This window comes from Orcinus orca, chromosome 19 (assembly GCF_937001465.1).
Source record: "Orcinus orca chromosome 19, mOrcOrc1.1, whole genome shotgun sequence".
Lineage (NCBI taxonomy): Eukaryota > Metazoa > Chordata > Mammalia > Artiodactyla > Delphinidae > Orcinus > Orcinus orca.
Window position 1 is genome coordinate 52,890,811 of NC_064577.1, and position 139,102 is coordinate 53,029,912.

A 139,102-nucleotide genomic window follows, 5' to 3' on the forward strand; every position below is an offset into this window, starting at 1 on the left:
GAGAGAATACAATGTAGCAGGAACAGGGGCCTTAGGCAAGTCTGGGAATTTGCTATAGGATCTTAGGGCAAGAGACTAACCTCCTCAGACAGGGATGGAAGGGCTGCTCCCAATGGCAAAAAAGCTTTGAGGTCCCAGGTTCACTGGAATCTGCCCATATGACATACCCTAATGTTCAAACTTTCACTCCTTCCCCCCAAATACCCTAACCTCTAACAAAAAGACTCTGTGAGGATGGGAATTCAACTTATGTTGTAATTCAACGCCCAAAGGACTCATAAGACCCAGTAACTAGTTATACTCACAGTTCAATTTTTTTCCAGCAAATGATACCCGGCAGAAGCAGCAGAACGATACGCATTGGTGGAGTCCAGAGGGGCCCAGCACAAGTCTCTGCATTCTTCCCCATCCACACAGGAGTACAGGAGCCCTCTCTTCCCAACAGCAAACCGAATTGTGGGGAAAGCGTGGAGCACCACCCAAGGAAGCCTGTTTTAGTCTCAGGTCAGAAGGGGCTCGTCACGTAGGCGTAACCTGTTAGTAACTCTTTCCTCACATACTGCAGGACGAGACTTTGGGTTTGGTTTTCAAAATCTCAGCCCCACAACTACAGGAAGTGGTATTCTTTCAGGGCTACCATAGAAGCTATCAGGTCCCTTTGCAGATCTTGAGCCATGAATTAAAACTCTAAAGTCCCAAACTCATCATTTTAATTTTAAAGAAATGTTACAATTTTTTAACTGAACAAGTATGCTTTCAGGAAATTATTCTAAGAAAATGATAAGGATGTGTGTAAAAATGTAACTAACAGGATAAACCACCAGAGCACCGTTTATAAAAGCGACAAACTAGACACTGCTCATGGGCAACACTGGGCATTTGGTAGGTAAATTATGGTACATCCATAAAATGGAATGCTCAGCAGACATCATACTGATGTGTGAACAAAGCAGACTATGAAATAACATAGCAATGATTGCGTTTTTGTGTAAAATATATATGTATACATAGCAAAAAAAGATGTGCAAGAATAAACACTTAAGTGGTAACAGTGCTTATCCGTGGGAAGGGAGCGTGAGTGTTCATTTTGTTCTTTGTTTGCCTGTATTTCCTGATTTTTCTATAAATCGCATAATTTGCTTTTGTAATAAGAAAATGTTAATCTACTTCAACCCTTTATTTTGATGAAAACAAATCCAGTTTTTAATTTTAATTAATTAATTAATTTATTTATTTGCGGTATGCGGGCCTCTCACTGTTGTGGCCTCTCCCGTTGCGGAGCACAGGCTCCGGACGCGCAGGCTCAGCGGCCATGGCTCACGGGCCCAGCCGCTCCGCGGCATGTGGGATCTTCCCGGACCGGGGCATGAACCCGTGTCCCCTGCATCGGCAGGCGGACTCTCAGCCACTGCGCCACCAGGGAAGCCCCCAATCCAGTTTTTTAAAACTTAGTTTTCAGAAGCAGAAATGATTTCCAAGTTGTCACAGAGGCAATGATTTTGTTCTCTGTCGAAGCTGATGGGACCCTTCACAATCACAGCCCAAGTGAGGTTCTCCCCCCGAGTCAGATTCAAAGGGAGAAGAGTGGTTCCTACACCTTCAGGGCGCTTGCTTCGGCTTCCGTGCCCCAAGGCCAAGCAGCTCACCTCCAGCCCAGGCCATCCTATTCTTGCTGAGTCACCAGCCTCATCATCTGCAGAGCCATGTCCCCTTGGTCGGAAGGAACCTGGAAGCAAGCAGTATCTGCGTTAGCACTCCTGGTTCTATGCCTGGAGCTGGGGTCAGGGCCGGCATCCCGAGACCCTGCTCCCAGGAAGGGGGCCAGCTCTGTGACAGCAACCTGGGAGGACAGCTGCACATAGGTGCCATTCCTTAAAAGAGCGTCCCTTCTAGGGCTTCCCTGGTGGCGCAGTGGTTGACAATCTGCCTGCCAATGCAGGGGACACGGGTTCGAGCCCTGGTCTGGGAAGTTGCTCCCACATGCTGTGGAGCAACTGGGCCCGTGAGCCACAATTACTGAGCCTGCGCGTCTGGAGCCTGTGCTCCGCAACAAGAGAGGCCGCGATAGTGAGAGGCCTGCGCACCGCGATGAAGAGTGGTCCCCGCTTGCCACAACTAGAGAAAGCCCTTGCACTGAAACGAAGACCCAACACAGTCATAAATAAAAATAAATAAATAAATCTAAATCATATGGGCTTCTAAGAAGGCCTCTGCTTAAAAAAAAAAAAAAAAGAGCGTCCCTTCTGTGAAATGACCCTACGTCTGGGCCCCCACCTGCTGGGCTGCAGGGGTCTAGAGAAGCCAGCATTTAGGAAGGAATCTCCTATTCCATTGGGGCTGATCTGCTGATTTCTTTCTTTCTTTTTTTTTTTTTGGCCACACTTCATGCAGGATCTTAGTTCCCCAACCAGGGATGGAACCCTCACCCCCTGCAGTGGAAGCGTGGAGTCTTAACCCCTGGACCACCAGGGAAGTCCCTGTTGATTTCTTTATAAGGGCTGTGCTTATGTTACTAGGATCCAGCCTGTTCAAGGAAGAGGGAATATTGTAAACACTTTAAAGGATTCTATGTGTAGGAAGGGTCCCAGAGTGGAAGGGGAACTAACAGCAAATCTGTAAACCAACAAGACCCTTTGTTTGGGGCACCCCTGCTTTTACAGTTATTCAACTTTCTGTTTTCCTGTAAGATTTTTCAAATAATCCTTGTAAAAAATCTGCTTCCCACACACCATCAAGAGGGGGAGGGGCAGAGGCCTCAGTTTGTCCTTCACAAGGATGGCGGTAGAGTAGATGACTCCAAGTTCTGAAATTCTGCGGCTCCACGATTCTCACACTCCTGCTGACTCTCCTGCCAAGCTTGGCCCCCAGGAGGCACAGGCACGGTGGGGTATGCCAAAATGACACTTAATCAGCTAAAGAGGAAGTGGTTGGGGGATGATTTAATAACAGTCTCCAACAGCTATTTTAAGGCTGCCCCAACTGATGCCCTGTTCTATGGGTGACAAACCAAGAGGAAACGGGCCTGAACTCCTCACACCAGTGACAGCCCACAGCTGGTTCCTCCTGCCTCCCCCTCCTCTCTGACTCCGCAGAGACCCTTTCTTGGAATAGTGTTCTGCTCTAAGACCTCCCACTGCCTTTTCCCAGTCAACACCGAAGGTACTCAGAGCCATGACAAAATGCCTTCTTAACCCTGTGTCTTGCTGCCTTGTCCACTGTCTCTTCGGATCAAGTTTATTAAAAGGGTGGGCTACTACTTCCTTCGGGTTTCTTAAAGGAAGTTGTCTTCCGTCTTCACTGCTCATTCATTCCCTCTGTCCTTTCCGTGCTGGCTTCTGAGCCTGCCGATTCACTAAACATGCTTTTGCCACAATTACCACCAACATCGGTGCACCCAAATCACTGCTTACGCTTCAGTCCTTTATCTGAGCTCTTGGCAGCATTCGACACCACTGGCCCCTCTCTGCTTTGGGGATGCCCCTGGTCTCCCTCCTACTTTTCTAGCTGTTCTTTACTCAAGTCTCATTTGTGGGTCCTTCTTTTTCCTCCTGCCTCTTAAATACTGGTGTATCCAGGGCCCTGACCCTGGCCTTTTCCATATTTCACTGCCGAATCTCTATCTCTAAGGACAAACATTTAACTCCAGACCCACAAATACACAGTTTATATAGTCAACTGCCTATGGATAGCCCTCTCGGCTGGTCTATCGAAAAACAGTTACCAAGTCCTGCTTATTCTCCCTTCCTACATCAAATTCCTCTACATGTCACTCCCGCCTGGATTATTATAAAAGCATCTTAGATCAGCTCTCTGCTCCAGTCTTGTCCCATGCCCTCTATTGCTAGAATGTTATTTCTTAGACAAACCTGGTAATTTTACTCCTTTGCTTAAAACCCCCCAGTGGCACATCATTGCTTTCAGGGTAGGTCTAAGCTCCTTACCAAGGCATGCAAAGTCTCCCTCTCCAGCCTCATGTCTCCTCAGTGATGCGGAGACAACCCTCCGAGGCCGCAGTTGCCTGAAGGCGCCTCTGGACTTGTATGCACTGCTCTCTTTGACCCCACACCTTCTCCTCTTTACCCAGCTAACTCCTGCCCATCCTTAGGGCCTCGTATTTGACCCCCAAGCCTGGGCTGGGCCCTCTTCCCAGGGCCAAGCCCCATCGTGGGATTTCTCACCCCATGTTACTAGAGTCTCCTTGCCTGTCTGCCGTTCTGGTCCATGAGCTCCCAGAGGACAGAGATGGTGTATCATCCATCTGTGTACTCCCAGTACCTGGCACAGAGATGACTAGTTATGAGACACTAAAATGTTTGCTCAGTGAATAAAGGAACCAAAGAGTAAAATACCTGCTAGACAGCCACTTGCCATTAGAGAAAAGGTCATTAGTTTGGGGTACCTGTTCTTTTTTTAAAGAATAACAGGCAGCTTTGCTTCAAGTTTTGCACTCGTTTTAAGTACTCACTGTGACAATAATCAGAGAGACTCTGAGCTACATGAGATGTTATGGTCACTTCCCTTCCTGTTTCAAGCATCCTAATGACTGACTGTATTTTTCTTTTTAACATCTTTATTGGAGTATAATTGCTTTACAATGGTGTGTTAGTTTCTGCTTTATAACAAAGTGAATCAGGTATACATATACATATGTTCCCATCTCTTCGCTCTTGCGTCTCCCTCCCTTGCACCTTCCATATCCCACCCCTCTAGGTGGTCACTAACCACCTAGCTGATCTCCCCGTGCTATGTGGCTACTTCCCACTAGCTATCTATTTTACGTTTGGTAGTGTATATATGTCCATGCCACTCTCTCACTTTGTCACAGCTTACCCCTCCTCCTCCCCATATCCTCAAGTCCATGCTCTAGTAGGTCTGTGTCTTTATTCCCATCTTACCCCTAGGTTCTTCATGACCTTTTTTTTTCCTTTTTCTTAGATTCCATATATATGTGTTAGCATACGGTATTTTTCTCTTTCTGACTTACTTCACTCTGTATGACAGACTCTAGGTCCATCCACCTCACTACAAATAACTCAATTTCATTTCTTTTTATGGCTGAGTAATATTCCATTGTAAATATGTGCCACATCTTCTTTATCTGTTCATCCGATGATGGACACTTAGGTTGTTTCCATCTCCGGGCTATTGTAAATAGAGCTGCAATGAACATTTTGGTACATGACTCTTTTTGAATTATGGTTCTCTCAGGGTATATGCCCAGTAGTGGGATTGCTGGGTCTTACAGTAGTTCTATTTGTAGTTTTTAAGGAACCTCCATACTGTTCTCCATAGTGGCTGTATCAATTTACATTTCCACCAACAGTGCAAGAGGGTTCCCTTTTCTCCACACCCTCTCCAGCATTTATTGTTTCTAGATTTTTTGATGATGGCCATTCTGACCAGTGTGAGATGATATCTCATTGTAGTTTTGATTTGCATTTCTCTAATGATTAATGATGTTGAGCATTCTTTCATGTGTTTGTTGGCAACCTGTATATCTTCTTTGGAGAAATGTCTATTTAGGTCTTCTGCCCATTTTTGGATTGGGTTGTTTGTTTTTTGGTTGAGCTGTGTGAGCTACTTGTAAATTTTGGAGATTAATCCTTTGTCAGTTGCTTCATTTGCAAATATTTTTTCCCATTCTGAGGGTTGTCTTTTGGTCTTGTTTATGGTTTCCTTTGCTGTGCAAAAGCTTTGAATTTTCATTAGGTCCCATTTGTTTATTTTTGTTTTTACTTGCATTTCTCTAGGAGGTGGGTCAAAAAGGATCTTGCTGTGATTTATGTCATGTAGTGTTCTGCCTATGTTTTCCTCTAAGAGTTTGATAGTGTCTGGCCTTACATTTAGGTCTTTAATCCATTTTGAGCTTTTTTTTGTGTATGGTGTTAGGGAGTGTTCTAATCTCATACATTTACATGTAGCTGTCCAGTTTTCCCAGCACCACTTATTGAAGAGGCTCTTTCCTCCACTGTATATGCTTGCCTCCTTTATCAAAGATAAGGTGACCATATGTGCATGGGTTTATCTCTGGGCTTTCTGTCCTGTTCCATTGATGTATATTTCTGTTTTTGTGCCAGTACCATACTGTCTTGATTACTGTAGCTTTGTAGTATAGCCTGAAGTCTGGAAGCCTGATTCCTCCGGCTCTGTTTTTTGTTCTCAAGATTGCTCTGGCTATTCGGGGTCTTTTGTGTTTCCATACAACTTGTGAAATTTTTTGTTCTAGTTCTGTGAAAAATACTTGTGGTAGTTTGATAGGGATTGCATTGAACCTGTAGATTGCTTTGGGTAATAGAGTCATTTTCACAATGTTGATTCTTCCAATCCAAGAACATGGTATATCTCTCCATCTATTTGTATCATCCTTAATTTCTTTCATCAGTGTCTTATAATTTTCTGCATACAGGTCTTTTGTCTCCTTAGGTAGGTTTTTTCCTAGATATTTTATTCTTTTTGTTGCAATGGTAAATGGGAGTGTCTTCTTAATTTCACTTTCAGATTTTTCATCACTAGTGTACAAGAATGCCAGAGATTTCTGTGCATTAATTTTGTATCCTGCTACTTTACCAGATTCAATGATTACCTCTAGTAGTATTCTGGTAGCATCTTTAGGATTCTCTATACTATGTATAGTATCATGTCATCTGCAAATAGTAACAGTTTTACTTCTTTTCCGATTTGGATTCCTTTTATTTTTCTTCTCTGATTGCTGTGGCTAAAACTTCCAAAACTATGTTGAATAAGAGTGGCGAGAGTGGGCAACCTTGTCTTGTTCCTGATCTTAGTGGGAATGGTTTCAGTTTTTCACCATTGAAGACGATGTTGGCTGTGGGCTTGTCATATATGGCCTTTATTATGTTGAGGAAAGTTCCCTCTATGCCTACTTTCTGCAGGGTTTTTATCATAAATGGGTGTTGAATTTTGTCGAAAGCTTTCTCTGCAGCTATTGAGAGGATCATATGGTTTTTCTCCTTCAGTTTGTTAATATGGTGTATCACGTTGATTGATTTCCGTATATTGAAGAATCCTTGCATTCCTGAGATAAACCCCACTTGATCATGGTGTATGATCCTTTTAATGTGCTGTTGGATTCTGTTTGCTAGCATTTTGTTGAGGAGTTTTGCATCTATGTTCATCAGTGATAGTAGCCTGTAGTTTTCTTTCTTTGTGACATCTTTGCCTGGTTTTGGTATCAGGGTGATGGTGGCCCCGTAGAATGAGTTTGGGAGTGTTCCTCCCTCTACTATATTTTGAAAGAGTTTGAGAAGGATAGGTGTTAGCTCTTCTCTAAGTGTTTGACAGAATTCGCAAGTGAAGCCATCTGGTCCTGGGCTTTTGTTTGTTGGAAGATTTTTAATCACAGTTTCAATTTCAGTGCTTGTGACTGGTCTGTTCATATTTTCTATTTCTTCCTGGTTCAGTATCGGCAGGTTGTGCATTTCTAAGAATTTGTCCATTTCTTCCAGGTTGTCCATTTTATTGCTATAGCGTTGCTTGTAGTAATCGCTCATGATATTTTGTATTTCTGCAGTGTCAGTTGTTACTTCTCCTTTTTCATTTAATTCTATTGATTTGAGTCTTCTCCCTTTTTTTCTCGATGAGTCTGGCTAATGGTTTATCAATTTTGTTTATCTTCTCAAAGAACCAGCTTTTAGTTTTATTGATCTTTGCTATCGTTTCCTTCATTTCTTTTTCATTTATTCCTGATCTGATCTTCATGATTTCTTTCCTTCTGCTAAATTTGGGGTTTTTTTGTTCTTCTTTCTCTAATTGCTTTAGGTGCAAGGCTAGGTTGTCTATTTGAGATGTTTCCTGTTTCTTTCTTTTTTTTTTTTTTTGTGGTATGCGGGCCTCTCACTGTTGTGTCCTCTCCCGTTGCGGAGCACAGGCTCTGGACGCACAGGCTCATGGGCCTAGCCGCTCCGTGGCATGTGGGACCTTCCCAGACGGGGGCATGAACCCGTGTCTCCTGCATCAGCAGGCGGACTCTCAACCACTGCGCCACCAAGGAAGCCCTTTCCTGTTTCTTAAGGTAGGACTGTATTGCTATAAACTTCCCTCTTAGAACTGCTTTTGTTGCATCCCATAGGTTTTGGGTTGTCATGTATCCATTGTCATTTGTTTCTAGGTATTTTTTGATTTCCTTTGATTTATTCAGTGATCACTTCGTTATTAAGTAGTGTATTGTTTAGCCTTCATGTGTTTGTATTTCTTACAGATCTTTTCCTGTAATTGATATCTAGCCTCATATCATTGTGGTCGGAAAGATACTTGATATGATTTCAATTTTCTTAAATTTACCAAGGCTAGATTTGTGACCGAAGATATGGTCTATCCTGCAGAATATTCCATGAGCACTTGAGAAAAATGTGTATTCTGTTGTTTTTGGATGGAATGTCCTATAAATATCAATTAAGTCCATCTTGTTTAATGTATCATTTAAGGCTTGTGTTTCCTAATTTATTTTCATTTTGGATGATCTCTCTATTGGTGAAAGTGGGGTGTTAAAAGTCCCCTACTCGACTGTGGAGTCGGGGCTTTGCTTTGGGGGCACGAGCCAGGGGACTAAAAAAAACGTCCCCTACTATGATTGTGTTACTGTCGATTTCCCCTTTTATGGCTATTAGTATTTGCCTTATATATTGAGGTGATCCTATGTTGGGTACATAAATATTTACAATTGTTATATCTTCTCTTCTTCTTGGATTGATCCCTTGATCATTATGTAGTGTCCTTCTTTGTCTCTTGTAATAGTCTTTATTTTAAAGTCTATTTTGTCTGATATGAGAATTGCTACTCCAGCTTTCTTCTGATTTCCATTTGCATGGAATATCTTTTTCCATCCCCTCACTTTCAGTCTGTATGTGTCCCTAGGTCTGAAGTGGGTCTCTTGTAGACAGCATATACACGGGTCTTGTTTTTGTATCCATTCAGCCAGTCTGTGTCTTTTGCTGGGAGCATTTAATCCATTTACATTTAAGGTAATTATCGATATGTATTTTCCTATTCCCATTTTCTTAATTGTTTTGGGTATTTTATTGTAGATCTTTTCCTTCTCTTGTGTGTCTTGCCTAGAGAAGTTCCTTTAGCGTTTTTTGTAAAGCTGGTTTGGTGGTGCTGAGCTCTCTCAGCTTTTGCTTGTCTGTAAAGGTTTTAATTTCTCCATCAAATCTGAATGAGATCCTTGCTGGGTAGAGTAATCTTGCTTGTAGGTTTTTCTCCTTCTTCACTTTAAATATGTCCTGCCAGTCCCTTCTGGCTTGCAGAGTTTCTACTGAAAGATCAGCTGTTAACCTTATGGGGATTCCCTTGTGTGTTATTTTTCCCTTGCTGCTTTTAATATGTTTTCTTTGTATTTAATTTTTGATAGTTTGATTAATATGTGTCTTGGCGTGTTTCTCCTTGGATTTATCCTGTATGGGACTCTGTGCTTCCTGGACTTGATTAACTATTTCCTTTCCCATATTAGGGAAGTTTTCAACTATAATCTCTTCAAATATTTTCTCAATCCCTTTCTTTTTCTGTTCTTCTTCTGGGACCCCTATAGTTCGAATGTTGGTGCGTTTAATGTTGTCCCAGAGGTCTCTGAGACTGTCCTCAGTTCTTCTCATTCTTTTCTCTTTATTCTGCTCTGCAGTAGTTATTTCCACTATTTTATCTTCCAGGTCACTTATCCGTTCTTCTGCCTCAGTTATTTTGCTATTGATCCCTTCTAGAGTATGTTTAATTTCATTTATTGTGTTGTTCATCATTGTTTGTTTCCTCTTTAGTTCTTCTAGGTCCTTGGTAAATGTTTCTTGCATTTTCTCTATTCTATGTCCAAGATTTTGGATCATCTTTACTATCATTATTCTGAATTTTTTTCAGGTAGACTGCCTATTTCCTCTTCATTTGTTAGGTCTCGTGGGTTTTTACCTTGCTCCTTCATCTGCTGTGTGTTTTTCTGTCTTCTCATTTTGCTTATCTTACTGTGTTTGGGGTCTCCTTTTCGCAGGCTGCAGGTTCGTAGTTCCCGTTGTTTTTGGTGTCTGTCCCCAGTGGCTAACGTTGGTTAGTGGGTTGTGTAGGCTTCCTGGTGGAAGGGACTAGTGCCTGTGTTCTGGTGGATGAGGCTGGATCTTGTCTTTCTGGTGAGCAGGTCCACGTCTGGTGTTGTGTTTTGTGGTGTCTGTGGCCTTATTATGATTTTAGGCAGCCTCTCTGCTAATGGGTGGGGTTGTGTTCCTGTCTTGCTAGTTGTTTGGCATATGGTGTCCAGCACTGTAGCTTGCTGGTCGTTGAGTGGAGCTGGGTCTTGGCGTTGAGATGGAGATCTCTGGGAGATTTTCACTGTTTGATATTATGTGGAGCTGGGAGGTCTATTGTGGGCCAGTGTCCTGAACTTGGCTCTCTCACCTCAGTGGCACAGCCCTGACACCTGGCTGGAGCACCAAGAGACTGTCCTCCACGCGCCTCAGAATAAAAGGTAGAAAAAACAGAAAGATGAAAGAAAGAAAGAAAGAAAGAAAGGAAAGAAAGAAAGAAAGAAAGAAAGAAAGAAAGAAAGAAAGAAAGAAAGAAAAGAAAGAAAGAAAGAAAGAAAGAAAGACGATAAAATAAAGTAACGGTAAAATAAAAGAATTATTAAGAAAAAAATTTTGAAAAGTAAAACAAAACAAAACAAAAAAGGGACGGACAGAACCCTAGGACAAATGGTGAAAGCAAAGGTATACAGACAAAATGTCACACAGAAGCATACACATACACACTTACAAAAAGAGGAAAAGGAGAAAAAATAATCTATCTTGCTCCCAAAGTCCACCTTCTCAATTTGGGATGATTCGTTGTCTATTCAGGTATTCCACAGATGCAGGGTACATCAAGTTGATTGTGGAGCTTTAATCCGCTGCTTCTGAGGCTGCTGGGAGAGATTTCCCTTTCTCTTCTCTGTTCACACAGCTCCCGGGGTTCAGGTTTGGATTTGGCCCTGCCTGTGCATGTAGGTCGCCTGAGGGCGTCTGTTCTTCGCTCAGACAGGATAGGGTTAAAGGAGCAGCTGATTCGCGGGCTCTGGCTCACTCAGGCTGGGGGGAGGGAGGGGTACGGATGCAGGGTGAGCCCACGGCGGCAGAGGCCAGCGTGATGTTGCACCAGCCCAAGGCGCGCCGTGTGTTCTCCTGGGTAAGTTGTCCCTGGATCCTGGGACGCTGGCAGTGGCGGGCTGCACAGGCTCCTGGGAGGGGAGGTGTGGATAGTGACCTGTGCTTGCACACAGGCTTCTTGGTCGCTGCAGCAGCAGCCTTAGCGTCTCATGCCCGTGTCTGGGGTCCTTGCTGTTAGCCGCAGCTTGCGCCCGTCTCTGTAGCTCCTTTAAGCAGCGTTCTTAATCCCTTCTCCCACGCACCAGGAAACAAAGAGGCAAGAAAAAGTCTCTTGTCTCTTCGGCAGCTCCAGACTTTTCCCAGACTCCCTCCCAGCTAGTCATGGTGCACTAACCCCTTCAGGCTGTGTTCACGCCGCCAACTCCAGTCCTCTCCCTGGGATCCGACCTCCGAAGCCCGAGCCTCAGCTACCAGCCCCCGCCCGCCCCAGCGGGTGAGCAGACAAGTCTCTCAGGCTGGTGAGTGCTGGTCGGCACTGATCCTCTGTGCGGGAATCTCTCCGCTTTGCCCTCCACACCCCTGTTGCTGCGTTCTCCTCCGTGGCTCTGAAGCTTCTTTCCCCCTCCGCCACCTGCAGTCTTTGCCTGCGAAGGGGCTTCTAGTGTCTGGAAACCTTTCCTCCTTCACAGCTCCCTCCCACTGGTGCAGGTCCCGTCCCTATTCTTTTGTCTGTTTTTTCTTTTTTCTTTTGCCCTACCCAGGTACGTGGGGAGTTTCTTGCCTTTTGGGAGGTCTGAGGTCTTCTGCCAGCCTTCAGTAGGTGTTCTGTAGGAGTTGTTCCACGTGTACATGTATTTCTGATGTATCTGTGGGGAGGAAGGTGATCTCCACGTCCTACTCTTCTGCTATCTTCCCGTCTCTCTCTGGGAGGTTCTTAAGAGAAGACTAAGGGAAGGGTTTTCCTGGTGGCGCAGTGGTTGAGAGTCTGCCTGCCCATGCAAAGGACATGGGTTCGATCTCTGGTTTGGGAAGATCCCACATGCCACGGAGCAACTAAGCCCATGCGCCACAACTACTGAGCCTGCGCTCTAGATCCCACGAGTCACAACTACTCAGCGCACGTGCCACAACTACTGAAGCCCAAGCGCCTAGAGCCTGTGCTCCACAAGAGAAGCCACTGCAGTGAGAAGCCTGCACACAGCAACAAAGAGTAGCCCCCCTCACCACAACCAGAGAAAGCCTGCGCTCAGCAGCAAAGACCCAACACAGCCAAAAATAAATAAAATAAATAAATTTATATATATAAAAAAATAGAAGACTAAGGGTCAGAGAGGTTGAGGATAAGTTATTCATGGCCAAGATACCTAATAAATATTGTGAGAACAAGTATACCATATACCCAAGCTCCCATTTTCCTCTAGGTCAGGGTTTCTCAACCTTGACACGACTAACGTTTCGTGCAGCACAATTCTCTGTGGCGGGGGGCTGGCCTGTGTGCAGCAGGATGTTTACCAGGATCCATGGCCTCTGCCCACCACATACCAGTAGCAACCTTCCCCAAGCTGTGACAACCCCAAATGTCTCCAGACATCCCTGAAGTCCCCTTGGGGCAAAACTGACCCCAGTTGAGAACCACTGTTGGTAACCCCCAAGTCCCTCAGCATTTCCTTGGCGGTCCAAGTGAATGCTCTATGATGTGCTCACTGTGCACATGAAGCTTTAAGGCCAGTTCCTTAGGCCCTCCTTGCTAGCCAGACAGCTGTCCCTCAGCCCCGTCTCTGTGGAGATTCTGTCTTAGCGCTATGGCGCCAAGCCTTCCCATCTCCTCCACAGGTCTCCTCCAGGAAACTGCCCTCTGGGACGAAAGGAGAGCCTGCATTTAAACGGCTGGACTGAAGCATAACCGTGAGGGAGACACCTGGGCCCCTCGAAAGGAGAGCCTGCATTTAAACGGCTGGACCGAAGCATAACCATGAGGGAGACACCTGGGCCCCTCTGCTTCCTGGGCATTCCCGTCTTTGGCTCCTTTGCAGGTCGTCTGTGTGTGTATGCGTGTGCATGAGCGTGCATGTGCTTGCATAGTGGATCCATCCCTCCATCATCTCCCTCAGCCCAGGGAAAGCTACTCAGTCCACCTACAGCCTAAGGGAAAACACCGTGTTTGCTAGGCAAGTGCAAGAGTGCTGCAGCCTCAGTGCCCATCTTTGCAGGTGAAGCCTCTTCTGAACTGAAGTTCCAGAGCCACTGCTCCTCACAAACACTTGTACTCTGCACTGTGCTCAGCCTTACAGACCACCGAGCTCTGATTTCACTCCCTGAAAATGTCAGGGAAAGACAATTTCTCCCTCCTCCCTCCCTCCCTCGGGACAAGTTGTTCCTTCAGGACAAACTGTCCAGAGGAAAGTAACATTCAACTCATTTAACCTAAAGAGCAGAGGATAGAGAACCCAGCGTACGTCTCTCAGGAGGATTTACTTTTTCAATGAAGCACAAATAGAGTTTCATTAGCGACCCCAAAACCCCCCCAAACCCAATGCACTTATGAGACCAGTGCGTGTGGCTCCTCCACCCCCAACTCGAGTGGCAAATCTGGAACAAACGCTGACCCTCTCTCACCATGTGTCCAGCTCTGAGAATCCAGTAGAAAGCCAGGTTCTTGTGGGACTTGACAAAGGCAGACGTTTCTGAAGTCTCAGGGTCACTGTGCAGGGGCTTCCACTTCAGCTGACTGAATTTGGGCAGTTCTGCCCACTTCAGTTTTCGCACCCAGGCCTCCTGACCTGGCGAGGGGGATAAAGAAGGCCCCAGCATTAAGAGCTGAGTGGAGGAGAACCCAAAATCTGGGTCCCATGATTCGGCATAGAATCTGCAAGCTGGGATGTACATAAAACTCACTTTGGGATCTTGTTAAAATGCACATTCCAATGCAGTAGGTCTGGGCATGGCCTGGGACTCTGCATTTGTAGCACTGGTTGTCCCAGCCACAGCCAGGCTGCCCAGGAGAAATCTAACAGCTGTGACTACGTTTTGCCCCTGACCCTCCCACTGCCCTACGCTCTGTAGGAAGGAAATCGGGGACCTCTGGAGGTGGACAGCACTGTCAGGAGGACGGAGAAGCCTCAGGGTAAGGAGATGCTGGATCACATCGGGCAGGTCGTGGAAGAAACACAGAACCTTTTCAAATCGTCCTCAGTACCCTTGGCTCCCAAGTCGCAAAAATATTCAATCCTGCTGACTGAGGAATGCTCATACCCTCCAGACCGTGTGCCTCGATTTATCTGCCAGTTCTGAGAAGCTGCCTGAGCTTCTCCCTGGCCCTCCCTGAAACCAGAGGTGGGCACAGGTGGCAGCCAACGCGGGAGGGACCCCACCAAGACCATTTCCCCTGGGTCCTCATCTCTACAGGGTCGGCAGGGCTGTCTTGATTCACGCTGCAGTGCTTTCCCATCCCCTGTGACGCTGCACAAAAATGAGGTTTTCCCTCAGTTAAATGGTGCCTCTGTCCAGTGGCTAGGGAAATGTCTTCTTTTTAAATTTCGAGGTGGGCGTGGGTATTATCCTTTTCTGTAATCATACCTAAGGCCTCAAAAGCTGGACAGGCCAGGCTTCTCTGAGGGGTCACAACCTCGGGCAGCCCTACCCTCTTCAAAGAGTCAAGGTCAGGGGTGGATGCATGTAACAGGAAATGGCCTTCCTCCTGCCATTTCAATGTCAACAGTCCCCCAAGAGGCCAGTTCCCTTCCAGCTCAACCTACGACACTGCCTCCATGGGCCCCGAGTGGTTCCTACCCATGGTGTCCACGATGAGGTCAAGCTGTCCATTATACACGGTCACGTTGACCCCGGCTTCCAGCAGCTCGTCCACAATGCTGATGACGGGTTTCATGAAGTCCCCCTTCATGTTCAGGAAGACGCTGGCAGCCTGGCCTGTACAAGGGGAAGGAGAAAGAGGTAGCAGCTTGGAACCTGCCAGAACAAGAGGCACCTTTCAGCCCAGAGCGCCCAGCACCCAAAAGTGACCACCGTGCAGCACCTAACAAAGACCGAATACACAGCTGCTTCACCAACAGGGACCAGCTGGCCCAGAAATCTGTGCCCTGAGCTGGCCGTGTAGAAGGGGAGCCCAAACAGCACACGTGTCTGTTTATCCAGGTGCTTGTGATGACAGCAGATACCATCTGTCATGAGGGATGGAAACCCAGAGAAAGCTAACACCCAAGGAAACAGGGAGGTTTAGAAAATACCCTTTGAGGGACTTCCCTGGTGGCGCAGTGGTTAAGAATCCACCTGCCAACACAGGGGACACAGGTTCGATCCCTGGTTCGGGAAGATCACACACGCCGCGGATCAACTAAGCCCGTGCGCCACAATTACTGAGCCCACATGCCGCAACGACTGAAGCCCGCGTGCCTAGAGCCCGTGCTCCACAACAAGAGAAGTCACCACAATGAGAAGCCCACGCACCGCAACAAAGATTAGCCTCCACTCTCCACAACTAGAGAAAGCCTGCGCGCAGCAACGAAGACCCAATGCAGCCAAAAAAATAAATAAAATTTTTTAAAAAAAGAAAATACCCATTGCGCTGGTCCTCTCAGGGGACAAACTGATTTGGGGCCAGCATTAGTTTTCCTCCTTTGCTGAGTCACCCCAGAGACAAGGTTTTTTTGTTTTGCTTTGTTTTTGCTTTTTCAGGGCCAAGTTTTAAGCTCTGAACCAGTAGGGCTACCTTAGTAATCAACAAATCAGTCCTAAACCAATTCAGAGCTGGCCCTTGGTAAAGTCACGTGGATGACTAGCCCCAGGCAAGAGAGGAGGCGGTCCGCACAGCCTTCTTGCTGGGTCCCTGACCATCACTGTCATCGTATGTACTGAACGACGGCAGCAGCTATCATTGACTTTTAGTTGCCAGTCACTGTGCTGAGTAAGCACTCTGCAAGCAACAACCCATTGCCTCCTTCCTTCACCAACCCTGCGAGGTTAGGTTCTTTAGCCTGTGCAATGGCTAGAGAACATAAGGCTCAGAGAGGCTGAGCAACACGCCCCGGGCGAAACAGCCAGTGGCAAGCTGGGACCGGAACGCAGGCCTGGCTGACTCCGAAGTATGTAGGCCTTAACTGCAAACTGGACTTGGGACACTGAGGGTACCCGGAAAGGACAGTCCGTCCTTTCCAGACCCATACACAGGCACACCCGAGCCAGGGAGAGTTTGCTCTTATCAGTTTTCATCTGCAAAAGTGTAGTTGGCTTGCCCGTCTAGCCACACTGGGCAGCGAGGGAGCGTCCCTATAACGAGAGTAGCTGGGGCTGGACAACACTGTCATGAAGGTAAGATGAGGGGGTTGAGCTGAAAAGATGTGCTCTTGTGAGCTTGACCTTCACCTGGCCTCCTGGGGGTGCTCACATCTCCTCCTTCTCAGCATCCAACCTCCCATGGGTGTCTGTACCCCTTTAAGCTCTGACACCGCATTCTTTTGTTTGAGCTAACTTTTCCCTCATTACTAGAAAACTCTAAGGGAGGAGGGGGAAATGAAGACACTAGGTCTAGGACAAGTCCTCTGTTGACTACGTGTTGGGAGGATGGCCGTGTCCCCTGAAGAAGCCAGGGCCAGAGCCAAGTCCCAGCCTCTCCGCCGCTGTCAACGTTCTGCCCTAACAGAGGCATAGCTTTGGGGTCTCTTAGACATGAACAAAACCCTCCTCAGCTTGAGTGTTTCCCCTCCAGGAGTCTGGGGGTCCCACTTACTCACAGCTTCCCTGTAAGACTGAGCAGGAACTTACTGGGGTCCCTGAGGACCCCTGTATTTCCCCACTATGACCTTCAGACGAGAAGGCAATAGATGGCAGACCACACCCACATCAGGACGCCTGCAGAGGCCAGCCCGAGAGCTTCTTAAACCCTGTCCGAAAGGACCTTTGTCTGGAAGTTTCACCCACAACCAACTGTGGCCTTGGGCATGGCTTTCTTTTTTTTTTTTTTTTTTTGCAGTACGCGGGCCTCTCCCTGTTGTGGCCTCTCCCGTTGCGGAGCACAGCCTCCAGACGCGCAGGCTCAGCGGCCATGGCTCATGGGCCCAGCCGCTCCGCAGCATGTGGGATCTTCCCGGACCGGGGCACAAACCCGCGTCCCCCGCATCGGCAGGCGGACTCTCAACCACTGCGCCACCAGGGAAGCCCTGGGCATGGCTTTTTTAATCTCAATTTTTTATTATGGAAAACCTCACACTAATACAAAAGTAAAGAGGGTGTGATGATTCCCATGTACTCACTCCTGGCTTCCACTTATAAAAAGTCGCTTCATGTCTCTCCCCAGCCACTTCCCTTACCAACCCCCCATTTTGAACCAATTCTGGCATGTTATTTACTGTCTTTCTATGTTTGCTCATCTATCAATGTCAATACTATTCTACCTGCAACACACTATCGCCACCACCAAAGCCCATTCAACAGATTAAGGCCTTTGAATTTCCACCTTTTTCACCCCCCCAGCTCTACAAAAGACGTTTTAATTAGATCACACAAGTTACCTCCCCAGGAGCAATCTTCAGGAATAATTTTGAGTTTCTTTCTGATGGGACCATTCATGAGCTGACTTAAGGCATCCTGCTGTAAGTGTCTCACGTGGCGCTGGAAAAGGTGAACTAAAACAAACTGGTACACGGTGAGTCAAAGGACTGGAAATAAGACCAAGAGAACCTCTTTTCTAAGCGGCCGGGGATGCTGTGTGTAAGAGGGAGACCTGCACCTGGAAGAAGAAAAGTGTCCCCCTGATTCCCCCGAGAGGGCGGGGGGTGGGGGGAGTCAGGAACATGTTCAAAGTGGAGATGCTTCATTGGTTTTGATTACTGCATTTTATGTACTCTGAGGCCACTGAGATTACCCAGCACGGCCAAAGGCAATCAGCTGAGTGGAATCTAGGGGCCTCCTGCAGCTTCTACACGGCGGGAGGATACCAGGCATTCAGCACCCGCAGGGAAGACAACTCGATCCAGCCTTTAGGAGAACCGACATCGTCATTCAATGTGCAGAAGCTGGTTTCCAAACTTCAAAACACTGTCTAAGTGCAAGAAGCCGGATGCAAAAGACTACCTAGCGCATGACTCCATCTATGTGAGATGTCCTGCAATGGCAAATGTAGAGCCACTGAAAGCAGATTGGTGGTTGCCTGGGGCTGGGAGTGGGAACGGAAATTGATGGCAGACAGACACGTGGGCTCTTTCTGGGGTGATGGAAATGTGCTAAAACTCGACTGTGGAGATGAGTGCACAACTCTGTAAATAAACTAAAAACCACGGAATTACACACTTAAAATGGGTGAATTTTATGGTACGGAAATTATATGTCAATAAAGCTTTTTAAAAAATTGGTTTCCTCTCACACGGAGGCTTAGACAGGGTCTAGCAACGTCAAGGTCCACTCACCTATGTGGCTCTGGGTGAATTCTAGACTCGATTTCATGGTAGACGTGGGAGACGTCTTAGTTAAGATGTTATAGAAGTTCACCCCGTCTGTGTTCTGAGATACAGAAGAAATATATTTGGCTGTTTGTTTTATTTATTCATTATCAAAGTTGCAAAACAGAACGGCACCTGGCTCTCCACCTTATCCGAGGACAGCTTTAACTCTGTACATTTGCTCGGACCAGAAAGAAACGTAGCCCTTAAGGCTCAGAGACCAGCAGTGTCAGCCCAGTCTCCTGGCAAAGTGAGCAGCTCATTCCAGTGGAGCTCCGATGCCGCAGGAGGAAACCAAGGTCCTGTGTGTTAATTACCAGGGAAAACCGAGCTACAGAGTGTCCTACATACTCAAGTCCTCAGCCTATGCATTCTTCCCTCCTGGCTCACTGGGGCCAAAGCACTGCTCGGCAAGGATCCAAACACTTGCCTCTGTGGGACATATTCCTTTTTATAGAAGCCATACCTTCAGTCAAGAGGCAGGCAAGTCTTGCAGGCTGGGTGGCTTTCTGACCCTGTCTTTGCTCAGACTCGCCAGATTTATCGTTTAGTTTGACATCATTTCTCGACTTGTGGGCAGTCTCAGGATAGATCCCAATCCTAACAACACCAACCAAGGTCCCTTCACCCAAGGGGAAAAGCCAAGCAGGCTGGCCCCGAGCGCGTCCCCTCTTACCTGTTCAATGACCATTTCTGCTTTCCCCCACAGCTCGGTGGCCTCTTTGTAGAGTCTCTTATTTATGGCATCCAGGACTTGTTCTGCAACCCGAGACACCTCTGCCAGACCTTGGTCGTCGAGAAGAGACTGGAACGCAAAGCAAGAACCAAAAGGCCCACTTTGTGAGAGACACAAATCTGGCATGGCTCCAGTTAGGGACGGGTAACAGAAAGAGCGGCAGGAAGGAGAAAGGGGACCGTCCATATTGATGACGGAAATATAGGAAAACGGTAACTGAGTCTAAGTGATGGGTATATGGGTGTTCCCCATGATCTTTCAACTTTTCTGCGTATTTGAAAATGTCTGTAATAAAAAGCTGGGGGGGGGATTTTAAAATGTGCATTTCTTATAGCTGGAGAAATGGGATAACTGTGCTGCTATTTCTTTAAATTTGTCCCCAAGGCCAGCTGTTGCTTAGGGTCTTTGATTTGATACAGATTATTTGATAAGTCCCTAAGGGGCAATGTCAACCACACAGGCAAACCCAGCTAGCTTTGTCCTTCCTTCGGACAGAGCCAGAAGAGGTCAGCTGGGCTGTTAACCACAGAAGGTGCAGACTTGGGGACTCATCTACTTACCATGCTGTACAAGTAAGGTCCCCAGGAGAGCACTGAATCTAAAGGAAACCACATAAGAAAATAAGTTTGTTGTGGCTCTGTCCTCCCCACAAAATACCTAACTAGTTTTCCTTCCAAAGCAGAAAGAGACAGAAGAAATGCAGTGGCTTTGGGTCTGAAGGCTCCTTAACTCACCAGGGCCCATGCAGGCCTGATGTCTCAGTGGCTGGGAGGTGGGGCGAGGCTGTGGGGGTCTTTCTGGTGACTGGACTAAATGCTACACTAATTTGGCCTGATACTGGCACAGCCAGTGAGTCGCCAGGGATGGTACCACAGCCAAGCAGTGCGTGTGCAGTGGAGGCCCTCATTTGCAGACTTCTAGACTTCGTGACAGCCTAAAATATTTCCCCACCTTCAGAGTTCTGCTCTGCATCCTGCCTGCTCCTCCAATCTGGGGACGCCAGCTTCCGTCAAGGAGCTAATTAAGGAAGAAGACTAATGACCTCACAAGTGTCTGTGCTGTAACTGCCAATCAATTCATTTCAATCCCGAAAATGTATTGAGAGTTTACTATAGGCCTAAAGCCAGTAAGGAGCTTTATAAGATATAAACACGAGTAAGACAATACCTGACTTCAAAGAGAATAGTTGGGCTTGGTTTGGACAAGTTCACAACTACCATAACACTAAGTACGGCTAGTGCCATTGAGAGATGTGCCAAAAAAGTAGCAAGGCCCACAACTTTTTTTTTTGGCTTATGTGATTTTCTTCTTCTGTAATTAAAAAAAAAACTGAAGTATAGTTGATTTGCATCAACGACCACAACTTACAGAGCACATTTGAACACGTCACTCCTTTGCTTAAAAGCCTTCAATGGTTCCCCCTAAGCCCAAGTATCTCAAAGTCTGTTTCAAATAACCCCAGTTCTACAGAATGTTAACCAAAGTATTGGAAGGAAAAATGACTTGGTGATGAAATACCTTTGGGGTTATGCAAAAGACAACATATTTTTATTTTTTACTGCAGGACTTCTCAGAGCCTTTAATGTACCTGTGAACCGTGAGGAAGTGGGACCAGTATTTGGCACTTCTGAAACTTATTTGGCCATGGAGCCCTTTGCATAGCACTTCATTGGACTGGTATTCTTCAGAGCACACCCTGAGAAATGCAGGCACACCAGGTCCTACAGGACCCAGTTGTCATTCACCTCTCCAGCTAAACCATCAAACCTGTGCCTCAGTTTCTGTTTCTGTTGCTTTTTATTTATTTTTTTTTGCGGTACGCGGGCCTCTCACTGTTGTGGCCTCTCCCATTGCGGAGCACAGGCTCCGGACGCGCAGGCTCAGCAGCCATGGCTCACGGGCCCAGCCGCTCCGCAGCATGTGGGATCTTCCCGGACCGGGGCACGAACCCATGTCCCCTGCATCGGCAGGCGGACTCTCAACCACTGCGCCACCAGGGAAGCCCCTCAGTTTCTTTTTCTTTTCTTTTTTTTTTTTGTGGTACGCAGGCCTCTCCCGTTGCGGAGCACAGGCTCCGGACGTGCAGGCTCAGTGGCCATGGCTCACGGGCCCAGCCGCTCCGCAGCATGTGGGATCTTCCCGGACCGGGGCACGAACCCGTGTCCCCTGCATCGGCTGGCGGACTCAACCACTGCGCCACCAGGGAAGCCCCCCTCAGTTTCTTATAAAGAATCATCTGCAGTTCTCCAATGCACCCCATTCCCTGCTTGATCTAGACCAGGGACTGACAAACTTTTTCTGAAAGAAAGACATAAATAATAAATATTTCTGGCTTTGCAGGCCAGCTGATCTCTGTTACAACTACTCAACTCTGTTTCGGCAGCCTCCAAACAGTCAGAGGATATGTAAATAAATAGGTGTGACTGTGTCCCAGTAAAAACTTTATTTACTAAAGCAGAGTGGCAGGACAGAATTGACTTGGAGGCCGTAGTTGCTGAACTCTGATGAGGACCTCTGATGTCCAGTAGAACTTTCTGCAATGATGGAAATGTTCTATATCTTTTTCTTTTTCTTCCACACCGCAAGGCTTGTGGGATCGTAGTTCCACGACCAGGGACTGAACCCGTGCCCCCTGCAGTGGAAGCACAGAGTCCTAACCCACTGGACCGCCAGGGAACTCTCAAAATGTTCTGTATCTGTGTGGTCCAAAACAATAGTCAACAGCCACACGTGGCTATTGGGCACTTTGAAATTGTGGGTAGTACAAATGAAAGGTGGAAAATTTTATGTATTTTAATTAATGTAAATAGTCACATGTGGCTACAGCTACCATACTGAACTGTGCAGATCTTCTTGAAGAAATGAAGCATGTCTGCATCTTTCCTAGCACCCAACAAAACAACTACTCCCTAGCAAGCAATTAATAATTGCTTGTGAAAATTAATAGTACTTCTTCAAAAAAGAGAGTACTTCTGGGGTGGAAGAGTGATATGTAAGGTGGATCTGGAAGAAGGGATCAAGGTGGACCTGGAAGGAGGGATTAAGAGCTGGGCAGGAAGATTCAAAAGGGGAGGTGGGTCACAACAATGTGAATTCGTAATGGTTAAGTGCATGGATTCCACTGCCTGCTTCCTTCATGTGCATCCTGGCTTTAGCTGTGTGACTTTAGGAAGATTGCTTAACCTCTCTGAGTCTCCATTTCATCACCTCCAAAACTAGGATAATAATACCATCCATCCCATGGAGCTGTTGCAAGCATTAAGTGAAGTTAACACATTAAAAGTGTTTAGTGTTATTAACACAGCTGTGATGAGACCCTTGAAGGAAGTGTGAGGCCAGGACCGTCAATCTGAGTGAGACACCTGTCAGGAAACCTGCTGACTCCCTCACGCCTCAGGTCAAGGCTTCTGCAACATCTTGGCATCCTAGGAAGTACATCCAGGAAGGAAACACAAAGAGCAGCCCTTTTCACAATGCGGACTGAGCTTTCAGTTCTGTCCTTTAACCCCTGCCCTGGAGATGCCAAGAACGAGGGCAAGAAATAACCATTCCAAGCAGCTTCAGAATGTCTTGAATCCATCAGGGACATGGCTCTGTAAGAAGCCAAATCTCTATCTTTTAAGGGAAAAATATTACCTTTTTTTTTTTTTTTTTTTTTTTTTTGCGGTACGCGGGCCCCTCACTGCCGCGGCCTCCCCCATCGCGGAGCACAGGCTCCGGACGCGCAGGCCCAGTGGCCATGGCCCACGGGCCCAGCCGCTCCGCGGCATGCGGGATCCTCCCGGACCGGGGCACGAACCCGCGTCCCCTGCATCGGCAGGCGGACCCCCAACCACTGCGCCACCAGGGAAGCCCCTACCTTTTATAAATTATTATTTTTAAAAACCTGAGGCATCATCACAAACCATAGACATACATTTAGAAGAGTTCTGATTAACACATCCACTCATGTAACAACCACCCAACGAGAGCCTAAAAAGTTCCTTCGTGTCCCTTTCCAGCTTATTCCCCTCCCTATTTCAGAGGCAACTTCTCTTCTGAAATCTAACTCTACCGTTTGGTTTTGCCTGTGAAAAGTCACCTTTTGTTAGGTTAGGGCAGTAGTCCCTAACTGGGGTGATTTTGTCCCCTGGGGACATTTGGCAATATGTCTGGAGATATTGTTGGTTGCCAAGCTGGGGTGGAAATACTGGCATCTAACGGGTAGAGATGCTGCTAACATCCTTCACGGCACAGGACACGTCCCCCACAACAAAGAATCACATGACACTCAAAACATCAACATTGCTGAGATTTAGAAATCCTCACTAGAGTTAACCCTACCACAGTGACTATTTCAGATGCCTGAAGCCACACCCTGGGTGTATACATTCCAAACAACTTTTATCTATACTCCCAACAAGGATGCTCAGGTTATGAAACTTCGAACCTCTGAGTTACAGGACCAGATGGTAGCCCTGCCTCACCATCAAAATGAGCAACATGTGGGAATTTCACCCCAAATGCTCATGTTAGCATAAGGATGGAGGACAGGACGAGACGACAAACAGACTTGGGTTTGTATCCTGCCCAGGCAACTCATTCTGTGTGTCAGAGGGCAAATTCCATCATCTTTCTACGTCTCTAGAATGTCTTCAACTGTAAAATTTGATTCTTTTGTTGTGAAAATCAAATAAGAGACCTCGCTTCAGCCTGTAGCAGTCCATGGTAGGTGCACTGTCAGTTGAGTTCTCACTCCTGAATTTCTTGGAATACTCCTGGAGCAAACATTTTCTTTGTTGACTTTTTCAAGGACCCAGAGAATTCCATTGCCTTGTTCTTTGATCTAGATACCACAGCCCAAAGTCCCGAAGGGTAGGGAAAGGGACTTTTAAAATGTCTGAAAATTCCCTACTTACCGATGGGGGAGATCCAGGAATCGCCCAAAGCAACCCCGGCAAAGTTGCACTGGATGGTCCCTTGCTGAGTGGCCTGAAAGAGAAGCCAAGAAATGTCCTTGTCAAGAAGACCCAGGGGCCTCCATCCCTTCCTCAACATGAGGGAGCCAGGCCTTTAGACACTGCCTTTCCTGAGCAGAGACAGCTCCTGCCCACCCAGGATACCCTGGCTATCCAAAGACAACAGATGCCCACTAGAGGGCAAGGGTAACTCTTTCCTGCTGCCATTTGCAAAACGAGTAGGAACTGTTTGAGTTTTCCCAAGGGTGTTGGCAGGATGTGCGGGGGACCTGGTGTAGCTCCTATCTCTTCCTTAGAAGGGATGCTGGCACTCTTTCCTCTGGAGGTCTCTGATTTCTCACAAGGTGCTCTGGGGGCTCTCTGGGTACAATCGCCACTGTCTCCAGTGGTCACTGGAGAGCTGGGAGGCCTCCTCAGAAGGTCCTTGAGGGTGGGATGGATGCCTTAGGACTGGGAACTCATGCCCCCTGCTGCTTTTATCCATTTAAAAGGAATTCATCTGCCCAGTAGCAGAACATTGGAAACAACTGAAATATTTATCAATACGGTGGGCTAAATTAATTATGGTTATTTCCATGCTGCATGATGCAGCTTACAAAAAGGAATGAGGGGCTTCCCTGGTGGCGCAGTGGTTGAGAGTCTGCCTGCCGATGCAGGGGACATGGGTTTGTGCCCCGGTCCGGGAAGATCCCACATGCCACGGAGCGGCTGGGCCGCAAAAAACAAACGAACAAACAAAAGGAATGAGAAGGCTTTTTATGGTCGAATATAAAAAGATCTCCAGGGTATATTGTTAAAGTAAAAAAGAGACATGTAGAAGAGTGTACAGTATATACAATCATTTGTATAAAAATGGGGGAAAAGAATATACATGAACTAGCTTATATAGGCATGAAATACTCTGAAAAGGTACAGAAAAAACTAATAGAGGTTGCCTTGGGCAGGGGACAGAGGCAAGATGGACATTTTTTTTTTTTTTTGCGGTACGCGGGCCTCTCACTGTTGTGGCCTCTCCCGTTGCGGAGCACAGGCTCCGCGGCCATGGCTCACGGGCCCAGCCACTCCACGGCATGTGGGATCCTCCCGGACCGGGGCACGAACCCGTGTCCCCTGCATCGGCAGGCGGACTCTCAACCACTGCGCCACCAGGGAAGCCCGAGACGGAGAATTTTTATATCACACCTTTTACATATTTTGAATTTTGAAATATGTGAATGCACAAGCTATTCAGAGATCTAAAATAAGAAAACAATGAATAGCCTGACTTTGAACACTGGTAATAAAAGAGAAAAAATTATGCCATTATTTGGCTTTTCCAAAAGGAACTTATTTCAAGTTACTTAAATAGTACCAGCTGATGAGGAAAAGTTCCACTTTATAGGAGAATACCAGCTAACAAATGTGAACAAAATGAAGGGAGGAGAAAACCATCATTTGGAAACTCCTAATGAAATAACTGACTTGCCTAAGAATTAAAAATTGATGTTAAAACCGTTATTCAGCGAAAGATGGATGAAGAACTGGACATCCATGTCAGGTGAAAATAACACCACTCAGATCACTTTCTGTCCAGGCAGAGGGTGTAGGAGTTCACTGGAGGGATCAGACTATATCTGGTTATTATGTGCCCTCTGATTCAAAGCAAAATGAAGTGAACAGCATTCCCTACGTCAGAGGCTGGCAATTTTTTCTATAAGGGGCAGATATTAAATATTCTAGGCTTTGTAGAACAAAAGTCTACTACGTTGCAGTTACTCAACTCTGCCACTGTACTGCGAAAGCAGCCACAAGCAATATGTAAACAAGTGAGAGTTCTAATAAAACTTTATTTGTGGAGGAGCTTCAAGATGGCCTAAGAGTAAGACGTGGAGATCACCTTCCTCCCCACAAATACATCAGAAATACATCTACATGTGGAACAACTCCTACAGAACACCTACTGAATGCTGGCAGAAGACCTCAGACCTCCCAAAAGGCAAGAAACTCCCCACGTACCTGGGTAGGGCAAAAGAAAAAAGAGACAAAACAACAAGGACGTGACCTGCACCAGTGGGAGGGAGCTGTGAAGGAGGAAAGGTTTCCAGACACTAGAAGCCCCTTCGCAGGCGGAGACTGCGGGTGGCGGAGGGGGAAAGCTTCGGAGCCACGGATGAGAGCGCAGCAACAGGGGTGCGGAGGGCAAAGCGGAGAGATTCCCGCACAGAGGATCAGTGCCGACCAGCACTCACCAGCCCGAGAGGCTTGTCTGCTCACCCGCCAGGGCGGGCGGGGGCTGGAAGCTGAGGCTCGGGCTTCGGAGGTCAGATCCCAGGGAGAGGACTAGGGTTGGCGGTGTGAACACAGCCTGAAGGGGGCTAGTGCACCACGGCTAGCCGGGAAGGAGTCCAGGAAAAGTCTGCAGCTGCCGAAGAGACAGGAGACTTTTTCTTGCCTCCGTTTCCTGGTGCGCGAGGAGAGGGGATTAAGAGCGCTGCTTAAAGGAGCTCCAGAGACGGGCGTGAGCCGCGGCTAAAAGCGTGGACCCCAGAGACGAGCATGAGATGCTAAGGCTGCTGCTGCCGCCACCAAGAAGCCTGTGTGCGAGCACAGGTCACTCTCCACACCTCCCCTCCTGGGAGCCTGTGCAGCCCGCTACTGCCAAGGTCCCGTGATCCAGGGACAACTTCCCCGGGAGAACGCACGGCGCGCCTCAGGCTGGTGCAACGTCATGCTGGCCTCTGCCGCTGCAGGCTTGCCCCACATCCGTACCCCTCCCTCCTCCCGGCCTGAGTGAGCCAGAGCCCCCCCACCGAATCACCTGCTCCTTTAACCTCATCATGTCTGAGTGGGAACAGATGCCCTCAGGCGACCTACACAAAGAGGCGGGGCCAAATCCAAAGCTGAGCCCCAGGAACTGTACAAACAGAGAAGGGAAAGGGAAATCTCTCCCAGCAGACTCAGGAGCAGCGGATTAAAGCTCCACAATCAACTTGATGTACCCTGCATCTGTGGAATACATGAATAGACAACGAATCATCCCAAATTGAGGAGGTAGGCTTTGGGAACAACGATATATATATATATTTTTTTTTTCCCCTTTTTCTCTTTTTGTGAGTACGTGTATGCTTCTGTGTGTGATTTTGTCTGTATAGCTTGGCTCTTACAATTTGTCCTAGGGTTCTGTCTGTCCATTTTTTTTCATAGTATAGTTTTTAGCACTTGTTATCATTGTTGGATTTGGTTTTTGGTTTGGTTGCTCTCTTATTTCTTTCTCTCTTTTTAATTAATTTAAAAAATTTTTAATAATTATTTTTAATTTTAAAGACTTTATTTTATTTTACTTTATTTTATTTTATCTTCTTCTTTCTTTCTTTCTTTTCTCCCTTTTATTCTGAGCCGTGTGGATGACAGGATCTTTGTGCTCCAGCCAGGCGTCAGGACTGTGCCTCTCAGGTGGGAGAGCCAAGTTCAGAACACTGAATCACAAGAGACCTCCCAGCACCACGTAATATCAAATGGCGAAAATCTCCCAGAGATCTCCATCTCAACACCAAGACCCAACTCCACTCAACAACCACCAAACTACAGTGCTGGACACCCTATGCCAAACAACTAGCAAGACAGGAACACAACCCCATACATTATCAGAGAGGCTGCCTAAAATCATAATAAGGCCACAGACACCACAAAACACAACACCAGACGTGGACCTGCCCAACAGAAAAACAAGATCCAGCCTCATCCACCAGAACACAGGCACTAGGTTCCCTCCACCAGGAAGCCTACACAACCCACTGAACCAACCTTAACCACTGGGGACAGACACCAAAAACAACGGGAACTACGAACCTGCAGCCTGCGAAAAGGAGACCCCAAACACAATAAGATAAGCAAAATGAGAAGACAGAAAAACACACAGCAGATGAAGGAGCAAGGTAAAAACCCACCAGACCTAACAAATGAAGAGGAAATAGGCAGTCTACCTGAAAAAGAATTCAGAATAATGATAGTAAAGATGATCCAAAATCTTGAAATAGAATAGAGAAAATGCAAGAAACAATTATCAAGGACCTAGAAGAACTAAAGACGAAACAAACAATGATGAACAACACAATAAGTGAAATTAAAAATTCTCTAGAAGGGGTCAGTAGCAAAATAACTGAGGCAGAAGAACGGATAAGTGACCTGGAAGATAAAATAATGGAAATAACTACCGCAGAGCAGAAAAAAGAATGAAAGAACTGAGGACAGTCTCAGAGACCTCTGGGACAACATTAAACGCACCAACATTCGAATTATAGGGGTCCCAGAAGAAGAAGAGAAATAGAAAGGGACTGAGAAAATATATAAAGAGATTACAGTTGAAAACTTCCCTAATTTGGGAAAGGAAATAGTTAATCAAGTCCAGGAAGCAGAGAGAGTCCCATACAGGATAAATACAAGGAGGAACATGCCAAGACACATACTAATTAAACTATCAAAAATTAAATACAGGGTTTCCCTGGTGGTGCAGTGGTTGGGAGTCCGCCTGCCAATGCAGGGGACACGGATTTGTGCCCCAGTCTGGGAAGATCCCACATGCCGCGGAGCAGCTGGGTCCGTGAGCCATGGCCGCTGAGCCTGCGCGTCCGGAGCCTGTGCTCCGCAACGGGAGAGGCCACAACAGTGAGAGGCCACAGCAGTGAGAGGCCCGCGTACCGCAAAAAGAAAAGAAAAGAAAAAAAAATTAAATACAAAGAAAAAATATTAAAAGCAGCAAGGGAAAAACAACAAATAACACACAAGGGAATCCCCATAAAGTTAACAGCTGATCTTTCACCAGAAACTCTACAAGCCAGAAGTGGGTGGCAGGACATATTAAACTGATGAAGGAGAAAAATCTACAACCAAGATTACTCGAACCAGCAAAGATCACATTCAGATTTGACAGAGAAATTAAAAACTTTACAGATAAGCAAAAGCTAAGAGAATTCAGCACCACCAAACCAACTTTACAACAAATGCTAAAGGAACTTCTCTAGGCAGGAAACACAAGAGAAGGAAAAGACCTACAATAACAAACCCAAAACAATTAGGAAAATGCTCATAGGAACATACATATAGATAATTACCTTAAATGTAAATGGATTAAATGCTCCAACCAAAAGACATAGACTGGCTGAATGGATACAAAACAAGACCCGTATATATGCTGTCTACAAGAGACCCACTTCAGACCTAGGGACACATACAGACTGAAAGTGAGGGGATGGAAAAAGATATTCCATGCAAATGGAAATCAAAAGAAAGCTGGAGTAGCAATTCTCTTATCAGACAAAATAGACTTTAAAAAAAGACTATTACAAGAGAAAAAGAAGGACATTACATAATGATCAAGGGATCAATCCAAGAAGAAGATATAACAATTGTAAATATTTATGCACCCAACATAGGAGCACCTCAATACGTAAGGCAAATACTAACAGCCATAAAAGGGGAAATCGACAGTAACACAATCATAGTAGGGGACTTCAACACCCCATTTTCACCAATGGACAGATCATCCAAAATGAAAATAAATAAGGAAACACACGCTTTAAATGATACGTTAAACAAGATGGACTTAATTGATATTTATAGGACATTCCATCATAAACAACAGAATACACATTTTTCTCAAGTGCTCATGAAACATTCTCCAGGATAGATCATATCTTGGGTCACAAATCAAGCCTTGGTATTTAAGAAAACTGAAATCGTATTATGTATCTTTCTGACCACAACACTATGAGACTAGATATCAATTACAGGAAAAAATCTGTAAAAAATACAAACACATGGAAGCTAAACGTGATACAAACTTAATAAACTTAATACAAAACTTAATAAACTTAATACAAACTTAATAAACTTAATACAAAAATACAAACACATGGAAGCTATACTTAATAACCAAAAGATCACTGAAGAAATGAAAGAGCAAATCAAAAAATACCTAGAAACAAATGACAATGAAAACATGATGACCCAAAACCTATGGGATGCAGCAAAAGCAGTTCTAAGAGGGAAGTTTATAGAAATACAATCCTACCTTAAGAAACAAGAAACATCTCAAATAAACAACCTAAACTTACACCGAAAGCAATTAGAGAAAGAAGAACAAAAGAACCCCAAAGTTAGCAGAAGGCAAGAAATCATAAAGATCAGATCAGGAATAAATGAAAAAGAAATGAAGGAAACGATAGCAAAGACCAATAAAACTAAAAGCTGGTTCTTTGAGAAGATAAACAAAATTGATAAACCATTAGCCAGACTCATCAAGAAAAAAAGGGAGAAGACTCAAATCAATAGAATTAGAAATGAAAAAGGAGAAGTAAAAACTGACACTGCAGAAATACAAAGGATCATGAGAGATTACTACAAGCAACTCTGTGCCAATAAAATGGACAACCTGGAGAAATGGACAAATTCTCAGAAATGCACAACCTTCCGAGACTGAACCAGGAAGAAACAGAAAATATGAACAGACCAACCACAAGCACTGAAATTGAAACTGTGATTAAAAATCTTCGAACAAACAAAAGCCCAGGACCAGATGGCTTCACAGGCAAATTCTATCAAACACTTAGAGAAGAGCTAACACCTATCCTTCTCAAACTCTTCCAAAATATAGCAGAGGGAGGAACACTCCCAAACTCATTCTACAAGGCCACCATCACCCTGATACCAAAGCCAGACAAAGATGTCACAAAGACAGAAAACTACAGGCCAATATCACCAATGAACATAGATGCAAACATCCTCAACAAAATACTAGCAAACAGAGTCCAACAGCACATTAAAAGGATCATGCACCATGATCAAATGGGGTTTATTCCAGGAATGCAAAGATTTTTCAATATATGCAAATCAATCAATGTGATACACCAAATTAACAAACTGAAGGAGAAAAACCATATGATCCTCTCAATAGATGCAGAGAAAGCTTTTGACAAAATTCAACACCCATTTATCATAAAAACCCTCCAGAAAGTAGGCATAGAGTGAAATTTCCTCAACATAATAAAGGCCATCTATGACAAATCCACAGCCAACATCGTCCTCAATGGTAATAAACTGAAACCATTCCCACTAAGATCAGGAACAAGACAAGGTTGCCCACTCTCACCACTCTTATTCAACATAGTTTTGGAAGTTTTAGCCACAGCAATCAGAGAAGAAAAAGAAATAAAAGGTATCCAAATCAGAAAAGAAGTAAAGCTGTCACTGTTTGCAGATGACGTGATACATAGAGACGTGTACACAGAGAATCCTAAAGATGCTACCAGAAAACTACTAGAGGTAATCAATGAATCTGGTAAAGTAGCAGGATACAAAATTAATGCACAGAAATCTCTTGCATTCTTGTACACTAGTGATGAAAAATCTGAAAGTGAAATTAAGAAAAGACTCCCATTTACCATTGCAACAAAAAGAATAAAATATCTAGGAGTAAACCTACCTAAGAAGACAAAAGACCTGTATGCAGAAAATTATAAGACACTGATGAAAGAAATTAAAGATGATACAAATAGATGGAGAGATATACCATGTTCTTGGATTGGAAGCATCAACATTGTGAAAATGACTCTACTACCCAAAGCAATCTACAGATTCATTGCAATCCTTATCAAACTAACAATGGCATTTTTCACAGAACTAGATCCAAAAATTTCACAATTTGTATGGAAACACAAAAGACTCCGAATAGCCAAAGCAATCTTGAGAAAGAAAAACGGAGCTGGAGGAATCAGGCTCCCGGACTTCAGGCTATACTACAAAGCTACAGTAATCAAGACAGTATGGTACTGGCATAAAAACAGAAATATAGATCAATGGAACAGGACAGAAAGCCCAGAGATAAACCCACGCACATATGGTCACCTTATCTTTGATAAAGGAGGCAAGAATATACAGTGGAGAAAAGACAGCCTCTTCAATAAGTGGTGCTGGGAAAACTAGACAGCTACATGTAAACGAATGAAATTAGAACACTCCCTAACAACATACACAAAAATAAACTCAAAATGGATTAAAGACCTAAATGTAAGGCCAGACACTATCAAACTCTTAGAGGAAAACATAGGCAGAACACTGCATGACAGAAATCACAGCAAGATCCTTTTTGACCCACCTCCTAGAGAAATGGAATTATAACCAAAAATAAACAAAGGGGACCTAATGAAACTTAAAAGCTTTTGCACAGCAAAGGAAACCATAAACAAGACCAAAAGACAACCCTCAGAATGGGAGAAGATATTTGCAAATGAAGCAACTGACAAAGGATTAATCTCCAAAATTTACAAGAGGGTCATTCAGCTCAATATCAGAAAAACTAACAACCCAATCCAAAAATGGGTAGAAGACCTAAACAGACATTTTTCCAAAGAAGATATACAGATTGCCAAGAAACACATGAAAGAATGCTCAACATCATTAATCATTAGAGAAATGCAAATCAAAACTACAATGAGATATCATCTCAGACCGGTCAGAATGGCCATCATAAAAAAATGTACAAACAATAAATACTGGAGAGGGTGTGGAGAAAAGGGAACCCTCTTGCACTGTTGGTGGGAATTTAATTTGATACAGCCACTATGGAGAACAGTATGGAGGTTCCTTAAAAAACTAAAAATAGAACTACCATACGACCCAGCAATCCCACTGCTGGGCATATACCCTGAGAAAACCATAATTCAAAAAGAGTCATGTACCAAAATGTTCATTGCAGCTCTATTTACAATAGCCAGGACATGGAAGCAACCTAAGTGTCCATCAACAGATGAATGGATAAAGAAGTTGTGACACATATATACAATGGAATATTACTAAGCCATAAAAAGAAACAAAATTGAGTTATTTGTAGTGAGGTGGATGGACCTAGAGTCTGTCATACAGATTGAAGTAAGTCAGAAAGAGAAAAACAAATACCATATTCTAACACACATATATGGAACATTAAAAAAAAAAAGCTCTGAAGAACCTACGGGCAAGACGGGAATAAAGACACAGACCTAGTAGAGCATGGACTTGACGATATGGTGATGGAGAAGGGTAAGCTGGGACAAAGTGAGAGAGTGGCATGGACATATATACACTACCAAACGTAAAACAGACAGCTAGTGGGAAGCAGCCACAAAGCACAGGGAGATCAACTTGGTGCTTTGTGACCACCTAGAGGGGTGGGATAGGGAGGGTGGGAGGGAGGGAGATGCAAGAGGGAAGAGATATGGGGACATATGTATATGAATAACTGATTCACTTTGTTATAAAGCAGAAACTAACACACCATTGTAAAGCAGTTATACTCCACTAAAGATGTTAAAAAAAATAAAATAAAATATCATTACAAAAAAACCCAGCTTTATTTTTGGACCTTGAAATTTGATTTTCACACACTTTTCATGTGTCATGAAATATTATTCTTCTTTTAATCCACCCCACCCCACCACTGTCACTCGATAATGTAAAAACCATTCTTAGCTCATGAGTCGTATAAAAGCAGGTGGTGGACTGAATTTGACCTATAGGCCATCGTTTCCTGAAATCTGACCTATTATAATATATTCTCTTCAAAACTTTTACCTTGAATGCATCAGGCCTTTAACTATGACCTCCAGTTTTGTAGGAAACACCATGAAGAGAGGAATAAACTAAATTACACCATGAAGATGCTACCACACAATTCCAGAAAATGGGATATTCTGTTAGTCTGGTTTCTTTATCAAATGGGGGTCATAAAAAAGGAACTGTGTTAGTTGAAAACGGACTTTAGGGACATCCCAGCCACATGTAATTCACGGATCTGGACTGAGTCCTGGCTTAAACAAACTGACCACAAAGGACGTGTTGGGATTATTAAAGCCTGAATATTTGAGATGAAAGTTTACTGAAGTAGGAAAGGGAGGACTAGTGACGGAAGGAAGCAGGCTACAGACATTATGTATACTACTATCTCCTATTGGTTAAAAAATTTACTTATTTCTAAAAGCGCAGAAAAAGATTTAAAGGCTATACACTGAAGTGTTAACAATGGTGATCTCTTTTTAATTTTTTTAATTTGTGCTTGCTGTATTTTCTAATTTTATGTTATGTACCTATACTGCTTCTTATAAAAGGTTCATTTTTAAAGAGAATTAATAAATCTTAAAAAAAAAAGCTCATACTGTATAACACGAGGAATATAGCCAATATTTTACTATAGAGTATAATCTTTATAAATTGTGAATCACTATATTGTATATGTGTAACTTATATAATACTGTACATCAACTATACTTCAATTAAAAAAAGCTCATACTAGCTCACTGTAAAAAGTTTAATCACAGAAGGAGACAGGAGAAAATGTGAAAAAACTCCTACCTCTGCCCCACCTGCACCCTCACGCTCACTAACCAGTTAACATGGTATATATCCTTCTAACTCCTTTCTTTGTTTTCACAAGCATATATATATACATACATGTATACATATGCACAGATCTACCCATTCTTTCTGATGGCTTCAAAGTGTCCATCACGGAAGGATCCACGTATTTCATTTAAGTAATCCTCTACACACAGCCACTGATCTTGTTTTCCGTTTATGGACATTATAAGCAACGATGAACTTAACATCCTCTGACACACACACATGTATAAGTATTCCCACAGGACAGATTCCTGGAAGTGAAATTATTGGGTCAAAGGGCACATACATTTTAAAAGTTTATAGATACTGCCAAAGTGCCCTTTTACAATGATTTACCAGTTCTCATTCCCATCAAACGTGCACAAGAGCACTTATTTCCCTGACTGCTTACCAAAACTGGGGGTTACCAAATTTTTACTTTATTTTATTTATTTATTTTTTTGGCCATGCCATGTGGCATGCGGGATCTTAGTTCCCCGACCAGGAATCGAACCCGTGCCCCCTGCAGTGGAAGCGTGGAGTGCTAATCACTGGACCCCCAGAGACCTCCCACCAATTTTTAAAAATATTTGCAAATCTCACAGATTTGACTTACTACTAAAAGTTGAACATTGTTCACATGTCCATAGGCAGTTTGCATTTCTTCTATAAATTGTTTGCCCGTATTTTCTGGCCAATATCCTATTAGAATATTATCTTTTTTTTTTTTTTTTTGTGGTACGCGGGCCTCTCACTGTTGTGGCCTCTCCCGTTGCGGAGCACAGGCTCCGGACGCGCAGGCTCAGCGGCCATGGCTCACGGGCCTAGCCGCTCCGCGGCATGTGGGATCCTCCCGGACCGGGGCACGAACCCGCGTCCCCTGCATCGGCAGGCGGACTCTCAACCACGGCGCCACCAGGGAAGCCCCCTAGAATATTATCTTCTTTAATGAACTTACTGATGTGAATACTACTTCTACTATATATTTATTTGTGTGTATATATCTTTTAAAATTGTTTATGAAACTCTAATTAGTTTTAAATTTCTATGTGGTCTAAATACGTCAAACTTATTCTTTTTGCTTTTGGGTGTTTCATCTTATGAAGGAAAAGCAAGTTTTTTGTACCCAAGATTATAAAACTTTTCTCCTATATTTTCAGGTTCTCTTACAGTATTGATTTTTATGTTTAGATTTTTAATCTATCAAGAACTGATGTTTCGGGGCTTCCCTGTTGGCGCAGTGGTTAAGAATCTGCCTGCCAATGCAGGGGACACGGGTTCAAGCCCTGGTCTGGGAAGATCCCACATGCCGCGGAGCAACTAAGCCTGTGCACCACAACTACTGAGCCTGTGCTCTAGAGCCCGTGAGCCACAACTACTGAAGCCCTCACACCTAGAGCCTGTGCTCTGCAACAAGAGAAGCCACCGCAATGAGAAGCCCGCGCAATGCAACAAAGAGTAGCCCCCGCTCGCCACAACTAGAGAAAGCCCGTGGACAGCAACAAAGACCCAACGCAGCCAAAAATAAAATAAATAAAATAAATAATTAAAAAAGTAAAAAGAACTGATGTTTCATGTAAGGCAAGAATCTAACTTTACTATTTTCCAAAGTGATAGCCACTTGTCTCCATATCATTTATTGAACATTCTGTTTTCCTCAATGATTTGAAATACCACCTTATCATTTATATGTTCATATGTAAGTATGATACATATGTATGTGTTATAAACATACACAGATACATATACATAAGTATATATAAAATATGTTTCTAGATTCTTTAGCCTGATGCATGTATCTGCATTTCTCTGTTGCTATGCCAGCCGCAAATTGCTTTACTCGCTTAGCTGTATAGCCTGTTCGATATCTGGTGGGGCAGACTTCATTGTTCTTTTTGAAACTTTTCATGGTTATTATTACAGACTTACTCTGTATGTACAAGGTCCTATTCAAAGGATATTCAATTATCAGGTGACTATCACAAGTAAGATAATGAGTTTCTGTCCAACATCAAAACAAAGTCATCTTCCTTGTTACCTTATAAAGTTCTAGAGCAATGCCAGCAGCCATTTTTCCTCCATAGGACTCTGAGAAAATGTAGAATGGAATCGTCTAGGAAGAAAAGGAATTTACAAAGAATTAAATATCCTGAATGTCTTTTAATTCACACGAATCAATTTCAAATTTCTATTGCATGTAATGGCCAGACAAAACAAATCTGCTTTTGCTGATCTTTCCTCCCATATCTGATTATTATGTTTAATTAGAATACTGGCTGCAGGGTCATTTTTTTCAAGCTAAAACCACCTTTAGTGATGACTGAAACAGAAGCCCACAATCTGATCCTGGGTGCAAAAAGGTTTTCTCTGGAATCAGCTAGGCATGTAACTCTTGGGGAAGTTTGCATCTGATGGATGCAGTGCTGCAACTGCTAGCCCCCTCTGAGCTTGCTTACCTGGAATTCTTTGTGGCATTCAAAGAAAGTCTTCAGGAGAACCATCATGTCTGATGCCACCATGGCCAGGTCTTTGGTGTATGCGTCACTCTTGTTCACATAACTGAACCCAGTGCCCACTGGGTTATCCACAAACAGGAGACTGGCCGACTGGAGCTACAAGCCACAGAGGAAAGTCAAATGTTGCAATCAGGGGCTTCCCTGGTGGCGCAGTGGTTGAGAGTCCGCCTGCCAATGCACGGGACACGGGTTCGTGTCCCGGTCCGGGAAGATCCCACATGCCGCGGAGCTGCTGGGCCCGTGAGCCATGGCCGCTGAGCCTGCGCGTCCAGAGCCTGTGCTCTGCAACGGGAGAGGCCACAACGGTGAGAGGCCCGCGTACCGCAAAAAAAAAAAAAAAAAAAATGTTGCAATCAGCCAGCCAGTCACCAACTATCTTCTGATCACCTTATATGAGCTCAAAAAAAAGCACACATGTGAGGATATCAGTGTGGTTATGATCTGTTACTAAAATGTATTAAAAAAAAAAATGGGGGGGCTTCCCTGGTGGCGTAGTGGTTGAGAGTCTGCCTGCCGACGCAGGGGACACGGGTTCGTGCCCCGGTCCGGAAAGATCCCACATGCCGTGGAGCAGCTGGGCCCGTGAGCCATGGCCGCTGAGCCTGCGCGTCTGGAGCCTGTGCTCCGCAATGGGAGAGGCCACAACAGTGAGAGGCCCGCGTACCACAAAAAAAAAAAAAAATTGGAACAGGAACACGGACTAGTATAGCAAAGAAAGGCAAAGAAAAGGAGAGGCAAGAAGGAAAAATTAACATATACACAGGGATCGAAGCATCTAGGCTGTTACTTTCAGACACTACAAATGTCCTGAATGTAATTCATTCGTGCAGGTAGAACCATGCAGTGTCAGTCTGAGCAACAGCTCGAAGCAGTGAGAGGTCGGAATACCACACGTCTGTTTTCTTCAAGATGAATCCAGTTTCCACATTGGCCTGGCTTTGCTGAACACTACAAGAACAGAATTTATTCTAACACCTTTCCCAAAGAGGTTTAGAGTTATAGAATTTTACATCCTGAAGGATCCCTAGTGATGACACACTACAGCCATGTCCTTTACTGATCAGGACATTAAAGCCCAGAAAGGCCCAGGACTTGTCCAAGGTCACAAAGTTGGATAGGTAATGGCAGTGTCAGGACCAAGGCCAGCATCTCCTCACTTCTTGTTCAGGCTCTCTGCCCCAGTCACATTACCCTATTAGTCGTGGGAGGCTTGGGGACAAGCCAGTGGGGTACTCTGCTACTGGAAGTGAGTATGTGAATGTTCTAGGCTGAGGGAACAGCATGTGCAAAGACCCTGAGGCAAGAGTAAGTAAAATGTGCTTAAAGAAGACCAGTATGGAGACAGACAAGAAAATCAAAGGGCTCAGAGGGGATCTTCAGGTGGAGGTGCTCCTGCAGAGTCTTAGAGGTGAGTCTGGTGAGCTAGGTGTGACCGGGTGACCAAAGGAATGAAGTGCAAGCCCAGGAATGGCCCGCGCAGAGGCCTCAAGGAGAGTGCGCACACAGAGAAGCTGGGAGGTATGGCTAGCAGAAGCCAGTTTACGCCCAGGAATCTGGATCCGATCTTTGCAGAACTGAAAGACAGTAAACTAAGGAGTGACTGGCATTGGAGGGTTTCACCCAAGCACCATGTGGGAAGTGGATTGGGGGTGGGGGGGGCATTTTGAAAGCACCCACGAGAGGCAATGGAAAAGGGGTGGATGAAGAATATTAGCAACACTTGGGTATTAAACACAGAGCTACCATAGGACCCAGCAATTCCCCACCCCACCCCGCCAAATTGAAAATAGGGGCCCAAACAAATATTTGTACGCTAATGTTCCCTGCATTATTCACAACAGCCAAAAGGTGAAAACAACCTAAGTGTCCATCAACAGATGGGAGAGGAGCAGAGGAGAAGCACAGAGCAGAGGGTGGCCACCAGCTGGGAGCAACAGCCCCACCCTGCCCACTGGTGTGGTTTTATCCACCAGTGTTTGGCAGCCTGGCGGAAGGGGCTGAGCAGGTGGACAGGGGGACTGACCCCAGGCTGGGCGTGGCAAGGATGCAGAGGGAGAAGAATGAGGGAACCAGGGGTGAGGGTTAGGTAAGGAAGTGAAGCGAAGAATGAGGGGGCGGGGTGAGACAGAGAACTAGAGAGACATCAAAAGGGCAGAGGACAAGGGGTTTGAAGTCCTGAGGAAGACAAGAATGGAAGTAGGAGAGTAGGAGGGGAAAGGATTGCAGGTTGTGGCCAGAAGGTGGGACCCTGGCGTCTCAGATTGCAGGGATGGCCAATATGTGGGTAATGACAAGGTCCAGGGGGTCTGCTAGAGTAGACAGAGGTTTCTGCAGGCAAGTGGAGAGAAAGGTCACCGAGTTGGGAAGGTGACCAGTGTGGGATAAGCTGCCCCAAGAAATGGAAGAGGCTGGCCAGAGAGGAAGCCTGTGGACAAGTACGCAAGGTCCCCCTGGACACAGAGGAAGAGGGAGGGGGGTGGAGTGGGATCGCTCAACTTGTGACGCCACCCAGAATGGGGTAGGGCTGGGTGGGACTCAGCCTGGGGGAGGCCACACGGCAGTTTGAGTTCGAGGCCTTCCTCACTGTACCCAAGTAGTTCTTCGTGGTTTGAGATCTCTGTCAAGGGGCCCGATTTCCTCAAAGTTCCCAAATCCAGTGCTGGAACCACCTGGACCACCCTGTGAAAGCAAAAAAAAAAAAACAAACAAAAATAAAGTCAGAGAAAATGTTAGTCAAACCTTCGTCACTACAACAATGACCCCATTCACTATAAACAATTTATGAGTCAGTGATGGCTGGGTCAACCTTACACACAGGACACAACTGATCCAGTGTCTGCACTAACTGAGCCCCTGGTAACTGCTCAAGTCTTTCTAAGAAAAGGAAGCAACCGGGCTAAGAGCCCCCAGAGGGAACGTTCCTACCTCTGATTCTCTGAGCTCGAGCCTTGGCCTCACGTGGGGTTTGCTGACCTCAAAACATCTCGTCCAAACCTCTCCCTTCAAAGATGAGCAGTATGGCCCAGAGAGGGAACGTGGCAATTAGGGGTCCACCAGGACTGGACCCGGGGCCTTGTGACTCTCCACCACCCTCTCCTCAGTGTCCCTGAGGATTTACAAGGGACCCAGACTGAGGGGCAGTTTGATCAAGATGATCCCCAGGATATAACATAGTAAATGCGGAAGTCCCTGGGCAGGAAGCACTCAACACTGTGGGCATCCAAGGCCAGGGGCGAGGCAGGATTCTGAACAGAAGCTCAGTGCTGGGGGCCCAGACAATGGGAGGCAGAGGTTCTATGGCTTCTAAGGGCTAAGAGAGGGGAGGAGGTCCTTCAGGAGATGGTCAGGGGTAAGGATGGTCAGTGCTTTTCTGGACAAAACCTCAGGGGTCAGCTGAGCCAACAGGATAGGCTGAGGGCCTTGAATAAAAGGATGCTGTGTCCCTGTGCAAGATGGTTAGGAAAGGGAGATACACAATGATGGAAGGAAACAGCTCAGGCAAAACAGAAACCAGGGCAATCTGTACAGGGAAATCTAAAGGAAAAGAGAGACAACATAGAGTCAGGGCTCAGGGGTAACTAAAGGACCCCAACAGAGAGTTTATGAAACTACTGAATGTTTTGAACCGACACCAAGCTAAGTATCATAAAACTGGGAGGCTATAAATCCCTCTAAGCAATGTCCTCACCATCGACAGAATGAAAAGACCTATGGAACGGGAGAAAATAGTTGCAAATGATACGACCAATAAGGGGTTAATATCCAACATATATGAACAGCTCATATAACTCAACATCAAAAAAACAAACAACCTGATTAAAAAATGGGCAGAAGAACTCAATAGACATTTTTCCAAAGAGGAAATGCAGGTGGCCAGCATGAACATGAAAAGATGCTCAACACTGCTGATCATCAGGGAAATGCAAATCAAAACCATAATGATGTACCACCTCCCACCTGTCAGAATGGCTATCATCAAAAAGACCACAAACAAGTGTTGGCGAAGATGTGGAGAAAAGGGAATCCTTGTAACACTGTCGGTGGGAATGTAAATTGGTGCAGCCACTGTGGAAAACAGTATGGAGGTTTCTCAAAAAACTAAAAATAGAACTACCACATGATCCAGTGATTCCACTCCTGAGTATATATTTGAAAAAAACAAAAACACTAATTTGAAAAAATACATGCACCCTAATGTTCATAGAAGCCTTATTTATAATAGCCAAGATATGGAAGCAACCTAAGCGCCCATCAACAGATGAATGGATAAAGAAGATGCGGTGTATATATATACAATGGAATACTACTCAGCCATAAAAAAGAATGAAATTTTGCCAACTGCAGCAACATGATTGGACTTTGAGGGCATTATGCTTAGTGAAATAAGTCAGACAGAGAAAGACAAGTACTGTCTGATGTCACTTATATGGAAAATCTAAAAAATACAACAAACTAGTGGCTGTAACAGAAAAGAAGCAGACTCACAGATATAGAGAACAAGCTAGTGGCTACCAGGGGGGAGAGGGAAGGGAGGGGGGAATGTAAAGGAAGGGGATTAAGAGATACAAACCACTATGTACAAAATAAACTACAAGGATATATTGTACAACACGGGGAATAGAGCCCATATTTATAGAACTATAAATGGAGTAGAACCTTTAAAAATTGTGAAGCACTATACTGTATACCTGTAACATATAATACTGTACACCAACTATTATTCAATTTAAAAAAAAGCAAAGCAAAAAACAAAATAAAATAAAAGCAAGGGTCCTTGAGTGAAAGCTGGGCCCCTTTTTCCTAGTGGACTTACTGGGCTGGGATAGGACCAAAGTGAAAGGAGAGAAGCTGGAATCCTAGAGGTATGGTCTTTGGGGGAGAAATCCCATTCTCCTGTCCTGTTCTACTTGATAACATACCACTGCAAAAGCTCTTTGTCTAGAACTTTGGGATGGGGGTACTGTCACGGCCCGGGACTATGCAGTGACTCTGAAATATGGCAAGTGTGTCCAAGGACAAACTAAAACGCTTAGATGACTTGAAAGTGTGCCTAACGTAGCACACTGCATCACTCAGAGCTACTCCACTCAGATGACGTGACCTTGATTCCCAAAGACCTGTCCAGAGAAGTCAGTGCATGGATTCTCAGTAGGCTGCTAAGAGACATCTCCTTTTAACCTGAATTAATTATTTCTTCCTTAATCATACTCTTTTCCCCTTCCCTTGGGCCTCTGAGGAGATGAAGAGCAGGACAGTGAGCCCGTTGATAACCATCAAATAGCATCTCAGCTCACAGAAACCAAAGGTCACAAACTGCACGGTCTTGAGGGGCCAGAAGTACACCACACGCAGCACAGAGGGCAGGTGGGTCCCCAGAAGCTCCTGCCTGTGTGCAAGAGGGGCCCCACCACTTCGCTCCGGGACAGCAAGTTCAGGCCCCAAGTAATCGCATCTCCTGGTTTTGGGAAAAAGGAAGGAAATGTCTTGATTTGTAAATGTTGGCAACTCATTCAAATAAAACAACTGCCCTACTCTGCAGTCAACCAGAAGGAAGGTTTGCAGTTTCAGAAATTCAGTGGTTTTCAAATTGTGTTCCTGGAAGCCCAGAAGGTACCTGAGGGGCAGCACGTGACAAAGGGGAGGCTGAATGGGTGGGACTTGGCACTCCGCCCCAGCCTCAGCCCCAGCACTTCCTTCTTCTGCTTTGGCTGGTCTGCAAGCTTTCACTTGGGAGCGGAAGAAGTTCTGCTGATTAATACAAAGTTTGAAAACCGCTGAAATCCCGCAGACCAAAGCCCAGAGAAGGGAAGTGTTTTGCCACGGCTCTAAGTGGCAGGAAGGCAGAACTGGGCTTGTCCACTGCACGGCTCTCCCTGACAGCCCTGCCACAGCTTCATCTCCAGCTGCCCGGGATGCACAAAAGCTCCCTGGGACACACAGACGGGTTCTTCTTCTGAGCACTCTCGGGCTGAGCCTCACCCCAGCCTTCAAAGAAAATACTTGCGATAATCCCAAGAGAAAAAGGCCCCTCCGTGCAAACTGCTCTTCTTATCTCATCAGAAAGCCTGTATCCACTGGTCTGGAAGGCAAAGCTGGGGGCACTGGGAGGCTGCTTACGAATAATGACATTTTTGGAGGAAGTGACATTTACATCCCATGGGGGTGAGTATCAGGGCGCCCTATTTTTTTTTTTTTTTCGGTACGCGGGCCTCTCACTGTTGTGGTCTCTCCCGCTGCGGAGCACAGGCTCCAGACGCGCAGGCTCAGCGGCCATGGCTCATGGGCCCAGCCGCTCCGCGGCATGTGGGATCTTCCCGGACCGGGGCACGAACACGTGTCCCCTGCATGGGCAGGCGGACTCTCAACCACTGCGCCACCAGGGAAGCCCTAGGGCGCCCTATTTACTGGTGAGCAACCTGGTGCCCCAGCTGGGCCATGCCTACAGTTTCCAGAAGGTGAAGCAAGACCGCATTCCTCAACCCCTCCCTAGATCTTGGTCTTCCAGGTGGGTGTGGGCCACCTTTGTACAGACATTTTAGGAATGAAAGGAAGGAAGGATCCTCTGCCTGCCCTCAAATAATTTCCAACCAGTTTCCTGTCTTCAATCCTACCACTAGAGCTCAAGATTAAAAATGCAAACACTCTTTAGGGAGAAGGATAGGGCCCGACACTTAATGCTAAGATACAAAAGGCTGAGTTCTTTCAAAATACCAGTTTTTCTAGGGACAAGGAATTCAGATCTAGGAAAGGACTGGGAGGGGAGAGGAAGGGCTGGTCAGGGTACCTCAGTCTTTGCTTTGGAACCTTCCAGAAACACTTTCTGTCAGCATATTGTCAAATGTGTCTTCAGGAGCTTCCAGTAAGGGTTCCTACTGCTGCCTGTGCTGGGCTCTATAGAAAAAGACCCCCGTAAAAGACTAGAACCTCTCACTCTCTGATTTGGCTTCCTTGACTGTACCATCGCCTTTGCCTGCCTCAGAAGGACGCTGAATTCCCAAGCCTAGGAGAGCCCCAGCTGGCTGCTGGACCACATCAGTTCTTCACTGCTGAGCTGTGAGCCTTTAAGGGCAAGCAAGGTGGTAAGTGGGGGAAACCTGGCCTCAACCTCAGGCCAGGCAGTGAAACCAATTTTACCTGAAGCCACATGACCAGGGGCAGTTCTGAGAAGTTCTTGCTGGGGCTGGTGGCATAATAGAGCCACCAGAACATGTGGGCATCCTTCCGGACAGTCACATAATCCCATACTTCCTTGCCCTCTTCTGTGGGCCAGCTGATGACAGCTCCTGAAACAGAAGCACAATTCGATTTTCCAGAAGAATGTCTATGTCCAGTTAAATTCCCAGCCCAGGAGACACGGCTGGGTTAGGCTAGTGATGATTTGGTTTATACTTCAGACAATTTATTTACTCCAATATATTGTGGAGATAAGGAAAAAAAAACTCAAAAAACTCAGCTATGAAAAAACATATCAAACTTAATAGTGGCACAGGGGGCTGGAGGCTTTCACATTTTCACCTACACCCTCTGTAATGTTTGGATTTTTAACAGGAAGCATAAAACGTGTTTATAATTCTGTTTAAAAGAGAGAGATTTACACTTTGGGGGAAAAAAATCTCAAAATGCAGCACGTTGATTTTTGTTCCTCATTTAATATACAATTAAAGAAGCATCACGGGCTTCCCTGGTGGCGCAGTGGTTGAGAGTCCGCCTGCCGATGCAGGGGACACGGGTTCATGCCCCGGTCCGGGAAAATCCCACATGCCGCGGAGCGGCTGGGCCCGTGAGCCATGGCCGCTGAGCCTGCGCGTCCGGAGCCTGTGCTCCGCAACGGGTGAGGCCACAACAGTGAGAGCCCCACATAACGCAAAAAAAAAAAAAAAAAAGAAGCAGCATCACAAGTTAGTGGGGCAAGATTACTCACTATATTACTCTGGAGTAACAGATTTTTGAAGAAAAAAAATAGAGATGTAGGTTCTTTCTTAACACTCTAAACCGAAATAAATTCCAAGTGGATCAGATATTTCAATTTTAAAATTTAGATGTGAAAAATAATATGAAAATAGAGTTGAAAGTCTCTTTGACCTCTGGATGGGGAAACGATTAAAGCATACCCTAGAGACTATAAAACAAAATATCAAGAGTTGAGGACAGAAACTTGTTACATTTCTGTACAACAAAAATAAAAGGCAAAACAACAAAGAAAGGTCGGCAACAAATATGAAAAAGGGTATTTCCTTAATCGTTAGACCAACTAAAAAATGCAAGATCCTTGAAACAATCAAGATAGTTGTACAATACCTAGCACTTACCAGGCATTCAATAAATGCCCCCGCTCGCCGCAACTAGAGAAAGCCCGCGCGCAGCAACAAAGACCCAACGCAGCCAAAAATAAATAATAATAAAATAAATTTATATAAAAAAAATCGGGGGGCAACCTATTCGACAACATTTCCCAGACACAAGTCGAAGGGTCATATGATCCCCATTTTACAAAAGGGAAAACAAGTAAAGCAACTTGCCTAAGATCACAAGGCAAGTTTGTGGTTAGTTCGAATTCTCAGTTCTTGATTCACACCAGGGCTCATTTTGCTTAAAGAAAAGACTGAAAATCAATTTGCAAGTCATCCCATTAAACACGAATTTGTTTTTGCCAAAAAGGACTGCGGTGAGGGGACATATTATCCTGCCTGTTCTGATCAGGTAGAGGGAGAAAGGCTTACTCGCAATTAAACGTCCCATTCGTGGTAGGATTTTTCAGTCTTGGTACCGTGTGTTTCAGCTCAAAATAAAAAGACCTTATAATCTCATTTAGCAGCCAATCGCGGCAGGAAAAGGGAGGTGGCCTTAAGATTGCGGAACCCTCATTGATCAGGAGCTTCTCCAAATCTTACATTTTGCAAAACTGCTTCTACCTACACGCAGGGAAGAAACAAGGCAGCAGACCACCCAGAGCCAGAAAAAAGTAGAAAAAGAACTTTGAATCCGGAAAAAAAAAATAGAGTGAGACTCAAAAGCAAAAATAATTACGCAAGGTAGAAACAGGGGAAAAGGAATATGCTTTAAAAAGCACAAACCCACTAACAGATTCTTATCCCTAAAGAAGAGAAGGAGGCACCGGCCGCTGAAGCACTTTTGCCCGAACCTACCCGTGCTCAGGCCCAGGAGCAGCAGCAGCACCGGCATAAGACAACTCCGCGGCGCCAGCTCCATGACGAATACCGCGCGGCAGCATCAGCTACGGGCCGGACGCCGCGCCTCAGCACGTGACGGTTGCGGGCTGGGCGAGGCCGAGCCGGAACGGGGGCGGAGCCTGGGCGTCAGGGGCGGGGGCTGGGGCGGGGCGGGGGCGGGGGCTGGGGCGGGGCGGGGGCGGGGGCGGGGGCGGGGCGGGGGCGGGGGCTGGGGCGGGGCGGGGCTTGGGCGGGTGGAGAGGCTAGCGACGTCTCGCGCGCCCTATGCCCAATTGGCCCACTAGGATCCCTGCAACGGCGCTCGGGGTGTTCTTTTTGCCCCACTACGTCGTTCTTTGCCGTTTTGGGGACAAGCAGAAAGGAAGAGGCGTTTAATGCATTGATTTGACTTGGGTTGTGCGACAGAACTGAGACGCTACAGAGAAATAACCACGAGGACCGTCCTTCCTGCCCCGCCCATCTCTTCCATCCCCAACAAAAGACCTGGCATTTCAAACTGCTGCATCTGCCCCAATCAGATTAAACCTGGCCAGCTTAATCTGGAAACTGTGGGATTCCGTTTTCATAGATTTGTTCTTAAAATTATTTTTCTTATAAAATTACGAATATAATGGACATTTTGGAAATTTGGGGGGAAAATTAGATACTACATAAACATTGTTGGCATTTGGGATTTTTTTTCCTCTAGTCTTTTACGTCATCTTTTTAAATAGGATAATAAAATTTTTTATTCTGTTTTCTTTCTCGATACTTTGTCATTGGCATAATTCTGTGTTGTTAATGATAGGGATTGAGTAGGATAATCAAATAGCTTAGAAACCCCATTAGGGGGATTGTTGATAGGGAACCTTAGGGAGCTTTGGGAGACCACAGTAAGATTAATGATCACTCAAGAAAGTAATGGGAAAATCCTGAAAAAATGAGGGCTTGCTTGAGTCAAAGCAGAACAAGTGGCTTAGCATCAAAGCCAGATTGGCTTGCTTAACAACAAAATAAAGCTAGCTTGATTAGCAACAAAATAATGCAACAGAAGCCTGAGACATGCCCCGGAACAATACAATACAACAATGGTGGCATGCTCTGTGCACACAAAAAACAATCATTTATGGAAAGGTGACATATCAAAGTGAAAGGTCCTCATTGTACTGAGACCTGAAATAAGTTTTCCAAAGTGCCATGACAGTCCTGGCCTGACTATGTAGGGACAAAAAACCCAATCTGGAGGAGGAACTGATGAGGAAAGCATGACATCTACTCAAGAAAGACAAAGAAGGTCTTCTCCCCGTCCTCTCTCTTCCTCTGATTATAAAAATGTAACCCACTAAGTACTCGGGGCATCGCAATGCTTGCCTGACTGCTTGTTAAGCCTCGCAAGTGTCCTATTCTAATAAATCACTTCTTACCTATCAGTTTGTCTCTCGCTGAATTCTTTCTACGCTGAGACAAAAAGGACCGAGCCACCTAAGTAACACCTAACCGTTTTGTTAACATGACAACAATCATTTTAAAGAGGCAATTAGAGGTTTGGGAAGGGGAAGGGAGGAAAAAGGATGGGAGAGGTGTTTTCTTGTGTGTGTGTGTGTGTGTGTGTGTGTGTCTAAATGTCACTTTTATTTTAGGGTGTACAGAATAACTCACCTCAGAGCTAGGAAACAAGATTGTGCAGGGACGTATGAGGGTCAGGTTACTTCTAAATATTCTGCTTCAAAGGTGCACATGGCAAAACAGAAAAACGAAGTACATGTGACAACTCTCTCTTTCCTGTTCCCTTTTCTAACCCTCTGCCCCTGCAGGTAATTAACAGACAGATGTTTTCATCTGCAGCCTTGTGGAATGGCAGAGTGCTGCAGATGAAGGGGGAGGGTGCTGAGATTTGGGCCAGAGAAGAGAAATATGCAACCAGGTTCTCTTAAACTTTAGCATGGGATGCTCCAGAATGAGTAAAATCCCATAATGCTGGTATTGGGGATGAGCCTCTGGAGAAACATTTGAAAGATATTATTTATGTAAAAGTTACACTGTTAGTCAAACAGAAGTAATGATGTAACAAAGATTGTCCTAAACTTTTCCTAGCTAAACATTCAAAGTTGTTCTGTGTCGCCAGAGCTTCAAATACACTTAAACCCTTCCATAATTAGACTCTAGGGCTTCACTTTGTCACAGAAAAATAGCACTATGATAAGTATCTATATTTTGCCTATGGTATTTTCCATATTTGGGGTTATTTCTCTAAGATAAAATAGAAGTGGTACTATTGCATTAAAGGCTGCAACCGTTATTCTGCAAGTCAGCCCTCCCTCACTATTGGCTGGTTCCATATCTGTGGATTCCACATCCGTGGATTCAACCAACAGGAGATCAAAAATATTTGGAAAAAATTCTAGAAAGTTCCTAAAAGCAAAACTTGAATTTACTGCATGCAAGCAACTATTTACATAGCATTAACATTGTACAGGCATACCTTGGAGATATTGCCGGTTTGATTCCAGACCACCACAATAGAGTCACACAGATGTTTTTGTTTCCCAGTGCATGTAAAAGTTATGTCTACAGTATACTGTAGTCTATTAAGTGTGCAATAGCGTTATGTCTTAAAAAATGTACATGCCTTAATTTAAAAAAAATTTATTGCTAAAAAAAATACTGACCATCATCTGAGCCTTCAGCAAGTCATAATCTTTTTGTAATAGTAACACCAAAGATCACAGATCACAAATCACCGTAACAAATATAATAATAATGAAAGTTTGAAATATTGGCAAATTGTGAAAATTACCAAAATGTTACACAAGATGCAAAGTGAGCAAATGTTATTGGAAAAATGGCACCAATAGACTTCCTTGAAACAGGGTTGCCACAAACCTTCAATTTGTGAAAAATGCAATACCTGTGAAGTACAATAAAATGAGTCACGCCTGCATCTACAACTATTTACATAGCATGTATTAGGTATTATAAGTAATCTAGAGATGATTTAAAGTGTATGGGAGATTATATGCAAATACTACACTATTTTATATGAGGGACTTGAGCATCTGTGAATTTTGGTATCTGTGGGGTGATTTGGAACCAATCCCCTATAGATACTGAGGGGCGACTGAATATAACATTAAAAGTGTTATTTTTAAATCATGGGATGGGCTTATTCAGTAGAAGTAATGGAGGGGAGGGAACTCCCTGATAAAATGACAGAGTAAAAATCAACTAGAAACTGTGGTTGATAAAAGGCAGGTATCAAAGGGATAAAAGGCAGGCATTGACAGGGAAGGGATATGAAATTTCCTGGGGGTAGTGGTAATATGGCACATTTTGATAGGTGTGTTAACGAAGAAAATTCAACTGAGTAAAAATTTTTTTTTTTTTTTGGCCACGTCTTGCAGCATGCGGGATCTTAGTTCCCTGACTAGGGAATCAAACCTGTGCCCGCTGCATTGGGAGGGTGGAGTCTTAACCATTGGGCCGCCAGGGAAGTCCCCTCAACTGAGTAAATTTTAAAGATCTTATTGGCTTTATTCAGTGATTCATGAATCAGGCATCATTCAACCTAGCAGATAGAAAGGAGCTCCAATGTACACAATGAAAGACTTTTATAGGTAGAAAGGAGCAGAATGAGGAAGTTATACAGACAAAAATATGGGTTGGTTATTGCAAGTTTACTTGCCTTTACGGGATGGCAGGGGTCTATCAGGCAGATTAACTAGCGCTGAATAGGCAAATCCTGATGGATTGGTTTAAGATTCCATTTCTGGGACAGCCAAAACTGTAATTAAGTCTCGATTTGGTGATGTGGGGCTGAGCATAAGTGACATCATTTGGGGCCTGTTGTCTTGTTTGTAACAGGTGTTTGGATTACAAAGATGTATATATTTGTCGAAACTCAGCAAACATACACTTGATTTGCTCGTTTCATAAGAGACAAATTTTGCTTGAAAAGGAAAAAATTGTAAACAAAACTTCACCTTTAGTTAATCATATGGGTTTGAAGGGTTTAGGAGGAAGTGTATGCAATCTTTAAAATGTATCCAAAATATACGATGGAATGATGGGTGGAAAGAGCAATGAATAGATGGATAAATATGTGATAAAGCAAGTATTATAGTAAGATGTTAATGGTAGAATATGGGTGGCAGGTATATGGGTGTTCACTATATATTTTTTTCAAACTTTATATGTGTCAGGAAATTTTTATAATAAAAAATAAGGAAAAAGCTAGGAAAAAGTAGGACTAGACCTCTGATGGATTGTAGAAGTCCATTCTGAAAATGCCTTAGGACTTGAAATGCATACTATTTCATCCGTTTAAGTTTTTGACGATATAAGCAAAGGCTAACCAAACAAGGGAACCCCCAAAATGCTCTTATGACACAAGAATCACCAAACAATGAGTCACTTACAGTGGCTGTGTAGATAAATGTGGTGTTAAGTATAGCACACTGTGAGTAGGTGCACTATAATCTCCATTTTAATCTGGCCTTCAACACTGGGTGGTCTTTTATGAGGGCAAACACTAACATATCCCCTTTTCTTTACAGTTTATAATCACTAGAATCAAAGCAACAAAACACGCCTGGGAACCAAGTGAAAGATTATTATTCTAAGAGCCAGCAGTAAAGTTCCTCCCAACAACTGGAATGGTCTTTGTTTAAGAAAAATATCTTTTTGAATGAAATAATGCCATTTGCAGCAACATGGATGGACCTAGAAACCACTGTACTCAGCAAGGAAAGACTCAGCAAGGAAATATAAAGTCTCAGCAAAGGAATAGAAGATGTAAAGGAGAACCAGAAGGAAATTTTAGAACTGAAAAATACAATTACCAAAGTAAGAAGCTCAGAGATGGACTCTACAACAAAATGGAGGGGAGAGAGGAAATAATCAGTGATCTGAAAGAGAACAATAGAAAATTCACAATCTGAACAATTGAAAGAAAATAAAGTTAAAAAAAAAAAGAGCCTCAAGGATCTGTGGGACTATAATAAGAGACCTAACGTTTAAGCGATTGGAATCCTAGGAAGAGAGGCTGAAAAAGTACCCAAAGAAATAATGGCTGAAAATGCCCCAAATTTGGCATGAGATGTAAACCTACAGATTCTCAAAGCTGAGTGAAACTCCAGCAGGATAAACCTTAAAAAATCCATGCCAAGACACAGCATAATTAAAATTTTGAAACCCAAAGACAAAAAAAAAATCTTGAAAGCAGAGAAAAATGACACCTTACCTATAAAGTAAAGACAATTCCAAGGATAGCAGATTTCTCACCAGAAACCACAGAGGACACACTCGAGGTCCTGATAATAGGGGGAATGGTGGTGTTTTGCGCATCTCCAGAAAGGAAACAAGACTAGCCAGGTAAACACAGCTTAGCTAACTTTCCATGTTTTGGAGTAGCCGTCTTCAAACTGGGCGTAAATGTGTCCTGAGGAGTCGCACGTACTTTCTAAGGAGAGGTAGGCCTGCGTGGTTTTAAGAGAATTCAGTTCATCTCCTTCTTTCACTGGGACTCCTTCCTACAGCTGATTGCCTGAGAATGCACCTGTGCACTGTTTCTGTTCTCCTCAAAGTGTCTTTCTCCCTCCTGACCCCATCCACATAGCCTTACAGCACCTACTGTACTTGTTTGTTTCCTCCAGCTATTATTAAATTTAGATTAACTTTAGGGAAACATGTAGTGGATTCTGCTGTAAATCATGTCCATAACAGCAATCATTCATACAAAAAATGTAACAATGCCCTGAACTTGAGAACCCAGCTTCATTTTATTGGGATTAACTCTTCTTTCTTAGATGTTGATATGCTCTTCCAATTCTATCAAATGAATATTTATAAACATAATTGATTTCAACTATCAGATTAAATTGCTAATAAATCTATATGTAAGAGTTTTATATGGATGATTTATATAGATGATTTATATATAATCATCCATCTCTCTATCCATCTGTCATCAATATACAGGTCTTTGATCATAATCCCCATTTTTATGAATTGTCATTTTTACCCCCGTTTCATCTAAGTTTAGCGCCATAGACAAGGCACCTCTAATTGTAAAAGTAAGTGGTATAATAATCACTTAAATCTTAGTAGAGCCTTCCCAGATATTGAGAAAGTGAACAACTCTAGCGACTGGGTAAACACTTTCTTTGAAAGTCAGGTGATTCCCAATTCTTTGTTTTTAACATTATTGAACCTAACTGAATTGTTGACTGAAGGAGTACTGAAAATAATTTTTAACGAACGATCTCTAGGTGATTTTAGCATGTAAGTTGGAAAGAGTTTTAAGGAGTTGACTGATATAGCCAATAACATAAGTCCTTCCATTCTTGTCTACTTACACAAATGAACATGTTTTCTCAGGGCGTCACATCTATAAAAACGAAAAATAGGTCCAGGTTTGATGGGGAGCCCTGTCTCATTTAGCAATATCCATTCACAGAGACTTGGACTAATTAAAAAAACCCACACAGACCTCCATTTATTTTATTAATAGATATGGTCCATGTCCATTTTATTTTCTCCGTTTAATAATTATGTAACAAAATGTGTGGCGTTTTATGCTATTTTGATCAATTGTGTACCTCTAATAATAGTAATAACTCAATCCAAAAGACCTAGAGCATTAGGGTCACAGGAAAATAAAACTTAAAAAAAACTTTTTTAAACGTATCTACTGACTGCAAGGTATTAGCCACGTACTTAGTCCAGTGACCCTGGGGAAGTTACTTAGCCTCTCTGAACTTTTTGGTTTTTTTTAATCTTCAAAATGGGAATAATAATAGCTTATAATTCATACCTTTGTGATGAAAACTAAAGGAGTTAATATACTATGTGGAAGAAATGGAATGGAAATTCAAGTGATGTAAAACTTCTGATTCACTTACCTAAGAGTTAATAAGAGGACTATTTTTTATATTTTAAAATTTGCATGGTGGTAGGTATTAAACTGCTAAGGTATTTAAATTCCACTGAATACTTTTAAAAGAGTGATTAATGGTTTTATTTTAAAATGTCAATATTTACAATACATTAGGAATTACATCTTTTGCAACTCTGTATGATGAAACATTTTGTAAACTAGATGCATTGGGAGTTACGTTTTTGAAATTATTTTATGTATATGAGCAAATATCTTAGAAGAAGACCACAGCTGAGCAGTGCTTGTTTATCTAGAGAGTTGCCTAAATTCGGACCCTACGTAGGGCTCAGCAGGAAAGGAATAAAGGCATTTCGCTTATTCTCTTCCCTAGCCCTGTCTTGAGCGGACCTGAATCAATCCCGCTCCGCGTTCTCGTCATTCACAAAGCCTGGAGCAGCCGTTTGCCACCAACAGGTGGCACCCGTTAACAGGCTCCAGGGGGCGGGCCCCGAGCACGCCTCTCGGCGGCCCCGTGGAGTCTCTCGGCTTCCGTTGCGCATCGAGCAAGATGGCAGTCTCCGAGACGGTTAGGCTACGCCTTCAATTTGATTACCCGCCGCCAGCCACCCCGCACTGCACGTCCTTCTGGCTTCTCATCGACTTGAACAGATGCCGAGTAGTCACGGATCTCATCAGTCTCATCCGCCAGCGCTTCGGCTTCAGTTCTGGGGCCCTCCTGGGCCTCTACTTGGAGGGGGGGCTCTTGCCCCCCGCCGAGAGTGCGCGCCTGGTACGAGACAACGACTGCCTCAGGTGCGCGGGCGGGATGGGGGCACGGCGGTGGGGCGCCGGGGACGAGCCTGCGCACGTCCGGGGGCGCCTCCGGCGTCTGGAGACCGCGTGTGGGTGTGGGTCCGGGTGAGGGTCGGGGTGAGCCGGGGGGGGGGCTGTCAAACTGCACTTCCGTGAACCCCGGAGATTCTGATTGGTCCAGTCAGGTTTGGGGCTCAGGAGTCTGCATTGTAACTAGCATCCTTCCCCGGGAAGCTTCTAATGCAGAAGGTTGGTGGACCACACTTGGAAAAACCCTGATCTTGGGTGTGGGCAGGGCCCGCGTTTCTTCCAGCCTTGACTTAGCAAGCGCTCACTTAGCCGGGCACAGTGTTAGGTGCGCGGGGTGCCGGGCGTGCCTGAGACCCGGCCTTCCCCTGGCAGTTCGCAGGGTCAGGTGCCGGAGACCCAAGCAAACGGACCCGCAGTCATGTTTTCTTCACCGCTTGCAGCGTGTCCAATCTCAGAGCTCCTGCAATACCCGCTGGGACTGGTGGGCGTCATTCAGTGTCTCACCTGGGTTCTCTTAAATAGGTGTTTGGAACCTTTTGGGTTGTGAATTGGGAAACAAAATAGTTTTAAATATGCTTTTGGAAGTTTTAAAAGATGATACTGAGATGAGTATCAAGGAGCGGTTGTGGTGTAAATTGCTCACGTGTGGCTGATTTATCTCAATAAAATGGTAAGACACGATTTCAGTTCGGATTCATATCTTGGACTGATTTATTCAGGGCTTCTTTTTAAAAGCTTCATCTACAGTGAAAAAAATTCTAGAGTTGTGAACCAGGCTTCTTACTTCTGCTTGCCATTTGTGGCATGTTGAATATTCCTTTCCCCAGAGTATGTCAGATTCATAAGATTTTTTCAGAGCATCAGGGAATTTAACTTGGAACAACTGCTACATCTTTGAGCATATGTGTGTCGTTCTCTCTTTTAAAAGCAGGAACACTGATTTACTAATAACGTTTAGCTGTTTCCAGTGACAATTTGAAATAATCCAAGTTTCAAAAAGAGGTCTTTTTCCTTTTTATTCACTGTGAAATAGATCTCCATTCTCTCTGCAATTCAGGGACTATTTAAATATTGCAGTTGTAAGGACTGCATCCTCTCCTGTTAAGTTTACTTTCTGATCTATCTCCTGTCTAATGAATTAATAACTTGCTGATGGCTAACTGCAGTTATACTTCATTTAATGAATCATCTGGAAATTAGACTGTTTATAATGAAGTCAACAGTGTCAAAAGCAAACCATGAAAGCTGTTATGGGAAATAAATACAGCACAATGGCAGGCAGAATTCCTCCTAAACACCAGAATGCACAATTGCATATGGCAAGAAATACCTCTGCAGCTAGCTTCAGTGGTAAATGGGGCAGACCTTAGGAAAAAGTTGAATTTGGAAAAGTTTTGTATGTTTTCGTGGTTTCATGTCCATAGTCATTCTCTGTCTTCCCCTGACAGACTCACTTTTCTTCAGAGCTACAGAAGAAAACAGTTTCTTTTCTCAAAGATACCCAATATTGTTGGAGTAGACCAAAATAACTAGTTTTGTGTTTCTGTATATTATGTTCTTGTGTCATGTGGAGTGGATAATTATCTGACTGGATAATCATACCAGGTTTTGCTGCTAAGTGCAGAAGATGGTTGAAAAGAAGAGATCATCGTGGAACACAAATGGTCAGGGAATTTCACAGTGCCTTGAAGGTTGGATAGCCTCGTACAGTTGTGGAGGCAAAAGCTACCCTGACTTGGTGAAGGGATGAGTTTGACCAGCAGAAGAATTCTGTTGGGATTGCCAGGAGTGCTGAGAGAGCTCCCATGAGGAGAAGCGGAGCCTGGTTGTGGGAATCCTGAGAACTAGCCCTGGAGGCGCGAGCATCTCCACACTTGTGTGCCATGGCTACTTCCTCACAGCCCCTTCTTTTGAGCCCCCAGAATCTGACTTCCTCTGCCCCCAGGCTGCTAACGTGGAGCTCCTCAAGGCGGTCTCCATCTCCCCTGGGAGGAGGAAGTGCTCCCATTTGCCTGGAGCCCCATCCATCTGCTAGGGCTGCTCTAACAGAACACCACAGGCTTAAGCAACCGAAATTTCCCTCTCACAGTTCTGGAGGCTGGAAGTCCAAGGTTAAGTGTTGGCAAGTTTTGTTTCTTTTTGAGGCCTCTCTGCTTGGCTAGTAGGTGTCGCTCTTCTTACTGTGTCCTCACATGACCTTTTTTCTGTCCTCAGAAAAAGGCACGTGACCTGGTGTCTCTTTGTGTGTCCAGATTTTCTCTCTCATAAGGACACCAGTCAGATTGGATTAGGACCCCGCTCTTAACGGCCTCATCTTAACTTGATTACCTCTTTAAAGGCCCTGTCTCTAAATACAGTCACATTTAGAGGTACTATTGGTTAGGGCTTCAGCATAAGAATTTTGAGGGGACACAGTACATCCCATAACACCCCCTGAAGAGAGCTTCACAGAGGCCTGGCTGCAGCACCTGGAGAGTGACCAGCAGGAGTGAGATCTCCCTGTTGAAGAGCCATTCTGTGAGGAAACAGAATGCCTTCTCTCCTCTGTCACTCTTTTGACTCTGCGGCATTTAATACTGATTATTAAATGCTGAACATTAGAGATGAGCTCTCATTTCATGTTGCTGTGATCAGTGGCTCCTTGGATAGCCAGCCAAGCCCCTCTTGACATGTCTGTGAGGCTGGCAGTGGGAGTGAAGAAGACAGAGCGTCTGAGCCAGGCTGAGGGCAGTTTGGTTTCCTGAAACCTCGGGAGCCAAAGAAGATACTTGCCGTTAAGGCTGCCGCTCCTTGTGCAGCTCTGGGTCTCTTGACGCTCAGTCTCGTTTTGTAACGCGCTGATGGTTTTGGGGATATAGAATACTGAGAGCTCTTCTCTCACGTTCAGGAGTGTGTTTGTCCAATGCCCGTGGGTGAGCAGAGACCAGTGGAAGTTAGGCCTGGGCTGCTTTCATTGTGGAACATTGATAGTCCCTTCCTATTCTTTTATTAAAACAAAGCAAACAAAAAGGCTTATTGTTAAAAAAAAATTATACTTCAAAATAGTTCAGGGTACAAAATCCCTTATTTCTTTTCTCATGTACTCTTCCTACACCCCACTCTCCAGAAGTATCCTCAGTTAAATTTGGAGTGTCTTTTCCATACATATGCAAACATATATACTTACACTCTTTAAATACACATGTCATTATAATATACATTTTTTCCTGCACCTCACTTTTTTTTACCTAACGTATCTTGGGTATCTTTCATTTTAGTATATACGATATGTGATGCAATTGCTACGTCATTCTTTTTAAATGCTATATTATTCCTTTGCATGGCCATGTTAATTTATTTAACCAGCCCCTTATTAATGGACATTTTAGGTGGTAATCTTAGTTTGACTGGGCTTCTATAATAAAAATACCATAAACTGGGTAGCTTATAAATAACAGAAGTTTAATTCTCACAGTTTAGAGGCCAAGGAGCCCAAGGTCAAGGTGCTGGCAGACTTATGGTCTGGTGAGGGCTTGCTTTCTGGTTCACAGATGGTACCTTCTTCCTGTGTCCTTACATGGTAGAAGGGGACTAGGGAGCCCTGGGGGTCTCTTTCATAAGGGCGCTAATCCCATTCATGAGGGCTTTACCCTTATGATGTAATCACTTCCCAAAGGCCCCATCTCCTAACACCATAACATTGGAGGGTTAGGATTTCAACATATGAATTTGGGGGGGACACCAAAACATTCAGCCCTTGGCAGTTGTCATCTGGTTTTCACTGTTACATAATGCTGTGGTGAGTATTCTTCTATATCTTTGTGTACTTGGGCAATGATTCAGTAAGATACATTCCCAGAAGGGGTACTTCTTGGTCAAATTTTAAAATTTGATAAATACTGTCAAGTTGGCCTCCAGAAGAGTTGTACAGGTCTGTATTTATGCCAGAAATATATGAGTTACTTTTGTTCAATATTGTGCGAAAGGTAAGAGAGCAGAGTGATTAAGAGCTCAGGGTCTGGAATCAGAACCCTGGATTCAAATCTTGGCTCTATGACTCATTAGCTCTGTGCCCTTGGTCAGGTAACTTACTTCTCTGAAGGTGGTAATGCAGGGCACTGCAAGCAGCAGCTAGACAGGAGGGAGGCTGCAGGGAACAGGTGGGACCCAAAGAGATTGCAGGTCCCTGCTTTCACCCTCTTTGTTGAATTTCACCTCCATTTGATGGGACAAGTTCATTAAAAACCCATCAACTCCTGCCCTCAGAGGACTAACAACATTCACTGTATTAATAAAAATTAGAGCTAACATTTAGATAGCACTTGCTCTGAGCCCAGCACGGCTCTAAATATATATGATAGCTCATCTGAGTACTATAATTATTACTGTTACCCCCATTTGTACAGATGGGAAAAGTTGAGGTAATGATATTTTAAATTTTTAACTAAAGGCAGAAGAAGGATTTGAATCCAGTCACTTTGGCCTTGGCAGGCAATGGCTAGTGGGAGTGGGGAGGTGTCAGGCAGTGCAGATGGGCATGTCTGTATTTATGTATGATAGAATCCTAGAGGTGAACTTGCAAATTGAAAGGGAATACCTTGCATTTTGATACTAGTGCCCAGTTTGCCCTGCAAAGAGTTTGAATGAACAGTGGAGAGTCTGTTTTAAACATTTCTTGGGATCAAACTCTTTCATTGCTAATTATACAGGTAATTCACTTTTCTTTGTAAAAGGACAGCTACATTCACTTCCGTTTGTAAAAGGACAGTTACATTTGTTGTCTGTGATCCAAGTGGGGAAATGAAGAACATTGCCAGGGAAAGTGTCCACCCTGAAAAGAATGGTAACTGAGCAGACCCAGGTGAAACGTTTCTTGTTCTCTGGATGGTGTTTTGTTTCTCAGTCTTAATGTGCTCCAAACTGAAATTACTCTCTTCAGGAGTAGCAGGTAGCGAGGCTGCAGCAATCACAGGTCAAGTGTCCACAGATCCATGATCTTCAGGATGGGTGAGGTGATGACAGGAGCTGCTCTTGAAAGCATGATGCTGTTGTAGGCTCCTTTGAAAGCCAGGGGTCCTGCCTACACGGGATGCAGCACGTGCAGTGTTCCAGTGAATTAATGAACCACAGTGACTGAACAGAAGGTCTTGCATCCATTTTCAAAGTGTGATGGAAAGTTTGGTACTAATTGTCATCTCAGAATTGAAACTTGAATCATAGCATTGCTACAGGTGAAAACAAATTAATCAAGAATGTTATGGAAAGTTCCATATCCTGGAAGTTCCTAAGTAGTTCTTAGATTCACAGGATGCCAAACTAGCTTTTGCCTGTTTAAGAATTACTTTCTTGCTGCTGGGTGCCAAGGTCCACAGCTGAGAACAGGGGGTAGTGAGTTTTATTTAAGTCCCTGCTCTTTCAGAGTTTTATTTCTCTCTTCATCCTACTCCTGGTATCAGTAGCTTTTATTTTATCTTCACTTGCATGTGTCTGTGTATTTGTGTATTCTGAAGAATAATTGAGGATTTTTTTCAACTACCACATTGAGATAAATCCACAGGATTACTATACCTTAAAAAAAATTAAAGAATGCCTATAATCTATCTTATTACTCACCAATTATACTTTATTTTCTATTTTTTAAAAATAAATTTATTTATTTTTGGCTGCATTGGGTCTTCGTTGCTGCATGCGGGCTTTCTCTAGTTGTGGCGAGCGGGGGCTACTCTTCGTTGAGGTGCGCAGGCTTCTCATTGCGGTGGCTTCTCTTGTTGCGGAGCACGGGCTCTAGGCCCGTGGGCTCAGTACTTGTGGCTCCCGGGCTCTAGAGCGCAGGCTCAGTAGTTGTGGCGCATGGGCTTAGTTGCTCCGCGGCATGTGGGATCTTCCCGGACCAGGGCTCGAACCCATGTCCCCTGCATTGGCAGGCAGATTCTTAACCACTGTGCCACCAGGGAAGCCCTGTACTTTATTTTCAAATATGATTGTCCACATCTTTCCCTGGTCACTAAAAGTACTTGATGAAAGATACAGCTGGATGTAAATGTATTGAAAGAATAATGTATGTTTTTAGGAGACATTTTTTTAAAATAAATTTATTTATTTTTGGCTGCATTGGGTCTTCGTTGCTGTGCATGGGCTTTCTCTAGCTGCGGTGAGCGGGGTCTACTCTTTGTTGCAGTGAGTGGGCTTCTCATTGCAGTGACTTCTCGTTGCAGAGCACGGGCTCTAGGCATGTGGGCGTCAGTAGTTGTGGCATGTGGGCTCAGTAGTTTTGGCTCACGGGCTCTAGAGTGCAGGCTCAGTAGTTGTGGCTTACGGGCCTAGTTGCTCCATGGCATGTGGGATCTTCCTGGACCAGGGCTTGAACCCATGTCCCCTGCATTGGCAGGCGGATTCTTAACCATTGCGCCACCAGGGAAGCCCCAGCAGGCATTTTTAAACACCCATTTATGTGCTTGACATTGACGACACTCACTTAGCTCTCTGTCACTGGGATGTGCCTATTAGATTAGCTGTTGCCGGTTCATGGAGGAACAGAATTCCTTTACTATAGTGAAATGACTTTGGATGAACTGTATATTAGTCAGAGTTCTCCAGAGAAACAGAAACAATAGGAGATGATATAGATATAGACATAGACATAGCTCTAGGTACAGAAATGAGATTTATTATAAGGACCTGACTCATGAGATTATGGAGACAGAGAAGTCCCAAGATCTGCAGTCGGCAAGCTGGAGACCTGGGAAAGCTGATGATAAAGTTCCGGCCCAAGTGCAAAGGCCAGGAAAGCAGATGGTGTGTTTCAGTCTGATTCCTAGTCTGAGGCAGAAGTTCTTCTGACGTCCCAGCTCAAAGACAGGCAGGCAGGGAAAGCAGATTCCCTCTTGCTCAGCCTTTTATTCCGTTCAGGCCTTCAGGGGATTGGGTGAGGGCCATTCACACTGGGACCATCTGCTCACAAAGGCAGTCTATTTAGTGTACAAATTCAAATGTTAATCTGATCCTGAAACACCCTGACAGACATGCCCAGAACAATGTTTAACCAAATATCTGGTCACCCCAGGGCCTAGTCAAGTTGGCACATAAAATCAATAATCACCAAATGCTTTGGAATTTTACGATGGCTGTCAGTACCCCAGAGAACATAAGTTATAAATGGTCGGTGTTTTCCTAAATTTAAACAAAATAAAAATGAAATCTGATTTTTAAAATAGTAGCTTACAGTTAAAACCCAAAACGGATAGGTAGCATCATCACCATTTAGCGCAGGCGTATAACGTAGTGGAAAGGTTGTGGACGTTGACGTTACACAAACAGGTTTGAATCCTATTTCTGTGGCTTATTAGCTGTGGATCCTGGGCAGTTACTTGTCTGAACCATAATTTTGTGATCTGTTTTAAAATGAAAGATACTTACTTCATGGTCGTGTTTAGATTAGAGAAAATCTATAGGAAATGTTTAGGATGCAGTAGTTGATCAATCAATAAAATTAGTCATTTGAAAGTTGACCGTAAGTGATGCCATATAGGCCATTTTGTTAAAAAGAGTCTTTTGTCCTTAAGCGATTTGACATTTTTTCATTGCCTGATGACAGTGACAGTCTGCAATCCTCTTAGTATATAACTACATCCTGGAGACATGCTTATGAATTACTTACTAAAGCTTTCTCTCTTGTTCTTTTGATAGAGTTAAATTAGAAGAGAGAGGAGTTGCTGAGAGTCCTGTAACAGTTAACAATGGTGATAGTACTCGTTTATTACCTAGAAAAGCAAAGAAGCGGGCGTTTAAGTTGGAGGAAGATGAAGAAACCGAACTAGATTACAAAAATTCAAAGAAGCGTTGGAAGAGGCATGAGAACAATAACAGTGAGAAGACCTTGGATCTAGAACCAAAAGCTGTCACAGATCAGAGTGTGAGTAAAAAAAACAAGAGGAAAAAGAAAGCCACATGTGGTGTAGTGGATGCTGATGGTGGAGAGACCGAAAGAAAATCACCAAAGAAAACGGAGAAATGTGAATATAAAAAGCAGGCAAAGACTCCCAAGTCTTCTAAAGCACAGTCAGTGAAAGAGTGGACCATCCTGAAGTACAGTCCTCCAAAAGGTCCTCCTGCTAGAAACAGCCTTGTGAAAGCCAAAAGAAAAGGTGGCCCAGGCATTCCTACAAAAGAGAGTCCCGACGACTCCTCAGAGTCTGAGTCTTATCATGAATCAACCAGTGATGGTCTCAGCAATGTCATCTTGGAGGTCACACATTCCCCAGAGAAAATCTCGACTGAAGTATCAAAGGAAGGATCCTCTATGAAAACCACAACTGCAAACAAAGGGGCTGCAAATACTGGTTTTACCTCTACCCCCATCAAGGGCAAGACCTCCAGGACATCATCTTCTAGTTCAGACTCTAGTTCAGAGTCAGATAACCAATGTGTGATGTCAAAGAGTACCCCGGTGTGTACTGCAGATTTCTTAAAGACTGTAGGTCTCTTTGCAGGAAAACATTGTCCAGGGCCATCCTCACAGGTTCCAAATGCTGCTGGATGGAAGCAATCGGACTCAAATGGTGGCAGACAGGCCCTTGGTCCTCCTCCCAATGTGACTCTCCCCATCACTTTGGGAAGAGGTTGGAGTAGGGGAGAGGACCTTCTTTCTTGGAAGGGAGCGAGGGGTCGGGGTATGCGGGGCAGAGGTCGAGGACGAGGGCATGCTGTTCCCTGTGTTTTAAATAGAAATGCTGATTATCAGAAGCAACAGCAGTTGAATGAAATGGTGACAAACTCATCTACTGTTATCCAGGTAAGTATTATTTATTGTGAGTTTACCTCTTCCCCTTTCCTCATGTAGTGTTTCTGGAATTGATGTCATGGGTTCACAGTTTCTCACTAGTAACAAAATCACATGACTAATACTGTTTTTCAGAATCCCATAGAGACACACAAGAAGGACTACAGTCTCTTACCGCTTTTAGCAGCTGCCCCTCAAGTTGGAGAAAAGATTGCATTTAAGGTATATTTTTAAAAAACAACAATAGTTACAACAAAAAAGATTATTCGCCCCTAAATAAACTTACTCATTAACATGTCAGGTTACATTTATATTTATAATTTAATATATATTAATAAAATTTAATAAATTTATTAAACTAGTTTATATTAAATCATATTTATAATAACTCTTCCTGGATCATATCTTTTGTGTTCTCTTGCCTAGCATGTAGTAGGTGCCTAGTAATTGTTTTCTGAATGAGTAGAAATGGCTCAGCCTGGTGTCTGGAACATAGCAAGTGCTCAATAAAAAAAGCCTCTACATATCACCCCAAAAGCCTCCGAAACCCCAAAAAAAAGCTTTCCTACTGGAACCCCTGTTTTGCCACAGGCTCATGGTAGGGCTCCCAGAGAGGTGGAGTGGGCACCCCAATACTGTGTGTTTTGTTTTCTCAGGAGTAGGGGAAAGGAGCCACAGGGCATGTGTATTTTTGAGTTTTTTTCTTCTTTTTTAGCTTTTGGAACTAACATCCGATTATTCTCCTGATGTTTCTGACTACAAGGTAAGGTTCTTTATTTTAAAATAATCAAATGTCAGTATATTAAAGAAGCTAAAGTCATGTTTAATGCTGCTAATATGGATAATACGGATTTTTATGGAGTAAATAATGTCATAAAGTAGAAAAAATATTTTCAAAATGTAAACTTTTTGATAGTATCACTTTGAAGTCTCCCAATGTTATTTTTCTTAATACTTGGGAAGAATATAGAATAAGAATGACGAATTTAATTTTTTTTAATTACTCATTTATTTCTAATCAGCTTAGATACACAAAGTTATTTGAGAACCGCTCTCCCATGATCCTAAACTTTGAAAGAGAAAAATAGATAGCTCTCAGCCAGAAAATTTGATTATTTTCAGCATAGGAATCTACTTCATATATTTGTGAATTACTACTGGTTATTATCATCTAATATGTTTTGTTTTGCTTTACCAGTTAACCACTGGTAGTTCACAAATACTGTCCTTGGAATTTACTCACTTAATATTTGTATGGGACTTCATGTTGGCATATGAACTTTATCACAGTTCAGTAAAAGTTTGACTCAATCAGTAATTACATGTTTCCTTCCCTTTCTCACCCATTCAAAATTTTGCTGAAAATCTTGTTAAAATGCATACTTTCTTATTTTAATGTGAGATTCAGAATGTAAGTCCATTTTTTAAGGGAATAATTGATAACGTTAATATATAACGTATAATATTATAACGTATAATATAGTGATACAGATAAGGTATAAGAAGATTTGATTCAATCTGAGTTGATCCCTAGGTAGCCTTTTAAAATCTTGGTAAGAATCTTTCTTCAAAAGCAGGCTAGGGGCTTCCCTGGTGGCGCAGTGGTTGGGAGTCCGCCTGCCGATGCAGGGGACGCGGGTTCGTGCCCCGGTCTGGGAAGATCCCACGTGCCGCGGAGCGGCTGGGCCCGTGAGCCATGGCCGCTGAGCCTGCGCGTCCGGAGCCTGTGCTCCGCAACGGGAGAGGCCACAACAGTGAGAGGCCCGCGTACTGCAAAAATAAATAAATAAATAAATAAAAATTAAAAAAAAAAAAAAAAAAAGCAGGCTAGAAGAAGAATCAGTTCATGAAGGGATTTGGTTGGTTAGTTCTGGGTAACTGGTGTTTTATCATCTTTTTCATCTTAGCCCCTTAATATAGGTGACCACATAACTTATATAAATCAGAACACTTGTGAGTGAAAAGGATGAATATTGTATTAATAATTATACTGAAAGGAAATGTAAATGGACCTGTCTTGGGCAAACCAGGATGTTTTTTCACCCTACCATAGATGACTAATTCAATTCTGTGGTACATGAGGAAATGGAGATAAACATGAATTGGTATGTCCCACAGCCTCTACCGATTGTTGATTCTAGATGATATTGATTTTTTTAAACTCATATTAAATGGATGTTGGTCATTATAGTTATCATCTTGGTAAGCTATTTGCTTACTTTATTTCCCAGTGTTTTTAGAACTTTTTTGAAGTTGCTTTCAAAACCGTTTCAAGGGTGAAAATCAGTATCACTTTTTTGCTTTGATGTCAAGTACTTTTATCCAGCTAGATCATTGGCTTTATTCATTAAGCTTGTCTTTAAAAGTCAAATCTACCTTCAAAGAATGTAGTCTCCTCAGCCTCTAACCTGTCTCATTTGTATCCGTGGAATTTTAATTTATGGAGGTGACTGAGTGATGACACAGAGAAGTCAGTGCTACTGAGAAAGGAATTTATTACTTACATTTCCCGAGAGAAGAGGGGGATGCCACACCAGGCAGGACCACAGGGGACAGCACCTGGTTGTGGCTGGGAGGCAGAAGCAGGAGGGAGGAGCTTTTATTGGGGTTTCCTTGGTGTAGGCAAGGCAGGGTGAGGGAGAGAGCTTAGGATCAGCTAGTCTGAATAAGTAGCAGGCTGTTGGCTATAGGGGCTGTCCCTGTTTGGTACCTGCTCCTGGGATGATTGAGACCAGGGGAAATGCTGGCTTGGTATGTGGGAGTTTTATTTCAAATGCATGTTGATTTATTTAAAAACTTTTTTTGTTGCGATAAAACCCACATAACAAAACTCACTATTTAACTGTTTTAAAGTGTGCAATTCAGTGGCTTTAGTATATTCATAATAGTTGACATGTTGATTTTTGACTTGAACTTTTGTTTTTGAAAGGAAGGAAAAATATTAAGCCATAATCCGGAGACCCAGCAAGTAGATATAGAAATTCTTTCATCTTTACCTGGTGAGTGTTCTAGAAAAGAATTTGGCAATGTAGGCTCTTCACATCTACACTGGTTTCTAAACAGCTTTCACACACAGGCGCTGCTGTCTTCCTTGGCCCCCATGGCTGCCTGGTGCTCTGCATACCTCTGTCAGCACAGAGTGGCCGGGAGGGTGGGTGCTGCACTCCCACAAGTGGAGGTGTGTGTCTACTAAGAGTTGTTGGGTTTGTTCCCAGAGCTGTTAGGCGAGTTGTTCTTGTTACTGTAGTTATGTAATTTCGTGAAATTACATAAATTGATGAAAATTGATGGCAAAAAAAATCATGTCTGTGAAACCTAAGTTGAATGCTGACTCAGGATTGTTACTGAAAAATTTGCTTTTGAATTATATGTGGTGGGTCAGCTATAAGAGATTGGGAGGTATTTGGTAAAAATCTGTGACGATTCTACACTTACATTGTGTTGCTAGCTTTTGTGTTCTTTTTTTTATTATTATTCATTCTTGCATCACTTTAAAAAAACCCTCAAAACTCAAAAATTGTGGAAATTACATATATACATTAAGGATATGATTTATAAAAGAAAGACAGCTCTAGTTGGTGGACTCATAAGACCTGCTAGCTCTGCTTCAAAAGATTGGCAAATGAACATACTTCTGTGTGTTAAGTCAAAATAAAATGTCTAAAGTATAAGTGTGTCCACACGCTCACACATTATTTTAAATGGTTCCCTGCTTTATCCCTGATTCACCCCACCCATTATTGGTTCTGAAATCCTGGAATAAGAGGGCTTTTACTGTATATGGCTTAACTGGGGTTGTGTTTGCAGGGGTCCCTGGCCAGGGAGTAGAGGAGATCTCTTTTTCTTTAGCAGACTCTAAGGAATTGATTATTTTCTGTTCGTGTTTAAATAAGGTAGTGAGTAAAAGATTCAAAACTCCAGTACATAGAAATCATTCAAAAAGATTTTTCAGAGAAACCCCTGGTCGGGGAACAAAGATCACACAAGCCGTGCAGTGCAGCCAGAAAACACACACACAGACACACACAGACACACAGACACACGCACACAGACACACACACACACACACACACACACACACACACACACACACACACACCTTCCACTGGTTTTCCAGCTTTCTTCTGATTAGGTTTCATTTGAAGAAATCCCCCTTCTTTGGAATGGTGGACAGAGGTTTGTCCGTGATCAAATTTTGTGGACACAACCTGATCACTTCTTGTCAGATGATTGACAGTGATGACATCCAATTAGAACTTTTCTTTTTGGGAGCATCAAGAAACACTTTATCTGTTTTCTAGCAAAAGTACAGGTAGTCCTCACTTTGCATGTTTTAATATACATGAATTTCAGTTACCATGATTTAGTTAAGTAAAACCAGCTCCCCGGTGACATTGGTATGTAACTCTTAACTGTAAGTAACTGTATAGAGTACCGCTAGCTCTCCCGTCCACAAATCACTGCATAAATAACACATGGCCATATGATTAGTGACAAGTCACATCACTTCTTTCAAAGTCTGTTGGTGGTTGGTCACTGTGCATCTGTTACTCAATTCCCATAACACAGCAAAGTGTGTAGTTGTGCTGCTTCCTTGTCTCTCAGTGATAAATCCACGTAACACCTTACAGAAATGGATAATTGAAATAGGGAATTGGCCAACAAAGATGAAAGCACCACAAAGAAACAAAAAGTGATAATGCTAAAAGTGACCTCCAAATCGAGTTTAAGTGAAATCGTAGAAGAAGTAGCTCACTGTGGGAATGTTGACATTGAGCTTCATGTGAGCTTCTTGACGTCAACGAGGAGAGTGGTTGTGATGAAAGGGATGAGTATGTCCTAGAAGTGACATCAGCAAAAACTTCGCAAAACTGTGAAAAAGAAACTCTCAGAGCTATTTCATGACGTTAAAAGCTCAAAGAATAACAAACTGAGAGGAGTATGACAGTTATGTAAGGCGTAGAAAAGATTCTCACTCTGTACTGTGGTTACATGACAAGGAGGTGAGCACTGCTTAAACTACCCTTGATAAGTTTCTTACAAAGACATAGAACACTTTAATTCTCAGTATTTCTGTTTTAAATTAGATCCGTGTACTACATAAATAGCAGTTGTAGTATTTTTTTCATTTCCCTATACAGTAAAGGTTTTAAAGTTTTGACAAAAAATTTTAAAGATCATGAGACAATCATAAGTTTTCCCATTGATTAAGATTGTTTTGCATGATTTCAGCCTGCATGGTCACTTTAACGGCCCCACCCTACCATGTAAAGTGAGGACTGCTGTATTACCAAGTAGTAAGCCTGTGTGATTTCTGAGGATACAGCAAGATATAAAAACTTGGCAGAATTCACATTACCTTCCCTTGTTGAAACATACCAGCTATTTTGGGGATTATCTTGTGGTTACACGTTCTTTTCCGGGATTACTAGTGGTAGCGGATCGAGCTCATTTCTTTTTGATGAAGGAAAGATTGTCACTGATCAGTAGCCGAGAAGCTCCTGTCTTTTGATGCAGGGTTTCCGAAGGCTCTCCCGTCACTGAGCACTCCATACTTTCATGTGTGTCGCCAGCCTCCACATCAATGGACAGTGTGTTTGTGGTTGTTTTTCTAATGATATGAATTCCCTGTAGAGGAACATTTCGCTACTGGGAAATGACTTATTGTCTCTCCTTCCTACCGTCTGCTTTCAGCCGTGAAAGAACCTGGGAAGTTTGATCTGGTTTATCACAACGAAAATGGAGCCGAGGTAGTGGAGTACGCGGTGACGCAGGAGAAGAGGGTAGGCGCGCTTCTCTTCTTGGGGTTTGCTTGGTCGTCCACTCTCTTGACTGGCTACTGGTGGCCTGGAAGGGGACACTGCAGCTTCCTGAACTGCCTGTGTTAAAATCATAAAGGATCTCAGCCTTGGGGACCTCTGTCGTGCCTGCAGGGTGGCTGTGACAGCGCCAAGTGCCAAGTTAGGGTGCATCTTGAACGTCAGAGAGCCTATAAGACAAGATGCACAAATAAGTCTTATTTAAGAGTGTACAGTTGCATAAAATCAGTTTGGGGAGTTCCCTGGTGGCCTAGTGGTTAAGATTCTGGGCTTTCACTGCCATGGCCCTGGTTTAGTCCTTGGTCAGGGAACTGAGATCCCACAAGCCATGTGGCATGGCCAAAAATCAAAATCAAATCAGATCAAATCACAGTTTTATAAGGGTGTCAGTAGAAAAGAGTAGCATTTTTAAAAAAAAGTACACATAAATGTACAGCTGGGCGATTTTCACCAATGAACATACCCCATGTAGTAACCAGCACCCAGATCAAGAAATAGCACATGAGCAGCCCTTCCAGAAATCTCCATCACGCCTCCTTGCACTTACTGCTGCCTCTCAAACGTTAACCATGATTCTGACTTACAACAGCACAGGTCGTTTTGAAGAATGACGTGAAATGATGAATCTGTCTTTTGATTTTGTTTCAGACCTTAAATTTCCATTTTAGGAAGTATATGGTTTAGAGCTTTGTAGGCAGCAGACTTGCAGAGTTGTTGGAATGGCTGCCTCATTAGAGTATGGTAGCATTGAAGTGAGTAGAATTTATAGTTAAGAAACCACTTCTTAAGGTGTTTATACTTGAAATGTTATGATAGTATTCTGAGTTTTAGTACTGCAGAGTCACGTTTTATCTGAAATGTGAATTGTGGAAACCTAAGCTGACTGTATGTTTTGCTTTGTCTTTGGGGTAGATGCCACTCAGGGATTTACTCCAAAAGCACATTTTTAGGGTCTGTGGTAGGCTCAGCAGATATTGCCCAGTCTCCTGTACTTCTTCATTTGCAATATATGCAGCCCCACTTTTTTGTAGAAATGTATTCTTGGAAACTACATTGGAAAATTAAATGTTGCAGGCTTTCCTCTTGGAGGCCTTACTAAACAGCAGCCTGAAATAGGGCCTGTAATTACCTTTTTTGACACTAGATGGCTCTCATTATTCATATGGCCAATGTTAGCTTTGCTTTCTCTTGATAAAATGTGAAATACCTCCTATTTTTAGGCAGCACAGGAAAAGAACTACAGAGCTGCACAAAAGGGCATCAACAGTATAGTGATAACCTTCCTGGGCCACATCTGCCTCCCGGGAGGTCTGTGGGCTGCCCTTCCACAGAGGCTTGCTGGGCAAATCCTCCTGACCGCTTTGTAACCAGCTGCCCTCCGCATACAGCCCCTGCTCTAAATCAAAGAAAGATGAAGTATGTTTACTGTAAAATTTAGCTGCATTCTAGGTAAACAAGACCTTCCACCCTAAATGAACTGAGTTTACTGGGACTCAAATTACTCCAGGTCTTCAAGCATTCTGCATAAATGGAAATTGACTTTTTAAATGACTAAAATTCATACGACCTCAAAATGAAGTCTCTAAACTGAATATTTTCTGTTTTTCCTCAGATCACCATTTTCTGGAGAGAATTAATTGATCCAAGACTGATTATCGAACCTCCAAGTAACACAAAGTGCGGAGCTTCCCTGAGTATGATCTCTCCACCTCATGGTTTATAAATGTCTTATTTGTGAAAGTGACTATAACTTGAACTTCTTTTTTTTCTTTTAAAGAAAATTTGAGAGTTGTATGCATTTTTGGTTATCTTTACTGCATAGGAAAAAATCTACCTCATCATTTAAAATAACATGGGTGTTGCTTTTTTAGACCTCTTTTTTTTCCGCAGGCTTAATTTTAGTAACAAAATTCAGAACATGACATTCTTCAGGCTTTGTGTATAAAGCAGTATGTATGGTTTCTTCTCGTTTTTATTTTGTTTGACCATCAAGTAGCCATTGTCAGTAGGAGTTTATAATACCAAGTACAAAAAAGTGCTGCATTTCTTGTCTCAGTAAGTTTTATTAAGTAATATTTTAAAACGTGAAAGCATGTTACTTGACTTAATTTTTTAACATTTAAGATGTTCCATTCAATATGGAACGTCTTATACATTTCAAGTATTTTATACTTGTAATTGTCAAGCGTTAACCAGTAGTTGGGTTTATTGCAGGCAGTGAGTTAAGGAATCCTTTCATACTCTTTTCAACTTTCTTTAAAATGAAGGATTCTTAGGGCCTGTGGAGAGCAGTGGAAATAAGTATGTGTGCCTGGGGAAGAACTGGGGCTCCACTCGGGGGAGAGGATTTACTGTGGGCTCAGACCAGGGTTATCTTGCTCCAAGATCCCGAGCGCCTGGCTGAGTGTGCTGGAGTTGGGATCGTGAACAGAAACTTCCTCTTCTGTTATTATTCAGCACAGAACTAAAAAGGCTAAAATACATAGTGTGAAAATTGTTTTCTTTTCACAAAACATCAGATCCCTCCTTCAGCTTTGCAGATTTTAAATAAAATCATATTGAACTAAACTTCCGTGCTGAGTCATCTTGTTCAGTTGAGTTTTGCAAATTGCTGTCTTGTTTTATAGTAATGCAAAAGATTAAAAATTTCTGGAACAAGGTTTGCCTTGACTAAAGACTCTGGTGTTGCAAGGTTTAGTCCAATGGAGTTTGTTAGATTTGGGAGCTATTGGACCAAAGGAGATGCTGTCCAGTTTTAATTTGCATGACATTGATGTGTATCAAAGTGTGTATTTATTGATTTGAGAGGTATGACTCCAGAAAGAGTGAGATTAACACGAATGATGGAATCTTGGCACTGGGTTTCTTGTGTAAGCATGCTTTCTTTCCAGGGTTTGGAAAACAAGACAAATAGTAAAGGCCAACAGGTGCATGAAAAAAAAAACGCTCAACATCACTAATCTGGGAAATGCAAATCAAAACCACAGTGAGATATCACCTCACACCTGTTAGGATGGCTTTTATCAAAAAGACAAGAAATAACAATTGTTGGAAAGCGTGTGCAGAAAAGGGAACCCCTGTGCACTATGGGTGTAAATTGATACATCCACTATGGAAAACAGTATGGAGATTCCTCAAAAAATTAAAAGTAGAAGAACTACCATATGATCCAGCAATTTCACTTGTGGGTGTTTATCCGAAGAAAACAAAAACACTGACTCGAAGTCAGAAAGAGAAAAACAAGTACCGTATGCTAACACATATATATGGAATTTTGAAAAGCGGTACTGATGAACCTAGTGGTAGGGCAGGAATAAAGACACAGACGTAAAGAACAGACTTGAGGGCAAGGGGGCGGGGGAGGGGAAGCTGGGATGAAGTGAGAGAGTAGCATTGATGTATATATACTACCGAATGTAAAATGGATGGCTAGTGGGAAGCTGCTGCATAGCACAGGGAGATCAGCTCAGTGCTTGTGACCACCTAGAGGGGTGGGATAGGGAGGGTGGGAGGGAGACGCAAGAGGGAGGGGATATGGGGATATATGTATACGTATAGCTGATTCACTTTGTTGTACAGCAGAAACTAACACAACATTGTAAAGCATTTATACTCCAATAAAGATGTGAAAAAAAGCGAAACACTAACTCGAAAAGATATGTGCACCCCCATGTTCATTGCAGCATTGTTTACAATAGCCAAGATACGGAAACACTGATGTCCATCGATGGATGAATGGATGAAGAAAATGTGGTGTGTGTGTGTGTATGTATATATATATATATATATATGTATATATATATATATACACATATATATATTCAGCCAGAAAAAAGAATGAAATCTTGTCATTTGTGATAACATGGATGGATCTTGAGGGCATTATGCTAAATGAATTAAGTCAGACAGAGAAAGACAAATAGTGTATGATCTCACTTATCTGTGGAATTTCAAAAAAAACCCAAACTTACAAAGAACAGATTGGTGGTTGGCAGAGGCAGGGGCTGGGTGGTGGGCAAAATGGGTGAAGGAGGTCAAAAGGTATAAACTTCTAGTTATAAAATAAATAAGTCCTGGGGATGTAAGATACAGCATGGTGACTGTAGTTAATACTGTATTGCATACTGTATTTGAAAGTTGTTAAGAGAGTAGATCTTAGAGATTCTCATCACAAGAAAAAAAATTGTTACTACGTCTGGTAACTAGACTTGTGGTGATCATTTTGCTACGTCTACAAATACTGAATATATTGTACTCCTGAGACTTACGTTATATGTCAGTTATACCTCATTTTAAAAAAAAAGATAGCTACTAAACATTGACTAGACCACAGGAGAGTGTTGACCTCAGGGTGTCTTTTCTTCAGATTATAATCAGTTTATTAGTCACCTTTTTCCTCTATGGTGGTGGTTTTCAAACTATGAATAGCAGTCTACTAGAAGAGTCATGGTATTGATTTAGGGGGTCATGACCTGCATTTTGAAAAATGAAATAGAATAGAAAAATAGTGCACCACATTTAGTAAATTTCAGTTTGCTTTATGAAAGATGTAATTTACATATAGCCATATGCCATATCCAGGTGTCCTGGATCACCATGTAAAATGTAAATGTATTTCTTACTGCTCGAAATCAGACATAATTTTCAGTTGTGGAAACTCTAAACAATACGGTTTATTCTAGGAGTGACAGAGAAGAGGAGAGGTGAAAACATAGGTGCTAGGCAAAAAGCCCATGCCAGGGACTGAGTGTGCCTCGCTGCTCCTGGACTGGTGGTCCAGAAGCACAGTTCCTGATGCCAGCCTGTATTATTCTAGGATTATTCTCTGGGCTCACAGCAGTGACTCATCTAACTCCTCTCAACTCAAAATTGAATAACTTGCCAAAGACCACCCAACCAGAAGAGGGAGAGTCTAGTGTCATTTCAGAGCAGGATGGTGGCTGTCCCTAAAGAGGCTGTGTCTTGGCCTGAGTGTCAGCAGCATCAGGGTGCCTGCCTCACATTTCCCCTTGCTGCCTTTATCCTTGGGAGCTCATGTGAACCTTCTGGCTAATTACCTTTCTGGCCCCATGGCCCAGTTTTGTCCATCTTCAGGTTGTCTCCTCACCATTAAGTTCTTTTTTCTTTTTTTCTTTAATCAAGTGTTTATTGTTTTGGTTTGGATTAAAAATTTTAAAAAAACAGCTTTATTGAGTTATAACTGATATACCAAAAACTGCACATATTTATTCAATTTGATAAATGCACACAGTTGTGAAACCATCACCACAATCAAGGTAATAAATATCTGTCACCTCCGAAAGTTTCCATACACTTTTTTTTGTTTTTGTTTTGTTTTTGTTTTGTTTTGTTTGTTTTTGTTTTGTACCCTCTTAACAAAAATTTTAAGTGCGCGATACAGTATTGTTAACTATATTGTACAGCAGATCTCTAGAATGCATTCATCTCGCATAACAAACTTTATACCCCTTGAACAAGAGCTCCCCGTTTCCGCTGGCTCCAGTCTCTGGAAACCACCATTCCCTGCTTCTGTGGGTTTGATTTTTCTAGATACCTTATGTAAGTGCAGTCATGCAGTATTTGTCCCTCTGTGACTGGTTTATTTCACTTAGCATAATGCCCTTTGGTTCATCTATGTTGTCACATAGGCAGGATTTCCTTTTTTAAGGCTGAATAATACTCCATGGTATGTATTACCACATGATACATACCATGGATGGACACTTAGGTTGTTTCCACATCTTGGCTATTGTAAATAATGCTGCAGTGACCGTGGTCACTGTTAAGTTCTAAACTGTTTTAGCTCTCAGCTGTTCAACTCTATATAGAAAGACTCTGACCCTGACTTGGTCCAATTTCACACTGGGTCTTTTTCCTCTTCTTGTGAAACCTTCAAGCTCTCCAGTTCAACTCACATCACTGATATGATTGGTCTCCTCTTTGCTGTCCTCATCTTGGACACTGTGATGGTAACTTCATCACCTGTTAACTATTTTTTAAGCTTCCAAACCTGAACCGGTTGGGTCATTCACTCCCTAGTCCTTTAACTGTTCTGAAGGGATGACGTCACGAAAACTCTTTGCACTGGTGAAAGAACTAGCCTGCTGGAGATGTAGGTACTATTTGAGTCCAATTTTCTTTCGTTTTTTAAAAATCTTTTTAAAAAATTATTTTATTTTACTTTTTTTAAAAAAATATTTATTTATTTATTTTTGGCTGTGTTGGGTCTTCGTTTCTGTGCGAGGGCTTTCTCTAGTTGCAGCAAGTGGGGGCCACTCTTCATCGCGGTGCGCGGGCCTCTCACTGTCGCGGCCTCTCTTGTTGCGGAGCACAGGCTGCAGACGCGCAGGCTCAGTAGTTGTGGCTCACGGGCCTAGTTGCTCCGCGGCATGTGGGATCTTCCCAGACCAGAGCTCGAACCCGTGTCCCTTGCATTGGCAGGCAGACTCTCAACCACTGCGCCATCAGGGAAGCCCTTGAGTCTAATTTTCAATTCTTTATTTATATCTAAAAGCAGCTGTTCCAAACTTTCTCCTTCAAACCGCATCCCCGCCCTCCTCCGTGTCAAATAGACAGCTGTTGCTGTTGACAAAGATGAGGAGGGTGGTTGGTCGTGCCCCTCTCCTTGATCTCTTCCCTTCACAGCAGTGACTGTTGGGTTTGGTTTTCTTCCCTGGTGACTGATCTCAGCGCTTGCCTGCAAGGCCAGCTGTATCAGCCTCGATCCAATCAGGAGAGAGAGAGACCACACGGTAATTCAACCAGAGAACTACTAACTATAGCAGGGGCTGGAGTCATATATGAGGGGCAGCCACAATCCCTAGGGCTGAGATAGAGCCCCCAAGGAAGAGTCTGCAATACCCTCACCCCCTGGGTTGTGATCATACCTTGTTGGGAGAGTTGCTGGATATCTGCCATCTTTCAAATCCTGACACATTTAATTATGCAGTATTTTTAAATTACACTTATTAATACTGCCAAGCACCTCATCTCATCAGAAAAGTCTTTAAGTAGTGGGAAGCTATCAGCTCACTATAGCAGATAGGAGTTTTCCAAAATTCTAATTTTTGCTTGAAAGCTCAAATTTTTTCATTGGCAGCTAACACTGTCAGTTGTTCTTGAAGTGAGAGGCTCACTTCATTCATTGTCAAGACAATGTCTGCCAATACCCATGTCAGAATGACCACTGATTTTCTGTCTGTACTTATTTCAAGTAACACTGGTGTTCCCTGAAAAATGGGGCAGTCCAGCTCACAATGGGACCAGTTGCACGAGTGGTTTTTCTTAAGACAACTGCTGTACTGCGGTATGCTGTGGAAACTGTGCCTTTAAGGGTCACGACTTAATAACAATCGTCTCTGCTCCATCAGGGACATTCTTAAGTGCAACTGGCTTTTTTTTTTTCTTTCCTACTGTGAGTGAGGCCAAGGACACCACTGACTAGATTGGTGCTCAAGTGCAGCAGTTTGTTGCTTTTGCACCATCATTGCAAACATCAAGATGTGAAAAGACAAATGATGTCTTAGGAGTTTTGACCTCACAGACCGCCCCCCCAAAAGCATCTAGAGGACCTGCAGGAGTCCACAGACTACATCTGGAGAACTGCTGTCATAGTGGAAAGAAAACGGGTTTTGAAATCCGAGTTGCGTCCTCATCTGAGCTGGGTGACAAAGGGTGAGTGTCTTCATTTGTAGAATGAGACTAACCCACCCTTAGATTTATAATGAAATGTTAAAGTAATGCTTGAAAATGTTACGTTCAGAAAGTATTGGTCTACTCTTAAGACTTCAGTAAGACTCAAAAGAAGCTAATTAATCAACTCTGGCGAATTCCCTGGCGGTCCAGAGGTTAGAGCTCCTTGCTCTTACTGCCAAGGGCCTGGGTTCGATCCCTGGTCAGGGAACTTAAATCCCACAAGCCGTGTGGAGTGGCCAAATAATAATAATAATAATAATAAACTCCAACTCTGGGACTTCCTTGGCGGTCCAGTGGTTAAGACTCTGTGCTTCTACTGCAGGGGGAACGGGTTCTATCCCTGGTCAGGGAACCAAGTTCCTCCGTGCCACGCAGAGGGGCCCCATTAAATAAAAAAATAAAAATGAAGTAAACTCCAACTTAAACTTCAGAAAGAAAAGTCACTACTGAGTATTAGCATAGGATATTCTTTATGGTGGATTCATTTCACTTTCAAGTTATACTTAGGTATCCTGTTTTAAGATGTTCATTCTAAAGATTCACTGCCTAAATGAGAGTGGGGTTACAGTGAGCAGCTCTTTAAACAGTCCAGGCACCCCCATGGGAATGCGTCAGCCAGGAGAATATCATCTCTTCCGTGTCCCAGTGGACTCAAGGGAGAAATAAAGCTCCGGTCTGAACTGTGAGTCTTTTTTTTTTTTTTTTTTGCGGTACGCGGGCCTCTCACTGCTGTGGTCTCTCCCGTTGCGGAGTACAGGCTCCGGACGCGCAGGCTCAGCGGCCATGGCTCACGGGCCCAGCCGCTCCGCGGCATGTGGGATCTTCCCGGACCAGGGCACGAACCCGTGTCCCCTGCATCAGCAGGGGGACTCTCAACCACTGCGCCACCAGCGAAGCCCTGAACTGTGAGTCTTTACTGGAATCTAAGCATACAATCTTCGGTCATTGTAGGGTCACAAAATGTTAAAGCCAGAAGCCACCTTTGGAATAATGAAGCCCAACCTCCATTTTACCCTGAAACGGCAGACTCAGCATAGGTGAAATAACAGAGATGCTTGTGGTTAGAACATGGGTGCTGGCGTCTGATGAACCAGGTACAGTTCTGCCTTATACTCTTCTTAGTAGTTTTTTCATAAGACAAGTTATCTAACCTCTCCGAGCCTCGATTTTCCTCATCACAATATCCGCCAATAGGAGTGTGGTGAGGACTGAGTGAGATACTAATGTAGCACAGGCCCTGGCACATGGTAAGCGCTTGATGAGACATTAGTTATCATTTATGTTTCCATTATGTGACTTGCTCCAAATTTTTGGTAGCACTTGAACCCCCTTATTTTTAATTTATTTTCACCTGTTAGAAATAACTTGTGTCATATTTCATATCATATTTGTCATGTTTAGATTTTCTCTAATTTCCTCTTGCAGGTAGGAGGAAGTCAGTCATCTAATTCTCATCAGTGATGCTTTTTAGAATAGGAGGCTTGGAGATTTCTGCGCATCCACCCATTATCTCCAAACTGTTGTGTCTTATTCTAACGTTTGAGTGGTACAGCTTTTCTTCCAGGGTTCTAGCCACTTAGAACACATGATCTCCACTTTCAAAGTGGTTATATTAAGAAAACAACTCAGGTGGTTTTTTGTTTTGTTTTGTTTTGTTCCAGTTAACAGAAAAGTCATTCGGAGATGAACCAGTGAGAGATTATGGGAACATAAGTATAATGAAATCGCAGAAAAAATGCATTTGGGATATAAGGGGATTGGCAGTTTGCTCTGCAGGACACACAGGCTGGTAAATTTGTTAACCTTGCAGTAATGCTACCCCACGTGTTAAGTGACTGGATTGGGGCAGCGTTTGGGGAGGGTTTTACTATATGAAATGTGGCTATAAGGTAATGTCTGAATTTTTTTCTTTTAAAAAACAAACCCATCATAACAGAGTCCAAAGGCATTGGTTGTGTTGGTTACACATCTCAGCCAGCAAGTTTCCACTGAACCAGGTCGGTTTCGCTGAGATACAGCCTCAGGGTCAATGGCACAGACCACTCTCTTGGCTCCTGGGTTTCAAACACTGAGGGAAAGGGTTCAGCAGGCTAAGGCAAGACCTTGCTGCTCCGTGGGTCCGCACATCAGCAGCGGCCCCTTCCTGGGAGCTGATTAGGAATGCAGGGTCTCCGCCCACCCCAGACCTGCTGTGTCAGGAGTTGCATTAACCAAACCCCAACCAAACAGGGGACGCGTGCACAGGAAGATCTGCCAAGTACTGAGGCAGAGGAGGACACAGGCGGAACGCTGGCACTGCCCTGCCCATCAGACTACTCAAAGGGACTTCTGCTTGACTACACTTGCTCTCTGCTGTGAAGCGTTCTCTTGGGGGCTTTCATTGCAGAGGAAAAAGGGAGTGACACAGCTACTACAACTGGGGGCTGGCTTAGGGCTTTCAGAGGCCGAATGTTTTATTTGGGCCAGGACTGATACATTCAGTGAGTGCTGTGAGCAGTGCTTTGTGACCTTTCCTACACAGGGGCTCACATAGAGAATTATATTGGTAGAGCATACTGGGAGAAGAAAATGACGCTGTTAGGGGCCAGAGGTGACCACCCATGGGTTCTGGCTGGCCCAAAGCTGTGGGGATCCAAGTCTTGGCACACAGGATGCCATGAGCCCTTTGGGTACCTCACACATTTGGACACTGTTTCATGACACAGCAGTTCATTCAGGAGCAGGAAATGGACCCAGCATGGCCTGAGCGGCTCTGAGCAGCCCTACCACCATGCTGGCCCGGTCATCCTCATAGCCTAGGAGGGGCCCCAGACTGAGACCCACGGCTGGAGATGAGAAGATCGTGACAGGGAAGTTTGGAGAATAGAGGTGATGACGACAGCTCTGGGCCCGATGTTTTTCTAAGCACTTTACATGTGTTAATTCATTTACATGGGATAGGAACTGTTAGTATTTCCTTTCTACAGAAGAGCAAACTGAGGCACAGAGGTTAAGTCCCTTGCCTGTGATCACACAGCTAGCAGATGAAGGAGCCGGGGTCCAGATCTAGGTTGTCCGCTTCGGGGTCTGTCCTCTTAACCACTGAGCTCTACCACCTCCCCGGCAGTAGAAGATTCCAGGGAAGACATAGATGTAGTATTAAGTGAAAATGCAAATTGTAACACATAATATATTTATAGAGTATATTTCCCATTTGCATTAGAAAAGAGGTTCCTGATACAGGATATAGATAAAAATATTCTGGAAGGACTTCTGTGAAACTTAATAGTGGTCACCTCTGCACAGAGGGACTGATGGACGGGGGCTTTTCACTGTTCTAATCCTTCCTCTCTGTAAATGTATTGCCACAAGCATGCCATACCTGTATAATTTTGTAGTAGGTTTTAAAGGGATATGGTATCAGTAGGAATGTTACTTAGGAAAACATCAGAAAGCAGAACTACTGGGCAACAGGAAGGACAGAAGTTGTAGGGTTGGGGTGGGCGCGGGGAGAGAAGATGCAGAAGCAGCTTAGTGATACAGGCCCTGACGGATTTCCAACGTGGAGTAAGAAACGTACAGCAAACCTTGACCGTCATAGATGTTTCTGTCTTCCTGAGGCTCCACAGTTACCCCAGGCGACGGGGGAAAGAATAAGGGATCTGCAATTGTCCAAAAGCATAACCCTCTGTGGGGGCGGAGAGCCTGGGGGACACCAAGGAAATGTGACCCAGGGCCTCAATCACGGTGCCTCCGCAGACATCCAGACCTGGCAGTGGCCAGTTGCCAGCAGCTGATGGGGTGTGGCCAAACGTGCAGGGTCCCACCTCCCCATCACGTGGTTAGTAGCTGAGCAAGAAGAAACAAACAAACAACATTCCACTGTTAGGAGCTGAGCAAAAGGTTTGGAGCTAAATCTCTTAAGAATGAGCTCTTGCAAAATCATTAGGTAAGAAAAGCCAAGCACAATTGAGTTCCAGAATGTATTTTTGGCCTCTTAATAAATAATTAGAATGAGCTGCTCTGTGTGCAACATAAGGGTCTTGCTGCTTTTTTTTTTTTAAATTTCTTTATGATAATAACCAGTGAAATATTTTTAGTTTTTTTTTTCCCTTCCATATAAATCCAAATGTATGATGTGTCATGCATGGTCATATTGAGATTTTTCACAACAATATAGAAATAGGAGAAATATAGGTAACATGCTCCCCCTTCCCATTTTTTAAAACAAGTGCTGTCTTATAAGACCCTTGGATTTCCAAACACTTATTGCATTAAAACTGCCAGTCTGCCAGCCCTCTTTGGATCTCCTTTTGGGTAACAATCTAGAGAAAGCTAGTCAAGTAATCACAGTAATGACAGTGATAGAAATATGGCTAATCTTCTACTTTGAATTCCAGATTTAATTTCTGGAAACAGCCAAGTTTGGTGGACAAAGTGGAGATACCATCTTTGTTTCCAAATGAGGTACAACTATAATATAATGTCCCTGATTTTACTGTGTGGGTTTGAAGGACAGCCACAAACGCAGTTTTAAATACCTTGGTAACACTGGAGATCCAAGGACCTCAGATGAAAAACTCCAACTTTAGAGCATTTCTTTTGGCTCATCTAACTGAAGGAGTATACTAACGCTCTGATCATACCCTCAAGGTGGCTTTTTGCAGGTCGCACACCCTCAGAGGCCATGGCGATTTAAACTACTGAGGGCTCCCTGGCAGACAGGAGCTAAGAACAATAGATCAGCAGAGTTGGAGCCCTGCTTTCCAGTCACAATGCTGCATCTGAGCAACGATCTGGCTCGTAGGATGGAAGAGAATGGATGTGACATTGCGCTCCAGCTGACCCTTATCAGTTATTGAGTTCTTACTATTTTAAGTGCTTTACATACCTTCACTCATTTGATCCTCACAGAAACCCTAAGTCAAGTTGCCTCCCTTTTATGGCTAACACACGGAGGCACCAAGAAGCCAAGTAATTTGTCCAGAAGACACACAGAATAAACGGCAGACTTGGGATTTGAAACCAGCTATTCTGAGCTCCAGAGCTGGTGTCGGTGTCTTTGACCACTGTGCTATACCAACAAGAATCTTAAGCCGCTTAAGTGTGTATTTCGGAATCTTATAATGTAGGTTGTTGGGGGTTTTTTGTTTGTTTGTTTTTGTTTGTTTTTAACAGATGTCTCATATAAAAGTCATAGGAACTTGGACAAGTCACTTAACAGCTCCGAAGAAACAGGGAGCTGAAGGAGAATGCAAACTCAGAGTTGTGAAGGTTCCTAAAAAATTGATACAAAGCTCCTGGTATATAAGAGGCATACCCGGCCATTTCCTATAGAAGAAGGGTAAACTCTAGAAAATACTGTTCACTTACTACTTTCTTTTTTTGGGCGGGGGGGGGCACATTATGAGAAGATTAGTATGATTCTAATTTAATGTAATAACATTTTGCTTAATGTCATGAACCATCATGCTTCTGTGGAAATAAAGTTGATAAAAATCAACCATCTTCCCTATTTCTAACATTAACTCCTTTTTGTTCATATCATTCAATTCATTTTAAAAATTATATATTTTTCTTCTTAAAAACAATATATACATTGTAAAAATTTAGAAAATGCATAAATGATAAAGAAGAAAAATGCCCATAATACATTTACCCACAAATAACTAAACATTTTGATGTATAACCTCTTTCTACACACAAATAAATTTAAATGAAACAGGATCAAATTGTATATACTCTTCTGCAAGTTGCTTTGTTCACTTAAAAATGTTATCACGGGGCTTCCCTGGTGGCGCAGTGGTTGAGAGTCCGCCTTCTGATGCAGGGGACACGGGTTCGTGCCCCGGTCCGGGAAGATCCCACATGCCGTGGAGCGACTGGGCCCGTGAGCCATGGCCGCTGAGCCTGCGCGTCCGGAGCCTGTGCTCCGCAACGGGAGAGGCCACAACAGTGAGAGGCCTGCGTACCGCAAAAAATAAAAAAAAAATTAAAAAATGTTATCATGATGTAAGCTATTATATATACAATGGATAAACAACAGGGTCCTACTATATAGCACAGGGAACTAATATTCAATAACCTGTGATAAACCATAATGGAAAAGAATATAAAAAAGGAATATATATATATATATGTATAACTGAATCACTTTGCTGTATAGCAGAAATTACACAACAGTAATCAACTATACTTCAAGAAAACCAAAAAAGAAAAAAGAAAAACATTAGTATCTAGAAATATAAAATCAATACATGCAAATGGCTATTTAACCTACTCCCAAATGATGTTGCTATATAGTGGTTAAAAACTTCACCTAGAATATCACATCATGGCTAGAACAATAGCAACAAAAAAGAATATAAGTAAATATAACAGATGCAAAATGATGGTGTGTCTTTGGTCTTTCTCAAAAGAAAAAAAAATGAGAGATAGGGAAACAAAGTAAAAATATGTTTTCCCCAAATGTTTCATAATTTTTAATAAAACATTTTAGCAAACTGTTTTTCTTAAAATGGAATTAAAGCTAGAATAAAAATACAATCACCTCAAAAACTAAACAAAAAAAAAAGTTATCATGAAAGTATTCCCCCATGTCCTTAAATATTCGCCTGTAGCATCTTTGTGAAGGTTCGTATACTGTCACATCACATGGATGTATCAATTTACTTAAGCAGTCCTTTATTACTAAATGTTTAGATAGTTTCCGGGTTGCTGTTATTATGAAAAAAAGCCACAATGAATATCATTGGGGATAAAATGCATAGAAATACAACTCTTTTTTTTTTTTTTTGTGGTACGCAGGTCTCTCACTGCTGTGGCCTCTCCCGTTGCGGAGCACAGGCTCCGGACGCGCAGGCTCAGCAGCCATGGCTCACGGGCCCAGCCGCTCTGCGGCATGCGGGAATCTTCCCGGACCGGGGCACGAACCCGTGTCCTCTGCATCGGCAGGCAGACTCCCAACCACTGCGCCACCAGGGAGGCCCCACAACTCATTTTTAAAATTAGTCTAAAGCATACTACTCAGGATGATAAACTCCTGGGCTCTAAAATGCCCATCGTGTTTGTTGTTAAGCAATTATTTGATGTTTTGAATTCGTAGAACTATTGCTTCCTCTGTGAGTCCAGTTAAAAGAATGGGCTAATGTTCTAAGTATAAATGAACTCTGTCTAGCTTTAGATGGCTTCATAACCCATGTAAACAACACATTCTCCTGGAAATTCCCTAAGTGTGTTACATTTCCTTTAGCTGGAGTTCCCTCTAGCATTTGTTTAATCCAGCATCATTTTGACTCCTAATCCATTTTTCAAAATAGACTTTCTTTCTAGAGCAGTTTTAGGGTCACAGCAAAAAACTGTACTGTGGGAGAGTTCCCATCTACCCCTGACCCCACACATGCAACATCAGAGACCACAGTGGTACATTTGTTACAATTGATGAACCTACATAGATACATCATTATCACTCAAAGTCCATAGTTTATGCTAAGGTTCACTTTGGTGTTGTACCGTCTATGGGTTTTACTAAATGCATTTACTAAATGTATTACTAAATGACATGTACCCCCCATTATGGTATCACACGGAATAGTTTCATAACCTTAAAAATCCTCCGGAAACCACTAATCCTTTGTAGAGTCTCCCTATATTTTGCCTTATCCAAGAAGCCATATAACTGGAATCATACAGTATGTAGCCTTGGCTTCTTTCACTTAGTAATACACGTTAACTTTCCTCCATGTCGTAACTTGATGGCTTATTTCTTTTTAGCTGAATAACATTCCATAGTCTGGATGTACCAAAGTTTATTTACCCATTCACCTACTGAAGGACATCTTGACTGCTTCCAAGTTGTGGCAATTATGCATAAAGCTGAAATAAATATCTGTGTGTAGGCTTTTGTGTGGATATAAATTTTCAACTCCTTTGGGTAAATGTCAATGAGCATGATTGCTGAATCGAATGGTAAGACTATGTTTAGCTCTGTAAGAAACTGCTAAACTGTTCCAAAGTAGCTGTACCATTTTTGTATTCCCAGCAACAATGAAGGAGAGTTCCTGTTGGGTGTTGTCAGGCTTCTAGATTTGGGCCATTCTAATCAATGTAGACTGGTATTTCTTTGCTTTAATTTGCATTTCCCTGGTGACATATCACGTGGAGCACCTTTTCATATGCTTATTTAACATTTGTATATCTTCTTTGGTAAAATGCTTGTTCAGGTCTTTTCCCATATTTTATTTGGGTTGTTTGTTTTCTTATTATTGAGTTTTAAGAGTTCTTTGTATACTTTGAGTAACAGTCTTTTGCCAGCTGTGTGTTTTGCCAATATTTTCTCCCATTCTGTGGCTTGTCTCCTTATTCTCTTGATCTTAATCCATTTTTAGGATTAGAAGATAGAGTGGGAAAAAATTGGAATAGGAGACAGGGTGGTGCTGGATTATCCAAATGGTGGGCTAGGCCTAAGCTTAGGGCCCCAGTAGAAAGGAGCATCAAAAACATGAGAAACAGGGACTTCCCTGGTGGTCCAGTGGGTAAGACTCCATGCTCCCAACCCAGGGGACACGTCATTGGTTGGGGAACTAGATCCCACATGCATGCCACAACTAAGAGTTCACATGCCACAACTAAGAGTCCACGTGCCACAACTAAGAAGCCCACATGCCACAACTAAAAGATCCTGCATGCCGCAACGAAGATCCAATGTGCTGCAACTAAGACCCGGCGCAGCCAAAATAAATAAATATTAAAAAAACAAAAACAAAAACCATGAGAAACAAAAAGTTCTGAAAGAATCTGATGTCAAAAAAGACAGAATAGGGGACTTCCCTGGTGGTCCAGTGGTAAAGAATCCATCTTCCAATGCAGGAGACGTGGGTTCGATCCCTGGTCGGGGAACTAAGATCCCACATGCCGCAGGGCAACTAAGCCAGTGCGCCACAACTACTGAGCTCACACTTTTCAATGAGAGTACCTGTGTGTTGCAGTTACAGAGCTCACGTGCCCTGGAGCCCGAGCACCGCAACTAGAGAGAGAAAACCCGCATGCCACAACTAGAGAGAAGCCTGTGGCCACAAGAAGAGCCTGTGCCACAAGAAAGATTCCCACATGCCTCAACAAAGATCCTGCATGCTGCAACTAAGACCCTACGCAGCCAAAACAAATAAATAAAGAGAAATTAGAAATGAGAAGATAAATTTTTTTAAAAAAGTAAAAAAAGACATAATAATGTCCACCTCTGGCTATAACAGAGTAATTGGCACAAGATTCCCTCTCATTGAACAACTATAGAACTGAACGAGATATGTGATGCACCTTTTTTCAAGCAAAAGTGTAGGTGTAGGGGTATGATACTGGAGAGATGAGAAGCATGTGAAGTAAGCCTCACAATCATCGCAGATTTCTTCTGTGGTGCATGGAGGGGAATCCTAAGTGGAAGGATGGCGTGCTGAGCTGAGGGGGCAGGGAGTGGGTTACTGGGCTACTAAAGCAGCTGAAAATTGGGGGCAGGTTATTAAAGAAGAGGAAGTTGCACAGGAATTCACCATGGTCCCTGGGTAAGAGCCAGGCTGCACAGGCACAGGGTGAGGTTCTGTGAGGCCTAGCAAAGATGATCTGTTGTGGGCTGAGAGCTGAATGGTGATACTAGAGGTTGTGCTGTTCTGAGCTGTTTTGAGAGGTATTAGTGTCTGGCCAAGCCAGAGTGCAGAGACTTCTATGAGCACTTTGGACTTTCAGGTGAGACTCCAGAAAAGACATAATTTAGGAGTCAGGAATATGTCTTAGTTTAAGGGCTGAGCTCTAAGATTAAAGTCCAAACTGAGGGACTTCCCTGGTGGTGCAGTGGTTAAGAATCCACCTGCCAATGCAGAGGACAGAGGTTCGAGCCCTGGTCAGGGAAGATCCCACATGCCGTGGAGCAACTAAGCCCGTGTGCCACAACTAGTGAGCCCACAAGCCACAACTACTGAGCCCACGTGACACAACTACTGAAGCCCGCGCACGACAACAAAGAGTAGCCCTCACTCTACCCAACTGGAGAAAGCCTGCGTGCAGCAACGAAGACCCAATGCAGCCAAAAATAAATAAATAAATAAATAATAAAAATAAATAAATAAACTTATTAAAAAAAAAAAAGGTCCAAACTGAAATACACCCACTCTAATAAAGAATAAAACCAAGGCTAAAATGGCCAAAAGGATATACCTGTAATTTAACTACCTACCAGAACAAAAATCAATACCCTTTAAAGGAAGACAATGTAATCCAGACTTCTTAAAATATATCACCCACAATGGGGACTTCCCTGGTGGCGCAGTGGTTAAGAATCCGCCTGCCAATGCAAGGGACACGGGTTCGAGCCCTGGTCCGGGAAGACCCCACATGTCGGGGAGCAACTAAGCCTGTGCATCACATCTACTGAGCCTGTGTGCCACAACTAGTGAAGCCCATGCTCCACAACAAGAGAAGCCACCGCAATGAGAAGGCCGCACACTGCAACGAAGAGTAGTCCCAGCTCGCCACAACTAGAGAAAGCCCGCGCACAGCAACAAAGACCCAACACAGCCAAAAATAAATAAATAAATTTATTAAAAAATAAAGTAAATGTAATAATATAATACTGTTAAAAGATAAACTGAGGCACATTAAACTTTTGAAGAGTTCATTGGAGCAAACATTGATTTGAATCAGGCAGTGCCAAACTGAAACTGGTTAGAGGGCACGCTACTGTCAGGAGCCAAGGGAAGAGGCTTTTACAGAGCAGTCGCAGGAGCAAAGCAAGGACATTATTTAACTGGCTCTAGCTTGAGCAGTTGCATTATCTGGGAAAGTCTAGTCGGCTGTTTGTCATTGGCTGTTCTCAAGTGTTGATTTTTTACCCTTGAGGCATTTATAGAAATTGACTGGCTTAGGTTTTGGCTTGCTTACTTTGGGGGCCAAAGCGTTAGAGCCACCCTAGTCTAATGACTTCCTTGTTAATGACTTTCACGATAGTGTGGGGTTTATTATGTATGTCTATGTAAAATACATGACAATAGCAAAAGAGGTGGTAAATAAAATTTTAATGTAATAAGATTCTCATATTTTACATATTCATTCATTTAATATATTCATTCTAAATAGACTGTGATGAGTTAAGGATGCAAATTATAATCCCTAGAACCACCACCAGAAATGTAACTGAAAGACGGGATAGTTAGGGAGTTTGGGATTGACATGTACACAATGTTATATTTAAAATGGATAACCAACAAGAACCTACTGTATAGCACAGGGAACTCTGCTCAATATTATGTAACAACCTAAATGGGAAAATAATTTGGAAAAGAATAGATACATGCATATGTATAACTGAATCACTTTGCCGTACACCTGAAACTAACACAACATTGTTAATCAACTATATTCCAGCCCCTTTTGCTCTCGCGGGTCCCGGGTGTTGGTTTGCTAAGTGCACTGGGGACCGGCAGGTGCTGAAAGGTTGGGGTCGTGGATCCTCGCCAGGTCTCAGCAGCACGGAGGTGCAGGCTGTCGCCGAGGGCGCGGGGCCGGCGCCGCTAGCGGGGCGCTCCGCCCCGGGGCCCCCGCCCCTGCCCCCGGCCAGGACCTGGCTCCAGCCCCCGTCCCGGCTGCGGCCTCACAGTTTACCCTGCTGGTGATGCGCCCCTGTGGAGAGCAGGACGAGGCTGCGGCCGAAATGTGTCCTGCGGCAGGCTCCGGCCCTGGGCGGGGCAGCGCCAGAGCTGGCAAGCCCGTTCGGTACCTGTGCGAAGTGGCGGGGGATGGCGAGGAGGAGGCGAGGGAAGATGAGACAGACCTGCTGGACACTTCGGACCCAGGGGGGAGGCGAGAGCACGGCTAGTTTGGAGGATCTGGAGGACGAGGAGACCCACTCTGGGGGAGAGGGCGGCAGTGCGGGAACCCGGGGCCGGGGCAGAGGCAGGGGCAGCGGCGGGGGCCTCATGAGCAAGACCTGCACCTACGAGGGCTGCAGCGAGACCACGAGCCAGGTGGCCAAACAACGCAAGCCGTGTATGTGCAAGAAACATCGCAACAAGATGTACAAGGATAAGCACAAGAAGAAGAAAAGTGACCAAGCCCTGAACTGCAGTGCGGCCGCCCAGGCTGGCAGCGCGGGAAACGTCAAACTTGAGGAAAGTGCAGATAATATACTCTGTACTGTTAAACAGAGAACAGGATCTTTTGGGGATCAACCTGCAAGACCTACTCTTTCAGAACAAGTGTTAAATCAAAAAAGACTTCTTACTAAGAAGTCCAGAAGTGGTGCAGTTTTTACAGAAACAGCAACAACTATTATATTAGCAAGTTTTGGAGCAAAGACAACAGCAGTTTCCAGGAACATCAGTGTGAGGGAATTTATCAAGAAGATCTATACGTTTTTTTATCTTATTGTAGTGGGTGGACATATTTTTATACTAAAGATAAATGGGGTAAGATTTGCCAGTAGAAGGTAAACAGTCATTTTCCTGTGACTGTATGTGTCCAATTGGGGACAATAAGTTTTGCACGTTGTGCATCTAATCCTTTCAGATCACTGTGGAGGTGAAGAAATCAGCTTATCTTTCCAAAGTAATATTTAATTACAATGTTTTTTTAAACAACGTGTTCCTCTTCAGTCATTGTTACTGAAGGTAATGAAGCAGTTGCTTTCTGTGGGAGTCACGAAGTTAATAGATTTTAATCTTGGATCTCAGTGATTCTCATTAAGGGGCAGTTGGAAACATATGGGTATGTTTTTGCTTGTCACAGCGACCTTGAAAACTGCTGGTTTTTAGTGAATAGGACAGGAATGCTAAGTGTCTGGAATGGTCCCCCACAACTAAAAATTATGTTACACGCAATGCCAATAATCCTCCTGTTTAGAAACACTGAGAGCTATTTGTGATGATAAAATGTAGTTGGGCACCTAGAATTGGGTTCTTGTAATAACCTTTTCTTTGCAGTCAAGACTGGAGCTGTCAAAGAGGTAAGCATATTTTCTGTGTATAAGGAAAGTGATCACTGTTAAATAGCTGTGAGATTAGGATGTGCGTCTCCTTTCAGAGATACGCTGGTAAAACCCGAGAGGCATTAACCAAGTACCCTGGAATGAATGCATCTCCTAAAGTTGGCTTCTCTACTTCTTGTTCCCTATTTGTGTTGATCTTATTTAAAACAGGCAGTCCTGTGTGTAGAATTTGTGAACAGTACAAATGTATCTCATCCCACCAATGTCAGGACAAAATTACTTTTTTATACTCATTTCTTTTTCAAAAAGAGATCCTGAGTGTAAGAGTAACACTCCAGCATTTTCTCAGTGTTTTTCAAAATTGAGCTATTTTAAGATTGTGTTATTCCTAAGTAATGTTCAAAGAGTGATGGGTAATCTGGATAGATACCTTTTTCTTGTATTTTCTCCCAGGAAAACTTTTAAAAGGCAAAGCTTACTAATAAGAGTATCAAATCAAATGTCAAGAAAGTATTTCCAGTGTTAGGACAATAAATGCATATGCCTCAAGTTAAACTTGTGCAAAAATTTGTTAGTTTCTTGGGTTTTAAACTCTGAAACATATATCAAGTTAAACTTAGTCATGGCTGTTCTAAGATGTACTTAAGGAGAGAAGGAATCTTTTTGTTCATTTTATTTATTTATTTATTTTTGATTGCGTTGGGTCTTCGTTGCTGCGCGCAGGCTTTCTTTATTTGTGGCGAGCAGGGGCTACTCTTTGTTGCGGCGCGTGGTCTTCTCATTGCGGTGGCTTCTCTTGTCGCAGAGCATGGGCTCTAGGTGCACGGGCTTCAGTAGTTGTGACTCACGGGCTCTAGAGTGCAGGCTCAGTAGCTGTGGCACACGGGCTTAGTTGCTCCATGGCATGTGGGATCTTCCCAGACCAGGGCTCGAACCTGTGTCCCTTGCATTGGCAGGTGGATTCTTAACCACTGTGCCACCAGGGAAGCCCTCTTTTTGTTCTTTTTTGATATATGTTTTATACCTGCATATCTGTGCACAAACGCTTTTACCAGAATTATTCATTAAAGTCCAGTTATTGACCTTTGGGAAAAAAAACTATATTCCAATATAAAATAAAAAGTTAAAAAAAGAAAGAAATAGAAGTATAGGCAAAAGGCCAATAAGAGGAAATGAAAATGAAATGTATAGCATATTGGATTAGTCCAAAAGAAGACTGGAAAAGAGGAACATAGGGAAAAAAAACACAAAGAGACAACCAAAAAACAAGTAGCGTTTTGGTGGACTTAAAATCAATAAGTACGTTAAATACAAATGGACTAAACACACTAATTAAACGGCTGAGCTTGTCAGACTGCATAAAAAGCAAGACCCAAATATGTTCAGTATACAAGAGACACACTTTAAACATAAAGACACAGAGAAATAGAAATTAACACGTTAGGGCTCCCCTGGTGGCACAGTGGTTGAGAGTCCGCCTGCCGATGCAGGGGACACGGGTTCGTGCCCCGGTCCGGGAAGATCCCACATGCTGCGAAGAGGCTGGGCCCGTGAGCCATGGCCGCTGAGCCTGCGCGTCCGGAGCCTGTGCTCCACAACGGGAGAGGCCACAGCGGTGAGAGGCCCGTGTACCGCAAAAAAAAAAACAAAAACAAAAAGAAATTAACACGTTAGAAAGCTATACCATGCAATGTGTACGTACTTGTATTAGTTTCCTAGCGTTGCCATAACAAAGTACCACAGACTAGGAGATGTAAAACAAAAATTTATTCTCTCACAGTTCTAGAGGCTGGAAGTCTGAAATCAGGGTATCGGAGGGCCACGCTTCCTCTGGAATCTGTAGGAAAGGCTCCTTTCTTGCTTATTCCTAGCTTATGAGGATTTTCTGGCAATCTTTGGTGTCCCTTGGCCTGCAGCTACAGCAGTTCAATCTCTGCCTTCAGTGGCATCTGAATTTGTCTTCACATGGCATTTTCCTATATCATGTTGAATTAGGGCCCACCGTAATGACCCCATCTTAATTGATTATACCTCCAAAACTGTATGTCTAAATCAGGAGTTAGGACTTCAACATATATTTTGCTTACGTTGGCTGCCAAAGCATTAGAGCCACCCTATTTTGGGAGGATATAATTCAATGCATAATAGTGCCTAATAATAAAGCTTCACAATACATGGGGGAAAAAAGGGACAAATACAAAGTGAGAAATAGACAAGTTCATTAGCATATTGAAATTAACATCCTGCCAGTCTCAACATATTTCAAAAGACAAACATCTGAGATAGTAGAGCTGACTAAAATGGAATTATATTAGAAATTAATAACAATAAGATATACTGGAAAGCACTAGATAGTGGGAAATGAAGCCATATCTTTATAGGTAATTACGAAGAAATTACAAAGAAGAAATTATAAAGGAAATTAGAAAATATTTTGAATGAAATTGATAATGAAAACACTTATCAAAACTTGTGGAATATAACTAAAACAGTGCTTAGAGGGAGATTTATATTTTTAAACACCTATATTGGACAAGAAGAAGGTTTAACAATAATGATCTGATGTTCCAGCTTAATAAACTTGAAAAAGAAGAGCAAATTAAACCAAAAGTAAATAGAAGGAAATAATAGATATGAGAAGAAATCAATGAAAAAAAGAGCAGACAGAGAAAATTAAAGCCAAAAGCTGGTTCTTTGAAAAAATTAATAAAATAAATAATCTATTAGATGGATTAATCAAGAAAAAAGAAAGAAAACACAGATTACTTAAATCAGGAATGAAAGAGGGGTTATTACTACAGTGTCTACTGACATTAAAAAAGTAATATGGCAGAATAAGGACCCCTGAAAATTCTGCCTCCATAAAAGAAAACTAGCAAAAATTGTCAGGATCAACTTTTTCATAACTCTGTAAATTAGCAAAAAGCTTGCAACAATTCAGAAAAATGCTTATTCAAAAAAAGTGGTTGAATCTTGGTAAGAACAGCAAGCTTTGTGGGGTTTTAACTTGACCTTTTCCCATTACCCCCACCCTAGCTCCATGGTAGTCTTAAAAACCAATAGTCTGCAAATAACTCCAAGCCCTTGGAAAACACTGGGAAACTTATTGGTTTTAGGCACTTAAGGAAATCCTTATCTAGTCTTTAGCTGATCATGAAGCTAACCAAGCAGACAGTTTAGAGAAACACATGATGAAGAATACACACTTTACGGAATTAATTCAGAAAAGTCACTAAACAAATAACAACAACAGACAGCCACAACAACAAACCCTAGGAAGGGGGGAATCTGGTGTCCACAGTGCTACATTGTATTGTTTTAAATGTCCATGTCCAGCTTTGAACAAAAAATTGATGACAATTGGTGATACATGCAAAGAAACAAGAAAACATGGCTCATATAAGAAAAAAAAATCAACAGAAACTGTCCCTGAGTAGGCACAGATGTTGGACTTTCTAGACAAATACTTGACAACAGTTATTTTAAATATGTTCCAAGAACATCAGGAAATCATGTCTGAAGAAATAAAGGAAAGCATGAGAATGATGTCTCTTTAAATAAGAGTATCAGTAAGGAAACAGAAATTATTATTATTTTTTAAAAAGAACCAAATGGAAATTCTGGAGTTGAAAAGTACAATAACTGAAATGAAAAATTCACTAGAGGGGCTCAACAGCAGATTTGATCAGGCAGAAGAGAGGATTCATGAATCAGGAGACAGATCAATTGAGATGATTCAGTCTGTGAATCAGAAAAGAAAAAGAATAAAGAAAAATGAACAGAGGCTCAAACACCTGTGAGACATCAACAAGCTCACCAACATACACATGATGGGAGTTCCTAAATGAGAGGAGAGGAAGGAGGGCAGAAAGAAAATTGGAAGAAATAACAAAGGAATAAAAAGAGTATACTAGAAAATATTTAACACAGAAGAAGGCAGTAATGGAGAAATTGAAGAGCAAAAAAGATATATCACATAAAAATAGGTAGTGAATGGCAGATGTAAATCCTACTTCTTAGTAATTTAATGTAAATGGATTAGATGCTCCAATTAAAAGGCAGAGACTGGCAGAATGCACAAAAAACATGATCTGACTACATTCTGTCCACAAGAACAACACTTTAGTTTCAAAGACACCAATAGGTTGAAAGTAAAAGGAGACACCATGCAAATAGTAACCAATAAGAAGACAGACCACATTTGGGTCTCAATAAATTTAAAGGATTGAAATAATACAAAGTATATTCTCTAACCACAGTGGAATGTATTTAGGTAGGTCTTAGTAAATATCTACTGCATAGAATTTGATACACATAAAGTATGCCCCTCCTGGTGTTCTTCACTGGCAAACCAGCCTTTTTAAACTTCTCTGCCTGGAAGGAGAGTTCTACAAGCCTTCTGGCATGAGTCAGGTCACCTCGCACACAAGAGCTAGGTCAGAGGGGATTTCATAGTGTTCATTTCCTGGAAACTGCTCCCCATGGAGGCGGGGCAGCATTTTATAGTAGGAAATGCTTTGCTTCTGGAATCAGATAGTCTGGATGCCAATAACCATTACCTTAGGCAAGTTATTTAGTTTCTCTAAGTCTCAGTTTTCTCATTTGTGCCATGAGATAACTATACCGCAAAGATTTAGTGGGAGAATTAAATGAGGTACTAAATAGCTAAATACATAAATCTTAACTTCCTACCCTCCTCATTCTTCTGTCTTCCTTCTTCTCATGGAAATAACAACGCAATATGAAAGAGAAGAAATGGGTAAAGAGTCCTGGAGGAATAGAATTACTATTATTATATTACTATAGTAATTACTATTACTGTTACTATTACTACAGGAAAAGCGGGAATTAGAATATTAAATAAAGCAATCCTGAGCTAGTATCCTAGTCCTATTTTGTATAAAATACGTGACCCTCATCTGTAAAATGATATAAGGACTTCTGTCTTGTAGTGCTTACAAGGATTGTAAGAGATTATAAGGATATCTATGACTTGTCTAGCACCCAGCAGGTGCCCAATAAATGGTAGTGATCACTATTAGCATTTACCTTGTCCTCCTTTTTGCTGCCCACCCTATCCCCAAAGCAAACTCCAGCTTATTCCTCCCAAAACACTTTCTCTTCGCTCCCCATCCCCTCTCTTGAACACTTCTCCCTTATTGTACACCCACTTTACCTGCACCCAGGCCAGAGCAGGGAGGGAAACAAAGCTAAAAATAAATGAAAGAAAATAAACCTAAATAAACAATTTTGAGAAAAATGTTTCAAAATTATATTTGTGTGTGTGTGTGTGCACGGGCAAGTGTGTATGTATGTGTGTGAGAGGAAAACTTTGTTAAACTGGGATGAATCCGAACTCCAGTAAAGTAGAAATGGAAAATAAAATAAAATAAAAAGCATGTTATATCGGCGGCATGGAACGAAATCACCAAGTTTAAGCCTGAGCGTGTGGGTGTGTGACCATGGGCTCCAGGCTGCAGAGATTGTAAGCCGATACGCCAGCGCCCAGGACCAGGGAAGAGAAAGGAAGGATTTAAAAAAAAAAAAAAAAGGCAGTCAGTCGTTTACTGTTCCTGCAGTTATTTTTTTAAGACCCTGTCCTGATAAGACAGGCTTGCTCGCGGGGGCGGTGCGGACAACTCCTGTCCGGATGAGTTCTCCGAAGGAAGGTACCTGCTGCAGCGGCTTCTGTGCAGTAGTCCCCTCACTCCCGGGATCCGGGGTTCACCACTCGAGGCGTCAGTTTCCTCATCCGCAGAGTGGCCGCAAGAACCCCCTGGTGGTCGAGAGGCTCGTCTGAAACCCCGAGCCCAGCGCCCCGCACCCAACCCCCGGAAACCACCGGGGTACGAACCTCGCAACTCGCACGTCAGCAACCCCGGGGGACCCGCGCGGCCCGCCCCACCCCCCACGCTCCCCGCCTGCCCCACGTGACTTCCCGAAAGGCCCGGGGACCGCCCCTCCCGCAGATCAGTTTCGTTTCCTTGGCGGCCTCCGGGCGATAGTGCAGCAGTCGCGGCCGCAGTTCCAGCGCGTCCCGTCGGGTTCCCCCAGGAGCGCCATGGCGGAGCTGTGCCCCCTGGCCGAGGAGCTGTCGTGCTCCATCTGCCTGGAGCCCTTCAAGGGGCCGGTCACCACGCCCTGCGGCCACAACTTCTGCGGGTCGTGCCTGGACCAGACGTGGGCCGTCCAGGGCCCGCCGTACCTATGCCCGCAGTGCCGCACCGGCTTCCAGACGCGGCCACAGCTGCACAAGAACACGGTGTTGTGTGCGGTGGTGGAGCAGTTCCTGCAGGCCGAGCAGGTCCGTCCCGAGCTCCCCGACGACTGGACGCCGCCCACCCGGGCCGCCGCCCCCAACCAGGCCGACCAGGTGCCTTGCGACCACTGCCTGAAGGCGGCCGCCGTCAAGACGTGCCTGGTGTGCACGGTCTCCTTCTGCCAGGAGCACCTGCGGCCGCATCTCGACAGCCCCGCCTTCCGGGACCACCCGCTGCAGCCGCCCATCCGTGACCTGATGCGCCGCAAGTGCCCCCAGCACAACCGGCTGCGGGACTTCTTCTGCCCTGAGCACGGCGAGTGCATCTGCCACATCTGCGTGGTGGAGCACAAGACCTGCTCGCCTGCGCCCCTGAGTCAGGCCAGCACTGACCTGGAGGTAGGGGCTGGCGGATGAGGGCCCAGAGGGGCAGCCTGGGCCTGCTGGGTTGTGCGGAGGGCACCACTGTGGGCATCTTGGCCTACTTGGATCACCTGGGTGCGGGGGATGGGCCTCGCTGGGCCTGAGATCAGGGCAGGGGCATCCCCAGGGTCCAGGTAGAAAGGGGCTGGGAGAACATACAGCCCTTCTGGATCATTCCTGGTCCACCTTCTCTGCCCCCACCCCTCTCACCCATTATACGGAGGGACATTGCTTGCCTTAAGCCTAGCACTTGTCTGACATGTTTAGTACAGGGTTTTGAACATCAGATATGAGCGCTAGAGGTTACCTCTGTTCTTTCAATAAATCCGGGTAGCACCCGGGAGGTGGGTATAATTAGTTATTTACAGCTGAGGAAATGGAGGTTCAGAGAAGTTAATTTAACCTGAGCTAACCCAAGTGGCCAAGTGGGCATTGGGCCCCCAGCTGGTCTGGCTCCACATGTGCTGTTTCTCCCTATGGACCAGCCTCAAAGCCAAGTCCACAGAGTTCAGAGCGTAGGACATTCCTGAGGTCATGTGAGAAAAAGCCTTTGGTGAGCCAGAGACTTCCAGCGACCAGGGAGGACAGTTAAGGGTGGGAGGGTGGGCAGAGTCCCAGGAATCCCTGGACAGGATGCACAGCCAGACTCCTGCACCGTAGCGCCCTATATACTTCCTGTGCCGCTTTAAAGCACAGGACTGGCCCTCATCAGTAAAGTGAGGAGGTGAGGCTGGGTGGATTCATTCCTAAGGGGCCTTCTGGGTCTGTGATGATTTCAGTGGTTTGGGGATCATAATTTCCCCCTGTGGACTCCAGGCAGAGGCTGAAAAGGTGTAGTCTAACTACCTTTCATTGTATCTGTCTGAGCTCCAGAGTGAAGCCTGATTTCCTTTCACTCTGGCTGTGCTGTCCGGGAGAACAAGGGCTGTCCTCGTATCATCAAAGGAGACGGGAGGCCTGTGGGAGGTTTGCAGTGGTGCCAGGGCCAGGGTGAAGGCTTTGCTCCCGTCCGGGCACGGCTCCTCCCTGGCCTGGTCTGCTTCTCCAGTCTGAGCTGGGTTTCTGTGTACTTCCTCCCTGAGTCCCAGAAGTCAGACCTCAGGCAGTGCCTGACAGTTGACTTTGGAGGTACCACCATCTCAGGCCCAGACTACCTGGGTCTCTACCTGTTGCAGGAAGGAAACTGCCTGGCCTGCGGAGGCTGGAGCCCTGCTCTGCCCCGCATCCGCTGTGGTTCAGGGCAAGTCACTGAGTTCTCTGAACCTTATCTTCATCCGTAAAATGGGATTAATAGCATTCCCTCCCCACCTCCAAGGGTGACCAGGAGGCTCCGGAGGGATGAATTGTGTGGGAAGTGCCTCGTAGGCAGGCCCCAGAGTCAGGCTGGTTGACACAGTCTCTGACCAGAGCTGGATGTTGAGATTTGGGTTTGAATTCTGGCTCTGCTTCCTAGCTAGGAACTCAAAAAAGGGGCACAATAATAGTACCTATCTCAGAAGGTTATTGGGAAGATTAAATGAGGTGTTCCGTAAATGGCGTTTTACAGTTCGCTAACGCTCCATAGACGTGCCGCTATCATTTCTGTTACTCAGAAATTCCCTGAGGAGAGTTTGCTGCATGGAGGGGGTTAGGCTCCCCAGATCTTCTTTGCCTCAGGATGCATGGCTCTGAGGACTAGGGCAGCCTGGCTCCTATCGAAAGACCCTTCTAGAAGTTCTTATCCAGGAGGCTGAAGGCAAGTAGGGGCAGAAGGACCCATTTCCGCCTGGTCTGGAGCCCCAGCTCCCTCTCAGCCTCCAGGGCCTGGAGCTGGAGTCTGTGCTCAGATTATTTGTATGCCAGACACACTGGGCTTTTTAATCCTTTTAACAAGGCTTTCCTGCCATCTCTCCCCTTCCCCTCGTTGTCCTGGCTTGCTCAGTCCTTTAACCTGTCTCCTTTTCCAGCCCTGCTGCTGGTCAGTACTGGTGGCAGAGCCAGCCCAGCTTGGCCCAGTCACTGGTGTGGGGTGGACTCAGGACTCCGGTGCCTCCCACGTGGAGGACCCAAGTCCCCAGTCTGTGAAGGAATCCTCAGAACTTCGAAAGGTTCTCTACCCTTGATTAGGGGATTGTCGCTGCTGTCAAAGTCCTTGGGTGGCTTTCCTTTCGTCATCTATAGCCCTGTGGGCCCCTCTCTACCATCAGGGGACTGTTGTATGCATTTAATTAATAGTGGGTAAAATCTTTCAGAATATAGGGTTCAGGGGTGTACTACTAAGAGTGAGTCTTGGAGGTGAAACATTTGGCAGCCCCCAGGTATTCTGAGGTCTCTTCCAGCTCTGAGACCTGTGAGGCCAGATCTGCCCGGGCCTGGCCTTCTGCCTTTGGCCCACAGTTCATCTTGGCCACTGTTAGAGACCAGGTCAAAGGGCATTGTCACAGAGGTCCCATCTGAAACGCTATCAGTGACTTGGGCTTTTGGGGTTGAGTTAGTGTGGCCTTGGTCTCTGCTTCTAGCCTTTCCATGTGACTCTCTCTGGGTTGTTCAAATCCAGAGTCAAGGTCAGTGGTGGAGTGGGAGAGGCAGGGAAGAGGAAGGGAGGGCCAGAGTATTGTTGAGCCAGCTAGTTAGGGGACATACATTTTTTTCTAGAATTTTCCTGTGTGCTCAGTTTGGACACAAGTCTGTAATTGTAACACCAGGATCTTGTAACACTAGTTAATGGCGATGTGACCTAGGGCAAGCCACTTAATTACTCTGTGCTTCAGTGACCTCATCTGTAAAGGGGGGATAACCCTCTACCTCCTAGTGTTGCTTTTAGCTTTACATAGTTAATACATGGAAAGCACTAGAACAATGCCTGGCTGGGAGTACGTACATGATAAACACTAGCTCCCATTATGGTAGTGGTGGTGGTGATTTTCCTACCCATTTCTACGCCCCAACATTTCACCTGAGTAGGGTGAAATTGGACATTGATTATGAAAATTTATGGCAATACTAAGAGGCCTTGGGTGATATTAGCTTCCACTGTGCATAACTTACCCTTGTATCTGAAGGCTAGGGGCCTAGCAATTCTGAACCACCTTAGTTCAGTTTCAGGGACTGAACTGTCGATGGCTGGTTTACTGCTGGTTCGTCACTATTCCTAGGGTTTAGCCCTTGGAGGTCCCTGCCTGTGGACTCTGATCTTTGTCCACCTGCCTCTCCGAGGCTGACAGAGGCCCTCCCAGCTGTCTTCTGGAACTGGCAGATGGATCTGGGAGAACAACCCCCGATGCCAGGCTTATCTCTCTGGGTTTCCTTCTTCTGGATCTTAATTACATAATCCTTCCCTGCTTTCTTGGCTCCCCATTGGTTTTTAATAGATCCCCCCTCCCCCAATATTCTGTCTGCTTTTCTGGTTGTTTGCAGTGGGAGGCTTGGTTTGTACAACCCTGCCTGCCACTTTCTGAAGCAGCTGCCCCAGCTCGTTGTGTCTCTGTGAGCTTGACCACCTTGCTGTCCTCTTTGCCTCAGTTTCATCATCTATAAAATGGGTGCTAGTGAAGGAGCTCATAATCAAGCTGAAATTTACTAAGGCCATTTGTCCTGACTAAGATCCAGGCACTATGCTGAGAACTCAACTCTGCTTCGGTTAATTCTCCTACTAGCCCTGCTGGGTGGGAACAGTTGCATTGATATCTATTTCATGGCCAAAGAAACAAGTGAGAGACAGCTGGAGAGCCTGGGTATTGAGTCTTGTCTGTCTGGCTCCAAATTCTATCCTTGTAACTTCCTTACTGTCCAGTTCCCCTGAAAGGATGAAGGGAGGCGGTACATATGAGAATGCTTCAAAAAGCTACAAGCAGGGACTTTCTTGGCTGTCCAGTGGTTAAGACTTCACCTTTCAGTACAGAGGGTGCGGGTTTGATCCCTGGTCAGGGAGCTAAGATCCCACATGCCTCGTGGCCAAAAACCAAAACATAAAACAGAAGCAATGTTGTAACAAATTCAATAAAGACTTTAAAAATGGTCCACATCAAAAAAAACAAACTTAATAAAAAAAAAAGCTACAAGCAGGTGAGACTTGGGGTGGTGGAAACACCTGGGGGATAGACTTGAGGGCAGTCGCTGGTGTTGGGTGCTGGTGGGGGGCTGGATGGGGTATTTTCTCACTCGGTTTGTTTTCTCCGCAGAACAAGTTGAGGCATAAACTGACTGTCATGTACAGTCAGATCAACGGGGCGTCAAGAGCACTGGAAGACGTGAGAGCCAGGCAGCAGGACGTGCGGGTGAGTGACAGGGCTCCCCGCCACCAGCCTGGCCCTGGAGCCTCCCTTCACCTCTGGGGAGGACAAGGCTTGTGTCAGGTTCACTCACAGTGTCAGAATTCAACTTCAGCCTTGCAGAACATGCAAAAAGCTATGTGCCCAGAGAGATCCTTCACAGACTCAAAGCCTACCTACAAGCCCAAACATTAAAAATTAGGGTCAAAATATAGTCATATAAAAAGTGGTTATGATTTATGGGGGAGAAAAACAGGAAGTAAAAGTTGCATCTATTTATTTTTAAAAAGTGTATTTGTTTCTAGGGCGACTGTAACAAGTTACTGCAGACTGGGCTTACAACCACAGAAATGTGGTCTCCCACAGTTCTGGAGGCCAGAAGTCCCAATTCAAAGTGTCGACAGGGCCACACTCTTTCCGAAGGTTCTGGGGAAGAATCCTTCCTCACCTCTTCCAGCCTCTCGTGGCTCAGGCATTCCTTGGCTTGTGGCTGCATCACTCCAATCTCTGTCCCTGTCTTCACACGGCCTCCTCCGTCTTCTCCTCTTTTGTCTCTAATAAGGACACTTGCTATTGGATTAGAGCTCACCTGGGTAATCCAGGATGATCTCATCTCAAGATTCCTACCCTAATTACATCTGCAAAGACTCATTTTCCAAGTAAGTTCCGAAACATGGACATATCTTTTGGGGGGCTGCCATTCAACCCATTACAGGAAGTATAGGAAAAAAGACTGGAAGGAAATATAATAAAGGAATAGTAGTGCAAGTGTTGGAGTGGTAGAATTAGGGATATTTTTTTCCCTCTAGTGTTTTTTACAGTTTTTATAAGGTTACAATGCTTTTATATTGCAGGAAGATTTGATTTTTAAGCATTCTGGTCTGGAGCTGCAGCATTCAGTTTTATTGCCACAGCTGTGGCTTAATTAGATGAAATCTGGTTTAGAATACTAGCCTGTGTTGGCAGATCTCTGAGCCTTAGTTTTGAAGCAATCACAACTTCTTTCCAGAGGTGAGTCATGAGGCTTAAATGAAAGGATGCACATGAAAATACCTGTATCAGTGGGGGGGCAGGCTAAACTGCTGTAACAGAGATACCCCTCAAAATCAGAGGTTTAAAGAAGATAGCCGTTTATTTTGCTCCCTGTGACAGTTCAGGTGAGGAACCCAGGCTAGTGGGATGGCTCTGCTCCATGTGATCCTTCAGAGTTCAGGATCTTTCCTTTTTACTGCCCTTCCTCATCTCTGTGGTTGCAGCTGGGTCACCATTACATCTTTGCTCTAGCCTGTGAGAAGGGGGAAGGAGAGTGTTGCCATTATCACTTTTGCTCCTGCTGTGAGCAGCTTAGTCACATGACCAAGCCCAGCTGCAGGGGATGCTGGGAAATGTAGTCTGCGGCTGGGCTGCCACGTGCCGGTCTAAACTCCAGGGGTGTTCTCTTCTTGACGGGAGCAGAAGGAGGATGAATACTCAGGGACATTGGTAGTCACATTGGAGGTGGCAGGGTAAAGTGTTGGTTAAAGAAAGAATTGAATTCCCGGGACTTCCCTGGTGGTCCAGTGGTTAAGACTCCGTGCTTCCACTGCAGGGGGCACGGGTTCAATCCCCGGTCGGGGAACTAAGATGCCATGTGCCGCGCAATGTGGCCAAAAAAGAAAGAAAAAGAGATAATTGAGTTCCAGTCTTCCTGTCCCTCTTATGTGTGTTTCTGTCACGTTTGATTCTGAGCTGTTGAGGTTTCCCAACATGTAAAGCGAAACTGCAGCTTCTAGAGCAGTGCTGTCCGCTGGACATATAAAGTGAGCCTTATACTGTGCATAACTCTCATTTGAATAACACGTGAAATTGATTTTAATAATATATTTTATTTAACTCAGTATATCCAAAGTATTATTTTAATCAGTATAAAGTATTAATGAGATATTTCAAATTCCTTTTATTTTACACTTGTAGCACATCTTAACTTGGACTAGCCATAGTTCAAGTGCTCTGTAGCTACAGGTAGCAAGTAGCTATGGTATTAGAAAGCGCAGTTCTAGAGGAAATTTTCTAGAGCAGCCTCATACCCTTTAAAAAATTACTCATGAACTGCTTTCCAGCTTAAGAAATAAAATATCGCCATGGAAGATGAAGCCCCTGCTTTGCTTCTCCCTTTTTATATCCCCTTTCCTCTCTTCCAGAAGTAACCACTATCCTGAATTTATCCATTCCCATGTGTTTCTTTATACTTGTAATAGGTATGTAATGTATTCCTTTGGCAATAAATACTACCATTCTGTTTGTTTCTAACCTTTATGTAAGGAGCATCATACTGTATGTCTTCTTCTACAAGTTGTTTTTCCCTTATTACTGTTTAATATTCCATCCTGTGAATAATTTTCCGTCTTCCATTGATAGACGTTCAGGTTGTTTCCAGGGTTTTGCTAATTCAAACAGTGCTGCTTAGAGCATTCTTGTGTGTCTCTTGGACAGGTTCTGAGATTTTTTTCTTTATTTATTTACTTGGTTGCATGGGGTCTTAGTGGCTGCAGGTGGGCTCCTTAGTTGCAGCTCCAGGACTCCTTAGTTGTGGCTCGCCAGCTCCTTAGTTGCGGTACGTGGGCTCCTTACTTACGGTTCGCGGGCTTCTTAGTGGTGGCATGAGAACTCTTAGTTCCAGCATGCATGTGGGATCTAGTTCCCTGACCAGGGATTAAACGCAGGCCCCCTGCATTGGGGGCACGGGGTCTTATCCACTGCGCCACCAGGGAAGTCCCCAGATTTTTTCTAGAGTATATTCCTAGACTGAGTTGCTGGGTCAAAGGGTATGAGCACCTTCAGATACACCAGATCTTGCTCTCCAAAGTGGTTGCATCCCTTTGTATTCCCAGGAAGTATAGGTAAGAGCTCCTGGCGCTCCGTGTCTCAGGCTTAGCGTTTTTGCCGGTCTGATGGATGCCCTCTTGTTTTGGCTTCTCAGGAGGTTGCACACAGGAAGATGGACCAGCTTAGACAAGAATACATGGAAATGAAGGCTCTCATTGATGCCTCAGAGGCCAACTCCACACGAAAGATAAAGGAAGAGGAGAAGAGGGTCAACAGCAAGTTCGACAACATTTATCAGATCCTCCTCAAGAAGAAGAGTGAGATCCAGACCCTGAAGGAAGAGATTGAACTTGCCCTGACTAAGGGGGACGAGTATGAGTTTCTGGAGGTGGGTCAAGATGAGGGCGTTGAGTACTCTTTCTGCCTAGCGTCATGATGTTGACTGTGGGTGCGTTGGGGCCCTCGAGGAGCTGAGGCTGTATGAGGTCATGGGAAGCATCCCTGAGACACATGCTGTGTTAGTTTTCTACATTTCATGACAACTTACCACAAACTGAGTGGCTTAGAAGAACATCTGTCTGTTATCTCACACTTTCTGTGGCTCAGGGCATGGCTGAGGTCTCACCAGGCTACATTCCTTTTGGAGCTCAAGGTTGTCTTCCAAGCTCACATTCTTGTTGGCAGAATTCAGTCCCCTGTAATGCAGGACGGGGGTCCCCATGTCCTTGCTGGCTGTCAGCAGGGGCCGTCCACAGTTCCTAGAGGCTGCTGTGATTCCTCGCCGTGTGGCCCTCTTTCGAGTTGGCAGCCGGCTTCTTCAAAACCGGCAGAGAATTTCTCCCTCCCCGAAAGCCCAGTTCCTTTTTTAAGGACTTTTACCTGATTAAGTGAGGCCCACCTGGGAGAATCATCTTTTTGATTAACTCAAAACCAACAGATTCGGGATCTTAATTACATCTCAGTATTCCTTCAGTTTTCCCATGTAATGTAACCTAACCATGGAGTAATATCCTTTCATACTCAGTGTCATGCTCATACTCAGGAGGAGAGGATGTATAGGATGTGTGCCCGGGGCAGGCAGGAGTCTTGGGGGCCATCTTAGCATGCTGCCTACTGCATAGGCCTCCACCGCTTGCCTCCATCCTGCCTCTGCACGGCCCCTGGAAGTGTCTCTCTAAAGCACAGGCACCACCCCCCGCCCTTTCTGATTTCACATTCCCACAGGACCTTGGTGACCAGCCTGCCTTTGCCAGCCACCCCCTGCCCATGCCCTGTGCTCTAACCACAGCAGAGCACTCCTCAGATGCACTGGGCATTGGGAGGGAATGCCATGGCTGGCTCTGCCTAGTAAACCCTGTCCTTTGTCCTCAGATCCCGTTATTCTGCCATTGCTGGTGATCCGGAGCATGTTACCTGCCTCTGCTCTTGCCCTCGACAACGTTGTTTTAGATGTGCTTGTTTTCATGTCTGTTTAAAAGGCTGTCAGGGGACCTGCCTGGTGGTCCAGTGGTTAAGACTCCGTGCTCCCAACGCAGGGGGTGTGGGTTCAATCCCTGGTCAGGGAACTAAGATCCCACATGGCGCACAGTGTGGCCAAAAAAAAAGAAAAAAGAAAAATGCTGTCAGCTCTTTTCGGGCAGGGCCCTTCACCCTCCTGGCATGTCCAGTGCACGGCAGAGTGTCTGGCACGCGGCAGATGTTCTGGGGTGGCCCGTTGATTGGGTGACGTGCTACTTTGACACGTCCAAGGCCCAGATTCCATGTTCAGGTCCTGAGAAGGCTGCCTGGCAGCCTTCTCTTCTCTGTTCAGGGTCTTCTAGCCACACCTAGGCTGGATGGCATTAAGTTTCATCTCACGTGCTCTTTCCCGTTTGCTGGCCTAGCCGCCTTGAGCTCCCACATAAGGATTCCGAGTCCACATCTGGTCCTCTGGATGCTGTATGACGTGATTTGGTCCCCAGGCCTGGAACCTTCTGTAAGATCCTGCTTTTTCGTTGGATATGTGGCTGAATCCTGCAGCCTTCCAGGCATTCCTGTCTATTTTCAGGACATGTGTTCAGAGCTGGTCCTTGCGGGATGGAGATGGTGATGAGTCTCCTGTACTTCTTCAGCCACTGCTGGAGGGGTGGAAAGAGCATTGTCCGTGGGGGTCAGGAGATCTGGGTCCCAGCTTTGTCCCTGCCACGAATTGGCAGAGGTCCTGGCAAGACACTTGTCATTTTTGACTTCAGTTTTCCCGTTTGTAAGGTGAGGGACCTCTGAGGGCCCTTCCAGCTCCAGATCACTGTGTCTTGAAGTGGCACTTTAACCCCCAGTGACCTCTGGCTCTAATTTGAGAGGCTGATTAGACTTAGTGCCCATGGGCACAGGGAAGCTCCTTCTGGAGTTCATGAGGCCTGAGCCCAGGCCCTGGCTTCACCAGAGCTGCCTGAACTAACCCCCTGGCTTGTTGCAGAAAGCAGCAAAACTGCAAGGAATCACAACGAAGCCAGTCTATGTCCCCAAGGTGGAGCTGAATCACGAGCTGATAAAGGGTGTCTGTCAGGGCACCTCTGAGCTCAAAAATGAGCTGAAGCAGTACCTCAAACAGCTCCAGGACAAGAAGCCTGATGAGCTCATCATCCCAGGTAACTATTAGCAACCTCCTATGCTTTCCACTGGGACCCCTGAAATGGGATGTGTCCCCTCAGTGTTTTGGAGTGGGAGAGAAATCTTGAACTGGAGCATTGGGGCTTGAGTTTCGGGGGTTATAAAACATTTGCCCTCCATCTAGGAGGTAGTGGGGAGTTTTTGCCTCTTCCTGAGATTGTAGCTGTCCTTCCTAAAATATTTTTGGGGGCTGGATGTTATGAAGGGTCTTTCTAGATAGGCTTTTTTTGTGAGTCTGAGGTTGGCTCAGATGGGTTGAATGGATTCTGGGTTGTCAGTGTTATTTGGTAGGGAAGTGGCTAGTTTGGGGGTCAGAGAAACATGGAACTCCTCCTTGATACCCCCTGCCCTTCCACTTATATCCAACCCATTGTCAGATTTTGCTTCTTAAATATCTCGTGCTTTAGTCAGCTGATTTCACTGCCAGCCACCAGTCACCTGCTGTCCATTGCAATCACCCGTGGCAGCTTCCTAATGAATCCCTCTGCATCCACTCCTGTTGCAGCTGGAGAGAGCTTTTCAGGATGCAAATCTGATTTCTTGGCACCTTCTCCCCTGCCTCCTGTTCAGAGACTTTCCATTGCTTTTAGATTGCAGACCAGACTCTTGACCCTGGCTGTCAACCCCTGCCTGGTCAGGCCCCGTCTGTCTCTTTAGCCCTGAAGTTACCCCCTCCTCCCATACATCCCTCTACACTCTACAATTCTTCAAATATGTTAAGCTTAAAAAAAAAAAAAAGTTAAGCTTCCTGCCACAGGGCCTTTGTACATGCTCCCCCACTGCCTAGAGGGCTCAGACTCCAACATCTTCACCAGGTGACTCCTGTCACCCTTCAGAGGTCAGTTGAAACATTCCATTTCTCAGCAAACCTCCCCTGTTGCCACTCCTCCTCCTCAGACCAGGTTGCCGGGTCCTTATCATCCCTTGGGGCCCTTAGCGCATCTGTCATTTTACTCTTCCTTGCCATTCACCAGACTGTGATCAGTGAGGGCAGGGGCTGGGTCTGTTTTCATCCAGCACTCCCCAGCGCCTGGCACAGAGGGGAAAGCCACTGATGGATTAGCCCTGCATACTTGTTTTCCTGCTGTGTCAGTGATCACTGGTCTGGGGATGGAGGGGTGAGAGGAACCAGAGGGAAAGGAGCTCCCACGACGTGCCAGACATCTTGATCTCACCACCACGAGCGAGGAGAGTCATCCCCGTCATACGTCGGGCGAAACCAAAGCTCACAGACGGTTCAGAGGTCATGGAGTTGGGTGCTGGTGGAGGAAAGGCTCCACCCTGGCTGCATTTTAAGGCAGAGGAAAGAGGGAACACACCGAATTTGTCTTTCAGTTATCTTGTTTCTAGTGCTTGTAAATGATCGGATGGGGAAGGTCAGCGGAAATCAACTTTGTAAGCCTTCTTCCCGCCTGCCGCCTGCGGGCCTGGCTCCTAGGCTTGGTTTGGAAGAGCCACATAGACTACCCTCTTCTTCTTTGGCACAGGGGGCCCTGGAGGACATGACCTGCCGCACATGCCGAAACCCCCACGGCCTATGAAGAAGATCCCGAGTAAGTAAATAACCCCACCTCTGTCCCTGGGGCAGCAGTGACTGTGGCAGGCGGTGCTCGGGCTGAGGCACTGGCAGGCGTCACGGCTCCTTTCAGTGGGGCACAGCCCATCCCAGGCTCCGCGGGGCCCGGGCGCACCTGGAGGCAAGTGCTGCCTGACCCCACTGAGGGGAGGTGGCAGGACTGTTACAGGAGCCCTGCTGGGGCATGCGGGAGGACCGGCCATCAGCACTGGATATTCTGACTGCATGGAACAGGAAGATGACCGAAGCTGGCTTGTCTTGAGAAATACTTACGATGCCCGAGTTCTGGCATTTGGGGTGACCCCCTGAGCAGAGGCTGAGCCTCACCGTAGCCCAGTGCCGTTCAGCCTCGGGTTGGGATGTGTTTCTGCCATCACAGAGCTCTTCAACCTTTTTTCCCTGTTGCCCTCCTTTGCTCTTACCTCTCAGGCCCTTTTAGAAATTATTTTCCTAATCACCCCCATCCATGAAATTTTAATACCGCACATACGATATATCTGTTTATATACTGTGCTTTTATACATAAAAAGAACAAGTTTTTTCCATCCTTCTCTCCCGCTCACCTCCTAAGAATCAATTTTTGCTCCCCCTTGGGGGCGAAATCACCCTGTTGAGATGGGGCTGGGGTGAAGAATGGTCCTCAGTTTCCTCATCTGTCAAATTTGGACCATAATGATGTCCACCTCGTGGGATTATTGTGTGAGGTTCACATGGGACACTGATGGTGAAAGCTCTCTAAAGGACGGGCATATGTCACCGAACTGTTGGCCAAAAAGTCAGTGAGGACGGAGGAGGGCTGCCCCCCATTGGGTGGTTGGGATGAGAGAGCTCCGGGCTGGTTTTTATTGTTGTTTGCTTGGTGTTAGTGTTTGTCTTTGGCAGACAAATGTGTGGTACCAGTTCCTGAGTGGAATGGGGTCGGGGACTGGGATGCCTGGGACAGGTGAGGAGGGAGCCATCAGCGGAGCCTGAAAACGTGGAAGGGCACCGTGTGTGAAGAGGGAGGTACTGTAAACCTGTGGCCTTCTCAAGGCACAGCTCCTGAAAGCCTCCTTCCCGCTGCCCCACTTCATAAGCCCCGCTCTTCACGTGAGTGAGCTGTGGGGGGCTGAGGCGGGGAAACAGGCAGGGAAGGGGTAGGCTCATCACTGTGGGTGAGGCTTCTAAGAATCGTGATGACTGGGGAGGGGGCCCTTTGCCTGAGGCCAAGGTCATAGCCCGGGGTCCTGCCAAGATGCTGGTCCAGTGGCAGTGGGCAGGAGAGGAGCAGGGGGGAGATGGGAAGAGTGAGAACGACTCCTGAGAAATACGGCTCTGAAGCGGGAGGAACGGGGAGCCAGTGGGGCATGTGGGACCAGGGAGGGTCTGGTGGGGAGAGAGCAGGGCTGGTCTGGAATGTATAGGATCCTGCAGGCAGGCAGGGATGAGATCCAGAACCCCCCTTGTCATTTCAGTGGTGGGGAAGGTGGCAGAAAGGGAACCTGAAATCTTCTAGCCTGCTCAAACTTGAGCCCTCATCGCAATCCCAGGGGCTTGTAAGAGACAGACTTCTGAGCCCCACCCCCAGACTCTCAGTTTCAGCTGGTCTGGGTGGGTCTGAGAATTTGCATCCCTGCAGCTTCCCAGGTGATGCTGATGCTACTGGTTTGGGGACCACGCTTTGCGGACGGGTGTTTTAGCTAAACTCAGTTCCCACAGGCACACACTCGTGATACTTTCTAAAGACTGCCGTGATACTTGGCAAGCACATTTTTTTGGCTGGCTCCCTATGTGGGTCTTTTTTTGTGTTTGTTTTTGCATTTTTTCTTCTGTGGAGATATAATTTAATACTACAGTAAAATGCCCAGATCTTAAAAGTACAGTTAGATTAATTTTGACAAATGCACACATCTGTGTTACCATTACCCAGATCAGGATAAAGATTTCCATTAGTCCAGGAAATTCATTCCTGCTGCTTATTAGTGAGCCCCCTCCCTACCAAAACCATGATTCAGGCTTCTATCACCGTAGATTGATTTGCCTGTTGACCCCTTATATTTTTCGAGTTTAAAACATCCTAGCTTTATTTGCGTGGGTCACATTAGTGCATTGATTGCTATTATGGTGTTTTGAAAGGGTCATTGTGTCTAAAATATGTTAATTCTGAAAATTTTCTTTTTCAGAAGAAGAAAAGAAACCCAAGAAACCTGGTAAGTTACGCATTTCTGCATCTCTTTGTTTCTTGAGTGCCTGAGTGTAGAACTGAATGCCAGCAGGGAAGGCTGAGCCATGGGGTTTGGGGGTCTGGGCTCTGTGACTGTGTCCCGTGCTGGCAGCCAGGCCTGGGCTTGGAGGCGGCAAGTGTAAATGCATAAGACCAATAGGATGAGTGTTGCCCTGTCTGGACTCATTTGTGTCGCCGTGGCTGTCCAGGTGTGTGTTTGTGGAAGCAGCTCTTGAGAATCAGCGTGGCAGGGAGTATAGGCCATCAGGTCACCCTGTCACGTCCCCAACTCATGCGTCTCCTCCCTCAGCCCCAATCCTTGTCTCAGCCAGCAAGCTTCCCACCTTCGGAGCCCCAGAACATTTAGTGGATCTCAAACAAACTGGCCAGGAGGGTGAGTTCTGGTGGGCCAGGGGCAGTGGGCTGCCCACTCTGAGTTTGTTCTGAAAACATCTCTCTCTTCTTCATCCAGCTGAGGCCAAAGTCCCCGCCAGACCGTTGACCCCAGTGACTCTCAAGGCCAAGGTGCTGGAGACCTTCCTAGCCAAGTCCAGGCCTGAGCTCCTGGAGTGTGAGTAGCTGCTGGCTTGCTTACCCTTGCCTCTGTCTAGCTTGGTCAGCCTCTCCCCTAGAGGACCCACTGTGCTCTACTCTGTCACATCCTTACTTGCTCCCCTCTGGCTTCCAGCCTGGAAGTGGTGGGAGTTCCTTCCTCCAGGCCAGCCTAGGGGCCACCCGCCCGTAGCTTCACCCACAGAGCATCCTCCACTTGTGCTCACTTCCACGCAGTGGCCATAACCTCTCTCTGCAAAGTGCGCTCTGGCCCTCCTTTCCCCACAGCCACAGCAGGCTTGGTGGGGAGCAGTGGATGGCTGGTTCTCGGGCCGGCGCCTCCCCCCACCGCCCCCCATTTGTGGGGCCCCCTGTGCTCTGTGATACAGCCGTGTAAGCAGAGGAAGTGAGTTCTAGGGACTTAGGATCTTAGAGGACATTTTCCCAGGCCATTCATTTTGCCCTGGGGGAAAACCGTAGCAAAGTATCCTTCCCTGAGCCCCCGAGCCAGGGAGTGGCAGCTAACCCCAGTCCTGAATTCCCAAGCTAGGGATTGTCTTCTCTGCCTGCTGTCTCCCACTGGTCCAGGGTTCCCTGTGAGCAGAGGGGCAGAGATGGGTGTGTCCTGGGGAGGAGGTGGAGGGTGGGGACAGCACTCATCTCTGCTCAGTCTTCGGACTTGCCAGAACTGGCTGAAGTGTGGCAGGAAGGACGGGGAGGCCATGCTCGTGTCCCAACCAAGGAGTATATTCAGGTCATGGGTGTGCTTCCAGACCTTGACTGGTTCCCCGTTGCAACCAATTCAAGTCTAGACCGCTTAGCTCTCTACTTGTGGCCCCATGTGTCCCTCTCCTCCTGCTGTGGCCTCTGTGCTCCCAGCTGCCCAGCCTTCCCTGGTCCCAGCACCTGTCCACCATCCTCGTGACTCCACGTTTGCCTTCACTGTCCCCTCTGCCGAGCATAGCCGTTCTCCCTCCTCTGCTCTCCTCTGTTTAATTCTCTTCCTCTTCCTGTCGCCAGCTCCAATTCTAGCCCACCTGTGAAGTGTTCCCCTGTGCTCGCCCCACCCTTTAGCCGTTGCCCCGTGGCTGTGTCCCTCCAGCAGTGTGCCTGCCCTTTGGCAGAGTGCAGGGCCCGTAGTGTTGTCATTACTGACGGGCTTGCCTTGTTTGTGGGAGTGTGAGCTCCACAAGGCCAGGCACCGTGTCTGGTTCATGGTTGTACATCCTGCATGGAATCTGGCATAAGCCAGGGGCTCAATAAATGGTCTTAGATGGAGGAATAGACAGAGAGATGGGTGATTAATAGATGCACAGATGGCTGGATTGATGGATAGAGAGATGGACAAATGTCCCCCTGGCTAGATAGAATGGATGGATGAAACAAATGAATAAATATGACCAGTTAGGAAAAGGATTGAAAGTGAGAGCACTTTGGGCTCCTTGTAACTGACTCCTTGGTGCTCCCTTAGATACTGTTAAAGTCGTCCTGGACTACAACACTGCCCACAACAAGGTGACTCTGTCCGAGGACTACACCGTAGCTTCTGTGGCTGACGTACCCCAAAACTACCGATCACATCCCCAGAGGTTCACATGCTGCTCTCAGGTGTTGGGCCTGCACTGCTACAAGAAAGGGATCCACTACTGGGAGGTGGAGCTGCAGAAGAACAACTTCTGTGGGGTGGGCGTCTGCTATGGCAGCATGGAACGGCAGGGCCACGAGAGCCGGCTTGGCCGCAACAGTGCCTCTTGGTGCGTGGAGTGGTTCAATACCAAGATTTCTGCCTGGCACAACAACATGGCGAAAACCCTGCCCTCCACAAAGGCCTCGCGAGTGGGCGTGCTTCTCAACTGCGACCATGGCTTTGTCATCTTCTTCGCCGTGGCTGACAGGGTCCACTTGTTGTATAAGTACAAGGTGGACTTCACTGAAGCTCTGTACCCGGCCTTCTGGCTGTTCACCCCAGGCGCCACGCTCTCCGTCTGCTCCTCCAAGTAGGCGGGCTCTGGACGCTTGGCCTGACTGCCTGTGCAGTGCCCGGGACTCTAGTGAAAATGCTGTATGTAGGTGGAGCTCTCAGGGAGGTTCCTGAGAGTCCCCAAGGGCTGAAAGGATGGGAGGGGAGCTGGTGAGGGTGGGAGGATAGGGAGATGGGCTAAGAGGATGGGTTTGGCCAGGGAAAGGGATGGGGTGATTGCGTTATGGGTGAGGAAGCCTTTCTGCCTTCTGCTGCCCATCAGGCAGGATGACCCCCTCCCCTTGTTCTGGTAGATCTCCAGGCTGCCCGGTGGCCGGGTGCGGCTTTGCGGAGTGAAGTCCTTAGCGCCCCTCTGCTCTTGGACATAATCTATAGCCACTGTGGGTTCTTCCTTAGGCCTCTGGTGTCTGCCTCTCTGCTGTCTGGGGTAGCCTTCAAATCTTGGAGTTTTGATGATTCTCTACAGAGCTACTTAACTCTATAGATTTTTAAAAAAATTCCAAAGTCACTGAATTTCATTATTACTCACCCTCCGCTACCTACACGTGGGAGTTGGGGTGAATGCTCAGACCTCTGGTTATTTTCTGTGCTTGAGGGAAGCTGCGCACAACAGGTCTCCACCCAGACCAGAGTTTCCCAAAGAAGTATGTCCTTTTCCTCCACTGTTTCCCTTTCTGTCTTGGACCTCAACACCCCATCCATAGTTTTAAAATGTTTAGTCCAACAGGACCCTTTTCAGTCTAAGATTTCAAACCATAATCTGAATCAGCCTGTTTTGGATTTGTGATTCAGGGTCAAGGTGACCCAGGTCCCATGTGGCTAGAAACCCCTCCCACTCTCATGTATTGTGAAAGGCGTCTCAGCAGAGATGCCTTGGTTACAACTACAGAGCCTTCTTCCCCTAGCCCAGGCTTTGGGGCAAGGCTCTTCACCAGGCAAGAGGGACCCTGACTGTGTTCACAGTTGGAGGTTTTCTTCTGAGTGGAGCCTCTTGCCTTCTTACTGATCACCCTCCTCAGTGACAGCCTCTGTTCCCCAGGATTGTGAGATCCTGCACTGGCTGGTGGAGATACCACCGTGGCCAGCACAGTTGAACGTTCAGCTAAGCCCGCTGTCAGGCAGACAGGCCAGGTGTGGCTACCTCAGGGACCATACTAGGTCACCTGCTGGGCTGACTACCTATGGCCAGAAGGGCCTTCTAGCAGATCCATGGGAAACAGCAACATTCCCGTTCAACCCAGCACTGGTCCTTGTGTGAGTTAGAGGCCTGTCACCAGCCCTAGCCCTTTCTACTTTCCTCCTCGTTTGAGCCAATTCCAGATGTAGGAATTGACCAGGCAAAGGGTCAGGAAGACTTAAGGAGCAGGGAGGAAAGAAGCTGCCAGGCTTCAGCACAAGGAGCTATTTTTCCTGCAGTGTTTCTGTGCAGTGAAAATAACCCCAGTCCACTCAGGGCAGGAGTGAATGGATTGCTGGAATTTCCCAAGCTCCTTATATCCTGATACTGTCAGGATGTAAGTTCTGATCCCCAAAGTGAGAGAAATGGAACCTCTTGTGGTGAAATGTGTCCTGCTCTGGGCTTTGCCAAGAGGAGAGCTGAGGTCAGGCTCCTTGTGGTATGAAAAGGATAATAATACCACTGGAGACGGGGACCCCAGGCCTGTCCACATGGATGTTTGACAAGTTAGTGCTTCTGGAGGCTTGTGCTGGGCCCCCAGGGCACTCTAGCCAGGCCCAGAGCACTTGATATTTCTGACAGATGTGTTCATCTGTGTCACCTCCCAACAAGAACTTCCACTTCCTTGGGAGAGAAATCATCTTTGTAGGGAAGATCCCCCTGCGATAGCTGAAATGTGGTTTTTAAAAGTTTTCTTTCTTTGCTCCTGGGAAGAAAAGTTCTTTGTTGATTCTTCTCTGCTTTTGGAGATGGTCCAAAGCATCTTCATCGATCTCCTGAAACAAACGCCTTGTTTGAAGCCAGTTTATACTCGGGAAACAGCTGGGTTTAGAGGGGAATGCCGAAGATTAAACCACGGGTCCTGCTTGGGCTCTTCTGCAGAAATGAGGGCAGCCAAGAGGGCTGTTCCCTGATGATCTGTCATCCAGCTCAGGAAAGGGAAGCATGAGCCCCTGTGTTGATGAGAGGCAAGCGGGTAACCCAAGGTGAGCCCTGTGTGGGTTCTTTGCGTGAACTGAGGGGCATTCCGAACCATTCTGTTTCCAGTGGTGAGACTTTACGTCCCCTCCCTTGACTTGCGGGGCCGGTGCCCGACACTAGCGTCCTAGAGTTGGGGGAAATTTTGTGTTCATCTGACTTCCCATTTTGCAAAGTAAGTCAGATGGGGAGGTATCGGATGACTCCACTCACCGCTCTTGACATCCCATTATGGAGGAGGTGCCTCCTTAGATGCCCCTGGTACCCTGGGAGAAGGGTCAGAACTTCCCAGATACACAGACATAAAAACACTCTCCCAACCTAGGTATCAGGGGCTGTCTCAGTCACTCTGGTGTGATAAACGAAAGGTCACGGTCAAGTGTTCGTTATTATTCAAGGACTGATTGATTGGTTCTCCTGTTATAATTACTCTGAAATGGGTCTGTGATTTATACATAATACTGATAGATTATTTCTTACCTTATTCTGCCCCACTGTATTGATTTTAAATAATTAGGAGTATTTAAGCTTATATTCTTGAGCGTGTATTTTTAAGAGTTGATTCTTTCAGAGATAATAAGGGCTGTAGACACAGATCTTCTGAAACCCACGAGAAATACCAGAGCCAAGGCCTGCTGACATGCCTTAGAAGCTTTGAATGCAATAAAGCTGTGTGTGGTATTGTTTCACACATTGCGGTGTGTGTAGAAAGTGTTACTTATCTGTCACGCTGGAGTCAGCAAATGAGGTGTCCAAGGGCCTCTGGCTGCCCCCCACCCAGATGCCTGGGGGCTGAGATTTCAGCAGAACTATAGCCCCTTTGAGGCTGCCATGGGTGTGGCAGCCACTCAGGAAGCTTTCCATGCAGATATCTCAGCCGGATAAGATGTCCTTCTGGGCTTTGCCTCAGGATGGGGGTGGGGAGGAAGGGGAGGGGTATGAGTGAAAAGGTAAATGGGGTAATCAGGGAAACAGTGATGGAAGTGGGAGGGTTCATTGTATTATGCCTTCTATTGTTATCTCTGTTTGAAAATTTCTATAATAAAATGTTTAAAAAATGAAACAAAAACCAGCCAGCAGTGGGCCCTGTTCACGGATTTTTATCCTTGTTTGAAGAGAGGTAGGAGTTGGGCTTGGTGTGGATTTGAGGTTGTTGAATAATAATTTGACTGGCTGTTGTCTCTTGTTCCTGCTGGGGAGATACTAAATCCTTGGAATTTCCCCAGTAATAGGAGCGTCCTTATTATTCATGAGCCCCTTGGATCACACCTGAATTTATGCTAAGAAGTGAGATGACCCAGGATCGGGGCTGGTCCGCAGAGAGACCAGGCGTGATATTAGAGGGTTGGTCTCCCTGAGCCAGCCTCACCCCCAGGAGGGGAGAGGGGCTGGAAATCGAGTTGAAATATGTGGTCAGTGATTCAATCAGTCGTGCTTGATAAAAGCTGGGCACCCCGAAGATCTGAAACAGGAGGGAAGGGGGCAGGGCACAACCTTTGAAAGAATGACATAGCCCGAGGACATGACATAAACTGATTAGAAGCAAATGAGTCCAAGCTGGAGGACAGGTCGACTTCCACTAGACATTGTGCCTCAGCATACACTCTTCTTTTTAAATGTATTTATTTTTATTTTTGGCTGCGTTGGGTCTTTGTTGCTGCGCGCGGGCTTTCTCTAGTTGCGGCGAGCAGGGGCTACTCTTCGTTGCGGTGCGTGGGCTTCTCATTATGGTGGCTTCTCATGTTGTGTAGCATGGGCTCTAGGTGCACGGGCTTCAATAGCTGTGGCACGTGGGCTCAGTAGCTGTGGCTCGTGGGCTCTAGAGCTCAGGCTCAGTAGTTGTGGCGCACGGGCTTAGTTGCTGCGTGGCATATGGGATCTTCCTGGACCAGGGCTCGAACCCGTGTCCCCTGCATTGGCGGGTGGATTCTTAACCACTGCGCCACCAGGGAAGCCCAGTATACGCTCTTTGTAACACATCAGCAAGCTAAATGACACAGCCATAGGCGCCATGACAGTTCCAAGGCCCACCATAAGGATCAAAAAGTGGGCGGTGGCCCAATTCCTGGAAATCCCCACCCCTTCCTGAAATAGCTGGAATACTCCTCCCACTCATTAGCCTATGAAATCACCCACCCCTATAAAAACTGAGAACCCCATACCCTGGGGCTGCTCTCAGCTTCTGAGATGGCCCACACTCTGTCTGGGAAGTGTGTTTCTTTCTAAATAAATCCACTTCTTACCTATCACTTTGTCTCTCACTGAATTCTTTCTGCCATGAGACATCAAGAACCTGAGCTTCATTAAGTCCTGAAACCAGGTGTGTGATCTCAGTTGGAAGACGGTGGGTTTTGCCCGGGTTTGAGTCCCGGCATGTGGGTTCAAGTCCCACTCTGAGGTGCATGGTTTCAGCTCCACTGAACACCCCGATTCCACAGGGAGAGGGACAGGAGCTCTGGGTTGGTGTCCCTTCTGGACCTCACTCCATATGTCTCTTCATTTGGGCAGTCTTGATCTGTATCCTTTACAATGAAACTGTAATCATAAGTATAGTGATTTCCTGAGCTCTGTGAATTCGAGTAACACTTACACTGAAGCTGAGGGAGGTCATGTGCTATAGACCGGAGGTTGATGCTGCCGCCCAATTCATATGTTGAAACCTCACCCCCAGTGTGGTGGTATTGGAGGTGATTAGAGGGTGGCACCCTCATGAAAGGGGTTAGTGCCCTTATACGTGAGACCCCAGAGAGCTCCCTCACCCCTTCTGTCATGTGAGGACGCAGCAAGAAGACAGCTGTCTCTCAACAAGGAAGTAGTTCCTTACCAGACACTGAACCTGCCAGCGCCTGCTTCTTGGACTTCAGCCTTCACAGCTGTGAGAAATAAGTGTTTTTGTTTAAGCCACCCAGTTTATGGCATTTTTGTTATAGCAGACCGGACTAAGCCTTCTGGATGTGTGTGTAGCCAGTTGGTCAGAAGTGTGGGTGGCCTGGGGACCCCCTGAAGTGTGGCTGGGGTCTGAAGTGAGGGCAGTCTTGCTGGGACTGTGTCCTTTGGCCTGTGGAGCCTGACTCTGACTCCAGGGGTTATCAGCAGAATTGTACTGCAGGATGCCAGCTGGTGTCAGAGAGAGATGGCAGGACTTGCAAACTTTGAATAAGCCCTTGACCAACTTGTCAGAAGAAACTACACTGTTCGTTCTTTCTTTTTAAACATTTCTTATAGCAGGTTTATTTGCAAAAACTGGAAACAACCCAAGTGTCCATAAACAGGGTGAATAGATAAACAAATTTTGCTGTAGCCATACAGTGGAAAACTGCTCAGCAGTATAAGGAAGGAACTATTGATGGACGTGAAAACCTAGATAAATCTCAAAATAATTATGCTGACTGAAAAAAGCCAGATGTGAAAGAGTACATAGTGTATGATTGCATTTATGTAAAACTCTAGAAAATGCAAACTCTCTATAGTGACAGAAAGCAGTTTAGGTATTGCCCTGGAAGGGGGGTGGGCAGGAGAGGCTGCAGGGAGGGATTATAATGAGGCATGAGGAAACTTAGGGGAAGATGGTTATGTTCACTATCTTGATTAAGGTGATAGTTTCATGGGTATTTGCATATGTCGAAACTTAAATTGTACAACTTAAATATATGCAGCTTACTGTGTCAATTATACTTCAATAAAGCTTTTTTTAATTTTAATTTTTTAATTGAAGTATAATCGTTACCTCCAGGTGCACAATATAGTGATTCAATATTTCTATACATGACAAGATGATCACCACGTTAAGTCTAGTTACCATCTGTCACCATCAGTCTCCCTCACCTCTTTCATTCATCCCCACAACCCCCTCCCCTCTAGCAACCCCCTCCCCTCTAGCAACAACCTGTTTTGTTCTCTGTATCTATGAGTCTGTTTCTGTTTAAAACACATTGTTCTATATATGCAATCTAAAAAAAAAAAAAGGTTCTGGTGAACCTAGGGATTGGACAGGAATAAAGATGCAGATGTAGAGAATGAACTTGATACGGGGAGGGGGAAGGGTAAGCTAGGACGAAGTAAGAGAGTAGCATGGACATATATCCACTACCAAATGTAAAATAGATGGCTAGTGGGAAGCTGCTGCATCGCACAGGGAGATCAGCTCAGTGCTTTGTGACCATCTAGAGGGGTGGGATAGGGAGGGTGGGAGGGAGGGAGATGCAAGAGGGAGGGGATATGGAGATATATGTATGCATATAGCTGATTCACTTTGTTGTACAGCAGCAACTAACACACCATTGTAAAGCAGTTATACTCCAATAAAGATGTTAGAAATATATATATAAAATAAAATAATAAAGCAAAACACATTGTTCGTTCTTTTTTTTCGTTTTGGCTGCGCCTCTCGGCTTGTGGGATTTTACTTCCCCAACCAGGGGTTGAACCCGGGCCTTTGGCAGTGAGAGCAGCGAGTCCTAACCACTGGACCACCAGGGAATTCCCTAAAACACACTGCTCTTAAAGGAGCTTCGAAAGTTTCTTCTTTCCGATGCCAAGTCGCCAGGGCTTAAAGTCTTGGGTTTTGCTCTCTCACCCCCACTCCTCTTACAGCTTTTTCTTCCTCACTGTCACTGTGCCCACAAAAATACTCAGGATGTCAGTTACAGAAGTGTCCTCCCATTCAGAGATGCCACTTAAACTGTCATGGGACACTCTTCTGTTCCAGTGAAAAGTTCAGGACAGTAACTTTAGGCTCCTTAGTAAAGTACAGAAGGGTGGTGAGTGGTGTGTGTGTGTTTATGTGTGTGTGTGTTTGTGTTTATGTGTGTGTGTGTGTTTATGTGTGTGTGTGTGTTTATGTGTGTGTGTATGAGGGGCTAATTTCAAAGTCACCTGTGGTCAGGGAATGACTCATTTATTTTTCCTCGATTCTCTCATGGGTCTTCCGTCTGTTTTCTCTCCAGTTCCCAGGTGGTCTTAAAAGGCCATTGCACCTTGATTAATGGGAGGCTCCCCAGCCTTTACTGACCCCGGGTGTTGGTCTACCTGTCTTTTACTGTGGAACAATCTTAATGCGTATACTACAGGAAGACACTAAAACAGTGGGTCTAAGAGTGGGGGTAAAGGAAGGGATTGTAATACTGACACAATAAGAAAGCCTAGTGGAAAGGGGATAATTGGGGTAAAAACGCCTCATGACTGATGATTTTCCTGCCTATCTTCTGTGCTGAGGTTATTTCCTCTCAAAAGTTCAGACACTCGAGTTTCTTTTACATTTCCCCATATGCTTCTGGCTTTTGAAAACATGTAGGTGGGGGCACATCTTCCAGTTGGATTTGGAAAAGTTCCTGCTGGGCAGCCCCCAGGCCCTTCCCTCAGAAGCTTGCTGATGAGAAGCTGCATGGTGTGGGGCATGGCACAGGCTGCAGTGCTTCTAGGATGTCCAGCTGCTGGGTCTACCTCATGGGCTGACAGTGTCTGAGTCATGGGAGAAATCCATGCTCTGTGGCTTCTGAAGAGTCCTGGAGCCTGGTTATGTGGGTCTCATCCTAGATTTCCACAGAATCCCTGTGAGGGACTTAGTGGGCAGACACGAATGTAGTGTGACTCTAGGTGATGGTCTTTCTCCATAGGGATTTCCCAGAAGGTTTATGCCCTAAAACCTTATTATCTACAGATGGAATGTGAGTATAGGATTTGAGAAGCTGCTTCACTGCTAACTGGCTCTTAACCAGGGGTCACACACCATTTCCAAACTTGCATTAGTGACTAATGATGATTTTCCATTTCCATGGCACCAACAATTCAGCTTTTTAAAGCATCCCTGAAGACTCCGTTTTGTACTCATCTCACCTGTCTTTTCTACAAGGGTCCCATGGCCTTGAAGGATCCAACTCAGCTTTCTCAGAGGTGTCCCCTCTGAGAAAGATGTCGAGAGAGGTTCCTCACTCTTCCTGCACCCTGACCCATGGCTCATCCTCTTTGGGTCCCTGGCAGCAACACCATTGTGCCCATACTCAACGCTAGTCCGCCATCCAGTGTCATATGCAAAAAGCAGTTCTTTGCCTTATGAGGATAGTTTATTCCAGGAAAAGATATATGAAATTTGAAGCTCCCCAATTTCTTACCCCTAGACCAGTGATATTGTCTCCATTAAACAGCTAATCCATCTATTAGAAGTTGTAAATTCTCACCCAGCCTTGACAACCAGTTCGTCCAGGTCAAATCTGGAAGAGGTCTTGCCTAGATCAGTCCCTCTCCTAGAGCCAGGAGCTCAGTGAGACAGAATTCCCACTGAGAATTCCTGAATCATTCAGGATTCAGAATGTTCTTCTGTCTGAGTACTGAGTGTTTACTCACCACCAGGATTCACTCCATACTGGCTGGATTGGGCCATTCTGGGTCTGGACCTCAATGTTTCAGAACCCTTGATGGCTGGAAGCAGGGACAGAATACCTATTCTAAAATCACCTGAAATACATGTCTAATGGCTAACAGTGGAATCAGGGAATTTTTCTTTGGGCAGATATTTTCATTGTCTTGGGACAGATATCTTGGGTGACTTCCAGTCATCAATGAAATAATCCAAGTGCAAACACCTCAGACTGGGATGCTAAGTGGTTATCAAATCTGTGGGCATGGAGTTATTCATAGTATCCCTTTATTAATGTTCTAATGCTCATAGGATCAGTAGTGATATCTCTTTTTTTCATTTCTGCTATTAGTAATTCATGTCCTTTTTTTTGGTCTTAGTCTGGCTAGAGACCTATTGATTTTACTGATTTTTTTTTAAAGAATCAGTTTTTGGTTTCATTGATTTTCTCTATTAATTTCCTGTTTTCAATTTTACTGATTTCTGCTCTATTTCTTATTGTTTCTTTTTCTGCTAAATTTGGACGTAACTTGCCTTCTTTTACTAGTTTTCTAATGTGGGAACTTATATTATTGATCTTAGATCTTCCTTCTTTTCTAATATTTGCATTCAATGCTATAAATTTCCCTCTAAGCATTGTTTTCACTTCATCCCACAAATTTTGATAAGTTGTGTTTTAATTTTAATTCAGTTCAAAATATTTTAAAATTTCTCTTGAGATTTCTTCTTTGATCCATGTGTTATTTAGAAGTGTTTTCAATCTCCACATATTTTGGGATTTTCCAGTTACCTTTCTGTTACTGATTCCTAGCTTAATTCCATTGTGGTGTGAAAGCAGACATTGTATAATTTCTATTCTTTTAAATTTGCTAAGGTATGTTTTATGGCTCAGAATGTAATCTATCTTGGTGAATGTTTCATGTGAGCTTGAGAAGAATGTATATCCTGCCACTGTTGGATAAAATAGTCTATAGATGTCAATTATATCCAGTTAATTGATAGTGTTGTTGAATTTGCTGATGTCCTTATGACTTTGTCCATTTCTGATATAGGACTGTTGAATTATCCAACAGTGATAGTGGATGCATCTATTTCTCTTTGCAATTCTATTCATTTTTGCCTCACATGTTTGATGCTCTGTTGTTAGGTGCATATATATTAAGAATTGTTGTGTCTTCTTGAAGAACTGATCCCTTAACCATTACATAATGCCTTTTTTACAAATCCCTGATAATTTTCTTTGCTTTGAAGCCTATTTTGTCTGAAATTAACGTAGCTACTCCTGCTTTCTTTTGATTAATGTTAGCATGGTGTACTTTTCTCCATCCATTCACTTTTAATCTATATGTGTCTTTATATTTAAAGTGGGTTTCTTGTAGAGAACACAGAGTTGGGTCTTGTTTTTTGATCCACTCTGACAATCTCTGTGTTTTAACTGGTACATCTAGACCATTGATGTTTAAAGTGAATATTGATACAGTTGGATTAATATCTGCCATATTCATTGCTGTTTTCTATTTGCAGCCCTTGTTCTTTGTTCCTATTTTTCTCTTCCACTCTTTTTCTGCCTTTCATGTTTTTTATTTTTTTTAACATCTTTATTGGAGTATAATTGCCTTACAATGGTGTGTTAGTTTCTGCTTTATAACAAAGTGATACATATACATATATCCCCATATCTCCTCCCTCTTGCGTCTCCCTCCCACCCTCCCTATCCCACCCCGCTAAGTGGTCACAAAGCACCGAGCTGATCTCCCTGTGCTATGCGGCTGCTTCCCACTAGCTATCTATTTTACATTTGGTAGTGTATATATGTCAGTGCCACTCTCTCACTTTGTCCCAGCTTACCCTCCCCCCTCCCCATATCCTCAAGCCCATGCTCTAAAAGGTCTATGTCTTTATTCCCATCTTGCCCCTAGGTTCTTCATGACCATTTTTTTGTTTGTTTTTTACATTCCATATATATGTGTTAGCATACGGTATTTGTTTCTCTCTTTCTGACTTACTTCACTCTGTATGACAGACTCTAGGTCCATCCACCTCACTACAAATAACTCAATTTCGTTTCTTTTTATGGCTGAGTAATATTCCATTGTATATATATGCCACATCTTCTTTATCCATTCATCCGATGATGGACACTTAGGTTGTTTCCATCTCCGGGCTATTGTAAATAGAGCTGCAATGAACATTTTGGTACATGACTCTTTTTGAATTATGGTTCTCTCAGGGTATATGTCCAGTAGTGGGATTGCTGGGTCGTATGGTAGTTCTATTTTTAGTTTTTAAGGAAGCTCCATACTGTTCTCCATAGTGGCTGTATCAATTTACATTTCCACCAACAGTGCAAGAGGGTTCCCTTTTCTCCACACCCTCTCCAGCATTTATTGTTTCTAGATTTTTTTATGATGGCCATTCTGACCGGTGTGAGATGGTATCTCATTGTAGTTTTGATTTGCATTTCTCTAATGATTAACGATGTTGAGCATTCTTTCATGTGTTTGTTGGCAGTCTGTATATCTTCTTTGGAGAAATGTCTATTTAGGTCTTCTGCCCATTTTTGGATTGGGTTGTTTGTTTTTTGGTTATTGAGCTGCATGAGCTGCTTGTAAATTTTGGAGATTAATCCTTTGTCAGTTGCTTCGTTTGCAAATATTTTCTCCCATTCTGAGGGTTGTCTTTTGGTCTTGTTTATGGTTTCCTTTGCTGTGCAAAAGCTTTTAAGTTTCATTAGGTCCCCTTTGTTTGTTTTTGGTTTTATTTCCATTTCTCTAGGAGGTGGGTCAAAAAGGATCTTGCTGTGATTTATGTCATGTAGTGTTCTGCCTATGTTTTCCTCTAAGAGTTTGATAGTGTCTGGCCTTACATTTAGGTCTTTAATCCATTTTGAGTTTATTTTTGTGTATGGTGTTAGGGAATGTTCTAATGTCATTCTTTTACATATAGCTGTCCACTTTTCCCAGAACCACTTATTGAAGAGGCTGTATTTGCGTATAGTTGCTTGTAGTAATCTCTCATGATCCTTTGTATTTCTGCAGTGTCGTTTGTTACTTCTCCTTTTTCATTTCTAATTCTATTGATTTGAGTCTTCTCCCTTTTTTTCTTGATGAGTCTGGCTAATGGTTTATCAATTTTGTTTATCTTCTCAAAGAACCAGCTTTTAGTCTTATTGATCTTTGCTATCGTTTCCTTCATTTCTTTTTCATTTATTTCTGATCTGATCTTTATCATATGTTTCCTTCTGCTAACTTTGGGTTTTTTTTTTTGGTTCTTCTTTCTCTAATTGCTTTAGGTGTAAGGTTAGGTTGTTTATTTGAGGTGTTTCTTGTTTCTTAAGGTAGGATTGTATTGCTATTAACTTCCCTCTTAGAACTGCTTTTGCTGCATCCCATAGGTTTTGGGTCGTTGTGTTTTCATTGTCATTTGTTTCTAGGTATTTTTTGATTTCCTCTTTCATTTCTTCAGTGATCTCTTTGTTATTTAGTAGTGTATTGTTTAGCCTCCATGTGTTTTTATTTTCTACAGATTTTTTCCTGTAATTGATATCTAGTCCCATAGCATTGTCGTTGGAAAAGATACTTGATACGATTTCAATTTTCTTAAATACCAAGGCTTGATTTGTGACCCCAAATATGATCTATCCTGCAGAATATTCCATGAGCACTTGAGAAGACAGTGTATTCTGTTGTTTTTGGATGGAATGTCCTATAAATATCAGTTAAGTCCATCTTGTTTAATGTATCATTTAAAGCTTGTGTTTCCTTATTTATTTTCATTTTGCATGATCTTTCCATTCGTGAAAGTGGGGTGTTAAAGTCCCCTATTATGATTGTGTTACTGTCGATTTCCCCTTTTATGGCTGTTAGCATTTGCCTTATGTATTGAGGTGCTCCTATGTTGGGTGCATAAATATTTACAATTGTTATATCTTCTTCTTGAATTGATCCCTTGATCATTATGTAGTGTCCTTCTTTGTCTCTTGTAATAGTCTTTTTTTAAAGCCTATTTTTTTCTGATATGAGAATTGTCCAATGTGGTCCAATGTCCTGAACTCTCTCCCACCTCAGAGAAACAGCCCTGACGCCTGGCTGGAGCACCAAGAGCCTGTCATCCACATGGCTCAGAATAAAATGGAGAAAAAAAAGGAAAGAATGAAAGAAGAAGATAAAATAAAGTAAAATAAAATAAAAGTTATTAAAATAAAAAATAATTATTAAAATTTTTTAAAAAAATTATAAAAAAGAAAGAAGAGAGCAACCAAACCAAAAAAAAAAAAAAAAAATCCACCAATGATAACAAGCGCTAAAAACTACACTAAAAAACAAAAACAAAAACGGACAGACCAAACTCTAGGACAAATGGTAAAAGCAAAGCTTTACAGACAAAAATCACACACAGAAGCATACAGATACACACTCACAAAAAGAGAAAAAGGGAAAAAAAAATATTGTTGCTCCCAAAGCCCACCTCCTCAATTTGGGATGATTCGTTATCTATTCATGTATTCCACAGATGCCGGGTACATCAAGTTGATTGTGGAGATTTAATCCACTGCTCCTGAGGCTGCTGTAAGAGATTTCCCTTTCTCTTCTTTGTTCGCACAGCTCCTGGGGTTCAGGTTTGGATTTGGCCCCACCTCTGCGTGTAGGTCGCCTGAGGACGTCTTTTCTTCACTCAGACAGGACGGGGTTAAAGGAGCAGCTGATACGGGGACTCTGGCTCACTCAGGCCGGGGGGAGGAAGGGGTACGGAGTGCGGGGCGAGCCTGCGGCAGCAGAGGCCAGCATGACGTTGCACAGCCTGAGGCGCTGTGCGTTCTCCCTGGGAAGTTGTCCCTGGATCCCAGGACCCTGGCAGTGGTGGGCTGCACAGGCTCCCGGGAGGCGAGGTGGGGATAGTGACCTGTGTTTGCACCCAGGACTCTTGGTGGCGGCAGCAGCAGCCTTAGCGTCTCATGCCCGTCTCTGGGGTCAGCCGCGGCTCGTGCCTGTCTCTGGAGCTCCTTCAAGCAGTGCTGTTAATCTCCTCTTCTCGTGCACCAGGAAACAAAGAGGCAAGAAAAAGTCTCTTGCCTCTTTGGCAGCTCCAGACTTTTCCCGGACTCCCGGCTAGCTGTGGCGCACTAGCCCTCTTCAGGCGGTGTTCACGCCGCCAACCCCAGTCCTCTCCCTGGGATCCCACCGAAGCCCAAGCCTCAGCTCCCAACCCCCGCCCGCCCCGGCAGGTGAGCAGACAAGCCTGTCGGGCTGGTGAGTGCTAGTCCGATCCTCTGTGCGGGAATCTCTCCGCTTTGCCCTCCCCACCCCTGTTGCTGCGCTCTCCTCCGTGGCTTCGAAGCTCCCCCCCTCCGCCATCCGCAGTCTCCGCCCGCGAAGGGGCTTCCTAGTGTGTGGAAACCTTTCCTCCTTCACAGCTCCCTCCCACTGGTGCAGGTCCCGTCCCTATTCTTTTGTCTCTTTTTTCTTTTGCCCTACCCAGGTAGGTGAGGAGTTTCTTGCGTTTTGGGAGGTCTGAGGTCTTCTGCCAGCGTCCAGTAGGTGTTCTGTAGGAGCTGTTCCACATGTAGATGTATTTCTGGTGTATCTGTGGGGAGGAAGGTGATCTCCGCGTCATATTCTTCCGCCATCTTGAAGCTCCTCCGCCTTTCATGGTTTGAATTTTAAATGATTCCTTTTTGTCTTCTTTCTTAGCATATTTCTTAGCACTTAAAAATTTTTTTTTAATTATTGTTTTTTTTTAGAATTTGCAATATACATTTATGGCTAATCAAAGTCCACTTTCAAATACCTCTATATTACTTCACAGGTAATGTGATTACCTTATAATAACAAAATTATCCTGGACTTCCCTGGTGGCGCAGTGGTTAAGAACCCACCTGCCAGTGCAGGGGACAGGGGTTCGATCCCTGGTCCGGGAAGATCCCACATGCCATGGAGCAAATAAACCCCTGCGTCACAACTACTGAGCCTGCGCTCTAGAGCTGGTGAGCCACAACTACGGAGCCCATGTGCCACAACTACTGAAGCACGTGCACCTAGAATCCACAGTGAGAAGTCTGTGCACTGCTACGTAGAGTAGCCCCCAATTGCCACAATTAGAGAAAGCCCATATACAGCAATGAAGACCCAATGCAGCCAAAAATAAATAAATAAAATTTTAAAAATAACAAAATTATCATAATTTATCCCTCCTGTCCCTCTTATCATTGATGTCATTTATTTCACTTATATATAAGTATACACAAGCATACATAAACATAAGATATATACATAAACACACATAATCAAATACATTGTGGGTATGGAACAAGCAGTTATCTGTTAGATCAATTAAGAATAAGGAAAATAAAATTTTAAATTTCATTTATTCCTTCTTCAGTGTTCTTCCTTACTTTTTGTAGATCTGAATTTGTGACCTACATTATTTTCCTTTTCTCTAAAGACCTCCTTTTCACGTTTCTTGCAAAGTAGGTCTACTGACAGCAAATCCCTTCACTTTTTGTTTGTCTGAAAAATTCTATTTCTCCTTGACTTTTTTTTTTTTTTGAATTTTTTTTTTTTTAATATTTATTTATTTATTTTTGGCTGTGTTGGGTCTTCGTTTCTGTGCGAGGGCTTTCTCTAGTTGTGGCAAGCGGAGGCCACTCTTCACCGCGGTGCGCGGGCCTCTCACTATCGTGGCCTCTCTTGTTGCGGAGCACAGGCTCCAGACGCGCAGGCTCAGTAGTTGTGGCTCACGGGCCTAGTTGCTCCGTGGCATGTGGGATCTTCCCAGACCAGGGCTCGAACCCGTGTCCCCTGCATTGGCAGGCGGACTCTCAACCACTGCGCCACCAGGGAAGCCCTCTCCTTGACTTTTGAAGGATGATTTCACAGGGTACAGAATTCTAGGATAGTATTTTTTTTTTCTCTCTCAACACTTTAAATATTTCACTTCTACCTTGTATGATTTCCAAGGAGAAATTGGATGTAATTCTTATCTTTGTTCCTCTATTGGTAAGGTGTTTTTTTTCCTTCTGACTTCTTTCTGGATTTTTACTTTATCTTTTATTTTATGTAGCATGAAAATGATATGTCTTTTAAAGTACTTTTCCTACTTGTGTTCTCTGAGTTTCCTGGATCTGTGATTTGCCATCTGACGTTAACTTGGGGAAATTCTGAGTCATTATTCTTTCAAATAGTTCTGTTCCTTTCTCTCTTTCTTCTCCTTCTGGTATTTTTATTATGCATATATTACACGTTTTGTAGTTGTCCCATAATTGTTGGATATTTTGTTCCCTTTTCTTTTCAGTCTTTGGTCTCTGTGCTTTTCCGTTTTTGAGGATTCTATTGATATATATTTTAGCTCAGAGATTCTTTTCTCAGTCACGTCCAGTCTACTAATAAGCCATCAAAGGCATTCTTCATTATATATATATATAGCTGATTAACAATAACAATGTTGTTATAGTTTCAGGTGCACAGCAAAGTGAATCAGCCATACATATACATGTATCCATTCTCCTCCAGACTCCCCTCCAGGCTGCCACATAACACATAACATTGAGCAGAGTTCCCTGTGCTATACAGTAGGTCCTTGTTGGTTATCCTATTTAATATAGTAGTGTGTACATGTCAATCCCAAACTCCCTAACTATTCCTTCCCTCCCCCTCCCCCCACCTCCATAACCATAAGGTCATTTTCTAAATCTGTGAGTCCATTTCTGTTTTGTAGCTACGCTCATTTGTATTATTTCTGTTTAGATTCCGCATATAACTGATATCATATGATACTCTCTTTCTCTGTCTGACTTACTTCACTCACTATGACCATCTCTAGGTGCATTCATGTTGCTGCAAATGGCATTATTTCATTCTTTTTTATGGCTGAGTAATATTCCATTGTATATATGTACCACATCTTCTTTATCCATTCCTCTGTCGATGGACATTTAGGTTGCTTCCATGTCCTGGCTATTGTAAATAGTGCTGCAATGAACATTGGGGAGCATGTATCCTTTTGGACCATGGTTTTCTCCAGATATATGCACAGAACTGGGATTTCAGGGTCATATGGTAGCTCTATTTTTAGTTTTTTAAGAAACCTCCATACTGTTCTCCATAGTGGCTCTACCAATTTACATTCCCACCAATAGTGTAGGAGGGTTCCCTTCTCTCCACACTCTCTCCAGCATCTACTGTTTATGGATTTTTTGATGATAGCCATTTTGACTGGTGTGGGGTGATATTTCATTGTAGTTTTTTTTTTTTTTTTTTGCGGTACGCGGGCCTCTCACTGTTGTGGCCTCTCCCATTGCAGAGCACAGGCTCCGGACGCGTAGGCTCAGCGGCCATGGCTCACAGCCCCAGCTGCTCCGCAGCATGTGGGATCTTCCCGGACCGGGGCACGAACCCGTGTCCCCTGCATCGGCAGGCGGACTCTCAACCACTGCGCCACCAGGGAAGCCCCAAAATACTTTTAAGTGTCCCTTTCTTCTTTGACTCATCAGTTATTTAGAAGTGTGCTGTTTAGTTTTCACATATTTGGGGGTTTTCCAGATGTCTTTTTTTACTGGTTTTTAATTTAATTCCATCATGTTTGAGAATATCTTTCCATAGTTTTGAGACAGGAGGGAAGTGGGTAGGGCCCAACCTTTAAAAGAATGACATAGCCATTGAGGAGGATACGACATAAACTGGTTAAAACCAACTAGGCCCAAGATTGCATAAGCTTCAACTTCTGGTAGACAATTAGCCTTGTTACATGCTCATTGTAATGCATTAGCATACTAAATGCACACCCACAGACACCATGACGGTTCTAAGGGTGACCATAAAAAGGGCAAAAATTGGGTGGTGGCCCAATTCCTGGAAATCCCCACCCTCTTCCCCCAAATAGTTGGAATAATCCTCCTACTCATTAGCCTATGAAATTACCCAGCCCATAAAAACTGATCACCCCATATTTTGGGGCTGCTGTCATCTTCTAAGATGGCCCACACTCTGTCTGTGGAGTGTGTTTCTCCCATGGCCGCTCTCGCCTTCTGAGACAGACTGCATTCTGCCTATGGAAAGTGTCTCTCTCTCAGTAAACCTGCTTTGAGTTTACTATGGCTGGCTCTTGAATTTTTTCCTGCATGAAGCCCAGGTCCCTCACTTGGTGGCCCATTCCAGGGACTTACCTGAGACACGGGACATGACCATCCTCTTGAGCCCCATTTTCCTACAACAGTTTGAATTAGTTTAAATTTATCAAGCTTTATGACTGAGAATATGATCTATCTTGGAAAATGTTACATGTGCACTTGAAAATAATGTGTACACAGCAAAGGAAACCATAAACAAAATGAAAAGACAACCTATGGAATGGGAGAAAATATTTGCAAACGATGCAACCGACAAGGGCTTAATTTCCAAAATATACAAACAGTTCATACAACTCAACAACAAAAAAACCCAGCCCATCTAAAAATGGACAGAAGACCTAAATAGATAGTTCTCTAAAAAAGAAATACAAATGGCCAATAGGCACATGAAAAGATGCTCAACATCACTAATTATTAGACAAATGCAAATCAAAACTACAATGAGGTACCACCTCACTCCAGTCAGAATGGCCATCATTAAAAAGTCTACAAATAACAGATTCTGGAGAGGGTGTGGAGAAAAGAGAACCCTCTTACCCTGTTGGTGGGAATGTAAGTTGTTGCAGTCACTATGGAAAACAGTGTAGAGTTTCCTCAGAAAACTAAAAATAGAATTACCATAGGATCCAGCAATCCTACTCCTGGGCATCTATCTGGACAATACTGTAATTCAAAAAGATACATGCACCCTTACGTTCACAGCAGCACTATTCACAATAGCCAAAACATGGAAACAACCTAAATGTCCATCAACAGGTGAATGGATAAAGAAGATGTGGTACATATATATAATGGAATACTACTCAGCCACAAAAAAGAATGAAATAATGCCATTTGCAGCAACATGGATGCAACTAGAGATAACCATACTGAATGAAGTAAGTCAGAAAGAGAAAGACAAATACCATATGATATCACTTACATGTGGAATCTAAAATCTGGCTCAAATGAACCTATCTATAAAATAGAAACAGACTCACAGGCATAGAGAACAGACTTGTGGTTTCCAAGGGGGAGCAGGGTGGGGGAGGGATGGACTGGGAGTTTGGGGTTAGTAGATGAAAACTATTATATATAGAATGGATGGACAACAGTGTCCTACTGTACAGCACAGGGAACTATATTCACTATCCTGGGATAAACCATAATGGAAAACCATAGAAAAAGAATGTCTCTATAACTGAGTCACTTTGCTGTACTGCAGAGATTGACACAACATTGTACATCAACAATATTTCAATAAAAAAAGGACACTAATGTGTATGCTGCTATTGTCGGGTGGAGTGTTCTGTGTCAACTTGTCAAGTTGGTTGATAGTGTTTAGGTCTTTTATATTATTACTGATTTGTGTCTACTTGTATTAATTATTGGGAAAGGGTGTTAAAATCTCTAACTAAAACTTTGAATGTATCTATCTTTTCCTTGAAGTTCTATCAGTCTTTTTTTTTCCTTTTTAATATATTTATTTATTTTGGCTGCGTTGGGTCTTTTTTGCTGCGCATGGGCTTTCTCTGGTTGTGGCGAGCAGGGGCTACTCTTCATTGTGGTGTGCAGGCTTCTTGTTGCAGTGGCTTCTCTTGTTGGGGAACATGGGCTCTAGGCGCACGGGCTTCAGTAGTTGCAGCATGTGGGCTCAGTAGTTGTGGCACACAGGCTTAGTTGCTCTGCGGCATCTTCCCAGACCAGGGCTTGAACCTGTGTCCCCGGTGTTGGCAGGTGGATTCTTAAGCACTGCGCCACCAGGGAAGCCCTCCATCACTCTTCTTTTTATGTAATTTGAAGCTTTTTTTCCTAAGTGTATAAATATTTAGGATTTTTATGTCCTCTTGGTGACTTGACCCCTTTATTATTATGAAGTGACCCTTTTTATCCCTGCTAATATTCTTTGCTCTGAAAACTACTTTGAGTGATACTAATATAGACAGTCTAACTTTCTTTTGATTAATGTTAGCGTGACATATCTTTTTTCCATCCTTTTGCTTTTAACCTGTGTCATTATATTTAAAGTGTATTTCTTATAGACAGCATATATTTGGGTCTTGCAGAAATGACAATCTGCTTTTAATTAGTGAGTTTAGACCGTCTGCATTGAATGTAATTGAGCATGTAGAATGGGAAATAATGCTGTGGTCATCTCTGGGGAAAAAAATCTGCCATAATCCTCTGAGTCTTTTCTTTCTCCTGGAGCACTTAGTTTCAGCTTGCCAACACCTATGTTAATTTACTGTTGTTCTGTAAAAATACTGTTGTTTTACTCTTGAGGATAGGGGAATGTTCATATTAAAAAAAAAAAAGACTCAGTTTGCAACTTTACATTCATCTTTCCCTATGTAAGAGATTCACAGACACACACACACAAAGCATTTGACCTTCAATACCAATAGCCATGAATAATATTGGATTATTAATCACCCTCTGATGTTACTGGGACTATCAGATGCAATAACCCTTGAAGTGACACAAAGAGTAGTGTCACCTTTTAAGAGCAAAAAAACTAACTTCTCAAAATGCCACATCAAACAAATGCTTCTTTTAACAGAAATTACTTCTTTTTTAAAAAAGCTCAAAAATGTATTCCCACTTTATAAAGCACTCATTGCTTATCTGTAAGAAATGACACCTCTTTATACAACACTTAAAGAAAAGGCTGAATGCAATCTGTGCTCTGTTCCCTTTTTGGAAAGTTATTTTTTTAAATCTAAGTTTTCTAATGATGTAGGAAGTGCCAACTATCTTTAGGCAGAAATGGATGCCAGCAATGTCACCTTAAGAAAACTTCTATGAAATGTAAACAAAAAACTTCTGCATTTATTTTGCCGTTGTGGGGTTGCTGCACAATTTTGTACTATTCTGGGAGCAGCTGTTTGCTCTATTAACAGGACCCCACCTGTTAGGTGGAGTGGTTTCTGTTTTGCGTTTCTATCCCTTAGTGACTCATAATGAGTCATGACTCCTTACGTCTAGCTGTTTAATATGCCTCAAGTCAGATTTGTTTAGCACATTCTAACAATGGCACACAGTGACCTTTCCTTTGTCACCTCTCTGGAAGGTAACCAACTACCAGGAACCAAGTACAGCAGTACTGGTCACTCTTGTACCCTTTTGGGAAATAGCTGTCTTTACATGGGGAAAAGGAAAGAGTAACAGAAGTGATAATTCCAATCTTATGGCAAGATGGAAACTAAAAGAAGCTGAAAAGTAGAGGCTGGAATTCTATTCCACAGTTATCTTTTCTCTTGTGTATTTTTAATCTTTCCCTTTCCAGTAGGTAGTTCCTTTCCCCTGTCCTGCCAATTATGCCACTACATTTCTTAACAAAGCAACAATATTTAATGAAAAACCCCACCAACTTGCTAAATCTGTTGTAGCCCAAGTGTCTGCCTCTCTAGGTCATGGGTCATCTTCTGCTGCTCCATGTAGGATGGAGCTGCTCCTCTGTTCATGTGCCTGATGCACAGTGAGGCCAAACAAACTGAAATATCGGAGTTTGGGGCAGAGAAAGGTTTATTGCAGGTCCAAGCAAGGAGAATGGGTGGCTTGGGCTTAAAAGCCTGGAACTGAGATTTACCTGGTGGCACAGTGGTTTAAGACTCCACTCTCCCAATGCAGGGGGCGCAGATTTGATCACTGGCCAGGGAACTAGATCCCACATGCATGCTGCAACTAAGAGTTTGCATGCCACAACTAAAGAGCCTGCCTGCCACAACTGAGGAGCCCACCTGCCACAACTAAGACCCAGCACAACCAAATAAATAAATACATATTGAAAAAAAAAAAAACCCAAACCTTAAACTCCCCAATGGTTTGGGGGGAGAAGTTTTTATAGGCAAAATTTGGGTTGAGGGCTGCATGGTGTGTGACTTTCTTCTGATTGGTTGGTGATGAGGTAACAGGGTGGTGCTCCAGGGATCTTGTGATCATCCTGAAGTTACCATCCTCCACCATGGTGGGGGCCTTTGTTCACTGCTGTTTCCTAAATACACAGAAAAATGCCTGGGACACAGTAGACAAAACATTTGCTGAGTGTGTGACTGAATTTCAAGGATGCAAACTCCAGTGCCTGAAAGACTCTGCTGTACATTTGGGGGCAGCCAGAGGAATCTATAAAAGAGGAGAAAAGTAAAATTAAAAACCAGACCATAAACATGACTATTCCCAGAGTCCTAGGAAAAAAGGAAAAGTACAGTTTAAATCCTTCATAGGGTCCCCTCGAAGCACTCTAGATACTAGCCTATCTTTTCTGTCCTTGCCCATCCTCTGATTTTACAGTGAAGAGAGAGCCCTTTCTTCAATCTTGCACATAGAAAAATCTCCATCCCTCTGTAACAGGGAAGAGCCGATTCTGACTCCATGTTGGATCTGTTTCTTTGACTTTAACCTTTGCTTTTCGTTGCCTTTGTTATTATAGTCATACTTAATGGCCTGTCTCAGGGAACCCTGCCCCTCAGCCTGCATGTTAAACTAAAGTGTCTTTGTTCAGCACACAGGGAGACAATCTGACCCTGCCCACCTGTGAATGGCTGCAGAAAAGAAGAAATTAACACATCCCCTCCCTGATGCTGGCCAAGCCAGGCAAAACTAATGGCCTTTTTACTATACTGCCTCACCTCCTCCCCCTCTCTGTTCTATAAAAAAAACTGGCATCCAGACCCCAATAAGATGGTTTTTGGAGACCCTAGTCTGCCACCTTCTCGGTTCGCGGGCTTTCTGGATAAAGTCGTTATTCCTTGCCTCAACATCTTGTCTCCCGATTCACTGGCCTGTCGTGCAGCAAGCAGAGAGCTTGGACTCAGTAACACCCCTACAGGAAATTCTCACCAACCCCCTCCCCCCAAAGAATTGCTTTTGTCCCCAGATTTAGTTCTCTCCATTTCTCCCCACAGGGCAATTCATAGACACAACATCCTTAGGAGCAAATTTCCTAACATCTAGATGTTTAGTCTGAGTGATTCTCAGCCTTTAGAGGCATTTGAATCCCCTCAAGGACTTGTGGAAACAGATTCCTGGTCTCCACCCCTGAGTTTCTGATTTAATAGGTGTAGGGTGAGATTTGAGAATTTACATTTCTAGCAAGTTCACAGGTGTTGCTGCTGCTGCTGATCTGGGGGCTCCACTCTGAGAATCACTGATCTAGCAGAACACCTCATGGGGTGTCAGCAAATACGACCACCTGGGTTTTGCATGTCAAGTTTGTCCCCTTTGAGGTCACCACTGATGTGATGGCAAGAGAATCTGCTCTGCAGGATTCTATATGGTGGAATCACCCCTTGGTATTGATACAGGTTTCCCCCGCTATCTGAAAGTAGAGTGTTCCTATATGGCATAAAGCAAAGAGTATCCTCCTGCTTTCAAATAATTTGAGCTAGATCACTTTGCTTTTACAAAAAATGTACATTAGTACATTAATATGGCAATGGATTTTTTTCATAGTACGTTAATATGGCAATGGATTTTTTTCATAAAAGCGAAAATCCTCTGTGGATGTCTCTCGGTTGTTGAAAACAGGGACTAAGGTAGGTGTTTTGTAAAAGCAAAATAGTGTAATGTGAACTTTCAGAAAGTGGGAGATACCTGTAATCTCATCTCTGGCTTGCATCATACTTCACGGCTTCTTTCATTTCCTGGTTATTTGTCACCTTGTCCTCTGTTGATTCTACTTGTCCACTCCCCCATAAAGGGGAGCGTTTTCTTCCAAATCCAGGAGCTCTGCTATTATCACCTGAGTATTCTGCTCTCCAAGAATGCGCCCTCTTCTTCTTCATCATCATCATCATCATCATCACAGCTGACATTTATCTCCACTGACTGTGTTCCTATGTTCCTTATAATATACCACACTTGACATAAACATGTCAGTTAGGATGTTGCTTTTGGTGGCCATGAACAAAATACCCAACTTTAAAAAATAAGGAAAGTTTTCATCTCACATACCATCATATACTCCCAAGGAAGGGCAGTTCCAGGATTGGCTGACTCAGTGCCGCAACATTGTCATCAATGGGTCTTTCCAACTTCCCACACTGCCATTCTTGCCCTGTTGGCTTTGCCCTCATTTCTGCTTACCTCCTGGTTTAAAAAAATGACCTCAGTGGTTGCAGGTATCCCACACAGTCATGACACCATCTCTTTCTCTCTGTATCTCTTTTTTTTTTTTTGCGGTACGCAGGCCTCTCACTGTTGTGGCCTCTCCCGTTGCGGAGCACAGGCTCCGGACACGCAGGCTCAGCAGCCATGGCTCACGGGCCCAGCCACTCCGCAGCATGTGGGATCTTCCCGGACCAGGGCACGAACCCGTGTCCCCTGCATTGGCAGGCGGACTCTCAACCACTGTGCCACCAGGGAAGCCCTCTCTGTATCTCTTTTTAAGAGCCAGGCAGTCTTTTCTGGAGGTACCCCAGCAGATCTCCCCATTATGTCTCATTGACTAGAACTGGGTCACATGTCCACCTCCAGCTGCCAAGAGAATGGGATTACCATGTTGGTTACCCCTGAGTTGGGGTGAGGTCACCTTCTCCGAGTACTTGGCTGTCATTTGGGGGCACAAGGAAGAAGAGGGAAATGATGATTGGTTGGTTGGTTGGCTTTGAACATAAGAACAGAAACTTATGTTCTGGTTATCTACTGCTGTGTAAAAACACAAAAATAACATTGGTTTTGCTCTTGACTTTGTAACTTGTGTAGGGTTTGCTTGGAACAGCTCATTTCTGCTCCACTTGGCGTCTGTGGCGGTGGCTTGAAGGCTGGGCTGTAATCGTCTTCAGGCTGACTCACTCACACACCTGACAGTTAATGCTAGGGGCTTTTCCTGGCAGCAGATATATTTTCTCTATGCAATACTGAAGAAAGGGCTGAGTCCCAAGGGCAAGTGTCCCAACAGCCAGGCAAAAGTCATACCACCTTTTATGACGAAGCCTCAGAAGACCCCGATTTCTGCTGCATTCCCTTCATTGGAAACAGGTCACTAAGGCCAGTCCATATAAGTGGAATTAGATTTCACTTTTTGATGGGAGGAGTATCAAGAAATTTGTACACCATAACATGTACTACTGGATTAAATCCTCCAAGCAGCCCTGTTCTATTCTTCATTTTTTTTATAGATGAGAAAAGAGACTCATGTTAGAACCTTGAAAACATTATGCTAAGTGAAATAAACCAGACACAAAAGGACAAATAGTGTATGAATTCCGCTTCAATGAAGTACTTAGAATAGGCACATTCACAGAGACAGAAAGCAGAACAGAGGTGACCAGGGACTGGAAGAAGGATAGGGAGTTATTGTCTCATGGGTTTGGAGTTTCTGTTTGGGATGATGATATGTTTCTGGGAATGAATAGTGGTGATAATTGCACAACACTGCGAGTGTACTTAATGCCACCAAATTGCACACTTAAAAATGGTTACAGTGGTAAGTTTTATATTATGTGTATTTTACCACAATTAAAAAAATAAAAAAAGAGAGATCAGGTTAACATTCTGGCAGATTGTATCCTCCAAAAATGGCCACAGCAGTCTTTCCAGGACAGCATGCTCTTCCAGAACCTTCCTCCCCACCCCAAATAGAGGCTGTCTGTTTCTCCTCTTGTTGAAACCGGGCAGGGCTTTGTCACTACCTTGGTGAATAGAATATAGTAGAAGTGACACTGTGTGACTTCTGAGGCTGGGGCACAAAGGAGTAGGGCTTCCGCCTGGCCCTCCCTCTCAGGATGCTTTCCTGGGAACTCAGACACCATGCGTGAGCAAGCTGCAGCCCCAGCTGACAGCCAACAGCACCTGCCAGATGGGTGAGTTTTCCACCGATTCAGTCCCCAGCCTTCGAGCTGTTCCAGCATATGCTGGGAGGAGGATCTGACTCATGTGAAAATGTACAGAGGCCTACCCTTGTTGCAGATTCAGGAACAAAATAAATGTTGCTATTTTAAGCCACTTCGTTTTCAGGTAATGTGTCACACAGCCATGGTGACTGGAACACATACCTAGTGAGTGACAGAGCCAGGACCTGAACCCAGGACCTGGAGCTGAAAGTCCAACACTCAATATGCCCCACCTCTCTGTGAATGACACAAAAACCTATGCCTGGGCTTCCCTGGTGGCGCAGTGGTTGAGAGTCCGCCTGCTGATGCAGGGGACACGGGTTCGTGCCCCGGTCCGGGAGGACCCCACATGCCACGGAGCGGCTGGGCCCGTGAGCCACGGCCGCTGGGCCTGCGCGTCCGGAGCCTGTGCTCTGCAACGGGAGAGGCTGCAGCAGTGAGAGGCTCGCGTACCGCAAAAAAACCCAAAACAACAAAAAAAACCTATTCCTGTAGTCTGGCCAGTACATGAATGTCCTGATCTAACTTTATAGTCTATGTATCTAGTACCAAGTGTATCTTCTATTCCTGAAAACTAGCTCCTGCCACCACCCCCCAGCCACTGCCACCCCCAGTGTAGAGGAACAGCTCCATTCCCAGGCATGAGATCATGGGAAGCCTATAAGGAGCCGGTACAAGGTCATCTTCTGTTCACGTCCTTATACCCCGTGGGAAGCTGTCATGAGCCAGTTTCCCATTTCTCTGGGGTTCTGGTGAGACCTGGGCTTCAGAATTTCAAAACCACTTCCTCCAATCTAGAATTAGCTCCTTAGCAATGGGGTGTCCCCTAACTCACATTGCAGTCACTCTGCCTCTTTGGGTGCTGTACAAAAACCATGGGGAGTTGGCACCTTTGGCTTATTGTAACTTTGCTACTTGTAAAAATGGCTGCTTATAACTTTACTGGTTGAATCAGTCAGGTGCTGGCCTTGGCCTTGTACGTGTGAACCTGATACCCAGCAGTTCCCCGTTTGTATCAGTCACATCAATATTTGTTGAACAAATTCACTTTTCCAAGGTTCAAAATCTTGAGAGACGAGTTAATCCTTTCTTCAAGGTATCCTTCATCCAGATCTGTCAATTCTTCCTCTATAAATATTCTCATTTCTGCCTCTATTTCCGTGTCTGTTGTCTCTACCTAAATTCAAACCCTAGTCTGCTTGCTCCTGGATTATAGTAAAACTAGGCTTCCTGTTTCCAATCCATCCCCTTCCGATCCATCTTCCGCAGTACTTCTAGAGTAATCTTCTTAAAATGCCATTTATAGATGGTACCATATGGTTCACAGACTTAAAGCTGACATCTTTAGCTCCTTGTTCAATGCTCTACAACTTGGTCTTCTGTTATTTCTCCAAATTCATCTTCTACTAATCTTCTACATCAACATTTGCTTCTCGGGACTTCCCTGGTGGCGCAGTGGTTAAGAATCCGCCTGCCAATGCATGGGTTCAATCCCTGGTCCGGGAAGATACCACATGCTGCGGAGCAGCTAAGCCCGTGCGCCACAACTACTGAGCCCACGTACCACAGCTACTGAAGCCAGCGTGCCTAGAACCCGTGATCTGCAATGAGAAGCCCAGGCACAGCACAGAAGAGTAGCCCCTGCTTGCCGCACCTAGAGAAAGCTTGCACACGGCAACAAAGACCCAATGCAGCCAAAAATAAATAAATTAATTAAAAA

At 44.4% G+C, this 139,102-nt stretch overlaps 3 protein-coding genes, 1 long non-coding RNA gene and 1 pseudogene across 10 annotated transcripts; 3 read left to right on the top strand and 2 right to left on the bottom strand.

Moving 5' to 3' along the window:
• Positions 1–294: 294 nt before the first annotated feature.
• Positions 295–46,417, bottom strand: SCPEP1 (serine carboxypeptidase 1). Of its 5 annotated transcripts, XR_004484291.2 has the most exons (14): positions 46,278–46,417; positions 44,266–44,414; positions 39,721–39,810; positions 37,072–37,227; positions 36,654–36,728; positions 24,167–24,239; positions 19,829–19,866; positions 19,209–19,337; positions 18,500–18,593; positions 17,606–17,719; positions 14,871–15,047; positions 13,698–13,861; positions 2,730–2,912; positions 295–1,726 (listed from the first exon to the last, which is right to left on the bottom strand). XR_004484291.2 is itself a non-coding variant. In XM_004271789.4 (13 exons), exons 1-13 carry the CDS (start codon positions 46,339–46,341, stop codon positions 1,664–1,666), a joined length of 1,347 nt encoding a protein of 448 aa, XP_004271837.1. In that variant the 5' UTR covers positions 46,342–46,417; the 3' UTR covers positions 295–1,663. The 5 variants fall into 5 exon arrangements, 4 of the variants coding, with proteins under 4 accessions (XP_004271837.1, XP_033287646.1, XP_033287645.1 ...); XM_004271789.4 differs by lacking the exon at positions 2,730–2,912 and having other exon boundaries at positions 14,871–15,008; XM_033431755.2 differs by lacking the exon at positions 2,730–2,912.
• Positions 46,418–53,708: 7,291 nt separating this feature from the next.
• On the top strand, positions 53,709–71,163 carry COIL (coilin). Its single transcript, XM_004271790.3, has 7 exons — positions 53,709–53,988; positions 61,684–62,788; positions 62,912–62,998; positions 63,492–63,539; positions 65,706–65,775; positions 68,471–68,559; positions 70,208–71,163. The coding sequence occupies exons 1-7, from the start codon at positions 53,744–53,746 to the stop codon at positions 70,316–70,318; spliced, it is 1,755 nt and encodes a 584-aa protein (XP_004271838.1). The 5' UTR covers positions 53,709–53,743; the 3' UTR covers positions 70,319–71,163.
• LOC125962018 (uncharacterized) lies at positions 68,470–74,605 on the bottom strand. The gene is made up of 2 exons (XR_007473304.1): positions 74,511–74,605; positions 68,470–68,765 (listed from the first exon to the last, which is right to left on the bottom strand). It is a non-coding gene; the product is annotated as an uncharacterized LOC125962018 (long non-coding RNA).
• A 9,613-nt stretch (positions 74,606–84,218) lies between these two features.
• LOC101286802 (regulatory factor X-associated protein-like) lies at positions 84,219–88,706 on the top strand (annotated as a pseudogene).
• Positions 88,707–95,203: 6,497 nt separating this feature from the next.
• TRIM25 (tripartite motif containing 25) lies at positions 95,204–117,793 on the top strand. Of its 3 annotated transcripts, none has more exons than XM_012533765.3 (9): positions 95,204–95,897; positions 100,082–100,177; positions 103,131–103,364; positions 105,432–105,603; positions 107,113–107,178; positions 109,364–109,390; positions 109,715–109,798; positions 109,877–109,975; positions 111,428–117,793. In XM_012533765.3, the coding sequence occupies exons 1-9, from the start codon at positions 95,301–95,303 to the stop codon at positions 111,955–111,957; spliced, it is 1,905 nt and encodes a 634-aa protein (XP_012389219.1). In that variant the 5' UTR covers positions 95,204–95,300; the 3' UTR covers positions 111,958–117,793. The 3 variants fall into 3 exon arrangements, with proteins under 3 accessions (XP_012389219.1, XP_033287648.1, XP_012389220.1); XM_033431757.2 differs by having other exon boundaries at positions 109,733–109,798; XM_012533766.3 differs by lacking the exon at positions 109,715–109,798.
• The last annotated feature ends 21,309 nt before the right edge of the window (positions 117,794–139,102 follow it).

Excerpts from the sequence above, each read along its gene's own strand:
- TRIM25 (XM_012533765.3), top strand. The coding sequence starts at position 95,301 with ATGGCGGAGCTGTGCCCCCTGGCCGAGGAGCTGTCGTGCTCCATCTGC. Across the intron at positions 100,178-103,130 it reads CCAGGCAGCAGGACGTGCGG|GAGGTTGCACACAGGAAGAT; the intron begins GTGAGTGACAGG and ends TTGGCTTCTCAG. Across the intron at positions 103,365-105,431 it reads ACGAGTATGAGTTTCTGGAG|AAAGCAGCAAAACTGCAAGG; the intron begins GTGGGTCAAGAT and ends GGCTTGTTGCAG.
- SCPEP1 (XM_033431753.2), bottom strand. The coding sequence starts at position 46,341 with ATGGAGCTGGCGCCGCGGAGTTGTCTTATGCCGGTGCTGCTGCTGCTC. Across the intron at positions 36,729-37,071 it reads AATGCCACAAAGAATTCCAG|ACGATTCCATTCTACATTTT; the intron begins GTAAGCAAGCTC and ends TTTTCTTCCTAG. Across the intron at positions 24,240-36,653 it reads TTGCTCTAGAACTTTATAAG|GCCACTCAGCAAGGGACCAT; the intron begins GTAACAAGGAAG and ends CTTCTCTTTCAG.
- COIL (XM_004271790.3), top strand. The coding sequence starts at position 53,744 with ATGGCAGTCTCCGAGACGGTTAGGCTACGCCTTCAATTTGATTACCCG. Across the intron at positions 62,999-63,491 it reads GAGAAAAGATTGCATTTAAG|CTTTTGGAACTAACATCCGA; the intron begins GTATATTTTTAA and ends CTTCTTTTTTAG. Across the intron at positions 65,776-68,470 it reads AATTCTTTCATCTTTACCTG|CCGTGAAAGAACCTGGGAAG; the intron begins GTGAGTGTTCTA and ends GTCTGCTTTCAG.